This window comes from Heterodontus francisci, chromosome 6, assembly GCF_036365525.1.
Source record: "Heterodontus francisci isolate sHetFra1 chromosome 6, sHetFra1.hap1, whole genome shotgun sequence".
Classification (NCBI taxonomy): Eukaryota; Metazoa; Chordata; class Chondrichthyes; order Heterodontiformes; family Heterodontidae; genus Heterodontus; species Heterodontus francisci.
Window position 1 is genome coordinate 79,362,508 of NC_090376.1, and position 121,896 is coordinate 79,484,403.

Below are 121,896 nucleotides of genomic sequence, written 5' to 3' on the forward strand. Positions count from 1 at the left end.
ATTTTTAAACAGTGACCCCTAGTTCTAGATTCTCCCACAAGGGGAAACATTCTTTCCACATCCACCCTGTCAAGACCCCTCAGGATCTTATATGTTTCACAGGCTATACAGGCTTTAACCTTTCCTGAATACCAAAACCATTGGCCCTGATCATTACTGGCAGCCAATTTTCAGCAGATGTGTTTAGGTGTTACTCTCTGCAGCAAAAAAGAGGCACAGTGTATTTTAATGCCCAGGCCTCATATAAATCTCACTGCTCCAGAGGCCACCTGCAGAGCAGCTACGTGTGTCGCTGGGCTGTCCCGTGAGAGCCCCTATATCAGGAGGAGTGGATGAGATCACAACAGGGAAACCTAAGATTTCTTTGTGGGACCAGGAAGAACAGGAGAGAGAAATAATTCTTTTTTAATTTTCAATTTACTTTTTTCGGCCCCGATCCACTTCTGTGTTGGGTTGGCTTGGTAGGCAACGCACTGCTGTTTATCCCCCCACACCTCCTCACAAGAATTTCAGTCAAGTTCTGATGACAACATCAGGACCTGACTTATTCATAGAGTCATAGAGAGATACAGCACTGAAACAGGCCCTTCGGCCCACCGAGTCAGTGACGAATCCTGCTGGCCTAAGGCGAGTGTCTTTGCCACCTGCTTAAGTAAGCAGGTTAAAATACAAACCTGGCAACTCCTGGGTGGGTGTGTAACTTGAGAAATTGTAACTCCCCACCCACTGGTTTCCACCAAGTGGGTAGGGTTAAAATCACCCTATTGCCTCTAATTAAAATGGGTACTACTCATTTTATTTTGATAGGCCCCAGTTAAGAGATTTATGGCAAGGGTGATGGTGCACAAAATTAAAAGCATTGTGACCACATGGATAGAGAGATGGTTGGATAGAAGAAAGCCAAAGGTTCATGGTTAAAAAGCAACTTACTCAATTGAAAGGGTATGATGAGTGATGTTTCGCAGGTGCTGGAATTAGGACTGCTCTTGCCTACTATCAATACTAAAAGTCTTGCAAATAGTGTACTCTTTCTGTAAACTCTTTAGTTTCCATCACATTTTAGAAGTCAAAAGAATGTACCCTCTTATACATCATAAGCAAAGCCCACGGGAGATTTGTTAGTATAGAATAAATCATCATCAGCTGTCCCTCAATTCAAGGATGATGTCTACTCAAGGTTGCTAGTTTCTGCCGTGGCTTTTCAGGTGACTGAACAGGCCAATTCTTGACCCGCAAAGCTTTGGGCACATGGGGCAGGACATCCCACGAGGTCGTGGGATCCAGAGTGCAGGATTTGCTTCCTTTTCTTTCCTTCTCTTCCGCCGCCCTGCCTCATCATTAAGATGTTTGGACTCAAAGCATGATGCAGCTTGATGGACACATTGTCGCCATTTTGAGCAATTGGCAGCAAGCTCCTCCTATTCATCAATGTCAATGCTGCCGCACTTCAAAGAGAGCTTCAGAGTGTCTCTGAAGCATTTTCTTTGTCCTCCCCTGGAATGCTGGTCACTTGAGAGTTGAGAAAACAGGACCTGGCGGAGGAGACAGTTTTTGGCCATCCAGACACAGTGTCCAGTCCATCGAAGCTGGTTTTGCCGGAGTTTTGCCTGAATCCCTGTGGAGCTGGCTTCAAGAAGGACACAAGCGTTTGCTCGATGGTCCTCCCATTGAATCCAGAGAATGCGGCAGAGGCCGTGCTGATGGAATTCCTCTCGTGTTCTTATGTGTCGCTGATACACAGTCCAGGTCTCACTGCTTTACAGGAGTGTGGTGACAACAATTGCTCTATACACTAGGACTTTTGACTTGCGGAGGTCTTTGTTATCAAACACTCGCTGCTGTAGTTTGTAGAAGGCTAAGCTGGCGCAGCTGATCCAGTGTTGGATCTCCTCGTCAATGGTGGCCTTTTGAGAGAGGTGGCTGCCAAGATATGGGAAGTGCCCAACATATTTCAAAGTCTCTCCTTCAACAAATATGGGAGGGGGGATATTTGGATGAACAAGTGTGGGTTGATATATGAGTCTTGTTTTGGCAACATTCAAGGACAGGCCAAGTCTCTTCTATGTAGAATTGAAGAGACCAAGAGCGGCTTGCAAATCTGGTGCAGTGTGGGCAACGACACTGCAGTCATCCACAAACTGTATCTCATGTATGTCGATGGTGATCAGTTTAGTTTTGCCACGGAGGTGACTGAGGTAAAAGAATTTTCCATCTAGCTAGTATTTAATACCAGAGGGCAGCTGATCTTTCACGAGGTGAATAGCCACTGTCAGGTAGACTGTAAATAGTATGGGGGCTATCACACAGCCTTGCTTGACCCTGGTCTGGATTTCGAAGGCACCTGTTTCAAGTCTCCCACTCAAGTGAGTGGGAGATCTATAGATAAATAGGAATCCAGGCAACAGTAACAAATATTTGCTGCTGATTCCAAAATGGCGATATGGCAAATTACAACAAGGATTGTGGAAGACCGCAGGATGAGGAAGATAGATTAGCAGGATGGGCAAACAGGTGGCTGATATATTTCAAATGTAAAATAATATATTTTGGAAGACAGAATAGGGAATGGAAATACCTTGAGTAGCAAGATATTAAATAAAGCAAATATTTTTTCTGTACAGGCATGCAGTTCATTAAAGGAGGCAGTCCAAGTAGATAAGGCCATAAAACAAGCAAACAGAATTCTTGGTTTTGCATTTAAAGACATAGGATACAAAAACAAGGAGGCAATCTGGAGTTTAATCTGTGCGTGCGCCACAGTTCGGGTATTATGTGCAGTTTGGGCACCCCATTTCGGGATGGACAATAAAAGTAATGGAAAATGTGCAGCAAAGATTCAATCGGATATTACAAGGGATGAGGGATTATAGTTAAGAGAAACTTGAGAAGTTAATACTTTTTGAACTATATCTTTGAAGGTTAAGAGGGGATGTGATAGACAGCATCTGGATTATGACAAAGTACATTGTGATAAATGCTTCCACTGGTCGCTGAGACTATAACAAGAGATTATCATAAAAAAAGTTAAAAGAGAAGTTAGAATTCATCTTTAAAACACAGAATAGTTAGAATGTAAAGTTTTCTGTCATACATCATTGTTGAAGCTGTCAAAATATTATTTAACAAACAATTTAGTTGCTCACAAAAACAGGAATTTTAAAGGATTGAGGGAATGAGCAGAAAAATAAGATTAGACCAAGTGACTCATGGAAAATAAAATCACTGGCACAGGCTGATGGACAAAATTGCCTTTTTGTGCTCCTAAGATTTTAAGAAAATCTGCAAAATTTATGAAGTGCAAACCAGATACAAAAGACCTGATTGTGTGATTATGACAAAAATGGAATCTGACTGGCCTTTGTTGCAGGCTTGCCTGCACTGGCAGGTCAGAGGACAAGCCATGTTCAATTTTGCAACTTGCCATTGAGAGTTTGACCCTGTAGCACAATTAGCTGGGAGCATAAATCCAGAAAGGCAGGGGCTTTTAAAGGGTTGGTGTTCACTGTAACGGGGAGCTTGTAGTGGTAGTACAACGTTTACTAATTGCTAACAATGGTACTGCATTTCTAACTGCAATGCTGAAGGTCTCAAAAACAAGGATTCAAGCTATTGACTGTTGTCAAATTTCATTCAATGTGCACAAATCTGGCAGGTTGTTCAGCCAGCTTCCTCAATTTTGCTGCAGGTCTCTCTCATCTCGGCTGGTCTCCCCGTCTGGGTACTTTCAGCGCTTTCTTTACCATTTCTTAGCTGGCTATTCGCAGGACTCCCTAACTCTTCTTGGCTTGTCTCATAGAGCATTACCAATGATGTTCCAGCTTTGAAGATTAGTGCCACATTCCTCCAACATGTGTCTTACTCTGCTGCTTCTATTCACTCATCCTGCCTTTCTCACAATGGCTCTAAATGGAACTCCACATCAGGTTTTGCATCGATACTCATGCTCAGCCTAGTCTTTGATCCACAGCTTTGTACTCTGCATTTCCTTCTTCAAAGGCTGGTTTATTGGTTTTCTAATTCCTCTACCCAGGACTCACTGCTCTTGAGTTTTTTGCCTTTCGCTTTCCCTCAGCCTTCCTACTTCTTATTTTACTGCCAGTGCCTTACTTTCTCCCATACACACCCGTTCACTTCCCCAGTATTTCTTGCACATCTGTTCCCTCCCTAATTTTTACATTTTTTTCCCCAAAATATACTTTAATTCATAAAAATCTGTAAAAAATACATTACAAAACAGTTCAAAACAGCACCAAGTTGACAATACAAAGAGTGCAAAGGAGATCAGTTTCCTTCAATACAGAAGTGAGTTGCCTCACAACCCTTCCATTTTATTTTACATGCCATGTACATTTTGCAGCATACCCATATTTTCTGGATCCAGCCCCTCAGTTCACTTTGGTGGGGGGGACCTTACACAGTGGTCTTTCCCCATTGAGCCTTTGCCACGGCTGCCCCAAGCTTTAGTGCGTCCCTCAGCACATAGTCCTGGACCTTGGAATGTGCCAGTCTGCAACACTCGGTCATGAACAACTCTTTGCGGTGGAAGACCAGCAAGTTTCAGGCAGACCAAAGAGCGTCTTTCACTGAATTGATGGTCCTCCCGCAGCAGTTGATGTTTATCTCGGTTTGCGACCCTGGGAACAGCCCGTAGAGCACAGACTCCTATGTTACAGAGCTGCTTGGGATGAACCTCGACAAAAACCACTGCATCTCTTTCCACACCTGCTTTGCAAAGACACATTCCAGAAGGAGGTGGGCAACAGTCTCTTGCCCACCACAGCCACCTCAAGGGCAGTGTGCGGAGGGGGTGAGACTCCGGGTGTGCAGGAAGGATCTGATGGGGAGGACTCTTCTCACTACCAACCAAGCTACATCTTAGTGCTCGTTTGAAAGTTCTGGTGATGAGCCATTCTGCCAAATGACTTTGGCAGTCTGCTCAGGGAACCATCTGACAGGATCCATCTCCTTTTCCCGTAGGGCCTTGAGGACATTCCGTGCAGACCGCTGCCTGATGGATTGGTGGTCAAAGGTGTTTTTCCGTAGAAACATTTCCACGGAAGATAGGCACGGTCCAACTGGATGGAGCGTTCCGCGGCAATGTGACCAGGCCCATCCTTCACAATACCGGAGACAGATAGACAGAACCTCAGCAAGTAGTGACACTTGGTGTTTGCATACTGGGGCTCAATGCACAGCTTGATGCAGCCGCACACGAAGGTGGTCATCACGATGAGGGTGACATTGGGTACACTTTTCCCACCCTTATCCAGAGGTTTGAACATCGTGTCCCTCTGGACCCGGTCCACTTTGGATCCCCACATGAAGCGGAAAATGTCTCGGGTGACCGCCACGGCGCAGGAATGGGGTATGGGCCAGACCTGCGCCACATACAGCAACAATGTGAGCGCCTCGCACCCAATGACCAGATTCTTACCCACAATGGAGAAAGATCGCTGCTCCCACATGCTCAGTTTATGGTGTACCCTGGCTACTCGCTCCCTCCAGGTTTTGGTGCATGCCCCGGCCCTTCCAAACCAGATGGGTTTTTACAACAATTGATGATAGTCTCAGTAATGGTGCCATGAAACTAACTTTCAATTCCAGATTTTTATTAATTAATTGAATTTAAATTCCACCAGTTGCCATGGTGGGATTTGAACCTGGGTCCCCATTAACCTGGGCCTCGGGATTACTAGTTCAACAACATTACCACTACATCACCACCTCCCCTATTGTGGCACTAAAGAATTTATCATTACATTGCAACTTTGGCACATTATTAAACTGTGCATTATGAGACAGATTTGTGTGTAGATTGGTGGACAAAAGAAAGAATCTAATCAGAGTTGTTGTTGTAGCCATAGTCCCAGAGGACCATAGATATCTCACTCCATTAGAGAGACAGAGAGACAGACAGTTGCCAAAAGAAAAGCCATATTGCAACTGATTAATGAGCGAAAGCCAAAGAAGGAAAGAGAAATTTTTTTTTCACTAATGGGATGTGAATGTCATTGGCAAGGCCAGCATTTGTTGCCCATCCCTAATTGTCCTTGAGAAGGTGGTGATGAGCTGCCTTCTTGAACTACTGCTGTCCATCTGGTGTATGTACACCCACAGTGCTGTTAGGAACGGAGTTCCAGGTTTCTGATCCAGTGTCAGTGAAGGAATGGAAATATAGTTCCAAGTCTGGATGGTGTGGGGCTTGGAGGGGAACTTGCAGGTGGCGGTGTCCCCATGTGTCTGCTACCCTTGTCTTCTTGCTCGTAGAGGTCACGGGTTTGGAAGGTGCTGTTGGAAAAAGTTTGGCAAGTCGCTGCAGTGCATCTTATAGATGGTACAAACTGCTGCCATGATGCACCTGTGGTGGAGGGAGTGAATGTTTAAGATGGTGGATGGGGTGCCAATCAAGCAGGTTGCTTTGTCCTGAATGGTGTTGAACTTCTTAAATGTTGTTGGAGCTGCACTTAACCAGGCAATTGGAGAGTATTCCATCACACTCCTAACTTGTTCCTTGTAGAAGGTAGTCAGGCTTTGGGGAATCAGGAGGTGAGTTACTTGCTGCAGAATTCCCAGGCTCTGACCTGCTCTAATAGCCACAGTATTTATATGGTTGATCCAGTTAAGTTTCTGGTCAATGATAAACCCCAGGCTGTTGATTGCAGTGATGGTAATGCTATTGAATGTCAAGGGGAGGTGGTTGGATTGTTTCTTGTTGGAGATAGTCATTGCCTGGCACTTGTGTGGTGCAAGTGTTACTTGCCATTTATTAGTCCAAGCTTGAATGTTGTCCAGGTCTTGTGCATGCGGACATGGGCTGCTCCAGTATCTGAGGAGACACGAATGGTACTGAACACTGTGCACTCATCAGCGAATATCTCCACTTCTCACCTTATGATAGAAGGAAAGTCATTGATGAGTTTTCAGGTGGGATAGAGAGGGGGATAAAAAAAGGAAGGGGTGTAGAATTATTGGTTAGGGAATCAATAACAGCTGTGAGGAGGGATGATATGCTAAATGAATCATCAAATGAGGCCATATGGGTGGAGATCATGAATAAAAAAAAGGGGCAGCCACACTACAAGGAGTGTATCATAGACCCCCAAATAGTGAGGGAAAAAGAACAAATATGTAAGCAAATATCTGAGTGCAAAAACTATAGGGCAATAATAGTTGGGGATTTCAACTACCCTAATATCAACTGGATACAAATAGTGTGAAGGGCACAGAGGGCTCAAAATTCTTGAATTGCATTCAAGAGAACTTTTTTAGCCAGCATGTAACAAGCCCGACGAGAGGGGGTGCAATTCTAGATTTAATCTTCGGTAATGAAGCTGGGCAAGTGCCTGAAGTTGCAGTGGGTGACCATTTTGGAGATAGTGACCATAATACAGTTAGTTTTAACATAATCATAGAAAAGGACAAAGATAAAATAGGAGTAAAAGTTCTAAGTTGGGAGAAGGCAGATTTTACGAAACTGAGAAGTGATCTGGCGAAAGTAGACTGGATACAGCTACTTGAAGGAAAATCAGTGGCAAACCAATGGGAGGCATTCAAAAGCAAGATTCTACAGGCACAGTGTAGGCACGTCCCCACAAAGATAAAAGGTGTTGCGGACAAATCTAGAGCCCCCTGGTTATCGGGAAGCTTACAGGGATAAGTTAAAGCAGAAAAAGAAAGCTTTTGACGATCACAAAAAACTTAATACTTTAGAAAGCCTAGAGGAGTATAGAAAGTGCAGCGGTGAAGTAAAAGGGAAATTAGAAGGCAAAGAGAAGACATGAAAAATTATTAGCAGGTAAAATCAAGGAAAACCCAAAGATGTTTTACCAGTACATTAAGAGCAAGAGGAAAACTAAGGAAAGGGCAGGGCTTATCAGAGATGTACACGGGAACTTACACATGGATGCAGATGATGTGGGCAGTGTTCTTAATGAGTTTCTTTGTTTCTGTCTTCACAAAGGAGAGGGATGATGCAGACATTGTAGTAAAAGAGGAGTGTAAAATATTAGATACGATAAGCATAATGAGAGAGGAAGTACTAGAGGGTCAGATATCCTTGAAAGTGGATAAATTTCCAGGGCCAGATGGATTGCATCCCAGGTTGTTAAAGAAAGCCAGGGAGGAAATAGCGGATGAGCTGAGGATCATCTTCAAATCCTCACTGGATGCGGGCGCGGTGCCAGAGATTTGGAGGTCTGTGAACGTTGTACCATTGTTTAAAAAGGGTGCGAGGGATAAGCCAAATAATTATAGTCAGTCTGACCTCGGTGGTGGGTAAATTAATAGAATCAATTCTGAGGGACAGGATATACTGCCACTTAGAAAGGCACGGATTAATCAGGAATAGTCAGCATGCATTTATTAAGGGAAGGTCATGCCTTACTAACTTGATTGAGTTTTTTGAAGACGTAACAAGGAGGATTGATGAAGGGAGTGCAGTGGATGTGGTCTACATGGATTTTAGTAAGGCATTTGACAAGGCCCCGCATGGCAGATTTGTCAGAAAAATGAAAGGCTGTGGGATACAGGGGAATGTGGCAGGTTGGATCCAAAATTGGCTCAGTGACGGAAAGCAAAGGGTAGTAGTCAACAGATGTTTCTGCGAATGGAAAGCGGTTTCTAGTGGCGTTCTACAGGGCTTAGTGTTGGGACCCTTGCTGTTTTTGGTGTATATTAATGATTTGGACTTAAATGTGGGAGGGGAAATTTGCTGATGACACAAAAATTGGCCATCAGTTAATAGTGAAGAGGATAGCCATAGACTCCAGAATGACATCAATGATTTGGTTGAGTAGGTGGAAAAGTGGCAAATGGAATTCAATCCAGAGGAGTGTGAGGTAATGCATTTGGGAAAGGCAAATAAAGCAAGGGAATACACAATAAATAGGAGGATTTTGAGAGGGGTAGAAGAAGTGAGAGACCATGGAGTGCATGTCCACAGGTCCCTGAAGGTGGCAGGACAGGTAAATAGAGTGGCAGGACAAGTAGATAGAGTGGTGAAGAAGACATATGGAATGCTTTCCTTTAATGGCCGAGGTATAGAATACAAAAGCAGGGGTGCAATGCTGGAACTGTATAAAATACTGGTTAGGCCACAGCTGGAGTATTGTGTACAGTTCTGGTCAACACATTACAGAAAGGACATAATTGCTCTGGAGAGAGTACAGAGGAGATTTACAAGAATGCTGCCAGGGCTTGAAAGTTGCAGCTATGAGGAAAGATTGGATCGGCTAGGGTTGTTTTCATTACAATAGAGGAGGCTGAGGGATGACTTAATTGAGGTGTATAAAATTATGAGGGGCCTAGATAGAATAGACAGGAAGGACCTGTTTTCCCTAGCGGAGAGGTTGATTACCAGGGGGCACAGATTTAAGATGATTGGTAGAAGGATTAGAGGGGAAATGAGGAAAAACTTTTTCCCCCAAAGGCTGGTGGGTGTCTGGAATTCACTGCCAGGAATGGTGGTGGAGGCAGAAACCCTCAACTCATTTAAAAGGTACCTGAACATGCACCTGAAATGCTGTAACCTGCAAGGCTATGGACCAGGTGCTGGAAGGTGGGATCAGATTGGGCGGCTAGATTTTTCAGCTGGCACAGACATGATGGGCTGAATGGCCTCCTTCTGTGCCGTAAAGTTTATGTGGTTCTAAGCAGCTGAAGATCGTTGGGCCTAGGACATTACCCTGAGGATATCCTGCAAGGATGTCCTGGGGCCTAGATGTTTGGCCTCCAACAACCACAACCATTTTCCTTTGTGCTAAGTATAACTCCAACCAGTCGAGAATTCCCCCCCCCCCCCCCCCCCGCGCAGATTCCCATTGACCAATTTTGCTAGGGCTCCTCGATGCCATATTCAGTCAAATACTGCCTTGATGTCAAGGGCAGTCACTCTCAGCTCACCTCTTGAATTCAGCTCTTTTGTCCATGTTTGGACCAAGTCTGTAATGAGGTCTGAAGCTGAGTGGCCCTGGCAGAACCAAACTGAGCATTAGTGAGTAGGTTATTGCCATGTAAATGCCACTTAATAGCACTGTTGATGACACCTGCCATCACTTGCTGATGATTGAGAGTAGAATCAATGAGGTGTTAATTGGCCAGATTGGATTTGTCCTGCTTTTTGTGGACAGGACATTCATAGGCAATTTTCCACATTGTCGGGTAGATGCCAGTGTCTTAGCTGTAACGGAACAGCATGACTAGAGGCGCAGCTAGTTCTGGAGCACATGTCTTTAGTACTACTGCTGGGATGTTGTGAGGGCCCATAGACTTTGCTGTATCCAATGCTTTCAGCTGTTTCTTGATATCACGTGCAGTGAATCAAACTGGCTGAAGATTGGCTTTGGGGAATCGGGAGGGGAGTTACTTGCTGCAGAATTCCCAGCCTCTGACCTGCTCTTGTAGCCACAGTATTTATATGGCTGGTCCAGTTAAGTTTCTGGTCAATGATAAACCCCAGGATGTTGATGGTGGAGGATTCAGCGATGGTAATCCCATTGAATGTCAAGGGGAGATGGTTGGATTCTCTCTTGTTGGAGATGGTCATTGCCTGGCAATTGTGTAGTGCGAATGTCACAGTGATGTTGGGGAGTGCATGAGGAGGCAGAGATGGATCATCCACGGCACTTCTGAGTGAAGATGGTTGCAAATACTTCAGCCTTGTCTTTTGTACTGAGGTGCTGAGTTCTCCCATCATTGAGAATGGGATTGTTTGTAGAGGCTACTCTTCTGGTTCTTTCCAGTTAATTGTGTAATAGACAGATTTCTAGTCTCAGGGAATCAAGGGATATGGCAAGTGGGCAGGAAAGTAGAACTGAAGTCTAAGATCAGCCATTATCGTTTTGAATGGCGGAGCAGGCTCGATGGACCATATGGTCTACTCCTGCTCCTATTATTTGTGCTCTTGTGGAGTTGGAGCAGTGATCAGTCATGTAATCGATGATGGCTAAGAGAAGACTATTTCATTTGCATTTCCTACCCTAATCAAGAGTGAACGTAACTATGCACAGATAGAAAAGGAAGCGCTTGGAATCATCTTTGGAATTAAAAAGTTTCACCAGTTTTTGTTGGCTAGAAACTTTACACTAGTAACAGATCATAAACTCTAATAGCTATTCTGGGACCAAAGTCTGCAATACGGACAATGGCACGGTCAAGGTTGCAGCGGTGAACTGCACTTCTCTCACAGTATGACTACAACATCGAATTTCGCAGTTCAAAGGAGAATGCTATCGCTGACCCACTGTCACATTTGCCACATGAAGACTCAGAAGTTGGCTGAGTTGTAGATGATGACTTTCCAATCACTAACTGAAATTGCAGCTGAATCTCAGGACTCAATGTTGAAAAGAGTGTACGAACAGACATAATTTGACCAGTGTACAGTTTTGGAACTGAAACCATTTCACAATTGTCACGATGAGTTGTCATGTGAACAGGGTTGAATTAAGTGGGGTCATAGAGCTGTAGTAGTTAGTTCTCTGAGAGATACGATTTTGGCAGAACTCCATACTGAACACACAGGAATAGTCAGTATGAAATCCATAGCTAGAAGTTTTTTGCTTGGTCTAGCCAGTGATGTGGAATCATTAGTTAGAAGATATACTATCTGCCAAACCTGTAGAAATAAGCCGCCAAAAACTCCTTTGTAATCGTGGTCATAGTCGAATCAACCATTTCAAAGAGTCCATGTGGATCACATGTGTCGCACTCATGAAAGGGACAGTTATGAACTAAAGTGAAGTAGAATAATTATGAACTGTAAAAATGAACTGATGAACTAAACTCCAAAAAATGGACATACTTTTGCTGCAGACTTCGCTGAAAGACAGAACAGAAAGCCAGCCAGCCAGGAAGCAGAAGGTCCATTCCGGCCAAGACGACATTGCCTGCAACATCTTCAAAACTACAGAGGCAGAGACACTGCAAGGTAACCTTGAAAACTCCCCACCTGAGAAATTGCAGCAGGCTTCTCGCCGTCAAATCTTAACTAGAGGAGTCTGCAATACTTCAGTGAACCAAGAAAAGGAACACCAAGCCTGCACCTGGTTAAAAATTTCCTCCCGGAAAACCAAGAAGGTTTCAAAATGAACTCCTTTTACAACAATTGGACTTAAATGCATGCTATCCGCTAATCTCTACCTTTTCTTGTGTGTGTGCATGTGTGAATGGATGAGGTTGCGAATATTTTCAGGTATTTAATAAATTAATTATTTACCTTTCTTTTAATCCTACAAGAAAACCTGTCGTTCTTCTGTTTATTTGACCACTAAAACACTCAGGGACTAAAACAATATTTTTTATAAACATTGTCTATGGTCAGATGAAAAGCGGAAGTCATCCACGCCATCTCCCCCTAGTCCGTCACACATGATACTGGCAAGGGATGAACCAAAAGATGAGCATGATCCACTTGATCATGAGCTCATGTCAGAGTTTGAAACAGTTCAGAATTCAGTGTCTGAAGTACCAATTTTTGAGAAAGAAACAAGATCTTCTCAAGGTTCTGAACCTAAACCAAGCAGTCCAAAACCTGACCACACCAAAATCTGTAAGGAGATCAGAAAGACTTTTTAAACCTGTTATTGAACTTGATTTGTAAACATAGTTCATTGTAGAGAAAAATATTTTTCTTTTGAAAGGGGAAGCTGTGTAATGTAGTTGTATAATATGCTAATAACATGACATCATGACATAAATAAACACTTCCTTGAACTAAAATAAAAAGAAGAAATACTGGAAATACTCAGCAGGTCTGGCAGCATCTGTAGAGAGAGAAGCAGAGTTAACTTTCAGGGCAGTATCCTTTCATCAGAACTGGCAAAGGTTAGAAATGTAATAGGTTTTAAGCAAATAAAGCAGGGGTGGGGCAAGAGATAACAAAAGGGAAGACATTGATCGGACAAGGTCACAGAGACTAACTGACCAGAAAGTCATGGAGCAAAGGCAAATGGTATGTTAATGGTGTTCTGAAAAACAAAATGTTAGTGCAGCCTTGGCCCAAAGCGCCAACATGAAAAAAAGAGTGGGCAGGCACATGGCAAAAAAAATGAATCAAACTCGAAAAAAACCCCTGAAGTTATTGAACTCAATGTTCAGTCTGGCAGGCTGTAGCATGCCTAATCGGTAAATGAGCTGCTGTTCCTCGAGCTTGCGTTGATGTTCACTGGAACTCTGCAGCAAGCCCAGGATGTGGGCATGAGAGCAGGGGGTGTGTTGAAATGGCCAGCAACTGGAAATTCGGGGTTATGCTTTCGAACTGAGCAAAAGTGTTCACAAAGTGGTCACCCAATCTGCATTTGGTATCCCCAATGTAGAGGAGACCACATTGTGAGCAGCGAATACAGTATACTAAATAGAAAGTACAAGTAAATCGCTGCTTCACCTGAAAGGAGTGTTTGGAGCCTTGGATAGTGAGGAGACAGGAGGTAAAAGTGCAGGTAATACACCTCCTGCGATTGCATGGGAAGAGGACAAGGTGTTGGGGTTAATGGAGGAGTGGACTAGGGTGTCGCGGAGGGAACGATTCCTTCGGAATACTTCCTTGAATGACCCTTGCTTGGTGTATATCTTGTCTGTTGTGCCACCCAAATATATCACACTAATAAAAAAGTGTTCTAAGATAATGAAAAAAATGCAGGATCGCTTTTAATGCCTTTGATTCTTTACTGAAGTGGTTGCAACCGTGTTTTTTTTATTCCTGGAGACTCCAGGGCAATCCTGGGGCATTGATAAGCTTTGGGATTTAGCAGTCCTCAAATGAAATGCACATTCTATTTATAAATTTAATATATAATCGATACAGATTGCAATACAAAACGCTGCAGAAGTACCAAATAAACCAAACCTTTTTTTAAAGAAGCATGCCCGAACCACTTCCGAAATGGCAACTACACCACTGGCTTCAACAGTCATTCATGGCATCAACAATATACAGTTTTCTTACCTGTTACTTCCTGTTACCTACTGTCCAACAGTAAGACGGATTTAAATCTATATTTAGGAAAGACAACGATGTTGACAAATTTTATTTTGAGTCTTGGCAGCCCTACCCCACCTTTTGCTTTGGTTGCTCAAGGCTCCCCTCCAGTGACAGTGTTCTGCCAACAGAAGTCGCTGTCGGCCGCAGTCCAGAATTTTCTTTGCGATTAAAATTTGGTTGGTTGCGATTGTTCGACCAATCCAGGGGTGCATCCTTGCGTTGCCCATGGTTACGGCTTCAGGTCCAGATCCAAACAAGAGGCTCGACCCAAAGTGAAGGCTGCTTGGGGTTCCTCCATCTTATCCTTATCACCAGGTAGGTGTGTTGCTGCTCTTTCCGCAGTTAATACGGGTAACGATTGGCATCCTGGCAGTTAGCGCCCCAGGACAAATTCTTATTCTTCGAGGCCTTCATTCAATTAATTGTCAACTTTGACCTTGTGAGAGCAAGTGATTTTTCCCCCCGAAATAAAAGCAAAATAAAAGCAGATGCTGGAAATCTGGAAAAAAAACAAGAAATACTCAGCAGGTTCGGCAGCATCTGTGGAGAGAGAAACAAAGTTAACGTTTCAGGTCAGTGACCTTTCATCAGAACTGCCTTTCCTGCCAATGAGTTTTCCTGGTCCGGTTCTTCTAATCCCCTTAAATGGGATAATAGTAGAAAGCTTTTCTGTAATTAAAGCAGAAAATGCCTCAGTAGGTCTGGGGCTATCTGTGGAGAGAGAAACAGAGTTAACGGCTGGAATTTCATGCCCCCCCCCCCAAAAGAGCCAGCTGGTGGCGGGGGAGGGCATAAAATGGAGTGGGAGGCGCGGGGGCCCTTCCTGACATGCTGCCCTTTCCACTGCTATTTTACACGGGAAGACAGCGGCGGGAAACGGCCACCAGCCACCACATGGATTTTACCGTTGACAGGCAGGCGGCCCAGGCCTCAGAAAAGCCACCTGACTAAATTAGGTGGCTTTCTGACAGCCTGGGGGGCCCTCCTGATCGGGCACCCTGTGCCCAATGGGGGCCCCCCCTGTTGCCCCAACTACCCCCAACATGGCCCATGCCCTCCCCAATCAACCCCACTTGCCTCGCCAGCGCCTGACCGAACACCCATGGTGAGGATCCGAAAACCTACCTTTTTCCGGGGCTGTCCTTCCTCTTCATATGGATCTGGGTTGCAGCCCCAGTGGTGGCCACCGCTCCCAGCACTGCTGGGACTAAGAACTGCTGGCCTGCTGATTGGCCGACAGCTCCATTAAGCGGGATTTCCTGCCTAAGACTAATTAACAGCCTGTGGGGACCATAAAATCTTGACTGATCCCCAGGCCCGGCGGAGGTGGGATTACCACCGACTTTTCGGTCGGTTGGATGGCCCCCGTCCGCCATATGAAAAATTCCAGACAACGTTTCAAGTTGATGACCTTCGTCAGATCTGGAAAAAGTTAGAGTTTGTTAGCGGGAATGAATCTGAAAAAATCACTCGACACTCGGGTCTGCTCCAAATGTCAAACAGTTTATTGGATTATGCCGGCGGGGAGCAGGTCACTGGGCAATCCAGATTCCTCTCCACCTGAACAAATGAAAATCAGCAATACTTATACCGTGTCAAACAGTTACTTAGCCCATCCTGGCTGGACACGGTCCAATCATAGTGATTATAGATTACATACATTGATTAGTGGAAGCAATGAAATTGGTCACCAGGCGTTGGGGGACTGCGTGACCAGCTGATGGACAGCTAGGGGGTTACTCATGATGTCTTCCAAACCCCCTTATCTACCGTCCTTAGGTCTTATGTATACATAACATTTTGTCTTAACTTTGTTACAGGCAGGTATCTTTGTCAGCATTCCATAAGGGCATCTGCTGGAGGCTGCTTGATTAGAGATATTCCGCTGAATGAGCCTTTTTCTGTGTGAATCAGCCCTTATAAGGAATGTAGTCAAGTTAGTTAGCTAAAGCCCATGGTGCCTTGCAAACATTTCATTGCTAGCCAGAATTATATGTTGTTGGTTATTTGTATAATATGTATTGCAGGTGCCTCAGCCCTGGGAATGCACTTCAACAGAGATGTAACAGGTTTTAAGCAAATGCAGAGGCAGGGAGAGGGAGGAACAAAACATAATGTCAGTGATAGGGTGGAAGGCAGGAGCGATTAAATCACAAAAGGGATGATGGTGCAAGGCAAAAGAGGGTAGTAATGAACCAAATAAAGCAACAAAGGAGCAGTCTAGAGGTGTAAATAGGAAAGCAGAATTATCACCAACCGTTGCTGTCTAAAAACAAAACAAAGAAAAACACTAGATAAACAAAAAAGAGTATATAAAGAAAGATGTATCTTTAAAAATGAGTCAAAGGTTAGGATCTGAAATTGTTGAACTCAGTGTTGAGTCTGGAAGGTTGTAAAGTGCCTAATTGAAAGATAAGGTGCTGTAGTTGGTGATGTAGTGGAAATGTAACTGAACTAGTAATCCAGAGGGCCAGGCTAATGCCATTGGGACACGGGTTCAAATCCCATCACGGCAGCTAGTGGAATTTAAAATTCAATTAATTAATAATATTCTGGAATTGAAAGCTCATCTCAGTAACAGTTTCAAGGCACCATCATCGATTGGGAAGGAAGTCTGCCATTCTTACCTGGTCTGGCCTACATGTGACTCCAAACCCACAGCAATGTTGTTGACTCTTAACTGTCCTCTGAAATGGCCTAGTAAGCCACTCAGTTGCCAAGGGCAATTGGGGATGGACAACAAATGCTGGCCTTGCCAACGATGCCAACATTCCATGAAAGAATATAAAAAAACCTCAAGCTTACGTTGAGCTTCATTGGAACAGTTTAGGGGACAGAGAGATCAGAGTGGAATTGGAGGTGGAGAATTAAAATGACAGCTTGCTACCTTTGTTTTTTAATTCTTGCCATTGCTCCTTTTTTTTTTTACCCCTACCTTTGCCCAGCTGATGTTTTGTGTATGTTGACTCATTACCTGCCTCAACTGCATTCCAGGTCCAGTAACTTTGAAAGAATGCATTGTGATGGTGACACCCTTTCCACTGAACTATTATAATAACAATGTTAAGTCGTTCAAAAATCAAAGTTGGCAGAGCAACAAGAATTGCTTGTGTTCCAATCTCTATACCTTTAGTGGGCTGCAGAAGGATTTGTAGGTGTGTCACATGTATTGCACCTACAATGGCTTTGTTCTACAGTTCTACGGCAAGTCAAAGCCATTACAACAAAGTTGTGATGGTTAAATATTGCCAACAGCTTGGAAAAACTGGCCAACATTTTCAAAAAAGCTGACAATTCAAAAAGACATACAATACTTAATAGACTAAGTGAATAGGCAGAACTGTGGCAAATGGATTTCAATGTAGGCAAATGAGAGATCATTTTCTTTGGATCTAAAATAGATAGAATGGAGTACTTTGTAAATGATGAAGTGATGTCACAGCTATACAAAGCCCTAGTTAGACCACACCTGGAGTACTGTGAGCAGTATTGGGCACCACACCTAGGGAAGGATATACTAACCTTGGAGGAAGTGCAGCGTAGATTTACCAGAATGATCCCTGGACTCGAAGAGGTAAATTACAAGGTTACACAATGTTTTCAAGAAGTTAAAGAGAACAGATAGGGTAGAGAGAAATTATCTGTGCTGGTTGGGAAGACTAGGACTGGGGGCATAGTCTAAAACTTAGAGCCAGACTTTTCAGGAGTAAAGTTAGGAAACATCTCTACCTGCTCTTTTCCCCAAACCCTTGTTATTTTTAAAATATTTATCCACTTTCCTTTTAAAAGCTGCAATGGATCCTGCTTCTATGGCTGTTTTTGTCAAACACTTTAAAAAAAATTGTCCTAACCTCACTTTTCATTTGGTGATTTTCTTAAATTTATGTCCTCTAGTTGTTCACTCACGGACCAATAGAAATAGTTTTCCCTGATTTATCTTATCAAGTCCTCTCTTAAATTTGAATGCCTCTATCAGACTTTCCTTGTTCTAATGAAAAGAGCCCAAGTTCTCCAGTTTCTCAGAACAGAAGCCCCTCATTTTCTGGTATCATTTAAGTGATTTTCTCTGCAACCTCTTCATGATTCTGATATCTTTAGATTAATCAGAGAACTTTGGGTATTTCTGTATATTATATGAATCCTGACCAGCATGGTTATGCTATTAATATTTGAGAAAGGCATTGGTTGTTAACAATTCAGAAATCCAGCAGCAACTTTTCAAAATAAGACTAAAAAGCAACCAGCTTTTTACCTGTGCCAACACAATAGGTTGCAAAGCCACAGCACCAATGATAAAGACAATTATGCTTTCTCTATTAGGCTCTAATTTTATTTTCTTATGCAACATATGTCAGTGGCACCTCCAATGTAAATTGAAAGATAATAATTTGAATGCTGGTAAATATAAAAATATAAGGTAATTGCGAAAACTGAATGAAAATGAGCATTCCAGAAAGGGCTATGCTAATGAATTTATTTGTGCGAAAAAGGTAAACAAAGTAGTTTCCACTGAACTATGAAGTTACCCTTAAGGGTTTTCAACCCCCTTTGAGTCTTGTAAGTGCCATTTAGGTTGACCAAGTCATCAAACAAAATCAAATTAACAACAGTGCCCCGTTTCTTTAACCTATTTGGCAACCTCAAGTACAGAGAATGAAATGGGCTGGGAGATAGTTGAATACATTGAACACCACTGAAATGTTATGGACGCTATTTATCCTGAGGTTACTATTAGATCGGTGCATCATGGGGTAATCTTGGTATAGCACATAAATTTTTAATTCTCGCAAATTTCTACATGCAAGCGCAGACAGGTGAGCAGTGGCCCAGGTTTCGCAGTCAGCGGCAAAGGAACAGCGCTCACCGTTCGTCTTGCTGACAGTGGCCACAGGGATTCTGTGGGCTTCTCCGTAAAGATTTACTCTAACCCACCATGTTTTCCAGCACACTATAGGGGATCGGTAGCATCTGTAAGCAAGAAACAGTGAGGCTCTTCAACCAATCGGATTGAAGAATTGTCATTGAGGCACGCAGAGTCCAAATCAGGAAATACAAATTAGATTTAAATTTTAAAAAGTGAAATTAAAAATTGGGAAATACAGATGGGATTAAGGGAGAGGGATAAAAGAGACAGGAAAAAGTAAACATAAAACATACTTTTTAGAAATCTCCAACCCTAATTTTCTTGTAAGGGAATGAGACTCCACAGTTGTAAAATTAATTTTTCTGGGCCAGATAGATTATTCAGTAATTATCACTTAACTCCTGAATGCACCAGCCTTAAACTTTTCAGCTGTTTTTAGTGCAGAACTAGTAAGGACATGCAGCAAGGTCACTCCTTTGCAGTCATTTCAATGCCGAGTCTATCGACGAGGATTGCAATGGCGCACCCGTTGGAGGAGCAGGGTGCCTCTGACAGCCACTTCCGGATTTTTGCATTCAGCTGCGCATGCGAGTACACCAGAAGTTGGGGTACTGTCCAATTTATCCCTTAATAACAATGAGCTCTGATACCCTCATTGCTATCACCATAAAATCCAGGTCAGTGTGTCTGAAGTGATAATGTCCGTGCCAAACGCAGATGGTTGGCACCTATGTGGTAATGCATCATGTCTATCTTGACTGCATAAATGTTTGTAGTGAGTAACACTGGGCTTGATTCCATAAGAAAGTGCAAAGGCCAATAAAGCACCAGCAATTTTTTAAAAAGCACCATTTCACTCTCACACTTAATGAAAACATCTAAAATGTTCAATTATATCATTGCTTTGTAACATAATTAAAATGTATCAAAATAATTGAGTTGGTTGAACTTCATAAAACATGGACCAAAATGTGATTGGGACATTTCAGAATAGATCTGTTCACATTTAATTATGTCATTAGTTTGTTGTTTAAAAGTCTGGGCCTGAATTCAAGATTTTGTATGACTTTCAAATAAACCCAACCAATAATTCATCTCTGTAATTCTTTTTGAAAATTTAGGAGATTAATTTCTCTTAACTAAGCATTGTTTAGAATCTCCATTCACAACTCACTGTGTCGACTGAAATCAGAATAGTAAAAATTCCAACCTCCAAAAGGATCACATGGAGTGCAGCAATTTTGTTAGACTTAAACTGACTGCAAAGTAGTAGTGATCACCAGAATTGCTACGTCAGTGTCAAAAATACATTGCTCTGCCAGCACCTATTTATTAAATGTTTGATCTCATACTGTTTTCACATTGATTATTGTCGGATGTCAGATGCTGACAGTTTAGCCCTACACAGGATTTCTCCAACTGTGACATTTAAACATAAAATCCACTGAACCATTAAGTTACCTACCAATATACTGAAGGTCTCCAGTCCTCTCTGTAAACTAAAGTACAATGAGCTGCAAGACTGTTGTATACATTGTACAAAAATGGCTCATTTACTGAGGATACTATTATGCTGGTATGTTGTGAGGCGTTGGAATGTTTATTTTTCTTTATTCTTTCACAGGATGTGTGAGTCACTGGCTAGGCCAGCATTTATTGCCCATCCCTAATTGCCTTTCAGAAGGTGTTGGTGAGCGCCTTCTTGAACTGCTGCAGTCAATGTGGTGTAGATACTCCCACAGTGCTATTATGAAGGAAGTTCCAGGATTTTGACCCAGTGACAGTGAAAGAATGGCGGTATAGTTCTAAGTCAGGATGGTGTATAGCTTGGAGGGGAACTTGCAGGTGGTGGTATTCCCACACATCTTCTGCCCTTGTCCTTCTAAGTGGTCGAGGTCGAAGGTTTGGAAGGTGCCGTTGAAGGAACCTTGGTGAGTTGCTGCAGCGCATTTTGCAGATGGTACACACTGCTGCAACTGTGCATAGATGTTGAGTCCCATGCATTTCCAGGTCCAGACTGTTATGAATGTTGGACTTTGTAACATATGTATTTTTAAAGTTTAAGATGGAGTCTGAGAAGTCAGGTGACCTCACATCTGTTCTGCTTCAGAACAAAACAGAGATCTTGGTTACCAGGACAACAGAGAACACAAAGACTTTTTGAAAAACAGAGACTGCAAGGGCGTAACACCTGAAGAACAATGGGTTTTACCCTCCCAGACTTTCGGATTATAAAAAGGAGTCATTGATTCTCAGGATGCAAATATACCAGACAGCTGTTAACACCTGGGAACATTGGGAGGTCCAGATGGCTCTGTGGAAACAAGATTTCTGGACTTTGCATATTCGAAAAGGACAAAGAGCTATTGACTTGTGATTCCAGATCAATTTAACATTTTCTGAAGGCAGACAGGCTGTACAGAAGACCAGTGGTGGCAGCCTCGGAGCAGGCTGTAAGAAAGGAAGTCCACCAGTGGTAGCAGCCTTGAGAGAGAGGAAACACCTGCTCTTGGAAGCCTGATACAGTGAAAGGCTGCGAATATCTGAACCTGTTTTGAAAGTTGATGTTTGCGGAGAAGTAAAAGCCCCAACAGGATCTCCAGGAATCCCCTTATTCACGGACTTCCAGATTGAAAATGCTCAGAGAAGTGAGTGAAGAGGACATTGATTTCAAAAAGGTCTGGGAGATCCAACCCATTGCAACTGAGAGGAGATTAGGACTTTTAACTGCAAAGATTTTGCCATCAAAGAGAAATGTGTAACGTATAAGTGTGGTGTGAGGTTTTCAAGTATTTTAATAAGTAAAGAAAATACTTTTCTTGGTAATTTGGGTTATTAGCTACTTATAGAGTAGTATTTAGTTAATGGGGATTTCTTTTAGCTTAGTTGTTATAAAAGAAGTCTTAAAATGTGAAATCTTGCTGTGTAATCCTTTAGATTGGTATGGGGGCTCATACCTTGCATTTTAACGTTAACGATCTCACTGAAGTCGTAACAAGACACTGCTCATACCCGCAAAATGTGTTGGTATCTCGGAGGCTACATTTGGTTCTGGAAATTATATAAATGGTAGTCATGACCATGACAAAAGATCTAATTGGCACTGTTTAATTTCTGTTCTTCAAATACTCCCATCAAAAGAGTAATCTGACATTTATCCATATATACAAAAATACAAAGTTGACTGGCAGGTAAAGACTAGCTGGTTTATCAAGCCTGCATCACATCTCATGATGACTGGAACATCATGACTAAACATATCTATATAGATATACATAACTGAATTTCCTCTGCCACTTTGTGGGGAATGCCTCGCCTTCCTCTTTGCTCACCTGAGATCAGGAACTTGCTGTGTGCATAATTATGAACATAAATCAACTTGGTAGTTCAACGACTGCATCATTCTTCCTCTGCTTTTCTTATACCTTTTCCTTTTTTATTGTCTGTTTATCTTGTTGGCCTTTCATATTCCATTTTCTACATTGCATATTCCACTCTGATTCCTGCCTTTTGACTTTTTCTGCATTTTGCTTTGGCTTATTTAACTTGATTTTTTTGGGTTTTTTGTGCATTCTTTTGGAAGCTCATGCTTTTGCCTATCTTTGATTTTCACTTGAGGGAGGGGGAGGAATTGGACCTTGTTTTTGCTCATTTTTCAGGCAGAAAATGGGGCCAGAAATGACCAAGTTAGCAGCTCAGTGTCACATTCCTGAATGGTGAGGAAAACCATCCAATATCATATTGGTTTAGGCTCTCTTTAAACTTCTCTGGTGGACACCTGAAACAAACAGTAGCCTAATCAAAATATGGTAATATTGCACTTGATTCAGGATGCTTTTGTGAAATAGGAGTCTGGAAGCAGCTTATTCATCACTTCTTAACCCCACCTAGCAAAACATGACACTAACAATCAGGAAGGAGGGTGCAGTGGCGATGTTTAATGAGACGTTTCCCTCCCTTAACCATTAGATTAGGCTTTATAGGCTACATCTGGGCCAGTTTTTTTTGGCTATCCTTTTTTTTTGCTGTTCACTAGTTTTGGAAGGAGTTCTGAGAGATTCTACAGTCTTCTTTAGGATTTCAGCACTCTCTTGGAAGATTGCCTGTGCAACTGCCAAAAGAGGAAGAAGAGCAGTAGCAGCAGGGAAGGTAGCACAGAGCTGGAGAGGCTGCTAGAAGAGGGTGCAGGAGGCATTGCAACTATCATAGGTCTTCAGGAACTATCATAGTGTAAATCTGAGTTCTTTTTGCCTTCAGTCTGGTTCAGTAAATATACCGAATCGGATGTGTAGGTAAAATCAATTACTTTATTTGCGCAGTCGCCAGCGGACTTACTCTGAGAACAGCGGCACTGACTCCACCAGAGTCTGTCGGGTCCCCCCCGCAGAGTAAGTGAAGTTTGTGATACAGGTACTACTGTTTATACATTAAGATTCATGCCACACCTCCTTGTTTAACCAATCAGTGCGGTACAATTCGACTTCACCCACATGGTGACATGCAGTACATCTGTTACTGAGGTTACAATACACTCCATTCTCAATACATACTTGTTACTAATAATATGTTGTTTTGTACCAGCAAGATAAAAGAAAGCGGGCAAGCAAGCTAATTAGCAAGAGCATAGGGATCATCAATAACCATGCTGGTCTCACTCCCTACATGGATCATTAGTTCTGTTTCTACCTTGTGACAAGTAATTGTGGAGCATCCTGCTATCTCTATTAGGTGTACATTCCTGAGTGTTTTGTGCAGTCTGCAGCTACAAGTAGTGGCAGCTCACGAAGATAAGAGGGGCCTAGCACTCCTTATCACTCACACAGGGATGGACATCATTTGATTCACAGGAGTCCATTTGTTCCAAACCACAGGGAGTCACACAATCAGGCCATAAAGAACAGATGTCCTTGCAATTACCAGTGTCGGCTAGTCTTTACAGTCTCACACGCTCTGCCTTTACTTTTAACTATTTCATTGTGGTTTCTGCCACTTAAAATCAAAGCTCAGCAAAGCTACTATTCCTAACTTGGCTATATTTCCCATTAAGCATAGTGCCATGCCTTTCTGCTCACTTCCACAATAGCTGAACATGACACAAGCACTATGTCAAGTGGATCTGCTTCAACTGGGAGGCAGTGATTGAACTGTATCATGTGATGAAGTAAGAACCAGGGTGTGTATAGCTCTGCCCATGATCGTGAAGGTCACAGTAGCTTTAAACTTTTATACATCTTGGTCACTCTAGACTCCATCATGGGACATCTACAAGCTTGGGCTAATAAGTGGCAAGTAACATTCGCGCCACACAAGTGCCAGGCAATGACCAACTCCAACAAGAGAGAATCTAACCATCTCCCCTTGACATTCAACAGCATTACCATCGCTGAATCCCCCACTATCAACATCCTAGGGGCTACCATTGACAAGAAACTGAACTGGAGTAGCCATATAAATACCGTGGCTAGAAGAGCAGGTCAGAGGCTAGGAATCCTGCGGCGAGTAACTCAGCTCCTGACTCCCCAAAGCCTGTCCACCATCTACAAGGCACAAGTTAGGAGTGTGATAGAATACTCTCCACTTGCCTGGATGGGTGCAGCTCCAACAACACTCAAGAAGCTCGACACCATCCAGGACAAAGCAGCCTGCTTGATTGGCACCCCATCTACAAACATTCACTCCCTCCATCACCGACGCACAGTGGCAGCAGTGTGTACCATCTACAAGATGCACTGCAGCAATGCATCAAGGCTCCTTAGACAGCACCTTCCAAACCCGCGACCTCTACCAAATAGAAGGACAAGGACAGCAAATTAATGGGAACACCACCACCTGCAAGTTCCCCTCCAAGTAACACACCATCCTGACTTGGAACTATATCGCCGTTCCTTCACTGTCGCTGGGTCAAAATCCTGGAACTCCTTTCCTAACAGCGCTGTGGGTATACCTACCCCAAATAGACTGCAGCGGTTCAAGAAGGCAGCTCACCACCACCTTTTCAAGGGCAATTAGGGATGGGCAATAAATGCTGGCCTGGCCAGCGTCGCCCACATCCCATGAATGAATTTTTAAAAAAATTAGTCAGTTTCTTGTGCACACTTCCATCAGACAGGTAACAGATGCACAATTTGCAAAGCAGTTAGAATTCAACACCTTTCTCCATGGAAGCTGCCTGGCAACATGAAACAGCCTAGGAATTCAACAGAATTGCTCAATATCCACAGGTGCGGTGGGTGTCATAGACTTCACCCACTGCTGTGCCTCAGCATGTGCATTGCTGTGCATGAGAAAAGAATGCAGGTCTGATGGGAGGCTCTGAAGCCCCTATCCTAGCTCTCCTTCAGGCTTTAAAAAACTGAAAAGATATCGGACTGCAGAACCAGGATGGCAGCAGTTTTAGCTCCCATCGAAGCTGTCTTCATGGGCTCCATCACAATGGGGTCCCCTGGAATGCTCGTAGATCTGATCACTTTTTTTCTATGGTTGGCTGCATTATCTCTCCTATGCGTGAAAACCTTCGATAAATGGAGCTGGACTTCTCCATGCTTTCCAACATTGTGCATAAACTTATTGGCAGGCAGGCCAGTACACGTAGATCCTTGTGTATTGCCATCAGTCTTATGTAGGCTGGGCCCTCAAACTCTTTATCTGTACCCTCTGCAGCAGGGCTAGAATGTGAGCTATCCCCCGATGGGCTGCTTCCTGTGCCTTCTTGCCTCCTGTCCTTCCTTCTGCGCACTAGTAATGGGTTTATCTCCCAGTGTAAGTCCCTCAATCTTATTCTCTGAGCTGCAAAGGGTGCCACTGTCTGAGATGGTGTCTGTAAAGTTAAGGTCAAGTGATACTTCATCTTTTATTTACCTTCTTCCTCTGCTCCCTCAAGGCCCTGTTGAGCTTTCAGACCCAAAATGTATCGAGGGATTAAGGTCGCCATTTAGTGACAAAGGTAAACAGAAGCTGATGTGTGGCTTGTCAAAGCAGCAATGTTTGGCCGTGCATTGTATGAGGAAATGATGGTAAGGTGCTCCAGTCCATCAAATCATGCCTTCTAATCTTGTTCGTTCCAATAGTTCTGACATGCCCTCTACCCACTATGTCTTTATCTATGTAATGATATGATCCACCAATGGGGCAATATATGGATGAACCCTGTCCCCCCTCCTGTTTTTACCTGCTCCCTTATATTACATGTCAGTTTAGCCTGCAAGAAAGAAAGTAGTATGTTAGTTGTGGCCTAAAATGTTATCTTAAAGATGTGCACGTCAGGGTTTGATAGACGGCACAGGTGTGAGGAGGTGAGGGAAATAATGCTGAGGACAGTAGTAGGTGCAGGGCGTTGCAGTAGCAGCAGAAGGAGGTGGAGTGAGGTGTGCTGCAGTGATTGGAAGAGGTTGATTGGGGAGGGAAAGATTGTGAGCAATGTTCCCTTTAAGTTGCACGGCCACGCAGGAACTTGAAAGTGTGCGCAGGCCATGCACAGTCAGCCCCTTTAAGTTACCGCTTGTGCACAGGCACATAAAAAAATTTAAAGGGGCCACACACTTAAACAAATCACCTGCACACTCCAAAAAAAATTAGAGGGTGCATTGGTTGTAAGTGGGAACAAAAAAAGAAAGATTTGCATTCATACAGTGCTGGGGATAAAGGGAGTGCAGGCCTCAGCAGAAAGTAATAAGTGATCTAAATTAGGAATCATACCCTGGGTGGGAAAAAGCAAACACTTAACAGAAGGAGTTCAGATGAAGGGACGGATAGTTAATGTATTTACTTTTGTATTTTTACACTTGCACTGCTTTACTGCTGGGCATTGCTTTATAGAGTAACACAAGTTTGCATTGTGAAAAAACTTACAAATGGACATTACTTTGAAAAATATTTATTACAGTAACTTCCATTTTGAAGTGAAAATGGCAAAGAAAAAGAAGGACAGCAAAGGAAGTAATGAAGATAAATTGACTTTGGCAGAAGCTTTTCTGAAATTTCGGTAAGTACATATATCTTCAAGTTGATAGTGTTATTTTAATTTGCAGCAGTCTTTATTTTTTGAATCAGACTCCATTTATGATCTTTTTGCCAATCCTTTTTTTTTTGTTCTTGCCATGCACTGTCCCTAGCTGGCCTGTTTTAACTCCCTCAATCACTTAACAGCTTCATACAGTATTCTTTCTTTTCTTTTGGGCCTCCTTATCTCGAGAGACAATGGATACGCGCCTGGAGGTGGTCAGTAGTTTGTGAAGCAGCGCCTGGAGTGGCTATAAAGGCCAATTCCACAGGTGCTGCAGAGAAATTTGTTTGTCGGGGCTGTTGCACAGTTGGCTCTCCCCTTGCGCCTCTGTCTTTTTTCCTGCCAACTACTAAGTCTCTTCGACTCGCCACATTTTAGCCCTGTCTTTATGGCTGCCTGCCAGCTCTGGCGAACGCTGGCAACTGACTCCCACGACTTGTGATCAATGTCACAGGATTTCACGTCGCGTTTGCAGACGTCTTTAAAGCGGAGACGTGGACGGCCGGTTGGTCTGATACCAGTGGCGAGCCCGCTGTACAATGTGTCTTTGGGGATTCTGCCATCTTCCATGCGGCTCACATGGCCAAGCCATCTCAAGCGCCGCTGACTCAGTAGTGTGTACAAGCTGGGGATGTTGGCCGCCTCGAGGACTTCTGTGTTGGAGATACGGTCCTGCCACCTGATACCAAGTATTCTCCGGTGGCAGCGAAGATGGAATGAATTGAGACGTCGCTCTTGGCTGGCATACGTTGTCCAGGCCTCGCTGCCATAGAGCAAGGTACTGAGGACACAGGCCTGATACACTCGGACTTTTGTGTTCCGTGTCAGTGCGCCATTTTCCCACACTCTCTTGGCCAGTCTGGACATAGCAGTGGAAGCCTTACCCATGCGCTTGTTGATTTCTGCATCTAGAGACAGGTTACTGGTGATAGTTGAGCCTAGGTAGGTGAACTCTTGAACCACTTCCAGAGCGTGGTCGCCAATATTGATGGATGGAGCATTTCTGACATCCTGCCCCATGATGTTCGTTTTCTTGAGGCTGATGGTTAGGCCAAATTCATTGCAGGCAGCCGCAAACCTGTCGATGAGACTCTGCAGGCACTCTTCAGTGTGAGATGTTAAAGCAGCATCGTCAGCAAAGAGGAGTTCCCTGATGAGGACTTTCCGTACTTTGGACTTCGCTCTGAGACGGGCAAGGTTGAACAACCTGCCCCCTGATCTTGTGGAGGAAAGTTCTTTCTTCAGAGGACTTGAACGCATGCGAAAGCAGCAGTACAAGATGAAAGAAGGCATGCCAATGACCAGGGCTAAGATTTTATGAGTCCCGCAGCATTTCCAACAGCGGAACCGGAAGTTGGTGGAACTTCTGCTTCTGACATTTTTTCCATTTCGCACACAATTTTACATGCAAATCAACATTGGGGTGACTGGCATGAGAGACACGTGCGATTATGCGGCAGGGATGGACTTTCATTGGTAGAACCCTGCCATTACGCAGTCAAGCACCATGAATGCCACGGCTATAAATCATTCTGTGTTCCAAGCCTCAAGGGTCAGCAGTCTTCAGATGGTCTTCAGATTTACCTCAATTAAATCATTTACTTAGTTTTAACTGCTTTTTTCTTTGTTAATTTGTCAAACCCAGAACCAACATGCCATCATTTGTTTTTGACTACAGCAAGAGCTAAAAATACGTCAGCCAGCAGGCAGCGTCCTGCCCCATGGTTCAGTGGTGCTTCCCTGCAGGTTCTCCTCCAGGCCGTCAGGGGAAAGGCAGGAGGTCGTCTTCCCTGCAGATGGAGTCAGACGACCCTCCCCCCTGACCAAGGCAGCTGGTTGGAGGTAGCGGAGGAGGTAACAAATCGTAGGGTTACACGATTAACCTGGGTTCAGTGTCGGAAGCATATCAATGACTTGCTCAAATTGGCGAGGGTAAGTTGTTTTGCCAAAGCTGTTCGATTGTTTTTCTCCCTGGTTCCATGTGTTTAAGACAGAAGGCAGACAAGGCGTGCAGACCTTCCACACCACCCCCCACCCCCAAAACTGTACAAAGTTTAAAGGTCAACCCTTCCCACCATCCCCTACACCCATTACGTATATTTGACCCCGCCACTACCCCCCCCCCCCCCCCACCAACTTCCGGTTCCGCTGTTGGAAATGCTGCGGGACTCATAAAATCTTAGCCCTGGTCATTGGCATGCCTTCTTTCATCTTGTACTGCTGCTTTCGCATGCGTTCAAGTCCTCTGAAGAAGGAATTTTACCTTACCTCCTACCCCCTCTCCACCAGTGTGGCGCTGTGTTTCCGCGGACGGGGATTTGAAGGCGCAGGAGTGCCGGCTGCTGTGCTGAAGATCACGGCGGACCCTCAAGATCGCAGGTTTTTATTTTATTCATTCATGGGATGTGGGTGTCACTGGCTAGGCGAGCATTTATTGCCCATCCCTAATTGCCCTTGAGAAGGTGGTGGTGAACTGCCTTCTTGAACCACTGCAGTCCATGTGGGGTAGGTACACCCACAGTGCTGTTAGGAAGGTAAGTCTGTTTAAATGTATTCATTTTATTAATTTGAATATTTTAATTGCGGTCCTGTTGCCTAGTGGTGGGGAGGCTACCACGGAGCCTCGCTGTCGCCAGGAGGATCAGGCCAGGCCCCCACAGCGTCGCCGTCCGTGGCGGGCCTCATCTGGAGCCATCTTCAGGTGCCCCCGCCCCTCCCCCCTCCACCCCCCCCCCCCCCCACCACAACCACAACCACAGAACCCAACATCTGGGGGAGAACAAAATCCAGCTTTGTGTGGGTGGGGTAATGCCTTTATACAGGACAATATTTCCATGGAGACGCAGGTTGCTTTCAAAGTAGCTGATAGCAGACAGGCCGTTAGGCACATCTCCACTGCAGGTTCATGTGCTGTTGTCAGAAGAGCCTTTCTTTTCCATGACAGTGATAAATAAGAACTCCGCCGTATGTGAACATATTTGGAGAATGTGTTTTTTTCTCCTCTCCGGTTCCTTCATGAAGTGCCTCAGTGTTGCCTGAAACATGCAAATATGAGGTTCTCCCTGATGTCCCTTGCATGTCTTTCCATGGCCCTTATATCCATTAATGGCATCATTTACATTGTTGTCCTCCTCTTCGCCTTCTTCATAGTCATCCCCATCTGAGGAAGACTGGTGTTGCTCCTGTTCCTCTGTGTGCAAAATGTGACCATGTCTAATTGCCTGGCTGTGCAAAGCACAGCAGACAACGATTACTCGTGTGAATCTCCGTGACGCGTACTGAAGAGCCCCTTCAGACTGGTCAGTGCAACGGAAGCACATTTTCAACATGTCAATGGTGTGTTCGATGATGGCTCTGGTGGACACGTGAGCAGCATTGCATCACTCTTCAGCCTCAGTCCATGAATTTGTCACTGATGTGATCAGCCATCTAAAGTGGTGGCACCAGGGAGTGCCGGAGAATGAATGCGTTGTGATTGCTGCCAGGATAATGAGCATACACCTGCAATATACATTTGCGGTGGTCACAGACAAGTTGGACATTGAGCGAGTGAAATCTCTTCTGCTTTATGAAGTCCCCTGGCTGGCTTGCAGGAGCTCTGATGACCACATGGTCAATGATTCCTTGGACCATGGGGAACCCAGCGATGGCGCTGAAGCCTCTGGCTCTCTCGGCCTGACTATCCGCATCAGTTTTAAACTTGATGTATTGGTTGGCCCTCCTGAATATGCCATCAGTTACAACATTTATGCAATGATGTGCAGCTGATTGGAAGATGCCACACATGTCTCCTGTGGCAGCCTGGAATGAGCCTGATTCGCAGAAGTTATGGGCAACTGTGACCTTGAGAGTTACCAGCATCAGATGGCCACCCACACAGTTGGAGATGGCCTCTGCTGCCATCATTTCGCACAGAGATACCACAGTCGCTCGTGACATGCGCAGTCTTCTAAGACACTGGCATTCAGACACTGGCACAAGCCTCCCTGTTCGGTAGTCTCTTCTCACAGGTCTTTGATCCCGGTCCACTCTGTGACCTTCTGCCCCTCCTCCATCACCAAGCTGCATCTGCAAGTGGCAGAGGTCGCTGTTGCCCTTGGTCACTTGTCCACCTGTCCCTCCTTCTCAGGTTCTCTTCCTCACTGGAGGACCCTCCTCCAGAATGGACAATGCTCATGACAGCAGTGTGCCAAAAATGTAACGAGGGAGAGCTTTGTACTGATTGCTGCGAGGAAAGGCAATTCCACATCCCTGTCAGAAATCTCCCCAGCTATGGCCCTGCGAGGAGGATCACTCGCTCAAGTGAGCCCTGGTGAGCCAGCAATATCAGCTCAGAACTTTAACTCCAAGTTAAAGACACAAAGCTCACAAAAGCAATACCTCAACGCCTTAATTGGCAGCACCATTGATGCTCATTTAAACCTGCCGAGTCTCCAACTGCCTTCCCCCCCACCCTCCCCAACAAGTGTGGCTTGTACACCTACTGTAAAATGGCGTGGGGCACATAAGATTGGAGTCTATTTCCTCTTTAATTACCTCAATTGGCCTTAAATTGGCTTTATTCAGATGGCAAGTTGAGTTTCCATCTCACCTGTCGTCCAGCGACCGTAAAATGGCATTCCGGTGTCATGTCACTGGGGACCCGATCCGATGTCACCACCCGCCATTTTGTGCTCCACCTGCCTCCGAGGTTTCTCAAGATAAAATTCCAGCCCAAGACTTGAGCACAAAAATCAAAGCTGACAATCCAGTGCAGTGAGGGAATGCTGCATTATCAGAGTTGCCGTCTTTTGGATGAGAAGTTAAACCAAGGCTCTGTCTGCATTCTCAGGTGGACTTGTTTGAAGATGCCCTGGCCAATATTTACCCCTCAATCAACATCACAAAAACATTATCTGGTCATTATCACATTACGTTTTGTGAGAGCTTGCTGTGTGCAAATTGGCTGCCACATTTCCTACATTACAACACTGACTACACTTCAAAAAGTACTTTATTAGGTGTTGTCATGTAAACCCTACATACCAAATGGGAAATATTAATTTCATTGGTTGGAACCTTGCCTAAGACTTTAACTGGAAATTCTTACAAATAACTTTTAAAAAAAAAAAGTAAACTGGCAGCCAAGTTGGCCACTGCAATTTACATTGGAAACACCAAAGGATTAGACAGGAGACAACACGGTTGACTCAACCTAGCCAGAGCAATGGTGTTCTCTCTAATTAAATTACCTGAAATGGACTTATCAACATGGTCGTCAGGAGCCATCGACACCCATTGACTTTGAAAGATTCTTGAATCTCAGAGAAGATTCCAGAAAGACCTCGTTAACACCAGAAAGAGGTTTGGTAATGTAATGTGACTGCATGGGCAGCTCTGGGGAGACTTTAAGCTTTATCACACAGAAAGAAGAGTAGAGTAACTGAAAAGCCATCTCTCTCGCTCTCCAGTTAGACTGCCACAGTCAGCAACTCTAGGACAAGGATCAAACCCCCTTCTTCTGTCTTCCTGAGCCCTGAGAAGCAAGCCTGCAATTATGCACATGGACAAGCGAGGACTACAGTTTGAACTGAGGACTCGGGGACTGATGAACAGTATTTAAATTCCATTTATTCTGGACTCTACTCCAACCATCAAAGCTGTTTTCCCTCTGTAATCTGTTTGTGTGTGTGTGACTCTCGTGTGAATGTGCGTGAATGGGTAGCGTATTTTAGTAATTTTAACCTGTTTAGAGTGTTAAAAATAATAAACTTGCATGTTTCTTGTTTAAACTCAAGAAAACCCGTCTGATTGGTTCTTTGGCAATTATATTAAAGGAACAGGGGCTCACTGTGGTGGTAAGTTCAATAATTGTAAAAAGGATAAAGCCTGTTGCAGTCAAACCAGAGAAGGGGCGAAAGGGGGAGCCAGAGACCCCTTCCTCACCTGGCCGGAACAGTATAAAGCAATTTGTGATGTCCTGTGGATGAGGTTAAGTCCCCAACTTCTCCCCATTTCTTACTAGCATCCAAACACACCTCCATTAAACCAGAAAGTGTGTCCCTTGGAGCCAAGTTGCGTTCCTGCTCTAAAAATCTCAAATTTTCACACCTCCCTCCCCCACCTCCATTCACCCCATTCATTCTTGGGGGAATAAAATTCCCACCCCCCCACCCCATTGCTTCTGCTGGTGCTTTTAGTGAAATAATTCTTTATTGAATTTATTTTCCTTGTTAACATTAGGAAAATAAAACACTAGGGTTCCTGGATGACAAAGATCTCCTTTCCTTTGCATAGAAAACAAACCTTCCGTACTCAAACAGTTTTTATGTATTAAAAACCAAAGCGGTAATGGCCTTGAGACTAGTTTTTTCCACACTTTTTTCATGTGATCTAAGTGATATTTCAGCTCTCTTGCAAAGAATCTATATTCATTACAAGTCAAAGTTTACAGATGCTCTGAAATGTAGAACAAGGGCAGCAGACGCATGAGCATAAGGAGTGTGAGTAGACCATTCGCCTCCTTGAGCCAGCTTCACCATTCAATACAATCATGGTTGATCTTCTATCTCAGATTCCCTTAGAGATCAAAAATATATCAATCTCAGACTTGGATATACTCAATGATGGAGCTTCCACAACCCTCTGGGGTAGACAATTCTAAATATTCACAACCCTCTGAGTGAAGAAATTTCTCCTCATCTCAATCCTAAATGATTGGCCCCCATGTTCTAGATACCCCAGACAGGGGAATCAACCTCTCAATGTCCACCTTGTCAAGCCTCTTCAAAATCTTTCTCTCTCCCCAGATGCTGCCAGACTTGCTCAGTATTTCCAGCACTTTCTGTTTGTAGATCTTCAGAATTTTGTATGTTTCAATGAGATTACCTCTCATTCTTTTAAACTATAGAGAATATAGGCCCAATTTACTCAGCTCCTTGTCAGAACACAAACCTCTGATCCCAGGAACCAATCTAATTAACTTTTGCTGTACCGCTTCCAAGGCAAGTATATCCTTCCTTCAATATGGATACCAAAATTGTGCACAGCACTCAGATTTGGTCTCACCAAAGCCCTATGCAAGACTTCCAACATGCTCTTTGTCTTCCTAATTGCTTGCTTTACCTGCAGGTTGTCTTTCTGTAGAAAGTTCCTTGCAAGTGCACCCAATTCTCCCTGAACATCAACATTTAAAAGTTTCATGCCTTTTAAAAATATTCTGCTTTTCTGTTCTTTCTACCAAAGTGAATAACCTCACACTTCCCCACTGAATATTCCATCTGCCACTTTGCTGCCCATTCACTTAACCAGTCTATATCTCTTTGTAGCCTCTTTGTGTCCTCCTCACAGCTTCCTTCCCATCTAACTTTGTATCATCAGCAAACCTAGATACATTACTTTCAGTCTCTTTGTCTAAGTTATTAACAAAGATTTTAAGTAGCTGAGGCCTGAACATTGATCTTTGCGGCACTCCACTAGTTACCTGCCAAGTTAGCCTGCCAACTTGAAAATGCCCCGTTTATTCCTGCTGTCTGCTTCCTGTCCATTAACCAATCCTCTATCCATGCTAACATATTAACTCCATGAACCCTTATCTTGTGTATTAACATTTTGTGTGGGACCTTATAGAATGTCTTTTGGAAATCCAGCTATACTACAATTACTAGTTCTCCTTTACCTACTCTACTAGATACATCCTGAAAAAGCTCTTAATAAATTTTTCAAACACTATTTCCCTTTCATAAAACCATGTTGACTTTGATCTTACTATGATTTTCTAAGTGCATTGTTAGGACTTCCTTAATAATAGATTCCAGCATTTTCTTGACGACTGATATCAGGCTAACTGGCCAGCAGTTCCCTGTTTTCCCTCTCCCTCTTTTCTTGGATAGCAGAGTTATATTTCCTAACTTCCAATCTGATCGGATCATTCTAGTATCTAGGGAAGTTTTGAAAATCATAACCAGTGCATCCACTATCTCTGCAGCTGCATCTTTTAGAATCCTTGGATGTCAGCCATCAGGTCTTGCGGATATGTTGGCTTTTAGTCCCTTAAGTTTCTCCAATGTTTTTCTTCTGCTGATATTAATTACCTTAAGTTCCTCACTCTTATTAACCCCTGGACTGCCCATTATTTCTGGTATGCAATTTCTGTCTTCTACTGTGAAGACAGACACAAAATATTTGTTCAACGTCTCTGCCATTTCCTCATTCCCCATGATAATTTCTCCAGTCTCCGCCTCAAAGGGACCAACGTTTCCTTTAGCTACTCACCTTTTTATATACTGTAAAAGCTCTAACAATGTTTTCATATTCTTGACTAGTTTACTCTGATATTCTATTTTTTTCCCTTTTTATCAACTTTGTGGTTGTCCTTCACTGGTTTCTAAATCACTCCCAATCCTCAGGCTTACCAATATTCTTTGCAACATCTAAAGACTCTTCTTTTAATCTAATACTATCCTTAACTTCCCTAGTAAGCCACAGATGGGTCTTTCTTGCTGAGTTTTGTTTTTTGGAATGTATTTTTGTTGAACATTTTGAACCATTTTAAAAAATGTTTCCCACTGTTTATTTACCTCCATACATTTTAGTCTATTTACCCAATCAACCTTAGCCAGCTCCCCTCTAACACCTATGTAATTGGCTTTGTTTAAGTTTAAAATTTTTGTTTGGGGGGTGGAGTCTGTCGTTTTCCAACTTAATATGGAATTCAATTGTATTATGATCACACAGTCTCAGGATAAGGGGCTGGTCATTTAGGACAGACATAAGGAGAAATTACTTCACTCAAAGGATTGTGAATCTTTGGAATTCTCTACCCCAGAGGGTTGTGGATGCTCCATTGTTGAATACATTTAAGGCTGGGATAGACACATTTTTGGTCTCAGAGAATCAAGGGGTATAGCGAGCGGGCGGGAAAGTGGAGTTGAATCCTAAGATCAGCCATGATCGTTTTGAATGGTGGAGCAGGCTCGATGGGTCATATGGTCTACTCCTATTTCTTGTGTTCTTTTGTTCCCAGAGGCTTTTTTTTACTATGAGATTACTAATTAACCCTGCCTCATTGCGCAATACTAAATGTAAGATAGCTTTATCCCTAGTTGGTTCCACTATATATTGTTCCAGGAAACTGACAGGAAAGCATTCCAGAAACTCATCTCCTTGACTTCCTTTGCCAATTTGATTTGTCCAGTCTATATGAAGATTAAAGTTCACCACAATTATTATATTGCCTTCGTTGCAAGCTCCAGTTATTTCTTGCTTAATGTTCTGTCCAACTGTATAACTACAGTCAGGGGCCCTATAAACTACTCCCACCAGTGTTTTCAGACCCTTGTTATTCTAATCTCCACCCATATTGATTCTACTTCCTGATCTTCTAAGCCAAGATCCTCTCTTACTAATGTCCTCTATGTCATCATTTACCATCAAGGCTTCTCCTTCTCCATTCTTTCTGTCTTTTCGAAACACTGTGTATCCTGGAATATTTATTTCCCAGCCTTTGTTACCTTGTAAACATGGGCCATATTTTCAAAGTGGGGTCAGGAACCTGACACCCTAATGGATTCCAGGACCTGACCCCATGCTTCAGCTGTGTCATTCTTGCGATGCAATCTTTGAATGCTAATGCCCTAATTGGGCAGGAGGTGAGCTTGCGCTGAACGCCTGCGGGAAGCAGAAACTGACTGCCTGGTGCCAGTGGTAAAGGCAGGCAGGTAGCCATATTGGGGGCTGCCGCTGCCTTGCCAAGGAGAGCAGACAGCTCATGGAAGAGCCAGGATGATGAAGATGGAGAGAAGTGGTCATGGACGCAAAGTGGAGGCACAACGCTCAACTTGGCATTGGTTGGCCCCTCAAATTTTGTTTCAACACACATAGAAACAAACTTTCTTTTGCCCCGCGGTGACCCCGACAGCTGTACAGTAACATGTACCAGACTGGTCAGGATGGTCGAAATCAGATTTAAAAATTGCCTTCCTGAACGCCCCAGTCTCTTAACAAATTCCTAAAGGAGCTTAAAGGGCCGTTAATTGGCTGCTTGCATGTTCCTCATTCCCTCTCACTTGCCCGCCCCCACCCCCCCACCCCCAACCGTGCCAGCACTTTGAAAATTTGAAACTGTCCCAGAGGTATTGGGATCCTGAGACAACCTCTGGAACTGCGATTTTCAAACGGTGTCCACGTCAGATCCCAACCCAGTGGCCCTTTGAAAATACAGCCCCAAATCTCTGCAATGGCAATTAGATCTAAAACATTTGGGTTGGATTTTCTCTCAGGCAGCTCATTCCAGAACCTAACCACTTGCTGCGTTAAAAAATATAATCTTCTTGTGTCACGGTTGGTTCTTTTGCCATTCACCTTATATTGGTGGTGTCCACTGCTCCTCGACCCTTCCCTCAATGGAAGCAGTTTCTCTCTATTTACTCTGTCCAGACCCCTCATGATTGATCAAATCTCTCAACTTTCTCTTCTCTAAGGAGAATAGCCTCAACTTCTCCAGTTCATCCACATAACCGAAGTCCTTCATCCCTGGATCTACTTGCTGTACTCTAACATGTTAGCACAATTAGCATCTCTGGCAACAGAAAAAGAGATCACCCTGATCTAGACGCAGGACAGGGGGTGCAGACTCCATCCTATATTAGACCTTCATTTTCTAAAACAAGAGAAATTCAAGATGGCCACACTACCACAAATTATCCTGATAGTGTGCCCAGACCTAAATAGTTGACATGGATCTAAAGGATGCATAGGGCAGTATTTTGGGTTTAGGGTCAAATGGGGGTCCCGACCCCGCACTGTGTTGGGAGCAGTGATCTAGCAGTACTTTTCCCTGAATTAGCCCAGGGCAAGCTCACTATCCAATTAAGGATGGCGGGTGGTCTCTCGAAGCTAGAGGATTAATAGGAGGCTCTCTAGCACGGAAGGAGCTTATGTCTGCCATCTCCAGGTAAGGGTGGGAGAGGACGCTTCTAGCAAACACGATTTCTGTCTTGGTTTTTGGAATGAGGAAATCTACCAGGGCTTGCACTTTTGTTGCCCTTTACAACACTCTACCTTGGCTTACAATGTGGCCTAAATAGGTTACTTTGGCTTTGGCGATTTCACCATGTGTTTCCTGTGAATTGTTCCCAACCTCAGCACCTGAGCTGCTCCCTTAACAGACCTGCTAAAGAAAAGTACAAAAGTGGTGTGGTTAGAGCAGTGCCTGATACCATTGAAGGCAACATTAACAAATGACCCAGTATTGGCAGCCCCAAATTTCAATGAACCTTTTAAGAGGGCTGTTGACACTAGTGATTTTGGAGTGGACGCTGTTTTTCTCCAAGATGATAATTCAGGCTTTGAGAAACCAATTAGCTATTTTTCAAAAAAACTAAGCAAACATCAAAAGAAATATTCCACCATAGAAAAAAAAAGCATTAGGGCTCCTCCTAACTCTTCAACATTTCGAAGTCTATGCAAATAATGGACACAAAGAGATTCAAATTTACACAGACCACAACTCACTCACATTCCTGGAAATGTTCAAAGTGAAAAATGCCAGGCTTTTTCGATGCAGTTTACTTCTCCAACTATTCAACCTTAACATTTTTGCCACGTTGGCTACTAGATGTGCCTTCTGTAGACCTCTTAGGACTTGCCATAAGTGATTTAAATGGTCTTCCCAGCTGTTGCTGAAAACTATCAAGTCATCGAGGTAAGCAACACAGTTGTTTAAACCAGCTCCAAACTTGTTCATTAATCTTTGGAACATGGCTGGGACATTTATCAGACTGAATTGCCTTACTTTGCACTGAAATAAGCCATTGGGCATGACAAAGGCTGAGATTTCCTTTCCCTGCTGGGTCATTGGAACTTGCCAGTATCCTTTTAATAAATCTATTTTACTGATGATTCCTATTTGGTCTATGCAGAGATTGAATATGAGTCGGTTCTTGTAACTGCATTGACCTTGTGGTAATCAATGCTCTGCTCCTCTACTGCTTTTACTGCCTGGCACACACTGGTCTATCCGGTTCCCGACTGTGGTATCTTTTTAACATGATAGCATTGCACAGTTTCTTTTCTTCCTATCGGGTGTATTAATGAAGTAGTTTACATCGTTCACCCTTTCTCCTACACTATATGGGCCTCTGAATCTGGCTTTTGGAGGTTCGTCCTGCAAGGGTAACAACACCAGAACTTGGTCTCTTGGTTTAAATTCATGGACTGCAGCTTTCTTATCTGCCTGCCTTTTTGTTTTTTCCTGAGAGGTTTTGAGGTGTTCCTTTGCTACCGCAGAGGCTTGGAAAAGTCTTTTCTGGAAGGTGGACACATAATTTAGTAATGAGGTTTCGTCCTTTTGATCTAGGACCTTTTCTATGATTAATTTTAGGGGGCCTCTCACCTTACGTCCAAAAATCAATTTGAAGGGGATAAAACCTGTGGATTCATTTGGGGTATCCCTGGGAGCAAGCAGCAAGAAAATTACTCCTTTGTCCCAGTCGTAGTGGTATTCATAACAATATGCTCGAAGCATATAAGTGTTGGTACCGTTCAGGGCCCCTTGCGATTGTGGTGATATGCTGAAGATTTTAGCTGATCACTACCAAGGCTTTGTAGAACCTCCTGGGAACATGTGGGGCATGAAATTGGTTCCCTGATCGGACTTTATTTCTCTGGGGAGTCCGTATCTGATGAAAAACTGGGTTAACTGCTCAATGACAGCTTTGGCAGTAATTTTCTTCAAGGGTATGGCTATTGGGAATTGGGTGACTGTAACCATGATGGTTAAAAGGTATTGATTAGCTGTTATGGTTTTGGGTAGGGGTCCCACACAATTGATTAGAACTCAACTGGAAGGTTCCTCAAAAGCAGGAATGTGGAGCAGGTTTGATTGTAGCTTGTTGTTTCCCAACAACACCATATCTTTGTGGATTTGTGGCCAGTAAAAGTGTTGGCTAATCTGGGCCTAGGTCTTTCAGATACCCACATGCCCAGCCACAGGGATTTCATGGGCAATTCGCAGAAACTTTCTGCGATATTGAGGGGAACTACAATTTGGTGAACTACTGTCCAGTCCTCCTCTCTAGGTCACTGTGGGGTCTCCACTTCCTCATTAGGATTTTATTTTTAAAATAGTAACACTAGGCAGTTTCTCTGCCTCTGCCTCAGAATAAGCTGTCTGTGCTATCCTTTTTAAATCCGAGTCTGCCTACTGGGCTTCAGTTAAGGAGGGTCTACTGTATATCCCCCCCTAATCTCCAAAAAATGTTTCAGCCAACCAGACCTCTGAGTAATCAGACAGAATTACTGGTTCAGTTCTCTCTGGGGGAGCTTGCTTGGCCATGGACTTGGTTACTACACAGGCAGGAAAGATTGCAGGGACTTCCTTCTATATTTGTTCTGTCTCCCTGGCCTCATTTGGCTGGTTTAGAATATTACAGCGCAGTACAGCGCAGACCAATGGGTCTCCTAGCACCTTACCCCCAGCCAAATCATTGCTAAGTAGCAAATCTATTCTGGCCACAGGTAGACTAGGAACAATCCCTACAGTAACCGGTCCAGAAACTGGGTCGCACTGCAAGTGGACCCAATACAGTGGTACAGACATGTATTCTCACTCAATCCTTTTTACCAGAACCTTCGCTTTTAGCGAGCTGTCTGGTGGGATGATCATTCCTTTACGCAGCATGAGGGATTGAGTGGCCCGTGTGTCTTAAAGTAGGACAATGTGTTTGCCTGTCTCCCTAGAGGGGTATGGGGACACCTTTCCCTTTAAAACAAAATCCTGATGGCCTTCATGAATTTCCTCTACTTCTCCAGTACCTACGGCAATATTTTTTGCAAGGTTCCTTACCATAGTTAGGTCTGCCTGGCTACCTCCTTGGGCACCCTTTTCTTGGCTAGCCATTGGCACTCCTAAAAAGTTAACTGGCCTTCCCTTTAACTTCTAGCAGTCAGCTTTCACATGCCCTGTTTTACTGCAAATAATTGGAACACACAGGTCTGTGGAAAACATTCCTCACCTCTGCATTTTCTTTCCTTACTGGTGGAGGGCTTCATGCATTCTCACCTTTTGTTCCCCCTTCACTAACACCCCATCTCATCACTTTTCCATCAGCTGTCCTTTTTGAATCTCTGGGAATTATATGGAAAGATTTTCCCTGTGAAAAGGTTTAGGAGTAAGCTCATAGTCATCTGCCATGAGTGCAGCTTCTCTAACTCTTGTAATTTCTTGCGTCTCAATAGGGTTCTTCTGTTAATTGGGATGTTATTGTTAAATTCTTCTAATAGAATTACTTCTCTCAAATTTTTGAGAGGTCTAACTTTAACTTTAGAGATCGTCTCCAGCGATCAAAAGTTATATGTTTAATTCTTTCAAGTTCAGTAAAAGTCTGGGCAGGTCTTTTCCTAGTGTTTCTAAATTTCTCTCAATAGTCTTCGGGTACCACTTCATACATTTAGAATTGCCTTTTTAGTTTATTCGTAGACAGAAGGACTCTCTTCTGACAACAGAGAAAAAGCTTTGTGAACCCAACCTACCAATTCGTCTTGCAGGAGGATCGTCCACGGTTCTTTTGGCTATTTTAGTCTATTAGCTATTTTCGCAAAGGAGAAGAAATAAGACTCTACCTCCTCCTCAGTAAATTTTGGCACTAGTCTTGAGTATCTCATGTTGTCAAAATTTTGCTCCAAATTGGGGATAATATTTGAGTTGCTGGTGGTATTCTTACCTTGTGCTTGCAGCCTTTCTACTTGTAGCCTGTTGAAGTCAAATCTTCTTGCTGCTGCCTCTCTTTCCTCTTTATCCTTCTGAAACTGCAATTCTACTTTTTGCATTTCTAAGTGAAGTCTAGCTAGGAATACTTTTTCAGACTCAAGATTCTATTGTTAGTACCAGGTGAGAAAGGGGATCTAGGGTTCCCTCTCAGCCTTCACCTGGTCTTAATTTTAAATATGCCTTTTTTTTTTTTAGCTCCCCCTTAGTGAATCCTTGTTCACTAACTTCCAATTATAAGGCAAAGAAGCTAGCCAAACAGGTTTTCTTAGGTTTAAAGAAAAAAGGTTGAACTTTATTAAACTTAAACTCTAATTCGGTTAACTGCAACGAATACATGACGCGCCCATGCTAGCATGCATACGCGATACACCCATGCAGATAGAGACAGAAAAGAGCAGAAGAAATAAACCCTGGTTCTCCAAACTCCCTAGCTTTAAATGCGGCCATGTCTTTTATTTCTAGTACCGTAGAGAAGAAATGAAGAATCCAAGAAAACCTGTTTGTTTAATTTCCCACGGTTTCCGAGATTAATTTTCCTTCTGTTTTCAAATCTCTCGTTTAATGTGATGTTTCAAAAATCCAGGCTGAGAGCCCTCAATTGTTATGGACAGATGGATAACGATGTGGCTTGTTTCCACTGGTCACCTCCCAACTGACCACAGGTCGTGATTTTGTTTAAATTAGTGTTTCATCTCCTGTGTTTTGTTGGCCAAATAAACAGACAGTGACTGGTTTTCTTGTGAGTTTAAAATAGAAAGTTAAATACTTATTATACAATATTCACCCAAAATGTTCACAACACCATCCGTGCATGCATTCACTCTCTCATGCACACTCATGAAAAGATAGATAGAAGGTAAAGGATAAGGGGCATTAAAAGTTCAAGGTATAAGTGTGCTGTTTTCAGGGAAAACCTGTGGGCTCATCTTAGAAAGTAAGTTTGAAAGTTGCAGTCCTTTTTGTTGCTTGCCTTGCTCTTTCTGGGTTGTTGAAGTCTCCTAGGAGTCAACATTTTAGTTCGAAGACGGTGCTAGTATTTCTTAGTGCAATTTTCACAGGTGGAGGAGTTGTTCAAAAGGCATTCTCTTATTTCTCTGCTGCAGTTGGTTGCCAACTAGTCTCAGCATTGTTCAACTGTCTTGCCTAGAATTGATCTCTCTCTCTGAGCTTTGTGCTAGAATTAAAGATGGCTTTCAATGTTCTCTCTGTGGCTGGAGATCCCAGACTGATGATATTGATGTTCTGACGACTTGATGTCTAATGACTCCCTTTGTTCTTCAAAAAGACTACCTTTGAAGGTAAATTCATAAAGTGTTAGTTTCACCCATGTGACTTTAGGCTTTCGGTTCTTCAGGGGTTACACAATGGCTTCTGATCTCAACCTATTTTGATAAGATGAGGGATGGTCACACCTTATTGTAGTGATTATAGCTGGGAATGGAGTGTTTGCTAATGCCTTTGTTTTAGCTCGCTTTGTGGACAGCTCACATCCATGTGTGATGAGCTGTTTAACTTCAATGCAGATGGGGTTACTGAGTTTCAGTTCTGGCACACGTGGATGTATACTTCAGTGCAGGAGAAGGTATGTGTCATGTGACTTTGTTCTCCATTTTGTTGAAGGCAAGTGTTTAAATTGTTCTGTTTTTTATAACTCTTCAGTTTATTTTGTATTTCCAGTGCTCCACTTCCTGTGAGCGTGACAGTATTCTTACTGAAGGGCAGATGTTGCACACATTGTTCTTTGCTGAGGTTCAAGTACGAAGATTGCTCCCTGAACACTCTGGGCTGACATGGCCTCCTGCTGAAAGTCCTTCTCCCTCTCCTCTTCTTCCCTCTTTCAGCAGCTTGTCCTGCTCATAGAATCATTGCAACACAGAAGAAGGCCATTCGGCCCATCATGCCTGTGTCGGCTTTCTGCAAGAGCAATTCACCTAGTCCCAAACCCACCCCCCCAAGCCTTTTCTTTGTAGCCCTGCAAACTTTTTCTTTTTAGATAACTGTCCAATTCTCTTTTGAAGGCCTCAATTAAATCTGCCTCCACCACACATTCAGGCAGAGCATTCCAGATCTTAACCACCCGCACCCTCATGTCGCCTCTGATTTTTTTGCCAGTCACCTTAAATCGGTGAATCCTTCAGCCAATTGGAACAGCTCCTGCTTATCTACTGTCTAGAACCCTCATGATTTTAAACACCTCTATCAAATCCTCTCTTAATCTTCTCTTCAAGGAGAACAGGCCCAGCTTCTCCAACCTATCCACCTCGCTGAAGTTCCTCATCCCTGGAACCGTTCTTGTGAATCTTTTCTGCACCCTCTCTAATGCCTTAACATCCTTCCTAAAGTGTAGTGCCCGGAACTGGACACAATACTCCAGGTGAGGCCGAACCAGTGTTTGAAATAGATTGATCTTAACTTCCTTGTACTTGTACTCTATGCCGCTATTTATAAATCCCTGGATCCCTTATGCTTTATTAACTGCTTTCTCAACCTACCCTGCAATCTTCAACGATTTGTGCACATAAACCCCAGGTCCCTCTGTTCCTGCACCCCTTTTAGAATTGTACCCTTTAATTTATATTGCTTCTACTTGTTCTTCCTACCAAAATGTATCACTTCACACTTTTCTGCATTAAATTTCACCTGCAACTTGTCCACCCATTCCACCAACTTATGTCCTCTTGAAGTCTGTAGCTATCCTCCTCACAGTTCACGATACTTCCAAGTTTTGTGTCATCCGCAAATTTTGAAATAGTGTCCTATACACCCAAGTCTATGTCATTAATATGTATTAAGAAAGGTAGGGGTCTGAGTACCGAACCCTGGGGAGCCCCACGATATACCTTCCTCCAGTCTGAAAAACAACTCTTCACCGCTACTCTGTTTCCTGTCGCTCAGCCAATTTTGTATCCATGCTGCTACAGTCCCTTTTATTCCATGGGCTCTAACTTTGCTAAAAAGCCTATTATCTGTCACTTTATCAGATGTCTTTTGGAAATCCATGTATACACCCCATCAATCGCATTACACTCATCAACCCTCTCTGTTACCTCATCAAAAAACTCAAGCAAATTAGTTAAACACAATTTTCCCTCAACAAATCCTTGCTGGCTTTCCTGAATTAATTCGCATTTGTCCAAATGATGGTTAATTTTATTCTGAATTATCATTTCTAAAAGCTTTCCTACCACTGAGGTTAAACTGACTAGCCTGTGGTTGTTGGTCTTGTCCTTACACCCTTTTTTTGAACAAGCATATAACATTTGCAATTCTCCAGTCACTCTGGTACCCACTCTGTATCTAGGGAGGATTGGAAGATTATGGCCAGTGCCTTTGCAATTTCCACCCTTACTTCTCTCAGTATCCTTGGATGCATCTCATCCGCTCCTGGGGACTTATCAACTTTAAGTACAGCTGGCCGATCTAGTACCTCCTCTTTATCAATTTTTAGCCCATCCAGTGTTTCAACTACCTCCTCTTTCAGGGTGACTTTAGCAGCATCTTTTTCCTTGGTAAAGACAGATGCAAAGTACTCATTTAGTACCTTAGCCATGCCCCCTAACTCCATGCATAAATCTCTTTTTAGTTTCCAATCAGCCGTACTCCTTTTACCACCCTTTTGCTATTCGTATGCCTATAGAAGACTTTTAGGCTCCCTTTTATGTTAGCTGCTAGTCTCTCATGCTGTCTTTTTGCTTCTCTTATTTGCTTTTTCACTTCCCCTCTGAACCTTCTATATTCAGCCTGGTTCTCAATTGTATAATCCGCCTGACATCTGTCATATGCACCCTTTTTCTGCTTTATCTTACTCTCTATCTTTTTCATCATCCAGGGAGCTCTGGATTTGTTTGCCCTGCCTTTTCCCCCTCATAGGAATGTACCTTGACTGTACCAAAACTATCTCCTCTTTAAAGGCAGTCCATTGTTCAGTTACAGTTTTGCCTGCCAGTTTTTGATTCCAATTAATTTGGGCTGGATCCATTCTCACTGCATTGAAGTTGGCTCTCCCCAGTTAATTATTTTTACTCTGGATTGCTCCTAGTCCTTTTCCATAGCCAACCTGAACCTTATGATGTGATGTTCACTGCCCCCTAAATGCACCCCTACTGCCACTTGATCCACTTGTCCCACCTCATTCCCCCAAACCAAATCCAGCAATGCCTCTTTCCTCATTGGTCTGGAAACATGCTGATATAGAAAATACTCCTGAACACACTCTTAAAAACTCTTGCCCCTCTCTGCCCTTTAAACTATTACTATCCCAATCTATGTTAGGATAATTAAGTTCCCCATTATAATGACTGTATAATTCTTGTATTTCTCTGTAATTTCCTTGCAAATCTGTTTCTCTATCTTTCCCAGTAGTTGGTGGTCTATAGAATACACCCAGCAACGTAATGGTACCAATTTTGTTTCTTAGCTCTAACCAAATGGATTCTGTCTTTGACAGCTCGAGGACATCCCCTCTCTTCAGCACCATAATGTTCTCCTTAATCAATACTGCTAGCCCTCCTCCTGTCCTTCCTTCCCTCCCTTTCCTGAACACCATGTATTCAGGAATATTTAGTATGCAGTCCTACCCTTTTCTGAGCCAGGTCTCTGTTATCGCCACGACATCATATTTCCACATGGCTATCTGTGCCTGCAGCTTATTTATCACACTCTGCACATTCATATACATGCACATTAAACCTAATTTAGACCTTATTACATTTCCTCTTACTCTGACCCTACCAAATACCTTATTCTTTTTTACTCCAATACCATCTGTGTTTTTCTCTCTAATATTCCCTTCTGGTTCCCACACCCCTGCCAAGTTATTTTAACCTCTCCCCAATAGCACTAGCAAATTGCCCTGCAAGGACATTGATCCTGACTCTGTTGAGGTGCAACCCGTCTGGCCTGTGCAGGTCCCATCTACCCAAGAACTCATCCCAATGTCCCAGGAATCTAAAGTCCTCCCTCCTGTACCATATCTCCAGCCACGCATTCACCTGCTCTATCCTCCTATTTCTATACTCATCAGCACGTTGCTGGGAGTAATCCGGAGATTATTACCTTTTGAGGTCCTGCTTGCTAGTTTCTTTCCTAGCTCCCTAAAATCTGCCTGCAGGACCTCATCCCTCTTTCTACCTATGTGGTTGGTGCCAATATGGAGCACAATGCTGCCTGTTCACCCTCCCCCACTCAGTGCTCTGCAGCTGCTCTGGCACCAGGGAGGCAACAGACCATCCTGCATTCATGTCTACAACCACAAAAATGCTGTCTGTTTCCCTAACTATCAAATCCCCTATCACTATTGCCTGTTCAATCTTCCTCCTCTTCCCCTGTACAGCTGAGCCAGCTGTGGTAACATGGACTAGACTCTGGCTGCACACCCCAGAGGAACCATTACTCATACCAGCATTCAAATGGAATACTGGTTGGTGAGTGAGATGCTGTCAGGGGACTCCTGCACTACCTGCCTGTTCCTTCTTGACTGTCTGGCGGTCACCCATTCCCTCTCTGCCTGCATACCCTTAAGCTGTGGGGTGACCACATCTATAAACATGCTATCCACAAACCTCTCAGTCACGCGCATGTGCCACAGTTGCTGCTCAAGCTCTGAAACCTGGAGCTCAAGTTGCTGCAGCTGATAGCACTTCCTGCACTTGTGGTTGAGAAGTGTCCTGGAGTTCCCACATGGAACATGCTATGTACTCCAGGCGTCCAAGCAGCCCTGTCATACCTCAATTTATTAGACTATTAAATTCATTACTTAAATAAAAGAACAAAATAGACTCACTAGCTACTCACCAACCAGCTACTTTTCCTCTGCTGACCATGCTTTGTTTTATGGGGAAATTAACTGATTAACTCTCTGTGCTTGGAGAACTCTCTATTCATTCTCCAAGCCATGCTGTACTTCAAGGAGAATGTCGACGAGTGCACCCATGTCTGGGAGTAGCTGGTTTGTGCAGAAACCTTGAAGTCCACCAAAAAGTCCTTCAGCACCTTCCCACACCATTTGCAACTTGAAACGACCATAGAAAGTACAAAACACGTAGAATCATAGCAACAGCCAAAAGAAATCAAACAACAACTAATCTAACATTCTGAAGGGGGAGGGTGAACAGTCAGAGGTCGTGGTACACATTGGTACCAATGACATAGGTAGAAAGAGGGATGAAATCCTGCAACAAGAATTTAGGTAGCTAGGTAGCAGACTAAAAAGCAGGACCTCAAACATTGTAATCTCTGGATTACTCCCGGTGCCATGTGCTAGTGAGTATAGGAATTGGAGGCTAGAGCAGATGAATGCGGGGCTGAAGAGATGGTGCAGGAGGGAGAGCTTTAGTTTCCTGGATCACTGGGTCTGTTTCTGGCGAAGGTGGGACCTGTACAAGTTGGACGGGTTGCACCTGAAGAACGGGACCAACATCCTTGCTGGGAGGTTTGCTAGTGCTGTTGGGGGGTGGGGAGTTTAAACTAATTTGGCAGGGGGATGGGATACAGAGTGGAGGTACAGTGGCGGGTGATGCACAGTCAAATATAGAAGAGAAACTGAGTCAGCCTGAAAGGCAGAGCAAATATAGACCTGTTAAGGTAAAAGCAAATAATGCAAGGCTGGATTGCATCTATTTTAACGCAAGGAGTCTTACTAGTAAGGCAGATGAATTGAGGGCGTTGATTAACACATGGAAATATGATATTATTGCTATCAAAGAGACTTGGTTGAGGGAAGGGCAGGACTGGGTATAGAATCTTCAGGTGTGACAGGGGAGGGTGTAAAGGAGGAGGTGGTGTTGCACTGTTGATCAAGGAGTCGATTACTGCAGTAAGGAGAGATGAGATCTTAGAACATTCCTCAAATGAGGCCATATGGGTAGAACTTGAAAACAAAAAGGGGGCAATCACTTGGCTGGGAGTGTACTACAGGCCTCCAAACAAACAGGGAGAGATAGAGGAGCAGATATGTAGGCAAATCTCAGAGAGGTGTAAAAATGATAGGGTAATAATAGTAGGGGATTTCAACTTATCCAATATCAACTGGGATAGTCAGTGCAAAAAGGCTTAAATGGGGTGGAATTCTTAAAGTGCATACAGGAGAGCTTTTTGAGCCAGCATGTAGAAAGTCCTACAAGAGAGAGGGCGGTACTGGACCTAATCCTAGGGAATGATACCGGCCAAGTGGTAGTAGTGTCAGTGGGGGAGCATTTTGGGGATAGTGACCATACTCTAAGATTTAAAGTAGTTATGGAAAAGGACAAAGAGGAACCGGAAATAAAAGTACTGAATTGGGGGAAGGCTGATTTCAATATGGTAAAACAGGACCTGGCCAAAGTGGACTGGGAGCAGCTACTTGTAGGAAAGTCTACATCAGACCAGTGGGAGTCATTCAAAAAGGAAATAGTGAGAGTTCAGGGCCAACATGTTCCCGTAAATCTCCACTTGGAGAGTCAGCGATTAATCAGGGATACTCAACATGGCCTTGTCAGGGGGAGATCGTATCTAACAAACTTGATTGAATTTTTCGAGGAAGTGACTAGATGTGTAAATGAGGGTAAAGCAGTTGATGTAGTCTACATGGACTTCAGTAAGTATTTTGATAAGGTCCCACATAGGAAATTGGTTAAGAAGATAAGAGCCCATGGGATCCAGGGCAATTTGGCAAATTGGATCCAAAATTGGCTTAGTGGCAGGAGACAGAGGATGATGGTTGAGGGTTGTTTTTGCGATTGGAAGCCTGTGACCAGTGGTGTACATAATGTTTGTAATGTATATTAATGATTTAGTCGTGAATATAGGAGGTATGATCAGTAAGTTCGCAGATGACACGAAAATTGGTGATGTCGTAAATAGTGAGGAGGAAAGTCTTAGATTACAGGTTGATATAGATAGGCTGGTAAGATGGGCGTAGCAGTGGCAAATGGAATTTAATCCTGAGAAGTGTCAAGTGATGCATCTTGGTAGGACCCTAGGAAGTACAGAGGGTCAGAGGGACCTTGGTGTACTTGTCCATAGATCACTGAAGGTAGCAGCACAAGTAGATAAGATGGTTAGACAGGCATATGGAATACCTGCCTTTATTAGCCGAGGCAAAGAATATAAGAGCAGGGAGGTTATGTACAGTTCTGGGCACCACACTACAGGAAGGATGTGATTGCACTGGAGAGGGTGCAGAGGAGATTCACCAGGATGTCGCCTAGACTGGAGCATTTCAGCTATGAAGAGAGATTGGATAGGCTAGGGTTGTTTTCCTTAGAGCAGAGAAGGCTGAGGGGGGAGCTTTTTGAGGTATACAAAATTATGAGGGGCATTTTTAGGATAAATAGGAAGGAACTTTTTCCCTTCGCGGTGGGGTCAATAACCAGGGGGCATGGATATAAGGTAAGGGGCAGGAGGTTTAGAGGGGATTTGAGGAAACATTTTTTCACCCAGAGGGTGGTTGGAATCTGGAACACACTGCCTGAAGAGGTAGTAAAGGCCAGAACCCTCACAACATTTAAGAAGTATTTAGATGAGCACTTGAAACGCCAGAGCATACAAGGCTACGGTCCAAGTGCTGGAAAATAGGATTAGAATAGATAGCTGCTTGATGGCCGGCACAGACACGATGGGCCGAAGGGCCTGTTTCTGTGCTGTATAACTCTATGACTTTATGACTCTAACCTGAAAGTAGTTAATGATCTTTTTAATAAGTGCTGGTGGTGGTCTCCGTCCTGCTGCATGTTCAGCTGTGCGAGGTTAAGAGAGGGCGTTGACTGAAGTTTTGTTCCAAAAGGGCATCACTGGTGTCAAATCAATGTTGCACACTGATTAGCATTATGACCTGCCTACTCTCTCTACTTCTGGTGGACGTTCATTGCATGCGTATTAAGGCCTACACCGAGCTCATCTTTTACTGCAAAATTCATTACTGCTTCCAGTTGCAGATTAAATAAATCAGGCATCAATGTGCATTCTTGTCTTACCCCAACTGTTGATCTAAACCATTCTGTTAGTTTCCTATCCACTTAACAGCACTCAGGTATTTGTTATAGATGTTTTCTATCAGTCTGACAAGTTTCTCAGGAATTCTGTACACACTTATGATATGCCATATTCCTTCTCATTATGTACTGTTGAAGGGAAGATGTAGTTGTAATATTTTCACTAAAATTGGTGCAGCACTACAATAAAAACAAAATACTTGCATTTATATAATTTGTAATATCATTGCTGGAATGTCTCGAGCAACTTCATACAATTAACAATTTTTAGAATGCAGTGACATATGTAAGCAAATATGCAGTGGAGCTTTAATGGAATTTGTACAGTGGAATCCAATTAGCGATTTGTGCTGCAGAACTTTGGTCAAGTGCTTCTCTTGAATAATGCATGTTACTGTATATTGGATGGAGGGTGATAGTATGTACAATACATTGAACATCTATACTTTTCACAAATCCACTCAGAAGCTAAATCTTTGTTTAATCACTTTAAAATTGAAAAATTTGCTCTCTCAAATACCACCCAGTCCTAAAATATTGATATTTTGAGATTCTAATATGAATGAAACATTGAAGAAGTGTTTGAACTTGTATTGTCAGTAAAAGCAAAATGGTTATTTATTGACAGCTGTGGGAAAGAAGATAAGGCTGAATGAGGAGTGATGTTATGTTGTGCTTGTAATAGGAACATTGGCTAGAAGGACGTTAAAAATAAGGACTAGGTTTCCACCCAATCATAGTCTAGCACACATTAACACTTTAGTATTTGTTGTGGTAATGGTCATTTATCACATGAGAAAAGTCAAAACAAATCGTAGAGTTATGTGTTATGTAACACCTGGGGCTGGATTTTACCAGCCTGCATGAGGGGTCCGGAAACGGTAGCAGAATGTGTCGGGAGGGGCGCCCAACATCTTCCCGCCACCACGGGATTTATCAACGACAGGAACATTAATGGCCTGGCCGCCTGCCAACTGGAAGCCAATTAGTGGCCACTTGCCGCCCCCATCGGCATTTTACCGGCATCAGGAGGTGCCGTTGCTGTTTCGGGTGACCACCAGGTAAACCGTGGCAGCCTCCCAGAGGGTTCTGTTGGGAGGGGAGGCCATCCTTTATGACCATTCCATGGCCCATGGAGGGGACCCCCCAGTGGAAATGGCCCTGGCACAGTGAAAAGAAAACTTAACTGGCCTTTGAGGACGCCTCAATGGTGGTGAGCAGCTGACCCTCTGGTTGGGCCATCAGCTTTGAGAGGTGGGCCATCATCCTCAATTGGACCGCCTTCACAGCAGCCACCTATTAATTGGCTGCCGCCAGGAAAATGCCACCTAGGGTCCTGTTCTGGAGCAAGATAAGGAACGGCTTTGAGTTATATAATCAGACATTTGATTGTACCTTTTAGGATTCCACTGATCTCTTAATATAAAACAATGAATAAATCTACATTACATATTTCTTCACAAGAGTATTCACACTTATGTCACTTCAGTTAAACATTGTGAAAAATAAAGCCATCATATTTAGGTCATGTCGCCAATTCCAGCCCCCACCCTGGCCATTGTCTCAGATTAAAGCCAATTGTTTGCAACCTCACTGTCTCATTTCACCCTGAACTGTGCTTCTGACCCCACAACCTCTCCACCCCTACTACTGAATCCTCATTCATGCTTTGTTTCCTCCAAACTTCACTATTCCCATCATGAAGGGTCACTGACCTGAGACGTTAACTCTGCTTCTCTCTGCGCAGATGCTGCCAGACTTGCTGAGTATTTCCAGCATTTATTGTTCGTGTTTCAAATTTCCAGCATCTGCAGTATTTTGCTTTTAATTCACTATTCCCATGCTTTCTTAGCCGGCCTCCCATCATCCACCCTTCATTGACTTCAGCTGATCCAAAACTTTGATGCCCATATCATAACTAAGTTCCCTTCACTCTTCACCCCTGTGCTCTCTGACTCTCCGCTGCCTTCAATTTAAAATTCTCATCCTCATGTTCAAATCCCTTCCCTATCCCTTTAACATCTTCCTGCCCTACAGCACTCCAAGAACTCTGTTTTCCTCCAACGCTGCCTCTTGTGCATCCTGCCCTCCCTTCACCTCAACATGCCTTCAGCCGTCTAAATCCTAAACTGGGAAATTCCCTCCATAAATCTCCACTTCTCCATCTTTCCCTCCTTCTTTAAACCCATCCTTAAAGTCTATGTCTTTCACCCCATCTGATGTCATCTTCTTTGGCTTGGTGTCAATTTTTGGTTGATTCCACTTCACTGAAGCCCTCTGGGACATCTTTCTACATTAAAGGTGCTATATAATTGCAAGTTGTTGCAGTTCTGGTTTGCAATTGTGAGTTTCTGACTTCTGAATTATCAGATATTTCTCATTTTCTGCATAAATTTGGTATAACATTGTTCACGGTTATACAAATTGAGTCAGGAATTGGTAACGTAAGTGGTATTTACATGGGATTATATTTCCTCTTGAATCATGCTTGTAAATGAGACTGGAGAGATGGCTACATTTTTTTCCAGCACCATCATCTGATGCTACCCGTGGAGCTATCTACACTTAGCCTCAATGCTACTTCAGTAAAAAAAACTGTTTAACTGTGTTGAATTTGTTAACTATTAATATTATTCTTAGATTTCAGTTAAAAGAGAAGGCTATTGAAAAATTCACACATGAAATACGACTGCTTGAAGAAATGAATGCACGATCCAGAGAACAAGTACGGCACTGAATCATGAATAAAAGCTATTGTAATAGATTAAGGATCTTTTGTGAACCTTGCTACATGACAAAGACATAATTCACCAAAACAATTATCGGCAGGAAAAATATGACAGAAAAATGCAGTAAAAATTAACTGTTAACATTGAGCACATTAAAATTCAGTCTAATCTTTGCGTTCAGATTGCTAATGAAACTGCTGAGGTAATATTGTAACACAGTGGCCGCTGCATAATTTGGTTTATTGCAGCCTGTCCCCCTTAACAGACTTGTTCCACGTGGTGTTGTTTCAATTGACATATGAATATTTGGATTAGAATAAGAACACAAGAGCACTGTAATTTGTGACCCTGCCATGTATCCAAGCTCTTGTATAGTATGAGAGTAGTATATGGAGTGATGGCATGAATCAAAACCCACGATTCAATCCTTTAACATTAAAACAAATGGGGATGAAAATTTATCAAAAGGGAAAATACATTCTTTGTCACCAGTTATCCCTTTGTCTCACACCTAACCAGGTTTATTGTACTGGTGACATCCCACTTATATTTTTCTCCTTTACAAACCTGGCATGCACACTTGCATCTGTAGTTACTGCAAAACAAAAATAAACACTAGGAGCCCAAGAAATTTTACCCCACCTCTACTCTGAGATCTCTCATTGAATCCAACTTTTGGCCTTCAATGCACTACCACATAACATATTCTGAGGCATAAGGGAAGCATAAAAAGTAGTCATATGCATCTTGCTAGTTTTATTTGTATAAATCAACATTTCCTTTCCACTAAGTAGGATTACAGCATGAGTAAAGCAGAGAAAAAAATGCTACAATCATCAAAAATTACATGAGGCTTTCTAAAATTTCATTAATAACTGCACAACTATGATGCCTGTCTTTCTGAAATTTGAAGTGTGCTTCTCTTATGCTAAAAGTGATATAATTAAATATATTTGACAATTATGCACAAATAATTCAAAGTAAACTCTATAATAACAAACTTCACAGGTACAATTATGAAGCACAGACATTTACAGCACAGAAGGAGGCCATTTGGCTCATCAAGTCCATGCCAGCTCTCCTCAGAGCCCCTCTGCTGTCGGGAACATTGGGGGGGAGGCAGTGAAGATTGGTGCGGCAGAGGCCTGCCACCGACCCCAACAGCGATAGGCCCCATGCCGATCTCGGTGGCAGTGGCGAGGCCTTGTGGTGGCTGCCCCACCGCTTGGTGATGGGACCCCCATTTAAATATGTAAACTAATTTACATACCTGATTTAATGAGGGTCCCGCCACCTCCTTAATTGCTGCATTGATCTTCATTTGGGCGGCCGATAAGGCCGCACCTTCGAATCCCTGTTCAGGGAAACATGGCGCAACACCTGTGGGGAGGTGTAAGAAGGATTTTTTTCTCTGTGCGTGAGGGGGGAAGCGGGGTTAAAATGCTGCAAATTGGTCAGGGGGTGCTGGGAAGGGGTAAAGGGCAAGGTGCCTAACTTTGGGCGGGGTGGGGGGGGGGGTGCGGTGACAGGTCAAATTTTAATTATCTGAATTCCAGCAGGGAAAAAGGCAGGAATGTTGTGATTTGCCATTGCTGGGTGGGAGAGTGCATGGTACGTTTATTTTATTTAGTTTTCGGAAGCTTAAACTTACCTGACCCTTTAAATTTTAAATGTGCATTGAGGGCTGTAAGCCCTTTAAAAATGGCACCGGTGCCTGCACATTGGTGCCGGACGCCGTTGCCTGTGGCAGCCCGCCCGCCCCTGCACCACATCGCGGGGAACGGGCGCCGCGGCCATGCATTTGAAATCGTGGCGGATCCGTGATGCAGTGCCCATGCAGGCGGGCCAAATTTTTTTATTTGGCAGCAGACTCTTAAAATGCAGCCCATGCAGTCAGTGCCCTCCCTGGCTTGATCCTCATAGCCCTGCAAGTCTATTTCTCTCAGGTGGCCATCCAACTTCCTCTTGAAGTCATTGATCATGTCTGCTTCCACCACCCTTGTGGGCAGCGATTTCCAGGTCATTACCACCCGCTGCATAAAAACGTGCTTCCTCATATTCTCTTTGCATCTTTTGCCCAAAACTTTCAATCTGTGTTCCCTAGTCCTTATACCATTTGTTAATGGGAACAGTTTTTCCTTGTCTAACTTATCTAAGCCTGTCATTATCTTGTACACTTCCATTAAATCTCCCCTAACTAAAATCCTCCATCCCTGGAACCATTCTGGTAAATCTGCTTTGTACCCTCTCAAGGACCCTCACATCCTTCCTGAGGTGTGGTGACCCAAACTGGACGCAAAACTACAGTTGGGGCCTAACCAGAGTAAATTAATCATCTTAAAATGGAGAATAAATTCTTAATTTCAATATATAAATGAAATTATGTAATAGGTTTCTCTCTAAAATTCCAAGGGAGAAACATTTGTTCACATACCCCCACTTAAAGCAGCGCTACGCAGACTTGAACAGATTCCCCAGAAGCAGACAGTGCCTCGGGCCACTACCTGCATGACTCATGCAGGTTTCTCCATTGATATCATTGAAGAAACCAGCTTGAAGTGTCATTACGTGAACGTATTTCTCCCCCAAATATCTATTATACAGCAAAAGTACTATTTAGTTGAATATATCGGCTTACTGTTCAAATTACTGACTTTAATTAAGTGGAAACTTTTTAAACAGATGACCAATGAGACTATTTGAGTCTTTTTACTAATTACTTCCTCGCCAATGTTCATCCGATCCCTTTTCTCAAGACATGAACTCTTTACTAAGATTCATGGGTGCTAGATGCCCTCCAGTATCTCATTCAGACTGGTCTATTATTCACGTCTGAGCATTAGCAGTGCATGTTAGCCGGCCATTCAACCTTGTGGTCATTACAGTTAAACCCAATCCTATCCTCACTCAATGTGAACACATCTGCACTTCTAGCAGAGATGGCTGGGTAATAATTGGGATTGCAAGCTCAATATAACTCTGATATTGAAGCCAATTTTAGCATCCTTATTTGCACTGCAGTTGAGAACAGCTAATTCAGTGCAGACTGGGGATTGGAGTTGAAGCTTAAAATCAGCCATGATTGTACTGAATGGCGGAGCAGGCTCGTTGGGCCATATGGTCAACTCCTGCTCCTATTTCTTGTGTTCTTGTGCTCTGCATGATTCATCTGTTCTACTCATCTCATCCTATCTTAACAAATGTTGCATGTACATTTTGTCATGTAACTGACACTGTTATTTTGTCTGCATTGAGACTTAAATGATTAATTAATAATTGTGATGCACTTTGCACTTTATGGGGGGGAATGTTATGTTGGCGGCGGGGGTCTCGACATCGGGGGGAAACCAATGCCAAGAACCCCACAACCTCTCTTCTACGGAAGGCCCACCAAACTTAGTGCCAATCAGGCACATAACTGGACAGTGGCGGGCCTTCCATCAGATTTAGGACCCTGTTGCCAGAAGTCCCAGCCTTGCAGAGTTGTCGGCCAGTCAGAGGCAGGCAGCTGCAGCGCCACCGCGGGGGTGGTGGCTGCTGCTGTAGCTGCAATGACCAGATACCTAGGAGTGGTGCTGGAACCAGGCTTAAGGTAGGTCAGGGTGAGAGGAGTCTCGCGGGATGGGGGTGTAGGGGGTCGGCAGCAGGGCACGGGCATGGCCCTCAGCAGGCCCTGTCCTTCTCGATGCCAGGTCCATCATTCAGGCATTAAGTGCCTTTCAACGATATTTCAGAATACTCAGAATACGTATATTCCTACTATAAAGAAAAATTCTAAGGGGAGGACCCGGCATCTGTGGTTAACTAAAGAAGTTAAGGAAAGCATCAAACTTGAGGAAAAAGCATATAATTGCGCAAAAATGAGTGGCAGGTCAGATGATTGGTCAGAATATAAAAAATAGCAAAGGTTAATCAGGACAAAGAAATTAGAGTATGAGAGGAAGCTAGCTAGAAATGTAAAAACAGATACCAAGAGTTTCTACAGGTATTTAAAAAGGAAAAGAGTAAGTAAAGTGATTGTTGGTCCTCCAGAGAGTAAGAATAGGGAGTTAATAGTAGATAATGAAATGGCGGATGAAACTAACAAATATTTTGCTTCTGCCTTCACTATAGAGGATATAAAAAGCATTCCAGTAATAGCTGTAAATCAGGAGGTGGAAGGAAGAGAGGAACTTGGTGAAATTACAATCACCAGGGAAGCGGTACTAAGCAAACTGATGGCGCTGCAGGCTGACAAGTCCCTGGTTCCTGATGGGCTTCATCTTAGGGTCTTAAAAGAGGTGGCTAATGAGGTAGTAGATGCGTTGGTGTTAATTTTTCAAAATTTGCTGGATTCTGGAAAGGTTCCATCAGATTGAAAAGTAGCAAATATAACCCCTCTATTCAAGAAGTGGGGGGAGGCAGAAAACAGATAACTATAGGCCAATTAGCTTGACATCTGTCGTGGGGAAGGTGATAGAGTCGATCATTAAGGAGACTATAGCTGGGCACTTAAAAAAACTCAAGGTAATCGGGAGTAGTCACCATGGTTTTGTGAAACATAAATCATGTTTAACCAATTTATTGGAGTTCTTTGAAGGCATAACATGTGCTGTGGATAAAGGGGACCCCTTTAACGTAGTTGGATTTCGAGAAGGCATTTGAAAAGGTGTCACATAAAAAGTTATTGCACAAAGTAGAAGCTCATGGTGTAGGGGTAACATATTCGCATGGATAGAAGATTGGCTGGCTGGCAGAAAACAGAGAGTATGAATAAATGGGTCCCTTTCTGATTGGCAGGATGTGATGCGTGGAGTCCTGTAGGGGTCTGTGCTGGGGCCTCAACTTTTTACAATTTATATCAATGATTTAGATGAGGGGAGCAATGGCATGGTAGATAAATTTTCAAATTGTTATGCGTCTGTTATACAGGGCATTGGTGAGACCACATCTCGAATACTGTGTTCAGTTTTGGTTTCTTTATTTAAGGAAGGATGTAAATGCATTGGAGGCGGTTCAGAGGAGGTTTACTAGATTGATAAGCTGGACTGAGCGAGTTGTCTTATGAAGAGAGGTTGGACAGACTGGGCTTATTTTTACTGGAGTTTAGAAGAGTGAGGGGAGACTTGATTGAGGTATATAAGATCCTGAACAGTCTTGACAAGGTGGATGTGGAAAGGATGTTTTCTCTTGTGGGTGAGTCCAGAACAAGGGGGCACGGTTTTAAAGTTAGGGGTCGCCTGTTTAGGACAGAGATGAGGAGAATTTTTTTCTGTCAGAGGGTTGTACGACTTTGGAACTCTCTGTTTCAGAAGTTGGTGGAGGAGGTAGATAGATTCTTGTTAGGCAAGGAAATCAAAGGTTATCGGGGGTCGATGGGGGTGTGGAATTCGAGACACAAACAGATCAGCCATGATCTTATTGAAAGGTGGAGCAGGCTCGAGGGGCCGAATGGCCTACTTCGTGTGTTCGTATGTAACGAGGGACATTCCCCCCCCCCCCCAAACCCGGAGCCATAAAGCAGACTGCACGGTTTTTCGGTCTGCGGTGAGAAGAGGGCCTTAATTGGGGGTTAATTACCCAGTCAAGGGCCTTAATTGGCGGCGGGGTGGGAGGGCCACTCAAAGGCCTTCCTGCCCTGGAATAAATTTCGTCAGAACCGGGATAGTAGCAGGGTCCCCCCCCCTCACCCTATTTATTTATTTAGAGATACAACACTGAAACAGGCCCTTCGGCCCACCGAGTCTGTGCCGACCAACAACCGCCCATTTATACTAACCCTCATATTCATCTCATATTCCCTACCACCTACCTACACTAGGGGCAATTTACAATGGCCAATTTACCTATCACCTGCAAGTCTTTGGCTGTTGGAGGAAACCGGAGCACCCGGCGAAAACCCACGCGGTCACAGGGAGAACTTGCAAACTCAGCACAGGCAGTACCCAGAATCGAACCCAGGTCCCTGGAGCTGTGAGGCTGCGGTGCTAGCCGCTGTGCCGCCCCATTTTATTTTATTTTATTTTATTTTATGCTCTCTTTGCCTCCAAACCTGCCGCGGGGGAGAGCATAAAATTCCACCCTATGAGTTTTACTTCAATCATCAATCGTGTTTTTAGAACCACATCTGTTCCCTTCCCTGCTTATGCATTCACTGCACCAGACACAATTACTGCTCTTAAACTGGTTCTTTACGTAAAAGTAGCCTGTGAGGTCTTCTTTTTTTGCATCTGTTCATGTCTAAATGGTGAGAGATTGCAGAGCTGTGAGATGCAAAGAGATCTGTGTGTCCTCGTGTATGAATCGCAAAAGGTTAGTATGCAGGTTCAGCAAGTAATTAAGAAAACTAATAGAATGTTATCGTTTATTGCAAGGGGAATTGAATACAAAAGTAGGGAGCTTATGCTTCCATTATACAGGGGACTGGTGAGACCACATCTGGAGTACTGTGTACAGTATTGGTCTCCTTATTTAAGGAAAGATGAAAATGGGTTGGAAGCAGTTAAGAGAAGGTTTACGAGACTAATGCGAAGATGATTCTCGACAGGGGTGAGAGTAACAGGGTAGTTGTTATGGGGGACTTTAACTTTCCAAATATCGACTGGAAATACTATAGTTCGAGTACTTTAGATGGGTCAGTTTTTGTCCAGTGTGTGCAGGAGGGTTTTCTGACACAGTATGTAGACAGGCCAACCAGGGGCGACGCCACATTGGATTTGGTACTGGGAAATGAACCCGGCCAGGTGTTAGATTTAGATGTAGGTGAGCACTTTGGTGATAGTGATCACAATTCAGTTAGGTTTACCTTAGCGATGGGCAGGGACAGGTATATACCGTAGGGCAAGAATTATAACTGGGGGAAAGGAAATTATGATGCGATTAGGCAAGATTTAGGATGCGTAGGATGGGGAAGGAAACTGCAGGGGATGGGAACAATCGAAATGTGGAGATTATTCAAGGAGCAGCTACTGCGTGTCCTTGATAAGTATGTACCTGTGAGGCAGGGAGGAAGTTGTCGTGCGAGGGAGCCGTGGTTTACTAAAGAAGTTGAAGCGCTTGTCAAAAGGAAGAAGAAGGCTTATGTTAGGATGAGACGTGAAGGCTCAGTTAGGGCGCTTGAGAGCTACAAGCTAGCCAGGAAGGATCTAAAGGGAGAGCTAAGAAGAGCAAGGAGAGGACACGAGAAGTCATTGGTGGATCGGATCAGGGAAAACCCTAAGGCTTTCTATAGGTATATCAGGAATAAAAGAATGACTAGAGTTAGATTAGGGCCAATCAAGGATAGTAGTGGGAAGTTGTGTGTGGAATCAGAGGAGATAGGGGAAGTGTTAAATGAATATTTTGCATCAGTATTTACAGTAGAGAAAGAAAATGTTGTTGAGAATACTGAGATTCAGGCTACGAGGCTAGATGGGATTGAGGTTCACAAGGAGGAGGTGTTAGCAATTTTGGAAAGTGTGAAAATAGATAAGTCCCCTGGGCCAGATGGGATTTATCCTAGGATTCTCTGGGAAGCTATGGAGGAGATTGCAGAGCCTTTGTCCTTGATCTTTATGTCGTCATTGTCGACAGGAGTAGTGCCGGAAGACTGGAGGATTGCAAATGTTGTCCCCTTGTTCAAGAAGGGGAGTAGAGACAGCCCTGGTAATTATAGACCTGTGAGCCTTACTTCGGTTGTGGGTAAAATGTTGGAAAAGGTTATAAGAGACAGGATTTATAATCATCTTGAAAAGAATAAGTGCATTAGAGATAGTCAGCACGGTTTTGTGACGGGTAGGTCGTGCCTCACAAACCTTATTGAGTTTTTCGAGAAGGTGACCAAACAGGTGGATGAGGGTAAAGCAGTGGATGTGGTGTATATGGATTTCAGTAAGGCATTTGATAAGGTTCCCCACGGTAGGCTATTGCAGAAAATACGGAAGTATGGGGTTGAAGGTGATTTAGAGCTTTGGATCAGAAATTTGCTAGCTGAAAGAAGACAGAGGGTGGTGGTTGATGGCAAATGTTCATCCTGGAGTTTAGTTACTAGTGGTGTACCGCAAGGATCTGTTTTGGGGCCACTGCTGTTTGTCATTTTTATAAATGACCTGGAAGAGGGTGTAGAAGGGTGGGTTAGTAAATTTGCAGATGACACTAAGGTCGGTGGAGTTGTGGATAGTGCCGAAGGATGTTGTCGGGTACAGAGAGACATAGATAGGCTGCAGAGCTGGGCTGAGAGATGGCAAATGGAGTTTAATGTGGAAAATTGTGAGGTGATTCACTTTGGAAGGAGTAACAGGAATGCAGAGTACTGGGCTAATGGGAAGATTCTTGGTAGTGTAGATGAACAGAGAGATCTTGGTGTCCAGGTGCATAAATCCTGAAGGTTGCTAACCAGGTTAATAGGGCTGTTAAGAAGGCATATGGTGTGTTAGCTTTTATTAGTAGGGGGGTCGAGTTTCGGAGCCACGAGGTCATGCTGCAGCTGTACAAAACTCTGGTGAGACCGCACCTGGAGTATTGCGTGCAGTTCTGGTCACCGCATTATAGGAAGGATGTGGAAGCTATGGAAAGGGTGCAGAGGAGATTTACTAGGATGTTGCCTGGTATGGAGGGAAGGTCTTACGAGGAAAGGCTGAGGGACTTGAGGTTGTTTTTGTTGGAGAGAAGGAGGAGGAGAGGTGACTTAATAGAGACATATAAGATAATCAGAGGGTTAGACAGGGTGGATAGTGAGCGTCTTTTTCCTCGGATGGTGATGGCAAACACGAGGGGACATAGCTTCAAGTTGAGGGGTGATAGATATAGGACAGATGTGAGAGGTAGTTTCTTTACTCAGAGAGTAGTAAGGGCGTGGAACGCCCTGCCTGCAGCAGTAGTAGATTCGCCAACTTTAAGGGCATTTAAGTGGACATTGGATAGACACATGGATGAAAATGGAATAGGGTAGGTCAGATGGTTTCACAGGTCGGCGCAACATCGAGGGCCGAAGGGCCTGTACTGCGCTGTAATGTTCTAATTTAATTCTAATACCTGGAATGGGCAGGTTTTCTTATGAGGAAAGGTTGGACAGGCTCGGCTTGTTTCTGCTGGAATTTAGAAGAAGTAAGAGGTGTCTTAATTGAAACATATAAGATCCTAAGGGGTCTTGACAGGGTGAATGTGGAAAGGATGCTTCCTCTTGTAGGAGAATTTAGAATTAGGGATCACTTTTTAAAAATAAAGGGTTGCCCATTTAAGACAAAGATGAGGAGAAATTTTTTTCTCTCAGAGGGCCGTGAGTCTTTGGAACTCTCTTCCTCAAAAAGGAAGCAGAGTGTTTGAATATTTTTAAGGCAGAGGTAGATAGATTCTTGATAAGTAAGGGGGTGAAAGGTTATTGGGGGTAGGCGGGAATGTGGAGTTAAGGTTACAATCAGATCAGCCATGATCCTATTGAATAGCAGAGCCGGCTCAAGGGGCTGAGAGGTAAAGGCCTGCTTGGGTCTGCAAAAAAAAACCCGACCCAAGCCTGACAGAACCACATCCAACCCGAGCCCGATCCGTGTCCTTCCATTTTTTCCCTTTCCCAACCCGACCCGACGCGACCATCAGTTAACTTACCTTCTGTTTTTCACTTTGTTGCTGATCTGCACAAGATAAAAATAACTGTAACAAAACAACCTTTCTAGTCCAAAAATTAAATTAACAGCGGAGCCACTTACCTGTGATAGAGTGTGTCCGGCCTGACCCGACCCGACCCGAGCCAAATGACAGACGCGGAAGTGCAACCCGACCTGACCCGAACCCGACACATGTCGTCAGGTCCTGTTGGATTCGGGTCGGGTAGCAGGCCTTTACCAAGAGGCCTACTCCTCCTAATTGGTATATTTGTGGCACAGATATAAACCTGTCATATGCACAAACAGTGAGCATAAACTTGCATTCTCACTAAATTTGTGGCACAACATATTGGAACACTATCTTGTCACCCTGATAAACTTTCTTCTTAAACTTAGTTTTATTATTTCTGTGAGTGAGGAATTACTGTTTTTCCTGAACAGTTTTTTGCCAGTAGTTTTCTTTGTCTATTTGTCACTTCAGAGTGACTACCTTTGACATCAGGGCAGCATTTGACCAAGTGTGGTATCAAGGCGCCCTAGTCATAGTGAAGTCAATGGGAATCGCTCCATTGCCTAGAGTCATACCTAGCACTAAGGAAGCTGGTCATGGTTGTTGGAGGACAACCATCTCAGCCCAAGGTGTCAGCTTTGATTTTTGTGCTTAAGTCCTTGAGTGGGACGTGAAACCACAACTTACTGACTCAGAGGTGAGAGTGCCGTCAACTGAACCGCTGCTGATGTTAACTCAGCTACTGCTGATGCACATGTCTAACAATGTCAGTACCAAATGCTCTTAAAACAGATATGGCATAGTTAGATGCAAACTGAAACATTATTAAAACAAAACAAACTCAATTTTAAAATAATTTTTGTTGGGGAGGGGGGGTGGAGTTGACAGGACGGGACCAAGCAGAGTTCTGTATCATTTTGCAATGATGATATCACATACAGATATGTTTGATACAATCTACATCATTACATTATATTTCTGTACAAACAAAAAAAGTTTGGCAAATACATTTTCATGCTCTGTACCAATGCTGTTTTAATATCGAATTTATCTGCATTTTTATTAGAATGAACTGTTGAAGAAGGAGCAGAAGGAACAAATCAGAATACTAGTCAGAAGGGCCAAGGAACAAGAGAAAGATCTGGAACGCAAAGAGAAAATCAACAATGAGCAAGTTGAAAAGGCCATGAAAGAAAACTTGGAGCTAATTAAACAAAACAAACAACAAGTACAAGGTATTAGCAATGATATTAGCTAAATTCCTTTTTCAAGACCTTTGATAATCACTTACATTTTCATCAGCTACAATGGTTCATGTATAAACCTTCTTCAATTGCAGTGGGTTGTGTATAAGCCATATTTTACATATTCTGGTGAGTTTGCACTTCAGTATTCAAAGAAACAGTTACTCACATGCAAACCTGGACACTTACTCTGTGGCATTGTCCTATCCATTCTTAATTCTTGCATAATGTTGACATGTTCACTTTTAATTTTGCAATCTGACAAGTGACAATTTTTCAGGCCCTTTAGCAATGGGCTGGGAGGCAGGAAGTCTGGCAAAATGGTGCAAAAAGGCATTGGGGGGATGCCCAGTGTCTTCCCACCACCATGCCATTTTGCCAGCGGCAGGAAGTTGGCAGAATGGCCCCTGTTGGGAAGCTAATTGAGCCACTTGTGGCCAATTAAAACCACTTCCTGTCTCTGCAGGCATTTTGCCCATGTTGAGGGGGGTGGGGGCTTGGGGCCCACCGTTGCATGGAAAGACTGCACAGTGAAACCTGGCAACCTCCCAGCAGGTTCTGGGATGTCCCTCTTACACTCCTTTATGGGCACTCAATGGCCCACACAGGGGGTCCCCTGGCGGTCGATCTCACGGCAGTGGCACCACCAGCGCTTAGTAACCACCCCAACCCTCCAATTTCCAGCAATGGCCCCTGCTAGTGGGATGGTCTGGCCACCACCGGCAATATAACTCCCCCAGTCTGCCACCGGCCAAAGCGGGGTTGCCTCCCGCTTTCAGTTCTGGCGGCGTGTCCTCCACAAAATTCAGCATCTGATCTATTTTGGCAAGCCTTAAAAAGAAATTGTCATGTTTCTTCATTACACAAATAATATGGATGTATTGAAATGTTTATATTACCATTAGTAAGCACTTATACTGATATTCTAGTTATCGGTCCCCTTTATAATTCTATGTAAGTGAGTGCATTTTACATTAGTTAAAATTGGGCTCATAGTGTCAGAACAAGTCCTGAATCTAAAGGCAGGACCTGCTCTGACACAAGAGTGAAGCAAAGTGAAAATCCCTGAAAGAGGGTGTCTCACTACCTTTCACTTTGGAGTCAGTTTCCATTTTCTTATATTTTTACATCATTGTTACATCTCCAACCCAAAACATTCATGTCTAAGGTTTTAAGATTCCAAATTAGCTTATCTTTTGAACAGTAATATTAGGCAGTCCAAATACTATTAAGCAGTTGCACAAATAAACTAGGCACACACCCAGAACAAAGTACAATACTCCTACTTGTCAGACATTGCAGATGACGTCAGACACTGAATGCATCAATCACATACATTATAATAGCAAAATTAGGTTAAACATTGGGAATTACAAGTACTTGATTCTGAAATGTTTCGCAATTTCTCAGATTGCTTACTGACAATATTTCTAAATAAGATTAGCTTTTCTGTGGGTCACTGACATTCAGCATTCAGTTATTCCTCTGAAAGATAAAACGTACAACTTCTTTCTTTTAGTAAGCCGGCTGATGAGTGCTTTACCTCCCACTGAGATACTCAGCTACATTTCTGAGGATGGCCTTAACAAGTCAACATCTGTGGTCCATTGTCACTGTCCGTGGCTGTTGTCATCTTTTGGAAGCACAGAAGATGCAACACCTTCCCTTTCAACTTCTCCCTTCCCACTGTCCAGGTCCCAAACATTCTTTCCAGGTGAAACAGAAATTTCCTTGTACTTCTTTCAACTTGGTGTTCTGCATTCACTGCTCACAATGTGGTCTTCTCTACACTGGGGAGACCAAACGCAGATTGCTTTGCAGAACACCTCCATTCAGTCCGCAAGCATAAACCTGACCTTCTGGTCACTTGTCATTTTACATCTCCACCACACTCCACTCTGACCTCGGCCTCGTACACTGTTCCAATTAAACTCAGCACAAGTTTGAGGAACAGAACCTCATCTATCGATTAGGCACTTCACACATTTCCGGACTCAAAATTAAGTTCAACAATTTCAGATCATAGTTATTGCTCTCATTTTTCTGGATAGCAGGATTGATGGAGTCCATGTGTGCAGACTGCTGTCTGAACAGTTGACCTGTTGAATGTATTGCTAGGTGCAGTGACCTTAGATTCAAAGCTTGTACTTTTTCTGTGTCTGTCCTTTACTGGAAAATGAAACTGAAAGCTTTGGGGTTCTGCGGAAATCAGAACTCGATGGAACCAGGTAAACAAACAGTTATATGATTAGCGGTGTGACCAGAGGCATGAGACTGGAGCTCAGTTTACAGTTTACAAGATTGCATACTGCAGTGTTGAAGCAAGAAACAGACGTTTTTTCCAAAAAAAACAAGCTGCTGTGATTAGAACCTGTTTTCTGGGAGCTGGCCCTTGGAAAATACGAGTTGCTCCGGCTGTTTTCGGTCCCATAAAAAGTTACTAGTAGAACCACACCATCAACACTGTTGTGAGCAGGGCCGAGATTGTTAGCGAGGCGAAAAGACTAAATCATTGAAGGGAACACTGCAATGCTTGCTATTGACGAGAAAGCATCACATCTGTGTCTGCATTTTGCAAGATGGGATCTGGAGATCTCCCTGAAATGCTCAGAGATCTGAAGGACTTTGTGACCGTAACTGGAGCTATCTTTGCTGAGAGGACTGCTCAGAAGATACGTGAGATCTAGCTTTGTTGCATCTGATAATTAACGTGTAATCTTTAAGCTATATTTTATGTATGGACTGTGATTTAACTGTTAGTTCATGTTTAATTTATGTTGTTTTGGTTTGAGTGTCATTGTAAAATTTATAAAAGTGAAATCTTGTCCGTTTCTTTTCTTTTCCAAATTGGGATTGGTCAGTGGATTGGATTCTTTTGGCTTGTAATCTCCACAGGGATCATAACACAGGTCCTGGTAACGCAGAAGAAAAATACTGCAGATACTGGAAATCTGAAATAAAAACAGAAAATGCTGGAGATACTCAGCAGGTCAGGCAGTATCTGTGGAGAGAGAAACAGAGTTAATGTATCAGGTCAATGATCTTTCATCCAGCATTTTCTGAAAGATCATTGACCTGATACATTAACTCGGTTTCTCTCTCCACAGACACTGCGTGACCTGCTGAGTATTATTTCCAGCATTTTCTGTTTTTATTTCAAGTACTGGTAATGGTTCTACTGTTGCAATTTACACCTGCTCTGGATCCATGTTTTGTTTCTTTATTGTCCCATTACCATTCTTTTTTGCCTCACACCATCATCCCTTTTGTAATTTAATCACTCCTGCCTTTTACCCTATCACAGTACTTCCCATTTGTTCCTTTGTTGCTTCCCCCCCATGCTCCCCACATTCTTTCCCTGGCTTTGTATTTGTATTTGTTAAATCTTTAACTCTTTCAGTTCTGATGAAAGGTCATTAATCTGAAATATTGGGCTGCACTTTACGAGGGGAGTTGGAGCCCTGACATAGGGGTTAAAAGCAGGTCCCGACCCCATTCTTGCTGGCAGAGGAACCTGCTCGGCTATTTTACCACAGGCAGTCTTGTAATTGGCTGCCTGTGGGCCCACCATCCAATTAAGGATGGTAGGCAGGCTGCTGATGCTGCTGGCCTAATCAGAAGGCCAGTAGCTCTCAAGCCTCAGTAGTGCTATTGGGAGAGGTGGTCACTGCTGAGGTATGCAGGAGACATCTGAGCCGTCTGACGAAAAGAATGTTTGACGACAAAGACCTCAAACTTGGCACCAAGCTCATGATCTACAGGGCCACAGTGTTACCTGCCCTCCTGTGTGTGTCGGAAACATGAACACTGTACAGCAGACATCTCAAAGCCCTGGAGAGATATCACCAGCGGTGCCTCAGCAGGATCCTGCAAATTCAGTGACAGGACAGGTGCTCCAATATCAGTGTCCTCTCTCAGGCCAGCATCTCCAATATCGAGACACTAGTCATGGTTAGTCAATTATGCTGGGCTGGCCACATCGTCCGCATGCCTGACACAAAACTCCCAAAACAAGCTTTCTACTCTGTGCTCCGTCATGGCAAGAGGCTACCAGGAGGGCAGAGGAAATGATACAAGGATGTCCTTAAAGCCTCCCTGAAAAAATGTGACGTCTCCACCGATTCGTGAGACTGTCTTGCCCGAGACTTCCCAAGGTGGAGAAGAAGCATCCGCGAAGGTGCCAGCCATTTCAAGCAACAACGACATGTCCAGGCTGCGACCAAGTGCAAACAGTGGAAGGAGAGTTCGGAATTTCGAGCATCCCAATCACTTGCCTCACCAAACACCACCTGCCCTACCTGTGGCAAAGTGTGCAGATCCAGAATTGGACTATTCAGTCACCTAAGGACCCACAACCCTGGAGTGGAAGAAAGTCATCCTCGTTCCCAAAGGACTGCCTAAGAGAAGAGCTCCCTGCTATTTTACCACCTCCACCACCACCCCCCCCCCTCCACCCCACCTTCCAGGGGCTAGTAAAATCCTGGCCTTTAACTCTGTTTCCCTCTCCAGAGGTGTTGCCTGACTTCCTGAGTGTTGACAACACTTTTTGTTTTTATTTCTGATTTGACCCTGAGATGAGCTTTCAATCACATATCTGAGCTGTCACTAAGAATGCCTATTTTGATCTCCGTAACATCGCCTGTCTTTGCCCCTGCCTCAGCTCTTCTGCTGCTGAAACACTCATCCACGCCTTTGCTACCTCGAGACTTGAATATTTTAACACACTCCGGGCCAGCATCCCACATTCTACCCTCAGGAAGTTAAGGAGAGTATTAGACTAAAAGAAGAGGCTTACAATGTTGCAAAAAATAGTAGCAAGTCTGAAGATTCAGAATGTTTTAGAAACCAGCAAAGGGCCACCAAAAAGTTGATAAAATGGGAAAAAATAGAATATGAGAGTAAACTAGCCAGCAAGATAAAAACAGATTGTAAGAGCTTTTATAAGTACATAAAAAGGAAGAGAGTAGCTAAAGAGATGTTGGTCCGTTAGAGGCAAAGACAGGAGAAATCATCATGGGAAATGAGGAAGTGGTAGAGGCATTGAACAAATATTTTATGTCTGTCTTCACAGGAGAAGATACTAGTTCCATACCAGAAATAGGCAGTACCCTGGGGCTAAAAAGAGTGAAGAAATTAAGGATATTGATATCAGCCGAGAAAAAGTATTGGAGAAACCTGAGGGACTAAAATCTGACAAGTCCCCGGGACCAGATGGCCTACATCCTAGGGTTCTAAAAGAGATTGCTGAAGAGGTAGTAGATGCACTGGCTATGATTTTCCAGAATTCGTTAGATTCAGGAATGGTCCCATCAGATTGGAAATTGGCAAATTTTACACCGCTTTTCAAGAAAGGAGGTAGAAAGAAAACAGGGAACGACAGGCTAGTTAGCCGAACATCAGTCATTGGGAAGATGCTGGAAACTATTATTAAAGAAGTCTGAACATTGCACTTAGAAAAGTGTAGTATGATTAGAAAAAGTTAGCATGGTTTTACTAAAGGGAGATCCTATTTGACAAATTTATTAGAGTTTTTTGAGGATGTAACTAGCAGGGTAGATAAAGGGGAACCAGTAGATGTAGTATACCTGGATTTCCAAATGGCATTCGATAAGGTGCCACATAAAAGATTAATAGGAAAGATAAGGCCTCATGATGTTGGGGATAATATATTAGCATGGATAGAGGATTGGTTAACAGACAGGAAGCAGAGAGTAGGCATAAATGGGGCATTTTCAAGTTGGCAGGCAGTGAATAGTGGGGTGCCACAAGGATCAGTGCTGGCGTCTCAGCTATTTACAATCTATATTAATGACTTGGATGAAGAGACAGAGAGTATTGTATCTAAGTTTGCTGATGACACAAAACTTGGTGGAAAGGGGAGGATATAGAGAGGCTGCAAAGAGATATAGACAGGCGAAGTGAGTGGGCAACAAGATGGCAAATGGAGTATGATGTCAGGAAGTGTGAAGTTGTTCACTTTGGTCGTAAAAATCGAAAAGCAGAACATTTTTTAAAAGGTGTGAAACTGGTAAGTGTTGATATTCAGAGAGACTTGGGGGTACTCGTATAGGGAACGCACAAAGTTAACATGCAGGTGTAATAGGCTATTAGGAAGGCAAATGGCATGTTGGCATTTATTGCAAGGAGATTGGAGTACAGGAATAAAGAAGGCTTACTTCAACTGGACAGGGCTTTGGTGAGACCGCACCTGGAATACTGTATACAGTTTTGGTCTCACATTTAAGAAAGCTCATACTTGCGCTGGAGGTGGTGCAGCGAAGATTTACTAAATTGGTCCCTGGGATGAGGGGCTTGTCCTATGCTGACAGGCCGAGTAAATTGGGCCTATATTCTCTGGAGTTTAGAAGAATGAGGGGTGATCTAATTGAGACATGCAAGATTCTAAAAGGGGTTGATGGGGTAGAAGCTGAGGTATTGTTTCCGTTGGTCGGGGAATCTAGAACACGGGGGCATAGTCTCACTATAAGGGGCCAATCATTCAGGAGGAGAAATTACTACACAAAGAGTTGTGAATCTCTGGAATTCTCTACCACAGGGGGTTGTGGATGTTTCATTATTGAATACATTTAAGGCTGGGATTTTTGGTCTCACAAGGAATCAAGGGATATGGGGAGCTGGCAGGAAATTGGAATTGAAGCCCAAGATCAGCCATGATCATATTGAATGGTGAAGCAGGCTCGATTGGCCATATGGTCTACTTCTGCTCCTGTCTCACCTGTTCTTGTGTTCTTGTACCCTTCCTATACTTGAGGTCATCCAAAACTTTACTGCCTGTGTCCTAACTAGCACCAAATCCCCTTCACCCATGTGAACCTACATTGGCTCCCGGTTAAACAATGCTTCAATTTAAAAATTCTCATCCTTGTTTTCAAATCCCTCCACGAACAGGCCCCTCCCTTTCCCTAATCTCCTCCAGCCCTACAACCCTCCGAAATATCTGTGCTCCTCTAATTCTGTCCTCTTGAGCAACCCCAATTTTAATCACTCCACCCTGGTGGCCAAATCTTCAGCTGCCTAGGCCCTAAGCTCTGGAATTCCCTCCCTACACCTCTCTGCCTCTCTACCTCACTGTTCTCCTTAAAGTCTACCTCTTTGACCAAGCTTTTGGTCATCTGTCCTAATATCTCCTTATGTGGCATGGTATCATATTTTATTTTATAAAGCCTCTATGAAATGCCTTAGGACATTTTATTATGTTAAAGGCACTACATAAATACAGTTGTTGTTGTCGTTGACTGTAGTGTGTTTCAGAATGGCTAGCTGAGCTACAAAGATTAGCATTGACATGAAGCTAAAACCAACTTGTAGCCACACAAAATTTTGTACCTTAGGTGTCCTTTCTGGTTATAAATGAGTTTAATGTCACAGTTCAATTATAATATCCTAGCCCATTATCTTTTGCATAGTAGCTCCTCCTTGAAGACAAAGCTTTATGTTTTAAAACATAAATATTAACTTTTCTGCTGGTATAAAGTTAGTTCATCAGTTTAGATGGGAGCAGTGAGAGGTACAGCGTGGATTTCCATTGGTTTCCTATCATTTCACACAGTATCACTTGATGACAATGCAAAGTTGCTGGCATTTTCAAGCGTATAAGGTAAGTTTTTATTTCACAGTATGTAATCTCAATCTCAGAGAGGTGACATAAATGACTGGAAAATGGGAAGGTTCATAACTTTGGATGCATAAGCTGTTGGGAGAGCACACAAAAAGCACACTTTGGGGTTGAGTTTCCGTGGGAGGGTTCTCCTAATCATCCACCATAACATGCTCTTTAATCAAATGCAAGGTCAGCAAGAGCCACTTTGGAGAATTTAAGCTTTTCTGTACCTCACTGAGAAAAATCACATGGAATTTCTATTCAGAGCCTGTTACTAATCATATGTCTGATAACAGCAAAGAGGAGAACTATACTTGCAAATCTACTTCACATCTTTATGACACAGCAACTCATTAGGTGGGGAATACCAAAGCCAATTTGTCTTGCTATCTGAAGGTACAGTTAATGAGGTTATTTTGTTTTTAAGTTTTCAGAGACAGTCTTTTCTGCCCTCCCCCAAATTCTTTTTATTTCTCGCTCAATCACCACCTCTCGCCTTGTAAAGAATTCTGAGATATTCCCTTAAATGATGTGTTGTATAAAAACCTTGCGTATACGTAAGCACCGTGAACTAGAGAAAAATTTTAAGGTGCTTCGCAGAGATGCAAAGGAAACCGATACTGAGAAATGGAGGGCCCTCTTACGAGATTTACCAAAAACTTAATCATAAAGGTGGGTTTTAAAGAGGGCTAAAGGAGGAGAAGGAAGTAGGGAGGCAAAAAGGTTTAGGAATACTAGAGAATGAGAACTAAGTGACTGAAGGATGCTAATAGAGAGGCAAAGAAAGGGAGGATGCTCAAAAGGCCAGTGTTAGATGAGCAAGGAGTATGGTGGGTAGGTTGTAGTGCTCAAGTAGCAATTTAAATCTGAAAAATTGGGTGATTAGAAGTCAGTACAGATCAGTGAGGCCAGATGTGATAGGAGCGTGACTTGATCTGGGTTAGGATGTGCTGAAGGACAAGAATGGGAGGTCAGTTATAAAGAGTAATGGAGATAATTTTAAGTTTTTATGGTAGTGTAAAATGTGCAATGAGATCAGCCACCCCTTGAAATCAATACAAAAGAAAATTGGAAGAGCAATTCCTGCGTCATGTGGGAACATCAGCATACTTCATGGCTCTTGGGGGATATGTGTCTCCAGCTGCTTGAGCTCAGGATTTCCGTGCTTGAGGGGCAGCTGCAATCACTGTGGAGCATCAGGGAGCAGGAGAGTTTTCTGGATTGTACATTCCAGGAGGTGGTCACCCCACAGGCAGTGAGAGTTCAGGGTAGCAGATGGGTGGTCATCCAGAAGAGGAGGAAGTGACAGGAAGTGCAGGAATCTTCAGGGTGTGTGCCACTCTCAAATTGGTATTCAGCATTGAAGACTGGTTGGAGTGACAACTTTTAAAGAGTGCAATCCAGACCATGGCACCAATGGGCAAGGAGGGAATAGCAAAGAGTAGCAATGCAGTCATTATAGTAGATACCATAGTTAGGGGGTCAGACAGGCATTTCTGTAACCATCATCGTGAGTCCAACATGGTATATTGCCTCCCTGGTGCCAGGGTAAAGGAAAGCATGGAGAGGTTACATAATATTCGACAGGGGTAAGGGAGTGAGCCAGAAGTTGTGGTATACTTTGGCATAAATGACATAGAGAGCAGGTATTGAGGTCCTAAGGTCATGTTTTCAGGATCCAGGGAGGATGTTAAAAAGTAGGACGTTGAAGGTTGAAATCTCTGGATTACTCCCAGTGCCATGCACGAGTGAGAATAGAAATAGGAAGAGAGGCAGGATCAATGCATGGCTTGGGACATGGTACAGGAGGGAGGGCTTCAGATTCTTGGACCATTGGGACAGTTCTGGGCTAAGAGGCACCTATTCAAAAGGAACAGGTTGCACCTCAACAAGACTGGGACCAATGTCCACCCAGCGAGGTTCACTAATTTGGTTGGGAAGGGTTTAAGCTAAATTGGCAGGGGCATGGAAACCAGCATATAGAAGTAAATAAGAGGAATAGGGTGCATAAATGAGTGAGAGTACTAGAGAAGGAAATAGCACCATATTAGATAGGAGCAGACTAAGAAGGACTACAACGAATGCAAAGACAGTTTTACAATACATGTATGCAAATGCACAAAGTGTGATGAATAAGATTGGAGAGCTATGAGCACAAATAGCCTTGTGGGAATATGATGTAGTGGCAGTAACTGCAACGTGGCTTAAAAATGATGAGGGCTGGGCACTTAATATTCAAGAAGACAAAGTGTTGAGAAAAGATTGGGAAGGAAAAAAGGGAGGGCAGTTGGCAGCACTGATTAGGGAAGACCTTGTCGTGTTGGAAAAAGAGGATGTCCTTGAGGGAACAAAGACAGAATCCATTTGCTACTGGGGGTATTCTATAGGCCTTTGAATAGTGAGGGAGAGATAGAGGAGCAAATCTGCAGGGAAATGACAGAGAAGTGAAAGAAAAATAGAGTGATGATATTGGAGGACTCTTTTTTTTATTCATTCATGGGATGTGGGCATCACTGGGAAGGACAGGATTTATTGCCCATCTCTAATTGCCCTTGAGAAGGTGTTGAGCCGCCGCCTTGAACTGCTGCAGTGAGGTAGGCACACCCACAGTGCTGTTCGGAAGAGTGTTCCAGGAATTTGACCCAGCGACAGTGAAGGAAAGGCGGCGATATAGTTCCAAGTCAGATGGTGTTTGGCTGGGAGGGTAACCTGCAGGTGGTGGTCTTCCCGTGTATCTGCTGCCCTTGTCCTTCTATGTGGCAGAGGTTGCGGGTTTGGAAGGTACTGTCGAAGGAGCCTTCGTGAGTTACTGCAGTGCATCTTGTAAATGGTACACACTGCTGGCCCTGTGCGTCAGTGGTGGAGGGAGTGAATGTTTGTGAATGGGGTGCCAGTCAAGCGGGCTGCTTTGTCCTGGATGGTGTCGAGCTTTTTGAGTGTTGTTGGAGCTGCACTCATCCAGGCAAGTGGAGAGTATTCCATCACACTCCTGAATTGTGCCTTGTAGATGGTGGACAGGCTTTGGGGAGTCAGGAGCTGAGTTACTCAAAGAACAAAGAACAGTACAGCACAGGAACAGGCCATTTGGCCCACCAAGCCTGCGCCGATCTTGATGCCTGTCTAAACTAAAACCTCCTGCACTTCCGGGACCGTATCCCTCTATTCCCATCCTATTCATGTATTTGTCAAGATGCCTCTTAAACGTTGCTATCGTACCTGCTTCCACCACCTCCCCCGGCAGCAAGTTCCAGGCACTCACCACCCTCTGTGTAAAGAACTTGCCTCGCACATCCCCTCTAAACTTTGCCCTTCGCACCTTAAACCTATGTCCCCTAGTAACTGACTCTTCCACCCTGGGAAAAAGCTTCTGATTATCCACTCTGTCCATGCCACTCATAACTTTGTAAACCTCTATCATGTCGCCCCTCCACCTCCGTCGTTCCAGTGAAAACAATCCGAGTTTATCTAACCTCTCCTCATAGCTAATGCTCTCCAGACCAGGCAACATCCTGGTAAATCTCTTCTGTACCCTCTCCAAAGCCTCCACGTCCTTCTGGTAGTGTGGCGACCAGAATTGCACGCAATATTATAAGTGTGGCCTAACTAAGGTTCTGTATAGCTGCAGCATGACTTGCCAATTTTTATACTCTATGCCCCGACCGATGAAGGCAAGCATGCCGTATGCCTTCTTGACTACCTTATCCGCCTGCATTGCCACTTTCAGTGACCTGTGGACCTGTACGCCCAGATCTCTCTGCCTGTCAATACTCCTAAGGGTTCTGCCATTTACTGTATACTTCCCACCTGTATTAGATCTTCCAAAATGCATTACCTCACATTTGTCCGGATTAAACTCCATCTGCCATTTCTCCGCCCAAGTCTCCAACCGATCTATATCCTGCTGTATCCTCTGACAATCCTCATCACTATCCGCAACTCCACCAACCTTTGTGTCGTCCGCAAACTTACTAGTCAGACCAGCTACATTTTCCTCCAAATCGTTTATATATACTACAAACAGCAAAGGTCCCAGCACTGATCCCTGCGGAACACCACTAGTCACAGCCCTCCATTTAGAAAAGCACCCTTCCACTGCTAGCCTCTGTCTTCTATGACCGAGCCAGTTCTGTATCCACTCGCTGCAGGATTCCCAGCCTCTGGCCTGCTCTTGTAGCCATGGTATCTATATGGCTACTCCAGTTCAGTTTCTGGTCAATGGTAACCCCCAGGATATTGATAGTGGGGGATTCAGCAGTCATAATGCCATTGAATGTCAAGGGGCGGTGTTTACATTCTTGTTTGAGATAGTCATTGCCTGGCACCTGTGTGGTGCGAATGTTACATGCTACTTATCAGCCCAAACCTGTATATTGTCCATGTTTGCTGCATTTCTACATGGACTGCTTCAGTATCTGAGGAGTCGCAAATGGTGCTGAGCATTGTGCAAATATCAGCAAACATCTCCACTTCTGACCTTATGATTGAAGGAAGGTCATTGATGAAGCAGCTGAAGATGGTTGGGCTGAACACTACCCTGAGGAACTCCTATAGTGATGTTCTGGAGCTGAGATGATTGACCTCCAACAACACAGTGGCACAGTGCAGCTTCACAGCTCCAGGGACCCGGGTTCGATTCTGGGTACTGCCTGTGTGGAGTTTGCAAGTTCTCCCTGTGACCATGTGGGATTTCGCCGGGTACTCCGGTTTCCTCCCACAGCCAAAGACTTGCAGGTTGATAGGTAAATTGGCCATTATAAATTGCCCCTAGTGTAGGTAGGTGGTAGGGAATATGGGATTACTGTACGGTTAGTATAAATGGGTGGTTGTTGGTCGGCACAGACTCGGTGGGCCAAAGGGCCTGTTTCAGTGCTGTATCTAAATAAATAAATAAACCACAACCATCTTCCTTTGCATTAGGTATGACTCAAACCAGCAGAGAGTTTCCCCCTGATTCCCATTGACTCCAGTTTTGCTAGGGTTCCTTGATGCTATACTCGGTCGAATGTTGCCCTGATGTCAAGGGCAGTCACTCTTACCTCAGCTCTTTTGTCCAGGTTTGGACCAAGGCTGTAATGAGGTCAGGAGCTGAGTGGCCCTGGTGGAACCCCAAATTGAGCATCACTGAGCAAGATATTGCTAAGCAAGTGTCGCTTGATAGCACTGTCGACGACACCTTCCATTACTTTACTGATGATCGAGAGTAGACTGATGGGGCTGTATTAGGCCAGAATTTGTTCTGCTTTTTGTGTACAGGACATACCTGGGAAATTTTCTACATTGCTGGGTAGATGCCAGTGTTGTAGCAGTACTGGAATAGTATGGCCAGGAGCGTGGCAAGTTCTGGAGCACAAGTCTTCAGTACTATTGCCGGAATGTTTTCAGGGTCCATAGCCTTTGCAGTATCCAATGCCTTCAGTTTCTTCATATCACGTGAAGTGAATCGAATTAACTGAAGACTGGCATCTGTGATGCTGGGGACTTCAGGAGGAGGCCGAGATGGATCATCCACTCGACATTTGTGGCTGAAGATTGTTGCAAATGCTTCAGCCTTATCTTTTGCACTGATGTGCTGGGCTTCCCCATCATTGAGGATGGGGATATTTGTAGAGCCACTTCCTCGAGTTCGTCATTTAATTGTCCATCACCATTCACAACTGGATGTGCAGGACTGCAGAGCTTAGATCTGATCCGTTGGTTGTGGGATCATTTAGCTCTTTCTATCGCATGCTGCTTACACTGTTTGGCACGCAGGTAGTCCTGGATTGTAGCATCATCAGGTTGACATCTGATTTTGAGGTATGCCTGGTGCTGCTACTGGCATCCCTCCTGCACTCTACATTGAACTAGTGTTGATCCCCCGGCTTGATGGTAATGGTAGAGTGGGGGATATGCCGGGCCATGAGGTTACAGATTGTGGTTGAGTACAATTCTGCTGCTGCTGATGGCCCACAGCACCTCATGGATGCCCAGTTTTGCATTGCTAGATCTGTTTGAAATCTATCCCATTTAGCACAGTGATGGTGCCACACAACACGATGGAGGGAACCCTCGATGTGAAGACAGGACTTTGCCTCCACAAGGACTGTGCAGTGGTCACTCCTACCAATACTGTCATGGACAGATGCATCTGCGGCAGGCAGATTGGTGAGGCTGAGCTCAAGTATGTTTTTCCCTCACCACTTGCTACAGACCCAGTCTAGCAGTTATATCCTTTCGGACTCGGCCAGCTCGGTCAGTAGTGGTGCTACCAAGCCACTCTTGATGATGGACATTGAAGTCCCCCACCCAGAGTACATTCTGTGCCCTTGACACCCTCAGTGCTTCCTCCAAGTGCTGTTCAACGTGGAGGAGTACTGATTCATCAGCTGAGATGGGGATAATCAGCAGGAGGTTTCCTTGTCCATGTTTGACCTGATGCCATGATACTTCATGGGGTCCGGAGCTGATGTTGCGGACTCCCAGGGCAACTCCCTCCCAACTGTATACCACTGTGCCACCACCTCTGCTTGGTCTGTTCTGCCAGTGGAACAGAATATACCCGGGGATGGTGATGAAGGAGTCTGGGACATTGTACGGTATGATGGTATGATTCCGTGAGTATGAATATGACAGGCTGCTGAATGACTAGTCTGTGGGACAGCTCTCCCAACTTTGGCACTAGTCCCCAGATGTTAGTCAGGAAGACTTTGCAGGATTGACAGGGCTGGGTTTGCCATTGTTTTTTCCGATGCCTAGGTCAATGCCAGGTGGACCGTCTGGTTTCAATCCTTATATAAAAACAAAATACTGCGGATGCTGGAAATCTGAAATAAAAACAAGAAATGCTGGAACCACTCAGCAGGTCTGGCAGCATCTGTGGAAAGAGAAGCAGAGTTAACGTTTCGGGTCAGAGACCCTTCATCGGAACCCTTCATCAGAACTGGCATCCCTCCTGCACTCTACATTGAACTAGTGTTGATCCCCCGGCTTGATGGTAATGGTAGAGTGGGGGATATGCCGGGCCATGAGGTTACAGATTGTGGTTGAGTACAATTCTGCTGCTGCTGATGGCCCACAGCACCTCATGGATGCCCAGTTTTGCATTGCTCGATCTGTTTGAAATCTATCCCATTTAGCACGGTGATGGTGCCACACAACACGATGGAGGGAACCCTCGATGTGAAGACAGGACTTTGCCTCCACAAGGACTGTGCAGTGGTCACTCCTACCAATACTGTTATGGACAGATGCATCTGCGGCAGGCAGATTGGTGAGGCTCCGATGAAGGGTCACTGACCCGAAACGTTAACTCTGTTTCTCTTTCCACAGATGCTGCCAGACCTGCTGAGTGGTTCCAGCATTTCTTGTTTTGGTTTCATTTCTTGTTGACTTTGTAGCGGTTTGATAGAATTGAGTGGCTTGCTAGGCCATTTCAGAGGGCATTTGTGTCAACCACATTGATGTGGGTTTGGAGTCACATGTAGGCCTGACCAGGTAAGGACAGCAGATTTCCTTCCCTAAAGGACATTAGTGAACCAGATGGGTTTTTACAACAATTGACAATGGTTTCATGGCCATAATTAGACTAGCTTTTAATTCCAGATTTTTGTTTATTGAATTCAAATTCCACCTTCTGACGTGGTGGGATTCGAACCCATTTCCCCAGAGCAATACCCTGGTCTTTGGGTTACTAGTCCAGTGACAATACCACTGTGCCTCCCAAATTAATTACTCAAATATCGATCGGGATACTGGGAAAGGAGGGAGGAAAAGGAGCTGGAGGAATTTCTAAATGTGTTCAGGAGAACTTTCTTAACCAGTTATGTTCTTGGTCCATCTAAGAAAGAGGCATTGCTAATCTGGTGCTGGGGAAAAAGGCAGGCCAAGTGGACCAAGTGTCTGTGATGGAACACCTGGGTAAGAGTAATCATGGTATCATATTGTTTAGATTAGCAATGGAGAAGAGGAAGGAACAATGTAAAATAGAACTTTAACATTGGAAGATGTCTAACTTCAATGGGATGAGAGGGGATCTAGCCAGGGTGAAATGAAACCAAAGAGCCATGGGTGATCTTTAAGGAGGAGATGTTTCAGGTACAGGCTAGGTACATTCCAACAAGGGCAAAAGATAAGGGAACCAAAGCCAGGACTCCTTGGATGACAAGGGAGATAGCGAATATGATGAAACAAAAAAAGATAGTGTATGATGCATGTCAGGTGAATTCTTCAAGGTAGAACCAGGCCAAATACAATAAGTTGAGAGGAGAGTTGAAGTGGAACATATGACTGGCAAAGAGAGAATATGAGAATCGAATGACAGTTAACATATAAGGGAACCCAAAAATCTTCTACCAGCATATAAATAGTAAGTGGGTAGTAAGAGGTGGGCTGGGGCCTATTAGGGACAAAGAAGGTGATATACACTCAGAGGATCAGGGCAAGGCAAGAATACTTAATGAGTACTTTGTATCGGTGCTTACTCTGGAAGAGGATGCTGACAAAATATCGGTAGAAGCAGAGATGGTAGAGCTAATGGATGAGGAGAAAATTGATAGACAGGATATACTGGAAAGGCTGGCTATGCTTAGAGTGGATAAGTTGCCTGGTCTGGATGACTTGCATCCCAGTTTGCTAAAGGAAGTGGGAGTGGAGATGGCAGAAGGGCTTGCCATAATCTTCCAACCTTCCCTAGATACGGGCAAGGTGCCAGAGGACTGGAGAGTGGCAAATGTGACACCCTTATTCAAGCAAGGGTGTAAAGACATTCCTAGTACTACATGCCGGTCAGATTAACATCTGTGGTGGGTAAAGTTTTGGAAACAATAATTGGGGAAACAGTCAACAGGCACTTGGAAAGGTTTGAGTTAATTAGGGAGAGCCTGCACGAATTTGTAAAAGGCAGATCATGCTTGGCTAATCTAATTAATTTTTTTGATTAAGTAACAGAGAAGGTTGATGAAAATAAAGCAATGGATGCTGTCTATATGGATTTTAAGAAAACTTTTGACAAAGTACCACATAAACGGCTCATGGAATAGAAGGATCAGTATCAGCTTGGATAAAAATTTGGCTTAAAGACAGAAAACAGAGAGTCATGATAAGTGGGTGCTTTTCAGACCAGAAGATGTTATACAGTGGACAGTGGTGTTCCACAAGGTTCAGTGGTAGGACCATTACCTTTTTTGATATCCTTAAATGACTTGGATATTTGCCTATGATACCAAACTTGGAGCTGTGGCAGACGATGCGGATGATACCAATCAACTGCAACAAGACATAGGTGGGCTAGGAGAATGGACAGACAAGTGACAGATGGAATTTAATACAAAAATGTGAGGTGATGCATTTTGGCAAAAGGAATAGGAAGAGGTAATATAGACTAAATGGTACAGTTCCAAAGAGTATACAGGGACAGAGAGACCGAGGGGTTCATGTGCATAGATCTTTAAAGGTGGCATATTGAGAGAGTAGTTAGCAAAGCATATGGGATCTTGGGCTTCATAAACAGAGGTTTTGAGTACAAAAGCAGGGAGGAATGGACCCTGTGCCATTATGACTCTATGACAGCCTATATTAGGTGCCATTCCGATGTTATTGCTATTACTGAGACTTGGTTGAGGGAAGGGCATGATTGGCAACTAAATATCCCAGGATATCGATGCTTCAGGCGGGATAGAGAGGGAGGTAAAAGGGGTGGAGGAGTTGCATTACTGGTCAAAGAGGATATCACAGCTGTGCTGAAGGAGGGCACTATGGAGGACTCGAGCAGTGAGGCAATATGGACAGAACTCAGAAATAGGAAGGATGCGGTAACAATGTTGGGGCTGTACTACAGGCCTCCCAACAGCGAGCGTGAGATAGAGGTACAAATATGTAAACAGATTATGGAAAGATGTAGGAGCAACAGGGTGGTGGTGATAGGAGATTTTAATTTTCCCAACATTGACTGGGATTCACTTAGTGTTAGAGGTCTAGATGGAGCAGAATTTGTAAGAAGCATCCAGGAGGGTTTTCTAGAGCAGTATGTAAATAGTCCAACTCGGGAAGGGGCCATACTGGACCTGGTGTTGGGGAATGAGCCCGGCCAGGTGGTTGAAGTTTCAGTAGGGGACTACTTTGGGAATAGTGATCACAATTCCGTAAGCTTTAAAATACTCATGGACAAAGACGAGAGTGGTCCTAAAGGAAGAGTGCTAAATTGGGGGAAGGCCAACTATACCAAAATTCGGCAGGAGCTGGGGAATGTAGATTGGGAGCAGCTGTTTGAAGGTAAATCCACATGTGATATGTGGGAGGCTTTTAAAGAGAGGTTGATTAGCGTGCAGGAGAGACATGTTCCTGTGAAAATGAAGGATAGAAATGGCAAGATTAGGGAACCATGGATGACAGGTGAAATTGTGAGACTAGCTAAGAGGAAAAAGGAAGCATACATAAGGTCTAGGCGGCTGAAGAAAGACGAAGCTTTGAAAGAATATCGGGAATGTAGGACCAATCTGAAACGAGGAATTAAGAGGGCGAAAAGGGGTCATGAAATATCTTTAGCAAACAGGGTTAAAGAAAATCCCAAAGCCTTTTATTCATATATAAGGAGAAAGAGGGTAACTAGAGAAAGGATTGGCCCACTCAAGGACAAAGGAGGAATGTTATGCTTGGACTCAGAGAAAATGGGTGAGATTCTAAACGAGTACTTTGCATCGGTATTCACCGAGGAGAGGGACATGACGGATTTTGAGGTTAGGAACAGATGTTTGATTACACTAGGTCAAGTCGGCATAAGGAGGGAGGAAGTGTTGGTTATTCTAAAGGGCATTAAGGTGGACAAGTCCCCAGGTCCGGATGGGATCTATCCCAGGTTACTGAGGGAAGCGAGAGAGGAAATAGCTGGGGCCTTAACAGATATCTTTGCAGCATCCTTAAACACGGGTGAGGTCCCAGAGGACTGGAGAATTGCTAATGTTGTCCCCTTGTTTAAGAAGGGTAGCAGGGATAATCCAGGTAATTATAGACCGGTGAGCCTTACGTCAGTGGTAGGGAAGCTGCTGGAGAAGATACTGAGGGATAGGATCTATTCCCATTTGGAAGAAACTGGGCTTATCAGTGATAGGCAACATGGTTTTGTGTAGGGAAGGTCATGTCTTACCAACTTAATAGAATTCTTTGAGGAAGTGACAAAGTTGATTGATGAGGGAAGGGCTGTCGATGTCATATACATGGACTTCAGTAAGGCGTTTGATAAGGTTCCCCATGGTAGGCTGATGGAGAAAGTGAAGTCGCATGGGATCCAGGGTGTACTAGCTAGATGGATAAAGAACTGGCTGGGCAACAGGAGACAGAGAGTAGCAGTGGAAGGGAGTTTCTCAAAATGGAGACGTGTGACCAGTGGTGTTCCACAGGGATCCGTGCTGGGACCACTGTTGTTTGTGATATACATTAATGATTTGGAGGAAAGTATAGGTGGACTGATTAGCAAGTTTGCAGACAACACTAAGATTGGTGGAGTAGCAGATAGTGAAGGGGACTGTCAGAGAATACAGCAGAATATAGATAGATTGGAGAGTTGGGCAGAGAAATGGCAGATGGAGTTCAATCAGGGTAAATGCGAGGTGATGCATTTTGGAAGATCCAATTCAAGAGTGAACTATACAGTAAATGGAAAAGTCCTGGGGAAAATTGATGTCCAGAGAGATTTGGGTGTTCAGGTCCACTGTTCCCTGAAGGTGGCAACGCAGGTAAATAGAGTGGTCAAGAAGGCATACGGCATGCTTTCCTTCATCGGACGGGGTATTGAGTACAAGAGTTGGCAGGTCATGTTACAGTTGTATAGGACTTTGGTTCGGCCACATTTGGAATACTGCGTACAGTTCTGGTCGCCACATTACCAAAAGGATGTGGATGCTTTGGAGAGGGTGCAGAGGAGGTTCACCAGGATGTTGCCTGGTATGGAGGGCGCTAGCTATGAAGAGAGGTTGAGTAGATTAGGATTATTTTCATTAGAAAGACGGAGGTTGAGGGGGGACCTGATTGAGGTGTACAAAATCATGAGAGGTATAGACAGGGTGGATAGCAAGAGGCTTTTTCCCAGAGTGGGGGATTCAATTACTAGAGGACACGAGTTCAAAGTGAAAGGGGAAAAGTTTAGGGGGGATATGCGTGGAAAGTTCTTTACGCAGAGGGTGGTGGGTGCCTGGAACGCGTTGCCAGCGGAGGTGGTAGATGCGGGCACGATGGCATCTTTTAAGATGTATCTAGACAGATACATGAATGGGCAGGAAGAAAAGAGATACAGAACCTTAGAAAATAGGCGACATGTTTAGAGAGAGGATCTGGATCGGCGCAGGCTTGGAGGGCCGAAGGGCCTGTTCCTGTGCTGTAATTATCTTTGTTCTTTGTATCACCAGATTTACACTGTCACCAAATGTTAAAATTACCTGCATAAGGTCTGGAGGGTACAAATGTATACTAGTCTGGTTCAGCATAAAACAGTGGCCAGGGAGGGGGATAGAGTGGTATCGTGGGTATGATATTTGTAGTGGAGTCGAAAGATGACGATCAGCCTTCCCAAATAAAAACAGAAAGTGCTGGAAATATTCAGCAGGTCATACAGCATCTGTGGAAAGAGAAACAGAGTCAAGGTTTCAGGTCTGTGACCTTTCATCAGAACTGTCCAAGGTTAGAAAAGAATTAGGTTTTAAGCAAGTGAAGGCGGGGGGTCGTTGCTGGGGAAGAGAACAAAAGGGAAGGGGTGTGATAGGGCAGAGGGCAGGAGAGATTAAATAACAAAGCTGTCATGGGACAAATGCAAAGAGCATGTTAATGCTTGTGGTGAAAGACAAATGTTATGACCAGGTGAGAAAGGTGTCTCAGGGTCTTTTACTGTCTTCACCTGGTCTTATTGTTAACAGGGTTTAATTTTAATTTTAAACACACTGTGTTTTGAGCTCCCCCTTGGTGAATCCTTGTTCGCCAGTTTCCAATTATAAGGCAAAGAAATGAGCACAGCCAGGTTTTCTCAGGTTTAAAGAAGAAAAGTGGAATTTATCAAACCTTAAACTTAAACTCTAATTCGGTTAATGCCTACAGATACGCGCCGCGCCCCACGCTAGCGTGCATATACGATACGCACATGCAAATGGAAACAGAAAAGGGCAGAAGAAAAATAAAGTTAAAAAGTTTGAGGCTATCTCTGAAGAGGGGTTTTTACTGTGCTTCGAGCTTGCTGTTGTCCTTGATTGTAGGTAGTCCTGCTTTTCATTGGGGCCCAGTATTCTTCTCAAACCTTTTTCACTGTCGGAGACTTTTCTCTCTTGGGGTTCATGTGTCTTCAATGGGTCTTCAGTTCCGTGAGAAAGAGATGGGACCAGACAGGAGAGAAATGTTCTCAGTCCAGGAGCAAACAGCTTTCTCTGCTCAAGTTCTTTGTAGCAAGTTCAAATTCAAAAAACTCCAGTCAGCTAGTCATGTGACTAAACTGGTCCGACCATGCCTGTTTGTGTATTTGGCCATCCTAGCAGTCAACCTGGAATGCTAGCCTCCCCACCTTCAACGTCTGGTAATCAAAAGTCCATTGTGGATTCAATTGGAGCAGGGAGTGGCCCCTTTGTCTGTTCCAAATACTGTCTGTTGCTATGCAAAAAAGGTCTTACTGGCGAGGGGCCTGACAATTCCTTGTGATAGACCCTCTTCCCAGCAGCAATTTTAAGTTTTAATGTTCATGTGACGAAATAATGTGTGCCTCATTCTTGGCAGGTGGGGGCCTGCATGACACAAAGCATTAGTCCATAGAGAGTGTTAATAGGAGAGTAATCCCTCCTTCCAGGTGAAGTAGCAATTTACTTGTGCTTCCTTCAATTTATTATACTGCATTCGCTGCTCACAATGCAGTCACTTCAACATTGGGGAGATCAAACGCAGATTGGGTGACCGCTTTGTGGAACACTTCCACTCAGTCCGAAAGCATGACCCCAAGCTTCTGGTTGCTTGCCATTTCAACATAAATCCCTGCTCTCATGCCCCCGTATCTGTCCTTGGCCTGCTGCAGTATTTCAGTGAACATCAACGCAAGCTCGAGTAACAGCACCTGATCTTTTGATTAGGCATTCTACAGCCTCAGGTACTCAACCTTGAGTTCAACAATTTCAGAGCATGAAACCTTTTTTATATTTTTCTAATTTTAAAAATTGTTTTATTTTATTTTTTAACCATGTGCCTGTTTTTTCATGTGGTCAGTATTGCTCATTACACTGCCATTAACACTGTCTTTGGACTAATGCTTTGTCTTTCACCACAAGTATTAACATGCTCTTTGCCTTTGTCCAATGACAGCTTTGTTATTTAATCTCTCCTGTCCTCTGCCCCATCACACACCTTCCCTTTTGTTCTCTTCCCCACCAAACACACGCCCCTTCACTTGCTTAAAACCTAATTCTTTTCCAACCCTGGGCAGTTCTGCTAAATGGTCACAGACCTGAAATGTTAACTCTGCTTCTCTCTCCACAGATGCTGTCTGATCTGCTGAGTATTTCCAGCACTTTCTATTTTTATTTCAGATTTCCAGCATCTGCAGTATTTTGCTTGTATCAGCCTTCCCAATGTTTAGTTGAAGGAAATTATATCCAAGGCTCATGTTGGACAACACAGAGACAGTAGAAGGATTCAGAAAGTTTGGGGGAAAGGTCAAGCTGGTTGTTATTTGCGTACATAGGAATGCTGATATCCTGTGACTTCAAATGATGTTGCCATGGGGCAGCATGTAGATGAAGAGGAGGAGGGGACCATGTATGGATCCCGTGGTGGTGGGAGAGGTGAGGGGAGGGCAGAGGGGGAAGCTCTGAAAGTGCAGGAATGGGAAGAGAAGCCATTGCTAGAGATGATGTGCCTACAATTGGATAGATTAGAGTGAAACTAAGCAAGGGCAATCCCGTGGAGTTGGATAACAGAAGATATATTGGAGGACGCTCATGCAATTGACTATCAAAGGTTGTTGAGTGATCAAGGGATAATATGAACGTACACACATATGAACAGACGAATTAGGAGCAGGAGTGGGACATTCGGCCCTTCGAGCCTGCTCCGCCATTCAATAAGTTCATGGCTGTACTGATTATACTACATTTCCACCTACCCCCAATAACCTTCCACCCACTTGCTTATCAACAATCTGTCTACCTCAGCCTTAAAAATATTCAAAGATTCTGCTTCCACTGTCTTTTGAGGAGAGAATTCCAAAGACTCACGACCCTCTGAGAGAAAACATTTCTCCTCATCTCTGTCTCAAGTGGGTGACCCCTTATTTTAAACAGTGACCCCTGGTTCTAGATTCTCCCATAGGGGGAAATATCCTCAGGATCTTATATGTTTCAATCAAGTCACCTCTTACAAATTCCAGCGGATACAAGCCTAGCCTGTCCAATCTTTCCTCATAAGACAGCCTGCATCTGGGTCACATAGGGAATGTCATTTAATTCGGGCAATTTGAGCGTAGGTCAATGGGGAAAATCTGTAAAGATCAACTGTTAGTCCACCTCCTTCCTTTTATAGTTCACAATAGCATGCTTCAAGTAAGCGCAAAACACTTGATGGGGGAGTATATGGACCAGACTTTGTTCATATACAGTATCAGTGTTCAATCTTCCTATAAAGATGGAGCAGTTTTGAGTCCTCCAAATTACTGTTGAAAACTCTGTTTTCCTTAATACACCTTATTTGTCTACATCTAAGGTACATGTTACAGGTAAGCCTTCCTAATGTACCTGTTCCCGAATATTTTGAAAACAGTCTGTTTATTTACTTCAAAGATATTTCTCTCAAATAAAACTTACCGACTTAGCTGTTCGCAATTCCTTTGAATAATAGCTTTATTAACTGCTTATCTTTCAATGCTATAGTTCTTTATTACACAAACCACTAAAGTTTTAATTGCCCCTGGTTGATGCCATTCCCATCACTTATTTTCTTGCACAGTATTTGTTGTAAATGAGAGTCAGACATCAAAAGCAGAAGACAAGCTATGCTTTCTCCTGTGGCACCCCCAAAGCAATCTTGCTTATCTTGGAATGCCTGTTGTTCAAAGATACAAGGAAGATTATTAACCCTTAACTATCTAAGATGTCAAACATACAACCCTCCAGGACATCCAACAGAAACCCCATTGGAAGAATTCAAACAGAAAGTATTAGAAGAGGTGTGCAGGGATCTGGAAGGCAATGCCATGCTTAAACTAGGAGTGGAAAAGAAGGTTGGAGATGGGGTGATTGTTAGGGAGGACAGAGGGATTTAGTGCTTTTTGACGAGAAGGGTAATGATGGTGGTTTTGACATGTAAGGGACAGTGAGGAGAGGGAACCATTTAGACTATTGGGTAAAAGTGTACCAGGATGGGAAGTTGGGTGGTAAAGAGTTTAGTGGGAATAGTGTTGTGGGAGCAGAAGGTAGGGCTCATGGATGAGAAGAGCTTGGTGGAGAAACTAGAGACAAACCAAGGTTCAGAGCTGGGATGGGTACAAGCTGGGAGAGTGTTGGCTTAGTGGGCAGGGGGGAGTAGCAGAAGCAATTAAGTGGATGGTCTCTAACTTGGAGGTGAAGAAATACTTGAGCTCCTCCCAGTTTTTAGAGGTAAAGGTGGACTGCTAGGTCAATGCAAGTTCTTGTTGTATGCCAATCTGCTCTGCTGCCAGTCTGCTTTATTTTACTTTGATTTTTTGTTTGTTTGTGATTGCTTACAAACTGGAAGAGCTGTATTCCATACATGGTTAGAGTTCTTATGAATGCTGTGTGATTTTCTTTTGTTTGAGCCAGAGATGGAATCCTTTATAAATGACCTGGAGCAGAAAATTCTGAACAAGAAAGGAATGAAGGAGTACTGGCTGGAGTACAAGAATGTTGGAAGCACTGAACATGGCAAAATAATTAAGCTTCGAGAAAATGAAATCGTAGAGATGGTGAAAAATTTTAGTGACATTGAAGGTATGTTTAACGCTTCACGACCTAGAAATTGGGTCGGGTAGTATCCATTTTTCAGGTGCTACACAGCTTCCTAAGTGCTCAAAATGGCTGTCGGAAACTGTGTACTCACGCACGCGCCATTTAAGACAAACGAGAGGCATCCTTTTACCTGCGACAGAAACAGGCATTAATCATTTGCATATGCAAATAAAGGGTCTAACGCCTGCTTCAGCTCCTTGCTCTAACATTGGTTTGCCCACCAGCTGTGGCTGCACTCAGGGAAACTAATCCGAAAGATCAATTGCAAAACAAAGTAAGTTAGTTACCTGCAAAGCACTATCTCAATTGCTGCTACCCTCAGCTGTCCTATCCCTGAAATCCTCAATCTTCGATCTCCTTCCATACCAATCTTCCTCCTCCCCAGTCTTCAACCCTAATCTTCCTACCCCCCAAGCTCTGGCTCCCGACCTCAGATCTCCCTCTCTCAGACCTCCAGTCATACTCCCCCTCCAGACTCCAGCTTTTGAATTGCACTCACTGTTATGTAGACAAATGCAGCAGCCAATTTGCCACATATACAGCAAATGAAGGTATAACTGGATAATGTTTCTGGTGGCATTGAGTGAGAAGAGATGTCAGGACATCAGTCAAACTCTCGCTGTTCTTCTTGTAGTGCCATGGGATCATTTACAACCATCTTTGCAGGCAGATGACTCTCCATAGTTTGATAGCCCAGAACTAATCTTTTCAGTATTTTGAGTCCAGCCTTTCTGCAATGGACTTCTGACAATGTCGCACTCCCACAGTACATACAAACATAAGAATTAGGAGCAGGAGTAGGCCACTCGGCCCCTTGAGCCTGCTTGCCATTCAACAAGATGATGGCTGATCTGATTGTAACCTCAACTCCACATTCCTACCTACCCCCGATAACCTTTCACCCCCTTGCTTATCAAGAATTTATCTACCTCTGCCTTAAAATATTCAAAGACTCTGCTTTCATCGCCTTTTGAGGAAGAGAGTTCCAAAGACTCAAGACCGTCTGAGAGAAAAAATTGCTCCTCATCTCTGTCTTAGATGGACGACCCCTTATTTTTAAAGTGACCCCTAATTCTAGTTCTGAGTTCCGAAGAAGGGTCACTGACCCGAAACGTTAACTCTGCTTCTCTTTTCACAGATGCTGCCAGACCTGCTGAGTGGTTCCAGCATTTCTTGTTTTTATTTCAGATTTCCAGCATCCGCAGTTTTTGCTTTTATTATACCCCTAATTCTAGATTCTGCCACAAGGGGAAACATCCTTTCCACATCTGCCCTGTCAAGACCGCTCAGGATCTTATACGTTTCAATCAAGTCGCCTCTTACTCTTCTAAACTCCAGTGGATACAAACCTAGCCTGTCCAACCTTTCTTCATAAGACAACCTGCCAACTGCAGGTATTAGTTTAATAAACCTTCTCGGAACTGCTTCCAACGCATTTACATCCTTCCTTAAATAAGGAAACCAATACTGTACACAGTACTCCAGATGTGGTTTCACCAATGCCCTGTACAACTGAAGCCTAACCTCCCTACTTTTGGATTCAATTCCCCTTGCAATAAACAATAACATTCACAGAATCACATTCCTAGTTACTTGCTGAACCTGTATAATAACCTTTTGTGATTCATGCACGAGGACACCCAGATTCTTTTGCCTCTCTCACCATTTAGATAATATGCTTTTTTATTCTTCCTGCCAAAATGGACAATTTCACATTTTCCCGCATTATGCTCCAGTAGAGTGAGGCTTGCACCCACAATCTTCTAACTCAGAGGAGACGGTATTACCAAGTGAAACAAGCTGGTACAACCTGTTAATTGATGGAATTTACTTAGACCGATGTTAAATGAAGATACTGGATAGTCACAATCATAGTCAACAGCTTAATGGCATTTCCAATCAAATAAGGTGACTGTTTATTGGCAGTCAGGGCACATTAGATCCTGTGAGCAAGCTGCAGAGAATAAAAATATATAGGTTTATCATTGCCTTAAGTCATATCTTTCCATATTAAAACAAATTGTGTATTTATTTTTGCCAAGTGAATATAAGAATAAGTTTCTATCTTGTATTTTTCTTCTCTTATGCTGAAAGATCTGACTTTTGGTAATGTATGGTTTCATGAGTAAAATGATCCCATGCAACACAGTCCAGCAGACCACTTTTCATATGTAAGCATGGAAAATGACTGCTAGCATAATATTCTATCATTGGGACCATTACATTGAACCTGTTCCAGTCCTTATCCAACCACCATACAGCAGGGGTCACTGGATAATTAGCATGAACTTTGGTTAGTTTTCAGTTATGAAGCTCAGTGGCTGGAAGGCTAATTGCAGCACTCATGCTATTGCCCTAGATGAGTTTTGCGAACTTCATTATTGCAAGGGGCTGAATATAACTCTTACTGAGTTATATGGGTAAACACTACATCATGTAGTAATTTGCCCAAATTTTTCATTTTTAAATTTATCTTTGTTTTCAAAGATCACTTTCATAGAGCCTTAGCTAGGGCAAAGGAAGATATTGACAGATTAACGAAGGAACAAATGGATGAAAAAAAAACATTTGCTGCACAGGTAACTGAAATGCTCAATTTATCATTTTGTTCTTATTGTGTTGCATTGCAACACTTGTGGTGCACAAGTTTGATTCTTAAAATTTAATCATCATTCTCCTCTATATTAAAAGTGGTGAAAACAGCCAGAGCACACAGTGCCTAGGAATTTGCTGTGTTAACGTTATTGATAGTGATCGTTGTTTTCCCCGATCCTTCAGCAATGATCTAAAGCCAAAATATCTGGGAAATTAAATCATATGTCACAGCGATGTCAGTGTCCTATACTCATTTCTTAATATATATGTACACACACACACACACATATATATATAATATATATGTAATCATCACCTCCTCAGATAGTTCGACAATTTATAGACAATAATTTAATTTTTTATGGCATTCATTTAAAGATATTATGAATATAAAAATGATTAACTGCATTCAAGTTAGAATAGATTTAGTTAATTTAAACTAATTTCAATTAATGTTTCTTTGTATTTTATGAACTCACTAAGGAACGATCATCCTATTTGTAATATAAACCTAATCCAAAGATTTTACAACTTGGCTTCTAAAACTTAGAAAAAATTTACTCATACTATGTGCTGTTAGTAAGGTCCTTTCTGACAAGAATTTACTTCTCATTACCATGTAGTGATTGTAAATTTTACCCTTTTATTTATAACAAGGACCAGGAGTTATAGGGATAGAAATTGGTACGAATTGCACTAATTATTCAGGCATAAAACGGGCACAAAGCATACCAATTTAGCAGTGGGACTACCTGCACCCAATGTGGGTGTTGGTTTTGGTGCTAAATTTGTGGGGCATCCCAGGCCAATGCTTAAAACAAGTGTTAAACCCTTAAATTAGTAATTCATGGGACCAATGCCCGTTGAAGGGCCCCAAGTAGATGTTGAGGAGTGGAACAGGCATCAGAATTCTTCAGCAGCTCCTGCAGCCTCCAACTCCAGGTCAGTTATAAAAAAAGGCTGCATTTACTGAATGCAACCACTAGGTGGCGCAGTACTGGCATATGCGCAAATGCAGCCTTATCGACAGAAACGTCACTGTCTGCGATGTCTCCGGCATCTGCCAGCAATAAAAATGGCACTGCTCAATTGGAAAAGAAATTAATTGAACCCAAAGCCCCTCACCCAATAGTACTGAAGACTTGTGCTCCAGCTGCGTCCCCAGCCAAGCTATTCCAGTACAACACTGGCATCTGCCCGGCAATGTGGAAAATTGCCCAAGTATGTCCTGTGCACAAAAAGCAGGACAAATCCAACCTGGCCAGTTACCACCCTATCAGTCTACTCTCGATAATCAGCAAAGTGATGGAAGGGGTTGTCAGCAGTGCTATCAAGTGTAACTTGTTCAGCAATAACCTGTTCAGTGATGCTCAGTTTGGGTTCCGCCAGGGCCACTCAGCTCCTGACCTCATTACAGCTTTGGTCCAAACCTGGACTAAAGAGCTGAACTCAAGAGGTGAGGTGAGAGTGACTGCCCTTGACATCAGGGCAGCACTTGACCGAGTATGGCATCAAAGAGCCCTAGCAAAACAGGATTCAATGGGAATCAGAGGAAAGCGCTTCACTGGTTGGAGTCATACCTAGCACAAAGAAAGATGGTTGTGGTTTTCGGAGGTCAGTCATCTGAGTCCTGGGACATCACTGCAGGAGTTCCTCAGGGCAGTGTCCCAAGCCCAATCATCTTCAGCTGCTTCATCAATGACCTTCCCTCCATCATAAGGTCAGAAGTGGGGATGTTTGCTGAAGATTTCACAATGTTCAGCACCATTCACGACTCCTCAGATACTGAAGCAATCCGTGCAGAAATGCAGCAAGACATGGACAATATCCAAGCTTGGCCTGATAAGTGGCAAGTAACTTTCACGCCATACAAGTGCCAGGCAATGACCATCTCAAACAAGAGAGAATCCAGCCATCTCCTCTTGACGTTCAGTGGCATTTCCATCGCTGAATCCCCCACCATCAACATCCTGGGGGTCACCATTGACCAGAAACTGAACTGGAATAGCCACTTAAATGCTGTGGCTACAAGAGCAGGTCAGAAGCTGGGAATTCTCCAGCGAGTAACTCAGCTCCTGACTCCCCAAAGCCTGTCCACCATCTATAAGGCATAAGTCAGGAGTGCGATGGAACACTCTTCACTTGTCTGGATGGGTGCAGCACCAACACTCAAGAAGCTCAACACCATCCAGGACAAAGCAGCCCGTTGATTGGCACCCCATCCACCACCTTCACCATTCTCTCCCTCCACCACTGACGCACAGTGGCAGCAGTGTGTACCATCTACAAGATGCACTGCTGCAACTCATCAAGGCTCTTTTGACAGCACCTTCCAACCCACAACCTCTACCACCTAGAAAGACAAGGACAGCAGATGCATAGGAACACCACCACCTGCAAGTTTCCCTCCAAGCCACACACCATTCTGACTTGGAATTATATCGCTGTTCCTTCACTGTCGCTGGGTCAAAATCCTGGAACTCCCTTCCTAACAGCTCTGTTGGTGTACCTACACCCCGAGGACTGCAGCGGTTCAAGAATGCAGCTCACCACCACCTGCTCAAGGGCAATTAGGGATGAGCAATAAATGCTGGTCTAGCCAGTGATGACAACACCCCCCAAAGGAATAAAAAAAAGACCCTCAATGGCCACGATCGCCCCTTTAACACTCCTTACCCTCGCAAACGGTACCCGGCTCCCTCCTGCGATCGTCGCATCAATCGCCGCATTACGTTTCACGGTCCCTCCCACAATCGCCGCTTCTCTTCTCCGCTAGAAATATTGAGCCAGGAAGAGCAACAGTGCTCCACCATCTCACAGAAGTTGCAAGCGCTCTGTGCTTACCCCCCATCCCTCATAGCTTACTGCAGTTCCTTCCTCCATCGCATAACTCACCTGACAGCTGCTGCTGGTCAAGCAGACAGCCTGATATTGATATCTACACTTGGGCAAGCTGTCTGTGGAAGCGCAGCAAACAGCGGCAACTCACGCAGCTGTGTTGACGAGGTTCAATGACTAGTGTCCATCAATCCTCAGGATGTTCTGTTCAGGCACACATTGGTCACGCTGCACTGAATCTGATCTTGTAAACATGCCCAGTCTAATTTTTAGGCCATTGTATCTATAATAAAATTTCATCTTAATTACACAATCATAAAATGAACAACAGGTTATTTCACAATAGCCTTTTTTCTATTCTTTCACCCTTCAAATCCTGTGCCCAGAACTAACTTTTTCAGTAATTTGAATCCACCAGTGCCTTTCTGCAATGGTGTTCTCCAATGAGTAAAATAGTGCAAATCCAGTAAATTTGTGATGGCCACTGTTTTTAATGGGGGTGGAGCTTGCATAATCAACTTTTTTTAGTGTTTTGGCAGTGGGTCCAGCAGAGCATTGCAAATGGCCAAGTAAATTTTGGTGTGGCATAAAAACTAGCATAAATTAGGCACACTGTAATTCCCTGGAACTACATTGGAATATGATGTTTTCTGGAAATTCCAAGCCATTATTATGATGTGTAAGTATTTGCTTTTACAATATACTTTTTCACTGTATGGTCAGTAGTCTGACCATAGCTATGCGGTGCAATCCCTGAAGTTCAGTGTTTTCCACTGTGTTCTCTGAATAACTAGGGCTAGCCCTTCATAATTTTGTTTTGATTGATGCTGTTTCTGCTGATCCTGTTTCTGCAGTAGCTACTTGTCCTGCTGCTGTTCAAAACAGTCTACTCTGTATCAAAGTATATTGAGAATATATGACAATCTATTAATGTGATTCTTTAAAAAATATTTACTCTTCTGTTCAGCAAGCCATTAGTTATATGGGTAGATTCAGTCGCCAAGAAGTAAAGGAAAATGCATGGCTAAAGAAAGAGGTAAGAAAATGTGAAGCTAGATTTTTTTTTAACTGCATATTACATTCTTTAATTGGAACATTCCGAAGTATAGAACACAAACAGACCCTTTGCTCATCAGCCTATTTCCTCAAGAGACCATGTACCAAAGTTTGCTGTTGAATCCAATGGCAGGAGTGCCAATCAATTAAACTTCTATGTCCTGGATAGTGTTGAGCTTCTGAATGTTACTACAGTTGCATGCATCTATCAGAGTGGATGGGGATCAGGGAAAAAATCTCCAGTGGCTCGAATCATACCTGGCACAAAGAAAGATAGTTGTGGTTGTTGGAGGCCAGTCATCTCCACCCCAGGACATCACTGCAGGAGTTCCTCAGGTCAGAATTCTAGACCCAATTATCTTCAGCTGTTTCATCAATGACCTTCCCGTCATCATTAGATCAGAAGTGGAGTTGTTTGCTGACAACTGTACAATGTCCGGTTTCATTTGTTTTTCTTCAGGCATTGGGAGGGAGATGAGAAGTGGCTGTTAGGAGTAGAATATACTTTGAAATGGTGGCAGTAGGGGGTCCCTTGAAACAGCTTATGTGGAAGGACATTCCAGTGTGCCTTAGTGTGAGTGAATGAATGAATAACTGAGTAAAGACATAAAGAATGAAAACATTTTGATGACAATAAAAATTGATGGCATGGGCACAAGAGGCTGAATGGCCTCTTTCTATACTGTATGATTTTATGATTTAGTATTTGCTTCATTTACCTTTTCATTGCAGCATAAAGATTTCACATACTTGGGTGTTACTATGCTCCTTTTTTTGCAGTAACCTCATTTCACTTGCAGATGCATTTTGCAGCCCATTTACCACTATCTGATTTGATGTTTCCCATTGAACTATACTGTGGTTAGATCTAGTAAATGCTATTTAGATCAGTGTTCTTCCTTGACTGTTGCATTTAGATCCAATGTTACCTTGATTATTACAGTTGATTATTAGAACTGTAAATAGGAATCTAAAAGTGTTTATTTGGAGTGAGAATGAGGCTTCTATTGGTGCAGTATTGGCATCCTATTAAAATACAATAACTGCCAGGAGTGTCTATTTAGCATAAATCACTCGGCTCCATTTCCTACCTTTCCTTGCTTTCCAAGTTAAGTTTGCGTTCCTCCACCTCTGGCCGCTTTTGCAATATCATTAATTTCACTCCACCATTGGCAGTTGTGTCTGCAGCCATCTCAGCCCGAAGCTCTAGAATTGCCTCTGTTAAACCTATGCCATTCCACCTCTATCTCCTACTTTAAGACCCTCCTTAAAATTTGCCACTTCAACGAAGCTTTTAATCACCTCTCCTAATATCCTTCTTTGCCACAGTGTCCATTTTTGTCTGATTACATACCTGTGAAACACCTTGGGCTGAATCTTCCAGACTTTGAAAACCTTCGGCAGTTGAGAACGTTTCTCTCTCTACTTGGAAATGCATGTACCCATCCTTATCTTTCACCAAATTTGACCACGTTTTTTCTTGCCATCGTCGTTTAGTTTCCATTCAAAATAAGCATATTCTATTGTATATCCAACACATTTGAAATATCACACTGCATAGTTTCACTTTGTTACGGATGTAAACCAATCTTGAAGAAAATTAAGTGAGTGATTTGATGCATGTTCTTTTGATGTGGAGCTATAACTAGATATTGAGCTAGTTACTTGGATTTACAGATACTCAGGTTGCAGGATCTCCAGGCAAAAAGGCCTTTGGGAGAGATCAAGTCCTTCAAGTAAAAATGCTAATTGAGGTACTAAAAGACACAAAAGTCAATGAGTAAATTAAATCATGTTTTTTCTGAAATATTTAATTTATTATTTTGCTGAAACATAGAAAATAGGAGGAGTAAGCCATTCGGCCCTTCAAGCCTGCTCCGCCCTTCATTATGATCATGGTGATCATCCAACTCAGTAACCTGTTCCCGCTTTCGCCCCCCCCCCCATATCATTTGATTCCTTTCGCCCCAAGAGCTATATCTAACTCCTTCTTGAAAACATACAATGTTTTGGCCTCAACTGCTTTCTGTGGTAGTGAATTCCACAGGCTCACCACTCTCTGGGTGAAGAGATTTCTCCTCATCTCAGTACTGAAAGGTTTACCCCTGGTTCTGGACTCCCCCACCATTGGGAACATCCTTCCTGCATCTACCCTGTCAAGTCCTGTTAGATTTTTATATGTTTCTATGAGATCCCCCTCACCCTTCTTAACTCCAGCGAATATAATCCTAATGGACTCAACCTATTCTCATACGTCAGTCCCGCCATCCCAGGAATCAGTCTGGTAAACCTTCGTTGCACTCCCTCTATAGCAAGAACATCCTTCCTCAGATAAGGAGACCAAAACTGCACACAATATTCCAGGTGTGACCTCACCAAGGCCCTGTATAATTGCAGCAAGACATCCCTTCTCCTGTACTTGAATCCTCTCGCTATGAAGGCCAACATACCATTTGCCCTTTTTACCACCTGCAGCGACTGGTGTACGAGAACACCCAGGTCTTGCTGCATATTCCCCTCTCTCAGTTTATAGCTGTTCAGATAATAATCTGCCTTCCTGTTTTTGCTACCAAAGTGGATAACCTCACATTTATCCACATTATATTGCATCTGCCATGCATTTGCTGTTATCTCTCTACCTCCCTTTTTAAATAGTGGGGTTACATTAGCTACCCTCCAATCTGTAGGAACTGTTCCAGAGTCTATAGAATCTTGGAAGATGACCACCAATGCATTCACTATTTCTAGGGCCACTTCCTTAAGTACTCTGGAATGTAGATTATCAAGCCCTGGGGATTTATCGGCCTTCAATCCCATCACTTTGACATTAGAAATTTCAGTTACTGAACAAAAAGTACAAGATTTTTTTTTTCTTCAATCAAAAAGCATTTTGAGTGATTAAGTTGGTTCAACAACAAATGGTCATGGTTCTGTGAAGTTGCCAAGAAAAATAGAAGTTAAACATTGATATTAGAAAGTGCAATATAGGAAGTAAAGTTGTGGTCAGGAAGTGTGTACCATGTTTTAAAACCATATAGATCTAGGATTACCCAAGGAGATAAATTCAGCAGTGCTTTATGTAAGGTCTTCCTGTGAGTTAAATTAAATGCTGATTTATCAAAAGCAGACTGTATATCATTCAATCTAATAGCCCATATTTTGCTGTGGTAATGATGGTGAAACTGTCAACGTCACTATCATTACTCCACTGAAACCGACAGCAACTTTGGGATTCCACACAAGTGCAAATAACATGATAATCTAGAATAAAAACAGGAAGTGCTGGAAAAACTCTCAGCAGGTCTGGCAGCATGTGTGGAGAGAGAAGCAGAGTTAATGTTTCAGGTCAGTGACCTTTCATCAGGACTGGGAAGGGAAGTGTTGCAGATGCTATAATAAATATTAGTGGACAGTCTATTCCCAGTCGAGGAAGGGAAGGGAATATGATGAATATTAGTGGACAGTTAATCTCTCCGGCCCTCTGTCCTATCACACATCTTCCCTTTTGCTCTCTTCAACCCCCCACCCCCACTTGTTTAAAACCTATTATATTTTCTAACCTTTGCCAGTTCTGATGAAAGGTCACTGACCTGAAACATTAAATCTGCTTCTCTCTCCAGAGATGCTGCCAGACCTGCTGAGTTTTTCCAACGCTTTGTTTTTGTTTCCGATTTCCAGCATCCGCAGTATTTTGCTTTTCTGATAATCTAGAAGCTGTTGTCAGTGAGTGTACATGCCTCCAAAGCATGCACTGTAGAGGTTCCCACAGATTGTAATCTCCATTGCAATCATGATTTGATGAAAACTTCCATTTTTACGCTGTTAGTCTTGCTGTAAAAATCCTTGAAAATGTTACACTTTGTTGAATGAGGTGCAACTGAGTTTTTAATGATGTACTACCTACATAATTACTGCTAAATACACTCACTGGCCCTAAAAATTTAATTTTATATTTGTGGACTCAAATGTGTCCATAATGATAAAATTCCATGTTAAAACTTTTTTTTTAAAGTTTTATCTTTATTTTAGCTTCTATCTTAATGCAATCATAATCATTTATTTTGCTATCTTAAAATTTAAATTAAAAGTAAAGGATATTAAATGGTTTTAACTTGGCTGCTTAACCTGTTTGCTGATATCACTGCTGCAAACTTCCAAGACATCCCCATGACTTGGTACCAGATTTAAACTGCTGGCAGAACAGGGGAAAACCACGCCACAGAGCTTACTAGATCTGTGTGGGCAGCTTTCTTCCAGGTCAGTATTGACCGCCCTTGCTTCGTTGCTGACCACGAATTCCAGGCCAATAACTTAGTTAAATTTCAGAACTTCATTTGTGTTTTATTTTTATTTCTGCAGCTAAAGCTATATCGCCTGGAAGTTGCTAATATAGAGCAAGCAGTTCAAAAGGTTGAAGAGGAAAATCTAGAAGTTTTGAGTCAACTGTTTGATTGTCAGATCAGTGACCTTAATATATGCAGGTAATTCACACCCACAAGTATTTATATGTCTCTGACTACCTCAAAATTATGACTGTACAGATCTTTTAATGATTGTATTAACATTTCAATACTGGCCCCTATGTTCAATGTATCTATTATTGTACTAACTCCATTCTTTTCTGTTTAACACTTTGGTATAGACTATAATTAAAACTTACATTTATGGATTTACCAAGCTCTAAATATTTGCTGTAAACTCAATTTAAATAGTACTGCTCAAAATAATTACCATCTTGGAAAAACTTGTGTGGAGAAATTCAATTTTTAGTAGCATGTAGCTCCATTCCTTATATTAACTGCATCATATTCAAGGGCAGATCTAGTAAAGTCACCTGTTTTGGTTTCCAACTGACAAATGCAAAATAATTTTTCTTCTCACACTGTCTGGTTACTTAATGATTCTTTATTTCTGATGGTCACAGGAACTTATTTGAGATTCATGCAATTGGACCTGAAGGCCAAGACGGTGGGGTACTTGAACGAGATTTAGTTGAATTAGAGCTCAGAGGTCAACCTTCAGGTAATAATATAAAACATGCCTGTAAACCACGCAAGAGCTGTCTTAATTTTGGAAAACAAAATTTGATGGATTTCTGCAATGTTATGTTAAACAATATTACTTTGTCTGCAATACTATAAAAAATCATTACATATGGTAAAAAGGTAGGAAGTATGGTATTAATATTTAACAATGTACAGAACATTTGATATTCAATTCACACCATTTCATGTACTGTACTCAAGTACCTAAACACAATGATTTAGGATCATAGAACAAGGCAATAATAAGACAATTGTCATCTTGCAGACAATCCAGATTTCAGCAGATGTCTGGACGTTGGAGGGGCAATCCTTGACAGATCTTTGGTTGGTTTCTAACAAAATATTTAGTAAACTCCAATTGCCCATTTTCATAATGCTAAATTTGAAATTGATTAAGTTTTATTTGTTGGAGCTATATTGAGATATTTCTTTTTTTAAATGTCTAATAGTCATTCTTCTGGCCGACAAACTGGATGTATTTTCTTATACATCACAGATTAACTGACTTTAATCTTTAACCTCTTAAAAATCTATTGTAGGGTGATGAATATTTTCTCAAATTTTGAAGAGATAACCTCTTTTTTGCTTTGAACAAATAACTTCACCTCTGATTTGAATAAAAACAAATATGTGCAAATTATCAGACTTATCAGACAAAAATTGATGGACCTCATCTTCTGTGTTACCACATGAACTTAATGCAATTCTGTTGATGGAAGTTCTTTCCTCATATATAATTCTGGAGCATTGTATCAAAATTAGGTCAGTTTACCTCAAAATAATATAGATATTTGGAAATAGTTTAGAGTAAAATGCAATGGATGATTCCAGTTTTTAAGGAATTAACATATGAAGAAAGATGGAGGTGGTTTACTTGGACTGGAGAAGGCAAAGGAGATGTGATGAAGATGTTTAGAATAATGAAAGGTACAGATAAGGTAGTGGTAAGCAGTTTATTTAACTTGATCAGCACACATTTACAAAATTTACTAGTCTTGATATGATTAGAAGATTGTTTTCCCCCTCGACAAGATTGATACATGGAGAAGACTGCCAGAAAAAAAGCTACAATTATAGGCTAATACCTTTTGAGAAAGAGGATTGAGATTATTCAGATTGCTGATCTATTTAATTTGTATTGGGGTTAGCGAATTCCACATTCTCACCACTCTCTGGGTAAAGAAGTTTCTCCTGAATTCCCGATTGGATTTATTAGTGACTTTCTTATATTTATCATTCCTAGTTCTTGGTAAGATGGCTCCTGGGCTGGAAGCTCCCTAGCTGTTCAACTCTATCCATGGCCATCTGCTCCCATTCTTAGTGTTTTCTCCCCCAATCTACCCTCTTAAACTGTTTAAACTCCCCTGGCTCTTTAATCAGTTCATTTTAACCCTAACTACAAGCTAACAGTTAGTTTACGTTACCTGGGCCCACTGCCCTCCCCCAGCCATACCTGCTCTTTATTTTCTCAATGAAATTGAACGTAATCCGGACGAAACTGCAAAGGACAGCTGGTGATACTTTGATCTCCAATCCTGCTGTCTACACCGTCCAGAGTGTCCGCGGCCATGGCGTGCGGTAAGTCCATTGCAGAGAAGAAGGAGCAGTGGGACCCGAGGGAAATAAGTCTATCACAAAGGGGAAGCCCCGAACACACAAAAAGCCACGAACGGCTCCTCGGCCGCAACTTCAAAGCGCCCGCGGGAATTGGCTTGGAGAGCATCTGCAGCGCACTGTCGGCAATGCTGGTACCGGCGCCCAAGGATGTCGCTCACCTCCCGAAGGACGCGGATGAGCTTTCCAGGCGTCGATGCTGGGAACTGAGGAAATGGCATTACCTGCATCCCCTTTCCCCCCACCCCCTTCCCCTTCCCAGCTCCACTCTCTCGGCTCACCACCCACCACACCCCCCCCCCCCCCCCCGCTCCGCACCCCTCTCCTCCCTCACAACCCCTTCCCAGCCCCCCCCTCGCACCATCTTCTCCCTGCACCCCCTTCCCCTGCACCCCCCCTACCCCCTCGCACCCCCTTCCCTCCACCCCTCTACCTCGCAGCCCCTCCTCCCACCGGCATCCTCCTACACCTGTGTAGGGGCCCTCACAACCCCACTGCCTTATGGGCGTCTCGGGAGAGACAAAGGCGCTTGGGCAACTCTCAACCTCCATACATTCGCCCAGGCATGCGCCATGGAGAGGTCACTCCATAGTCGCCTCACAGCGACTGAAACAACACGGAAGGCAGCATTTTTTCTTTGGCCTTTATAGCCACTCCAGGCGCTGCTCCACACACCACTGACCACCTCCAGGTGCTTACCCATTGTCTCTCGAGATAAGGAATAAGATAAGGCCAAAGAAGAAGAAGGGGTTAGGAAGAAAATAGAGAAATTTCGAGGGCAAGACGGTCTACAATTATGGTAGTCGTTCTGTTGTTCCTCAATTTAACAAACAAAAATATGTTTGTACAGTGCTCCTCATGCAGAGAAAGATGTCCCTAAGCAATTTACAGGGTGTGGAGAAAGCGAGCAGGAGGGAAAGGAGGAAACAAAGCTGCTGGGCAGTTGAAAGAGCAAATTAAAAAGAGAGTTTGGTGTTTAGGGAAGGAGTTCCATAAGTACAGTAGCCTAGTGGTTATGGTACTAGACTAGCAACCTAAAGATGATGAGTTCAAATCACATTATTGGAAAGTTATGAAACTGATCACCATCTATCGTCCCCTTCAACTGACAAATCGTACTCCTCCATGTTGAACATCACTTGGAGGAAACATTGAGGTGTCCTCTACTAAGAATGTCAATTAGCACCACCAGAGATCAAATCCTGAAGAATATAGCTATCAGACGTGCCCTGTGCCAAGAGATGAGAGAACAAAAAGAAATAACCTGCTTAACCTCGTAATTAACGAGTTCTAGACATGTTTATTCACATTGCCAATAGGAGAACTCATCTTTGAATTCTGACCTTCCCTCCCCCACACACTGCACAAAGTTGAAAGTTCACTCCTTCCCACCATCCCTACACTGATGATGCTTATTTGACCCCTTTCCCTCCCCTTGTGGGAGTGCCGGCCCTCGTGCCGAAGATCGAGGCAGGCCCAGAAGATTCAAGTTGACTTAAATTTATTCATCTCATTAATTTAAGTATTGAAATTGAGGTCCTGTCGCCCAGCAGTGGTTAGGGGGGTGGGGGGGGGGCACCATTGAGCCTCGCCACCGCTGGGAGGATTGGACTGGGCCCTCCTGGCATCAAGCTCCACGGCAGACCTCTGCCACAACCATCTTCCGGCCCCCCACCCCCCGCCATGGAGGCCGACGTTGTGGGCTTGGTAAAATCCAGTCCGGTCTTATGATGGCAATGTTGTCACTTTTGGGTATTATGGCACTACCACTGTACTTAAATATGGCAGACTACAGATACATCTGCCACTTGGGTCTGTCAGAGGTTTTGAGGGAAACAAATCAAAGAAGTAATCTACGGAGATATAATCAAAAAATGGACACTGAGCTAGCCAAGGAACTAATAGGAGAGGTGACAAAATTTTTGGTCAAAGAGTACAGTTTTAAGTATGATCTTTAAAGAGGAAAGCATGGTGCAGAGGTAAATGGGTTCAGGGAGAGAATTCCAGAAGTTGGAGCCTACATGATTGAAGGCACAGCCACCAATGGTAGAATGAAAGCAAGGGCAATACAAAGGAAACCTGAATCAGTGGAATGAGGATTTCAGAGTTTCAGGATTCTAGGGCTGCAGAAGCTTCTCGAGAAGGGGAGAAGTGAGGCCATGAAGGGATTTAAATATGAGGATGAGAATTAGAAATGCTGAGGGACTAAAATCAATGAAGGTCAGTGAGGAAAGGAGTGATCGGCAAGTGGTACATTACGCAGGCAGACAAGTAATGTATGAGCTGAACTTGACAGAGGGTGGAGGATTGAAGGTTAGTCGGGAGAGTATTGGAATAGTTATCTCCGGAAGTGATAAAGGCATGGAAGTAGGTAGTTCTTATGCTCAAGAGGATATAGGACTGGGAGCTCAGCTTGGGGTCAAATAGAGCACTGCAGTTTCTAATAGTGTGCTTCACTCAGATATTGACTGGGGAAGGGAATGGAGTCATTTGCAGAGGTATGGAGCTTGTGTCAATGGCTGAAATTGTTAGATTTTTCTTCCCAACCTTTAGCTGAGGAAAATGTGGCTCATTCAAAACTGGATGTGGGACAGCCTCACAGCACAGAGGCAGTGGATGGGTCAAGAAAAGTAGAAGAGAGGTAGAGCTAGGTAGATGAGAAGGAAGGGGACCTACCATAGATCCTGGGGACACCGGAATTAATGGTTTGAGGGCTAGAAGAGAAACCATTACTGGAGATGTGCTAGAGACAATAGGCAAGAGTAGAATCAGACTAGAGTTATTCCCCTATCCCAAGCTAGATAACAGAGCACAGACATTGAAGGAGGATGACATAGTTGATTGTGTAAAAGGCTATAGCGAATAACCTGCTTACCCTCGTATTTAACGAGTTCTAGACATGTTTATTCACATTGCCAATAGTAGAAGTGATCATCACACAGTGGGCTGGATTTTAAGAACCTGCTGTTGCTCCCGGCGGTGAAATCAAATAATGGCGGCCCGCATGCATAGGCTGCACGCCAAAGAGCTGCTGCGATCTCCCGCACGGCAGCTAATTAAATAGCTGGGGTGGCCGGCTCCCCCCACCCCAATCACATGGAGGGGATGGGCTGTCCGTCACCAGCAATGGCGTCAGCTGCCTGTGCGCAGAGAGAGCAGAAATAATACACCACAGTCACAGAGAACGTTATTTGGTGTTTTGGGAGGAGGGAAACCTGTGGAGATTCAAGCAGGAGCCAACATAAGAAATAGGAGAAGGAATAGGTCATTTGGCCCCTTGAGTCTGCTCCGCCATTCAGTAAGATTGTGGTTGATCTTCTACTTCAACTAATCTTCCCACCCTATCCCCATGTAAACAACTTGGGGAGCAAAGGCAGATTAGAGAGTGGGCAGTAGTTGCACATACCGAGCCATCAAGATTTAGGTCATCTGTCTTAATATCTACTTCTTTGGCCGTTTTTGTCTGTGCTCCTTTGAAGCGGTTTGGGATGTTTTACTATATTAAAGATGCTATATAAATGCAAGTTTGTTGCTGTTGACCTTTTTACACCATAAGATCAGAGTAGAACTGTTGGCTGACAATTAGTGTTCAACCTCAGTCACAATTCCTCTGATAATGAAGCCTACTAGCCTACAGCAGGACCTGGATAAAATAGAGTTTGGGTTAACAAATGGCAATGAATATTTGCACAGATGTATCCGGTCATCACCATTACGAACAGGAGAACGGCCAGCATTCTTTCCTGAACCTCAATGGCACCACCGTCAACATATTGGGGGTCACCATTCAGCACAAGCTTAAATGGAGCAGCCATATCGACGTTGTAGCTTTTAGAGCAGGGCAGAGGCTAGATACTTTACAACAAATTCATTTATCTCTTGAACCCTTAAACTCTATCCTCCATCTCCCATCTAAAAAAATCATCGTTCAACAAGGATAGGTGCAGCCAGAACAACATTCAAGAGCTTGACCCCCATCCAAGACAGAACAATTTGCTCAATGCTCCTGCCAGACTCAATGTCCACCACATTGCCTCACCAGTATCACCCATATCCAGGAATAAGTTAACAATAAAACGTGTAAAAATTGAACAAGCAGCCACTGATGGAGCAGGGAATTGGAAGTAAAACCATGTCAGGGCACCAGGTGGTGTGTGAGGGGATCTAAAGCTGGAAGAGATCACTTAGATTGGGTAGCATGGGCGCATGGAGGGATCTGAAAAAGGGTGAGGATCTTAAAATCAATCTGGACTGTAAAGAGGCAGTGGGGTTTGGCAAGGATGGAAGTGATATGATCAAAACATGATGGAATTTCATGTCCAGTTTGAAAGTGAGAAGTGTGGGTCTAAAACTAGTATTTTAAACCTAAATAAAGGTAATTATAAGGGGAATGAAGGCAGAATTGGTTAAAGTGAACTGGGAAATTAGATTAAAAGGAAAGACAGTAGAGATGCAGTGGCAGACATTTAAGGAAATATTTAATAACGGTCAGCAAAGATTTGTCCCAGTGAGAAAGAAAGACTGTGAGAAGGGTGCGTCATCCGTGGCTAAATAAGGAAGTTAAGGATAGCATCAAATTGAAAGAAACACTGTACAATTGTGTGAAGATTAGTGACAAGTCAGAAGATTGGACAGTTTTAAAGAACCAGCAAAGGATGACTCTTCTTCTTTGGCCTCCTTGTCTCGAGAGACAATGGGCAAGCGCCTAGAGGTGGTCAGTGGTTTGTGAAACAGTGCCTGGAGTGGCTATAAAGGCCAATTCTAGAGTGACAGACACTTCCACAGACACTGCAGATAAAATTGGTTGTCGGGGCTGTTACACAGTTGGCTCTCCTTGCGCTTCTGTTTTTTTTTCCTGCCAACATCTAAGTCTCTTTGACTCTTTAACCCAGCCTTTATGGCTGTCCGCCAGCTCTGGCGATCACCGGCAACTGACTCCCACGACTTGTGATTAATGTCACAGGACTTCATGTCGCGTTTGCAGACGTCTTTAAAGCGGAGACATGGGCGGCTGGTGGGTCTGATACCAGTTACGAGCTCGCTGTACAATGCGGCCTTGGGGATCCTGCCATCTTCCATGCAGCTCACATGGACAAGCCGTCTCAAGCACTGCTGGCTCAATAGGGTGTATAAGCTGGGGATGTTGGCCACCTCCAGGACTTCTGCGTTGGAGATACGGTCCTGCCACCTGATGCTGAGGATTCTCCGGAGGCAGCGAAGATGGAATGAATTGAGATGTCGCTCTTGGCTGACGTACGTTGTCCAGGCCTCGCTGCTGTAGAACTGAGGACACAGGCTTGAAACACTCGGACTTTTGTGTTCCATGTCAGTGCGCCGTTTTCCCACACTGTCTTGGCCAGTCTGGACATAGCAGCGGACGCCTTTATTGATTTCTGCATCGAGAGACAGGTTACTGGTGATAGTTGAGCCTGGAAGGTGAACTCTTGAACCACTTCCAGAGCGTGGTCGCCGATATTGATGGATGGAGCATTTCTGACGTCCTGTCCCATGATGTTCGTTTTCTTGAGGCTGATGGTTAGGCCAAATTCGTTGCAGGCAGCCACAATCCTGTTGATGAGTCTCTGCAGACACTCTTCTGTGTGGGATGTTAATGCAGCATCGTCAGCAAAGAGGAGTTCTCTGATGAGGACCTTCTGTACTTTGGTCTTCGCTTTAAGACGGGCAAGGTTGAACAACCTGCCACCTGATCTTATGTGGAGGAAAATTCCTTCTTCTGAAGACTTGAACGCATGTGAGAGCAGCAGGGAGAAGAAGATCCCAAACAGTGTAGGTGCAAGAACACAACCCTGTTTCATGCCACTCAGGATAGGAAAGGGGTCTGATGAGGCACCACTATGCTGAATTGTGCCTTTCATATTGTCATGGAATGAGGTGACGATACTTAGTAGTTTTGGTGGACATCCGATCTTTGATAGTAGTCTGAAGAGACCACGTCTGCTGACAAGGTCAAAGACTTTGGTGAGATCTTTGAAAGCAACATAGAGGGGCATCTGTTGTTTGCGGCATTTCTCCTGTAGCTGGCGAAGGGAGAACAGCATGTCAATGGTCGATCTCTCTGCTCAAAAGCCACACTGTGCCTCAGGGTCGACATGCTCAGCCAGCTTCTGGAGTCTGTTTAAAATGACTCGAGCGAAGACTTTCCCCACTATAGTGAGCAGGGAGATTCCATGGTAGTTGTTGCAGTCATCCTTGTTCTTAGAGAGGGTGATGATATTGGCATCGCACATGTCCTGTGGTACTGCTCCCTCATCCCAGCACAGGCAATGCAGTTCGTGGAGTGCTGAGAGTATAGCAGGCTTGGCACTCTTGATTATTTCAGGGGTAATGCCGTCCTTCCTGGGGGCTTTTCCACGGGCTAGAAAATCAATGGCATCACTGAGTTTTGATTTTGTTGGCTGTTTGTCCAGCTCATCCATGACTGGCAGAGACTGGGTTGCATTGAGGGCGGTCTCAGTGACAATATTTTCCCTGCAGTACAGTTCTAGGTAGTGTTCCACCCAGCGGTTCATTTGCTTGTGTTGGTCAGTGATCGTGTCCCCGATTTAGACTTGAGGGGAGGGGGCGATCTTCTTGATGGTTGGCTCAAAAGCTCTCTTAATGCCATCATACATTCCTCTGACGTTGGAGGCCAGCTGAATACGACTGCATAGGTGTTGCCAGTAGTCATTTGCACAGCACCTGGCTGTTCTTTGTGCAGCGCTTCTGGCTACTTTAAAGTGCTACGGATGTTAACTCACTGGGGGCTTTCTTGTCGTTCAACAGTGCAATGTGCTTAGTGGCTATGACAGGTTCCAGATCTTCAAAGTGAGATTGAAACCAGTCTGCATTCTGCTTCTCATGACTAAAAGATCAATAAAGAGGAAGGAATTAGAGTATGAGAGAAAGCTAGCTAGAGATATAAAAACAGTAAGAGTTTCTACAAGTATTTAAAAAGGAAAAGAGCAACTAAAGCAAGTGTTGGTCCTCTAGAGAGAGTGTCTGGGGATGCACCCCAGTGGATTGGAAAATCACAAATGTAACACCTTTATTCAAGAAAGGAGGGAGACAGAAAGCAGGAAACTATAGGTCAGTTAGTCTAACATCTGTCATGGGGAAATTGCTAGAATCCATTATTCAGGATGTTATAGCAAGATACTTAAATCATAATGGGGTCAGACAGAGTCAGCATGGTTTTGTGAAAGGGAAATAGTGTTTAACTAATTTATTAGAGTTCTTTGAGGAAGTAAAAAGCAAGGTGGACAAAGGGGAACCTGTAGATGTGGTGTACTTGGACTTCCAAAAGGCATTTGACAAGGTGCCACATCAAAGGTTACTAGGCAAAATAAGAGTGCATGGTGTCGGGGGGTAACATATTAGCATGGATAAAGGACTGGTTAGCTAACAGAACGCAGGGAGTAGTGATAAATGGGTCTTTTGCAGATTGCAGGCTGTAACTAGTGGAGTGCCACAGATATCAGTGCTGGGGCCTGAACTATTTACAATCTATATCAATGACTTGGATGAAGGGACCGAATGTATGGTAGCTAAATTTGCCGATGATGCCAAGATAGTTAGGAAAGTGTCAAGAGGAGATAAAGAGTCTACAAAGGAATATAGATAGGTTAAGTGAGTGGCAAAAATTTGGCAGATGGCAGATAATGTGGGAAAATGTGAACTTGTACACTTTGGCAGATAGAATAGAACAAAATAGAATAGAATAGAAAAGTAGTATACTATTTTAAATGGAGAGAGATTGCAGAACTCAGATTTGAGTGTCCTGGTACATGAATCACAGAAAGTTAGTCTGCAGGCACAGCAAGTGATTAGGAAGGCAAATGGAATGTTGGTGTTTATTGCAAGGGGAATGGAATATAAAAGTAAGGAAGTTTTACTGCAGCTGTACAGGCCTTAGTCATAGAGTCAAAGAGAGATACAGCACTGAAACAGGCTCTTCGGCCCACTGAGTCTGTGCCGACCATCAACCTCCCATTTATACTAATCCTACATTAATCCCATGTCCTCTATCACATCCCCACCTTCTCTCAATTCTCCTACCACCTACCTACACTAGGGGCAATTTACAATGGCCAATTTACCTATCAATCTGCATGTCTTTGGCTGTGGGAGAAAACCGGAGCACCCGGCGGAATCCCACGCAGTCACAGGGAGAACTTGCAAACTCCGCACAGGCAGTACCCAGAACCGAACCCAGGTCGCTGGAACTGTGAGGCTGCGGTGCTAACCACTGCGCCACTGTGCTGCCCGTGAGATCACATTTGGAGTACTGTGTACAGTTTAGGTCTCCTTATTTGAAAAAGGATATAATTGCATTCGAGGCAGTTCAGAGACGGTTCACTCAACTCATTCCTGGGATGAAGGACTTATAAAGAAAGGTTGAAGAGGTTGAGCCTTTACCTGTTGGGAGTTTAGAAGAATGAGAGGTGTCTTAATGAAACATAAGATCCTGAGGGGATATGGGGAAGATGTTTCCTCTGTGAGGGAGACTAGAACTAGGGGACAGTTTAAAAATAAGAGGTCTCCCTTTTTAAGACGTAGATGAGGAGAAATTTTTTCTCTCAGTGGGTCATTGGTCTGTGGAATTCTCTTCCCCAGAAAGCAGTGGAGACTGCGTCATTGAATTTATTCAAGGCTAAGTTAGATAGATTTTTGATAGATTAGGGAGTCAAAGGTTATGGGGGGCAGACAGGAAACTGGAGTTGAGACTACAATCAGATCAGCCAGAATCTTATCAAATGGCAGAGCAGACTTGAGGGGCCGAATGGCCTACTCCCATTCCTATGATGGGAGTCCAGGACCTTTTGTGGGTGAGCAAGTGAGCTGCAGCATTCTGAATAAGTTGTAGCATGTTGAGGTTAGAACAGGCAAGCAGAGCACTGGAAAAGTCAAGCTGTGAGATGGAAAGGTTTAAAGGTAGCTATTCAGACTAGTGGAAGGTGGGAAGTGGTGTTCCACAGAGATCGGTGCTGGGACCATTCTTTTTCATAAATTTGCATAAATGATTTCAGGATCAGAAGTACAATATCAAAATTTGCAAATGGCACCAAATTGGGGGGTATAGTTAACACAGAGGAGGACTGCGACAAAGTATAAGATGACATTACCACCTTGCAGAATGGGTGTGTAGTGTTAAATTAATTGCAATATAGACAAGTAAGAGTTGGTGCATTTTGGTAGGAAGAAGAGGCCAGCTACTCCTTGGAAAATAATTCAAAATGAGGTAGTGTTGCACAGGGTCCTAGCTGAACAGATACACCAATCGTTAAACGTAGCAATGCAGGTTAATAAAACAATATCAAGTACAAACAAAGTTTGTTCTCAAAGAAAACAGTTCAGAAGTAGAGAAGTTATGCTAAACGTATATAGAACCTTGGTTAGACAATACTTGGAATACTGTACTCAGTCTGGTCTCCAAATGACAATAAAGGATACAGAAGCACTGGAGAAAGTGCAAAAGGGTTTTACAAGGATGATACCAGAACCAAGAGGGTACAACTATCAAGAAAGACTGTACAGACTGGAGTTCTTCTCTGGTGTGATGAAGCTCTTTAAAATTATTTCAGGGTTTGAAAGGGTACACTTGGAGAAGGTGTTTCCACTTGTGGGAGAGTCCAAAACTAGGAATCATCAGGTTCATTCATGCTGTCCACTTGATGCCAGGTTGAGACCAACTAACTCACTCACCAAGAGCAGGCATTGAATGTGTGATCTTCCTGACTTGCATGGATCAGCTACTCACTGCTTTAACCCACCTGTCAAGTGCTCCAGGCAATCAGTTTTTAAACATTGTATATGGGTGTGGTGACATATTAAAGTATTAAAATATTAATTTTTGTTGATACTTTTGCAGAGTTCGATGATGATGTCAGCTCCAACCTACCAAAACTCAAGAATATAAAACTGCTTGCAATAGAGAATAAAGCTTCATCACTGCAGCCATATTTTAAAGAGGAAAAACCAGGAAGTGATGAACCACAGTTCCAGTTAGGCAAGTCTGTATCACAGAATCTCACCTATTTGCTGCAGGAAGATGAAAAATACTTTGAGGTTAGTTAAATAAAATTAAAATAAATTAAAACAAAAACTTTAGCAATACCAGCAATATAGTTCCATAAAAATTCAAGTCCAAAGATACAGAATGTAGTTCAAGGTTGGTATTTATAAAACTGTATTTTTATATACATATGGTACTGAAAAACTTGGTGAATATATTTTTATATAAATACAACAGTGTAAGGATGTGTACTCCTTTTTAGTTTAATATTTGTTCAGATACACATCAGCATGTTATCATTTATATTGAGTCATGACTTAAGTGCACACTTTGACAACCACCAGAACTCAATTCCAAAATCATGTGTTGGGGACACAAAACAAAAAAAAAAAATCAGCATTGTGAAATTGCACTGTCATGAATGGTCACCTTGATTTCCAACAGACACCTTTGTTATAGCAGCACTGTGAACTAGCTTTATTATACTAGCAGTTTAATCTAGCATTCAATAGCTTTTCACAAAATAATATACCTTAGGAAATAATTATTCTTTACGATGGAATTAGCATAATCTCCTACGTGAAAAGCTCAAGCAAGTAAATCAAATATCACAACAAAAGGTATATTTTATAACAAAGTGACTCCTGACAACACAGCCCAGCACCGACGTCACCAGAGTGCTCCCAGCTTTGCACCTGCGCATAACAGACTCTTGCTGCCAGTGTGGTGCTGCGCATGCGCAGCCTACGTCAGCACCTGGCTTGCCAGGACTAATTCGTGCATGCACGCGGAAACGTAATTCGTCGCCAATTGCTCCCGGCCTCGCCACTTCTCCCCACTCGCTGCTTCACCCGTACCCCCACCCCACCTGCCACCCGTGGGCCCTCACTCGTGGCCTTGCCGATTCCTCCCGTGCTCTGCCTCTGCTCCCCGCTCCCTCCCACTTCTCCTCCCCGCTCTTCCCCATTCCTTCCTGATTCTCCTCCCTACTCCCGCTCCCTCCCAATTCTCCTCCCCGCTCTCTTCTGCTTCTGCTCCCTGCACGGGGGATGTGGGGAAGAGAGAGAGAGAGAGAGAGAGAGAGAGACAAGATAGGCAGGGGAGGGGAGGGGGACTGCAAGCAAGAGGGAGCGGCTGAGGGGGGTGGGGGGGGGGGGGGAGAAAAGAAGTTGTGAGGCTATGCATTCTGTTGAATTGCACACACTATCCCACACATGTAGCTATCCCGGAGCTGATTTCTTGGTGTAGTAGAGATTGGAGAGGTCCCAGTGTGTTTCACAGACTCAGTAATGATCCAAAGATTCCATTTGCAGCCAGATCCATTTAAAATACTCATATTAAAACAAATTGTCCATATGGATTAAGGTTTACGAAACAAGAACCAGATGAAAAACCAAACTAGTTGTTTTACATCGGCACAGGTCTAAACACAAAGCTCACTGAAGTGATGCTGGATCAAATTCTGGATTTGGTTCTTATTACAACACAGAAGCAGCTCTCTGCTGGTGTTCATGCTGAACACGAGCTCCCAGGATTTATCTGTTCCAACTTCCAAAATGTTAGAAATCTCTTTTAAAAATGCTCACTGGTTTAAAATTCGGGTTTGTGTCCTGAAATAATAGTCAATAAAATGCATTAAATAACCCGTTGCGGGGAGCAGAAGTGGGAGGGAGCAGGGAGCAGAGGCAGAGCAGAGGGGACGATGTGGTGAGGCTGCACGCGAGGGCACACAGGTGGTTGCGGGGGGTTGTTGGTGGTGATGCGGGGAGCGAGTGGCCGAGGTGGGGAGCAAGTGGTGAGCAGACAGGCGCAGGAGGCAGCAGCGAAGAAAAACGCAATGGCAGGAGGGAGCGGGGTACTGCTGGGGGTGCAATGGAGGCGGCGATCGCAGCCACTGTGGTTATTTTGGTTGCATTTGTTTTTGTGATAAATTGAGCAGTGCCATCTTTGTTACTGGCAGCTGCCAAAAACATCGCAGACAGTGACGTTTCAGTGCATGAGGTTGCATTTGCGCTAAGATGTTTCCCCTGGTTGGGGAGTTCCGAACCAGGGGACACAATTTCAAAATAAGGGAGAAGCCACATAGGACCGAGATGAAGAGAAATGTTTTTATTCAGAGGTTTGTGAACCTTTGGAATTCTCTACCCCAGAGGGCTGTGGAAGCTCAGTCATTGAGTATATTTAAAGCAGAGATTGACAGATTTCTAAATACAAATGATGTAAGGGGATATGGGGATAGTGTGGGAAAAAGACATTGAAGTGGAAGATCAGCCATGATTGTATTGAATGGTGGGGCAGGCTCAATGGGCTGCATGGCCGACTCCTGCTCCTATGTTCCTATGTGCATGTACTACGCCACCTAGTGATTATGTAGTCAGCAAATGCAGCCATTTTACAAATACAGACAGACATTTATGCAATGTAGTCTATCATTAATTTACTCTTGTAAATATGCTGTAAATTATGTGCTATAATGTTTTGGGGTTTATATAAGCTACATGAATCAATGATTAAAGTTTTGTAAAAAGACTGACTTTTTTTGTTTGTTCACCTTCTCTGATTTGTTCACATTTCCAGAAAATGAACATTTTGGGAAATAGTTGTAACTACTTAGGATGCACATGAGTCAGTGCTCCAAATCATGATCCAGGCTTTTCATGATGATTTTCCAGACTAGAACAGAATAAAATGATCAGATTTCTGAACGATATCTCTATCCATACATAGACACCTCTCAGCCTTTATTTTTATTTTTAAATCTAATTAATAGGCCCCATGTTTCTGGTAGATCAGATTATTTTGTTTCCCCACCATGGAGATACAATCCTCTTTCACTTGTGATAGCTGTAGATAGGTCTCACTATTTTAAATGCAACAGCAGTAGGGATGTGAAGACTCTACTGTTGTGACTATTCTTATGATATTTTAATTTATATCAATTATGTGATGCAGCTAAAGAAGTTACTTTAAATGCAATGTGTAGATGTCATATACATTCCTTTCTATAGAATTACTTATGTCTACTTAAGAGAAAAATCAACACCAAACCAGATCATTTGTCCATTTACCACTACAGCAATTGACATTTATATTACATGTTGAATGGAAAGCATCCCAAGGCAGTTAATGTGGGTGCGAGGGGGGGGAGGGGTAGGGTAGGGGTGGGGTGAGGTGGGAGGGGGAGGTGAGAAAACATAAAGGAATAGATGTTTGACTGGGGTGGGAATGTTGGAAAGGACAACCATAGGCTTGATTGAAAAGATAGAATTTAAGGTGTTTTCATTTTAAAAAGATGGAGAGAAAAGTGTAGTAATAGAAGGGTCTAGGATAGGAATTCCAGAGAGTGCAGCCAAGCTAAAGACTCCACAAGCAGTCGTGGAGCAAAGTAAGTGGGAGAAATATACAGAAGACCAGAATTAGAACATTGGAGGATATGAGACTAGGCATAAAGCTTAGATGAAGTTGCAGAGATTCTGTGGTTAGGAGCCATGGAAAGATTAGGACCAAGATTTTAAATTCAGTTTATTGAGGAATAAGGGAGCCAAGTGCAGATCAGCAGGTCACGAATGAATGAGACTCTGTGTAGAATACAGGTGAAGTTTATTAAGAGTGGTGGATGTGGGCCAGAAACGAGTGTAGTGGTGACGTAAGTGTAGATAAAGATTTTGGTGCGAGTGGGCAGTGATAGAAGCGGAAACAAACCTGAGGCGGTGGATCAGATTTGAAGTTCAGCTGTGGGTCATACAGGACCCTATCCAGGTTTTGCATGATCTGATACAACCTGTATGTGACCAGTGAAGCAGATGGAGTTAGTGGCATGGGAGCAGAGTTTATGGAGGGAGTGAAGCCAATGGCTTCAGCTTGTCAGACATTCAGATGAAGGAAATATTTGACTTGTCTCTGACTTGACATCAGTTAGGCAGTCCAACTGAAGTGGTCACGGACATAATGGAATTTAAAAGGTAGATCTGGCGTGATCAGCATACGTATAGAGGCTACAGATGCTGTCACTGAGGGGCATGGTGGCAAAAGTGGATGTGGAGGTGAATGCAGAGGAGCAAAGAGAAGCCATTGCTGGAGTCATGCTGATTGCTGTGGAATAGTTAGGAGTGTAATCATGAAGTACAGTTCCACAGACAAGCAATGGATTATGGTCAATCATGTCAAATATTGTGGAGAGGCTGAGGAGGAATAGATAATGCATTGTTACTGAGGATGTTATTTGTGGCTTTAGCCAGGGAAGTCTCAATGCCATGAGGGGGATGGAAGCTAGAATTGAAGCATGCAAACAGACTGTTTTGGGTAAGATAAACAAAGCTGGGAGATAATGACATTTCCTAGGAGCTTCAGAGATGAAAAGGATATTTTAGAGCCCAATATCCATTGTAGATACAGCAAGTGCAAAATTTATGTAAAATGGAAAGTAATCTGTATATTTTTGTTTCAGTATGCTCAAATCTTTAAATTAATAAAACACTTATGGATTGAATTTAATCTCTTTTGTACTTCAACATTAGGAAAGTGTTTAAAAGCATTCATTTTCGCTACAACATAGGGTGCAATATTTCAGACATATTCTAATTTTGTACCATAGTAATTTCACATTGCTACAGCAGTGGAAACAAGTGCTATGTTTCTGAGTAGATGGATATGTAGATATGCAGAATGTGGAAGTTTGTGGCCGCACGACTGTTCTGAGCAAACACGTTTGCAGTTTGGTGTCTGCCAGGGCCACTCAGCTCCTGACCTCATTACAGCATTGGTCCAAACATGGACCAAAGAGTTGAACTCAAGAGGTGACTTGAGAGTGACTGCCCTTGATAAAAAGGCAGCATTTGACCAAGTGTGGTATCAAGGAGCGCTAGCAAAACTGGAGTCAGTGAGAATCAGGGGATAACCTCTCCACTGGTTGAAGTTATACCTAGCACAAAGGGAGATGGTTGTGATTGTCGGAGGTCAATCATCTCAGTCCCAGGACATCACTGCAGGAGTTCGTCGGGATAGTGTCCTAGGCCAAACCACCTTCAGCTGCTTCATCAATGACCTTATCTCCATCATAAGATCAGAGGTGGGGATGTTCGCTGATGATTGTGCAATGTTCAGCACCATTTGCAACTCCTCAGATACTGAGAAAGTCCGTGTCCATATGCAGCAAGACCTGGACAACATACAGGCTTGGGCTGATAAGTGGCAAGTTACATTTGCGTTGCACGAGTGGCAGGCAATGACCATCTCCAACAAGAGAGAATCCAACCATCTCCTCTTGACATTCAGTGGCATTACTACCATTGCTGAATTCCCCACTATCAACATCCTGGGGGTCTCACTTTCTGACTCCCCAAAGCCTGTCCACCATCAACAAGGCACAAGTCAAGAGTGTGATGGAATACTTCCATATGCCTGGATGGGTGCAGCTCCAAAAACACTCAAGAAGCTTGACACCATCCAGGACAAAGCAGCTCGCTTGATTGGAACCCCATTCACCTCTTTCAACATTTACTTCCTCCACCACCATCTACAAGATGCACTGCAGCAACTCACCAAGGTTCCTTCGACAGCACCTTCCAAACCCTTGACTTCCACCATCATGAAAGACAAGGACAGCAGACGCATGGGAACACCACCACCTGTAAGTTCCCCTACAAGCCACACATCATCCTGGCTTATAAATGTAATTTTTGTTCCTTTACTGTCTGAGTCAAAAACCTGGAACTCCCTTCCTAACAGCACTGTGGGTGCGCCTATACCACATAGACTGCAGGGTTCAAGACAGCGGCTCACCATCACCTTCTCAAGAGCAATTATGGATGGGCAACAAATGCTGGCTTTCCCAACAATACTCACAAATCATTAGTGAATAAAAAATAAAATCAATGTTAAAGTTGTTCTTGTTTTCAAAACCCTCTATGACCTTGTCCGTTCCCCATCTCTATAACCTCTTCGGGTCATACAACTGAGATCTCTGTGCCGCTTGTGCAAGCCTGATTTTAATCAGTCCACCATTGACGGCTGTACCTTCAGCTGCCTCGGCCCTAAGCTTTGGAATTTCCTCCATAAACCTCTCTGCTTCTCTCACCTAACTCTTTGATCAAGCTTTCAGTCATCAGACCCAATATCTCATGTGGTTCGGTGTCACATTTTGTTTGATAATGCTCCTGTGAAGCACTTTGGGACATTTTATGACCTTAAAGACACTGGAGCGGATTTTACAGACCACGCCCTCCCCACTGTCAGGGGTCGTGGCGGGAGGGAGGGGGGCGGAAAATGCCTCTGGGAGAGGCCCACCATGAGCCTCAATGCCAGGAAGGCCCAGACCCATATTGCCGGCAGTGCGAGGCCTCGTGGTGGCCCCCCGCCGCTTGGCAATAGGACCAACATTACCATAGTTTAAAAAATGCTCATTAAAGAATTAAATACATACCTGTTCCCGCCATCCGTTCCAGTGTCATTTGGTGGTGGCGGCTGGCACTGCCGTGCCTTTGGATCTCTGTTCGGAAATCCAATGCGGGACACTGGTGGGGAGGGGGGAGCAGGTAAGTATTTTAGTGCGAGTGGGGTGGACAGGGAAAAACCCTTCTGATTGGTGGAGGGGATGGTGGGAAGGGGATGACTTGTGGGGGGTGGGGGAAGGTCAGGTACATAAGGTAAGTATTTCGGGAGATGAGAGGGCAGAGACTTAACTAAATGTTATTGGGCATTGGGAGAGAGGATAGAAATATTTCTTTAATTTTTTTACTTTAAATCTAAAGCGCATATTCCTTTAAAATTTTAAATTAAATGTAAGGGCTGGAAGCCCTTCAAAAATGGCATTGGTGCCTGCGCAGTGGCACTGGACGCTGTTACCGGGGACGGACTGACCACCCGCTGCACGTCATCGGGGCAGCTGCACAAAGTAAAGCCCACGCATGTGGGCCGCCACCTTTGAAGCTCGTCGCCGAGATCGGCAGCAAGCTTGTAAAATGCAGCCCAGTATATAAATCTCAGTTTTTGTTAGTTATTATATAATTGTCAATTTGTTTTCCAGCACTTACAGTGTGGTGCCCTGGAGCAGAAGCTGTTACACATAGAGGGCCAAGCTATGCCTCTTCAAGTCATCAAGCAATCTTCTAGTCAAGGAAAGAGAAATGAACAGGCACAATCAAGTGACGTAGAGATGGGGTGGCCCGTTACCGGTACAATGTTGAGATCTGCTATGTTATAGATATTAAAACTCCAGTAATTAGAAGCATTAATTGATGTAGAGTGGATTATTTAAAATTGTGAAGACAACAGTGCTATTGTGGCTACAAGTCTCAAAAACAATTTAGTTTACTTCTACCCCCTCAATTCAGCTCTCCTGAAAACAGTGTTGAGGAATAGTTCCATAGGCATCAGCAGTCCTTAGGTATCTCACCCAAAAAGCCTTTCTTTATGGGCCCAGTGACAATTGCCGTGACCGCCATCAGCTTTAAGATGTCTCAATACCGAGCAGAAATTGAACCTGGCAACTTCTTGAATATAATATACCACATTTATCAAGTAAGATACTTGGAGCAACTGAAAATCAGTTATTTTCTCAAGATTACTTTGATAGGCCATCATTCAGTACTTCAAACTTAAAGATACATATATTTAAACTTCTGCTCTAAATTTAAAGAGACGATGCAAGCTCCATCAAAAAAAGGCTTATATTGCATCTTCATCTCAAAAGCATAAGGAAACTTTGGGTAGGATTCAAAGTAGTCACCCTTTTTATAAAAGATACTAGCCTTAGGAGGCATTTTTTTTTTAAAGTCTGATCTCTCTCACTGCAAGGGCACTTTGGTGACATCACTGAATTGTTCCTTGCATACAGGAAACAAAAGGAGTGCCATAACTTTTGTCTAGTCTGAATCTTGCCCAGGAGTCACCCAGCTCTGCGAAATCATGCTACAGGTCAAAACCTCAAGTTACAAAAAGTACAGCAAATTTTTTTGTTTTCATTTACGTGTAAATTATGACAGTCATGCCATTCAAAATAAGGTGCTCTCTAAAGATGGGCTATTTGAGTATAAAAAATTTATGAATAAAAATGTATAGAACATAAATATGTTATAAATCAATGTATAGAATTTGCATTAAGTGGCGCAGTGGTTAGCACCGCAGCCTCACAGCTCCAGCAACCCGGGTTCAATTCTGGGTACTGCCTGTGTGGAGTTTACAAGTTCTCTCTGTGACCGAGTGGGTTTCCGCCGGGTGCTCCCACAGCCAAAGACTTGCAGGTTGATAAGTAAACTGGCCATTGTAAATTGCCCCTAGTGTAGATAGGTGGTAGGAGAATGGTGGGGATGTAGTAGGGAATATGGGATTAATGTAGGATTAGTATAAATGGGTGGTTGTTGGTCGGCGCAGACTCAGTGGGCCGAAGGGCCTGTTTTAGTGCTGTACCTCCAAAAACAAAAAAATTTTTTTTTTTTAAAGTTAGATAAAAATATTGCAGGATTACAACAACTTGCATTTATAAAGAGCTTTTAATGCAGTAAAACATCCCAAAGCACTTTAGAGGCATGATCAAAAAAAAGATGCTGAACTAAAGGTGGAGCTAATAATGGAGCAAAAAAAAAAGCTTGCTCAAAGATGTGAATTTTAAGGAGTGTCTTAAAGGAGCACAGGAAAGTGGGGCTTATTTGGTGATGGAACTTCAGAGCATAGCTGAATATATGACCATCAATGGTAGTGCAAAGGTTGGGGTGGTGGAGAACATTCACAGGAGCAGAAGGCCAGAATCAGAGAGGTGGGGTGGGGCAGGCGGAGTAGTGAAATATAAAGACAGATGATCAGCTTACTTTCAAAGCATTGAACTGTATTTTGAAGGAAGGAGTGCAAACAGAAAAATTAAGCAATCCATTGTTGCAAATCAGTATTGAAAATTTAAATATGTATTTTGATAGCTTCATCCCAGAAATTCTACTCATCCTAATAGCATGGGAGCTTGGGTTCTCAGAGCCTAACTGAGGAATAGCTCCCTTACGCTAGAGAAAATGAAGTCCCCAAAATGTCTGGAAAATTTGGTTCAAGATTGGAATACTTAAGGAAATAAGCATCCATATTAGATAAAGTCAATACCCACCCAATAATAGCACTACTGGGCAAAAAAAACTCCTTTCCTCCTTCACTCAGTAATCTAAAGGTAAGACTGAAAAATAGCCACTTACCTCTCGAATGATGGAAGCATTGCTAGGTGTCAGGATTCAAGATTCTTTTTCCATTTTTCCACAGAAAAGACTTGGACACAAGCAATTTTTAATAAGTCTGTTGAGCATAAGTTTGCTCCCAAGACTGACCTATGCCAAATTATGATTCTGTAGGCAGATGAATGGTATTAATATGCAAGATGCGAAGCAATTGATTAGCAAGTAGGAAACTTCTGACCTTCTCAGAGTTTGTGCATTTACAAAAAGTGGGCTAGTGTGTGCATGTTCTCTGCTTTTGCATTAGTACACAAACAAAAGTTACACTGACAATTTCATGATACTCTATATTCTGTATATTTTTCATACTGTGGAATAAAGTAGATTACAAATTGAAGTGAATGTTGGCTCAGTGTTAAATCCGTCTGTCTTGAGTAAGACAAAAAGATCCTCTCTCGAATACAAGAGTGTTTCACTATTACACTCCTGGCTCCTGTTACCATACTAGTAGCAGTGGGTGGTGGGAATCAACTTCCATAAGCAGGTGACGAACATAGACAATAACAAATTGCATTTATATGGCACCTTCAAGCCAAGACAACATCTCAAGACACTTGACAGGAGGGGTCAAGAGAGGTGGTGATGATCTAAATGTATCGTCAGCGTACATGTGGAACCTGACATCATGTCTTTGGATGATGTCTTGAGGGTAGCATGTAGATGAAAACTGGGTGGGGTGGGGGAAGTATAGACCCTTGGGACACTCCAAGAGTAAGCATGGTGGAGGGGGGGGGGGGGGTGGTGGTGGGAAGATTAGCCCTTGTTGGAGCCTCTATGGCTAGAACTAGTTAGTTAAGAGTGGAACTGGGAAATTTGTAATCAGCTGGACAGAGGACAGGCATT

At 43.4% G+C, this 121,896-nt stretch overlaps 1 protein-coding gene across 3 annotated transcripts; it reads left to right on the forward strand.

Moving 5' to 3' along the window:
• The first annotated feature begins 14,213 nt into the window (after positions 1 to 14,213).
• On the forward strand, positions 14,214 to 121,358 carry ccdc83 (coiled-coil domain containing 83). Of its 3 annotated transcripts, none has more exons than XM_068032882.1 (11): positions 14,214 to 14,293; positions 26,725 to 26,823; positions 53,203 to 53,287; positions 63,928 to 64,096; positions 88,499 to 88,666; positions 91,172 to 91,263; positions 95,085 to 95,153; positions 99,533 to 99,654; positions 100,098 to 100,195; positions 111,701 to 111,897; positions 118,869 to 121,358. In XM_068032882.1, exons 2-11 carry the CDS (start codon positions 26,747 to 26,749, stop codon positions 119,043 to 119,045), a joined length of 1,254 nt encoding a protein of 417 aa, XP_067888983.1. In that variant the 5' UTR covers positions 14,214 to 14,293; positions 26,725 to 26,746; the 3' UTR covers positions 119,046 to 121,358. The 3 variants fall into 3 exon arrangements, with proteins under 3 accessions (XP_067888983.1, XP_067888985.1, XP_067888986.1); XM_068032884.1 differs by having other exon boundaries at positions 14,250 to 14,297; XM_068032885.1 differs by lacking the exon at positions 14,214 to 14,293 and adding an exon at positions 25,778 to 25,855.
• The last annotated feature ends 538 nt before the right edge of the window (positions 121,359 to 121,896 follow it).

Bases quoted from the DNA above. Each gene is read 5' to 3' on its own strand.
- ccdc83 (XM_068032882.1), top strand. From the start codon at position 26,747: ATGGCAAAGAAAAAGAAGGACAGCAAAGGAAGTAATGAAGATAAATTG. The intron at 95,154-99,532 runs GTAAGAAAATGT...TTATTTCTGCAG, and splicing joins ATGCATGGCTAAAGAAAGAG to CTAAAGCTATATCGCCTGGA. The intron at 100,196-111,700 runs GTAATAATATAA...ATACTTTTGCAG, and splicing joins GCTCAGAGGTCAACCTTCAG to AGTTCGATGATGATGTCAGC.